The 102,939-nt window shown below is 39.9% G+C and overlaps 4 protein-coding genes across 6 annotated transcripts; 1 reads left to right on the top strand and 3 right to left on the bottom strand.

Annotated features, from left to right (window-relative positions):
* Window positions 1-41,855: 41,855 nt before the first annotated feature.
* LOC125897397 (mRNA decay activator protein ZFP36L1-like) lies at window positions 41,856-51,543 on the bottom strand. The gene is made up of 2 exons (XM_049590709.1): window positions 51,355-51,543; window positions 41,856-47,851 (listed from the first exon to the last, which is right to left on the bottom strand). Exons 1-2 carry the CDS (start codon window positions 51,406-51,408, stop codon window positions 46,832-46,834), a joined length of 1,074 nt encoding a protein of 357 aa, XP_049446666.1. The 5' UTR covers window positions 51,409-51,543; the 3' UTR covers window positions 41,856-46,831.
* Window positions 51,544-64,911: 13,368 nt separating this feature from the next.
* LOC125897408 (gap junction Cx32.2 protein-like) lies at window positions 64,912-68,568 on the bottom strand. The gene is made up of 2 exons (XM_049590736.1): window positions 68,410-68,568; window positions 64,912-67,456 (listed from the first exon to the last, which is right to left on the bottom strand). The coding sequence occupies exon 2, from the start codon at window positions 67,438-67,440 to the stop codon at window positions 66,568-66,570; it is 873 nt and encodes a 290-aa protein (XP_049446693.1). The 5' UTR covers window positions 67,441-67,456; window positions 68,410-68,568; the 3' UTR covers window positions 64,912-66,567.
* Window positions 68,569-69,732: 1,164 nt separating this feature from the next.
* On the top strand, window positions 69,733-75,743 carry LOC125897415 (gap junction Cx32.2 protein-like). The gene is made up of 2 exons (XM_049590748.1): window positions 69,733-69,805; window positions 72,415-75,743. Exon 2 carries the CDS (start codon window positions 72,424-72,426, stop codon window positions 73,183-73,185), a length of 762 nt encoding a protein of 253 aa, XP_049446705.1. The 5' UTR covers window positions 69,733-69,805; window positions 72,415-72,423; the 3' UTR covers window positions 73,186-75,743.
* A 3,146-nt stretch (window positions 75,744-78,889) lies between these two features.
* mcm9 (minichromosome maintenance 9 homologous recombination repair factor) lies at window positions 78,890-98,399 on the bottom strand. Of its 3 annotated transcripts, none has more exons than XM_049590642.1 (15): window positions 98,273-98,399; window positions 97,700-97,883; window positions 96,064-96,229; window positions 95,594-95,700; window positions 93,345-93,551; window positions 93,155-93,236; window positions 91,803-92,003; window positions 91,566-91,691; window positions 89,469-89,588; window positions 89,145-89,319; window positions 87,188-87,390; window positions 86,576-86,779; window positions 85,430-85,512; window positions 84,811-84,956; window positions 78,890-82,117 (listed from the first exon to the last, which is right to left on the bottom strand). In XM_049590642.1, exons 2-15 carry the CDS (start codon window positions 97,862-97,864, stop codon window positions 80,185-80,187), a joined length of 3,918 nt encoding a protein of 1,305 aa, XP_049446599.1. In that variant the 5' UTR covers window positions 97,865-97,883; window positions 98,273-98,399; the 3' UTR covers window positions 78,890-80,184. The 3 variants fall into 3 exon arrangements, with proteins under 3 accessions (XP_049446599.1, XP_049446600.1, XP_049446601.1); XM_049590643.1 differs by having other exon boundaries at window positions 81,942-82,117; window positions 84,816-84,956; XM_049590644.1 differs by lacking the exons at window positions 78,890-82,117; window positions 84,811-84,956; window positions 85,430-85,512 and adding an exon at window positions 86,326-86,463.
* Between the last annotated feature and the right edge of the window lie 4,540 nt (window positions 98,400-102,939).

Genomic DNA, 102,939 nt, shown 5'->3' with positions numbered 1-102,939 from the left:
TATAGATTTTTGGCTGTTTACACTTACACAATACATCCTCAGTCATGTTGCAACAATTTAACAAAGAGTGGGCTATAAGGAAACCAATAGCGCTCTTTATATTGTAACACAATGCTCTGGAGACCATGTTGACCCCAGTTTTTTAGGATTTTCCTCACATGGTTTGGTTCCAACAACTCTCAACAAAAAGTGGTCTGAAAACATATTTTTCTGTCATGACAATGATAAATGAGAAATGGTAAAAACAATTTTAATTGTTTAATGTGCTTTATCGGATAATAAAGTGATAGAAAATTGTTAAATTGCAAATGTTGCCTTGAAGCTACACTGTGCATTCACATGGTGTCATCCCACCATGACTGTTTTTGCTATTGTGTATTCATGTTTACATTGTTCCAGTGACAGTCATCATATTTTTTATTTTATCTCCACAGATTAACCTGGAAAAGTTTAACAATGTTAGTGGTAATTAAGTTAGGCTATGACACTGTAAAGTCTACCATAACTGCACTGTGTACAGAGCAGACTGTATGCTTATATTTTACACACATTTTTCTTCCATTTAAAGAATGTATGCAATATTATTCTCTCACTCCTTAAATGAGAAGATGGTTAAAGGAACACTCTGAGCTGATATTAGTGAGGATGAATCAGATTTTAGTAGTTAGGAAGACAACAAGCACCTAACAGCAGCAACACACCAAATAGTGACAACATACAATCTGTCAGGATGAAAACAAACATTTAAATGTAAAACAAATAATCAATCACTGAAATGTAACTCACAATCTTGTTCTGATGAGAGTTACGATAGTTTAGTTTGATAAACTGTTGATGTAAAGTTTGCTGAAATATGCTGATCACTCCCAACCCATTCATTTCTATGGGCTGTTCCATAGTGGTACAGTGTTGTCTGAAGGTAACATTAAGACAGATAAACTTGAACTTGATGGAAAAGAATAGATTTTTAATGTTTTGTTTTTTGTTTTTTTTTAATTTAAAATGCATACATTTTAAACTTAAAGCTTTTTGGATATTTTTCATGAGTTCCACATAACCTCTCATTTTATTTACTTTATTATTTTCTTTCCTTTTCTATTTTTTTATTTTATTTGTTTTCACCAACTGCCATCATAATGCATACCATAGAGGGATGTACAGTCATAACAAATCGTTGAAATGTTTTGAAAGCCCATGTTGGCCTTTTGACTTTTCAGCTGCAGAGAATATTGCCACCAACCCAGTTTTACAATGTAGGAGAATAATGTTTGTTTGTGGTGCTGAAAGCATAAAAAAAAGTGTTTTCCATGCATAAATTCTGACAACCTCAGTCAGGATTTTCCTGTGATTTTATTCCTCTTCAAGCATGAAAAAGAAAATTGCTTGATTTTTTTAACACACATTTTTCATGGACTTTTTCACAGTTTTTAGTGAGTCATTGTTGCATTTTCAGCAGCTTTATAACCACCAAATGATTTTAGTGTGCTGTCACTGTGTTTCCACCGCAGATAGTGTAAAAGAAAAGCTGTTGTTTTTGACTGAGACATTGACAGCTTCTCCAGTCGCGACGGTCCCACCAAAACCATTTTTTCCTTTTCCTAACCATAACAAGTGATATTGTGCCTACACCTAACCACACATTAACTATAGTGTTGCTGAAATGTAAAGTTTCAACATATCATCTACATAATGACATACATATGTAACCATGATTTGCATAAATGTACAATGTCAACATTTTTTCAGGGGATTGGGCTGAGGATGACGCACCATGGTCCACTACAGTGGCCAATGAGCAACTGCACCATCAAAACCCATGCATGTACAAGAAAATGGCTTTTAAATAGCAGCCCACCGTTACCACAGTAAGCTTATTCGAATAACAAAAAATCAGTAACTACTGGCACTGTCACTGTCCTCATTCAGAATATAATTTCTGTCAAAGAGGAAAAGTTTCAAATGCTCAGCCAATAAAAGTAGAACAGATAAAAAGTTTAATTGGTGGATACCACTAGGGGAATTACACTTTTGTGGTCTATTTATTTAAACTGGCACTGACAGATCAGAGTTTAGACTGATGAAGGTTTGGACTGAAATTATAGTTTGTAGAATTTCTAAAAGCCCCTTTAGTTTATGTCCCTTCTTCCTGTCGACTCGTCTTGTGTCCTTACCACTTTTCCAAGCAGCCTGTGTATTCAGTGCGATTTATTGAAATGATTGAACCTTTGGCTGTCCTAACATTGCTTCAGGGTGTATTTATATTCCTCAGCTTTGTATTTAAAATCAAATATCTCAAGATTTATCGATTAAAAATTACACAAGAAATCATCTTTAGCCAAACATGAAAGTGATCCATAGTCAGGCATAGTTAAATAGTTGATAACTGAGTGTATTATCACAGGGAGTTGGTTCCAAGGTTCTCTGGTTTTTGTGAAGCTTAGAAAGCCCTCGTTGTTGGTGCTGAAGGCCACTGAGGGCTGTGACCTCATTCTTTTTCCTCTTTGTATGTACAATATCCATCAGACACATGACGTGCTACTTCACTGCTACTTCACTAGCACACATCTCTAACGGCCCTAGCCACACAAATCTGGATGGCTTGCTTTGGAAATTCCAACATGACAGTGCTGAGCCTCTGCACCATTCTGGTTGCTTGGGCTCCTTTTCAGGCGTCCACATTCAAGAGCCATGTAATTTACCAGCAATGAAAGAACCACAGCATGCAGAGGAGGGAGGAATGTTAGTCACTGCCAGCATATTGAGCTGTCAGCAACAGTGCATTCCTGAGTGCATGTAGAAAACTGTAAAAAGATTAAGAATTAATTGGCTGAAAGCAACACACAGAGGGCCGAATTGTCTCATTTAAAAAAGAAATGTATTGCATCAGGATAATTTAAACGTACAGTAATCATATAACTCTGTACATCAGGCTTTGAAATCATTGTGCCAGAACTGAAGAAAAAAAACTGAGTAAAACAAATGTCACCTCCACCTGCTAATGCCAAACAATTCTACAACCTGCAAATGTAACATCACCATCACTGCCATCACACACTTTGTGACATTTTCAAAAAAACTGGGGAAACCCTGTACACAGCTGTGCCTCTCCTGGGTGCCGGCTGGTGCAAGATAATCCCCATGAATCAAGAAAAATAAGTTTTAGCACACACCAGAATCCTCAAATTGTCACGTATTTATTATCAGCTTAGATTTAAAAACAGAGGGAGTGAACTACGTGTTTCGCATATAGCTTCCATGATGCTTGATTGTTGCATTCTTACATTGATTATATTTCTTTATCTCATGATATGTAAGATTTATATTGAAAATTAATTCTGGCATAGTAGAATTATAGTTGATATTTTATTTATTGTTAATATTTTGTACATAGTTCATAATTGATTGTGTTTGAGACTAAACCATGCATTTTCTGTTCCTGTTACAAAGAAAACAGCTGCACCATTTAATAGCAGACACATGTAACTAGTTTATATCACATTTTAAAAAACACTGGTTTGAAGAGCACTAAGATACAGAATGAACCGTCAAAAAGGTTACAACCATCCCCTATCTCCCCTAATTTATGTCACTAATGCGACCTTTTACTTCATGTTTCAATACAACCATATCAGAGATATTACACAGATCGATGCCATGGCATAAACAGTGTTGCAAAATCTATGTCAACTGAACAACAACTGACAGGCTGTCTTCTTTAGTTTGGTTCATAGTAAGGACAGTACGTATCTCAGAACTTCCTCTCTCATAGGTGCTCAGTTGGGTTGAGATGAGGTGACAGTGAAGGCCACAGAATATGATTCACATCATTTTCATTCTCATTAAAGTGTTCAATGAGAGACCTGTATGGAAGCATCTGTATATATCATATTGCTGCAACAATTTATTCAACTAGTTTCTTGAAATTGTTTCACCTGTATCTTGTATTTAAACTTAATTTGAGTAGATTTGTGTTTTGATGCTTCATGTTAGGTGATGGTTAATGCAACTGAAGGCATTTACAAAATGAGGATGTATTCATCCATAACGAACAGCATCAAGCACTCTTCACCTAACATGCCTTATGCTCTCATTCAGACTGACCCTCCTTAAACACCAGAGCCATGTTGATCCACTGCAGCAATTTTATGTGATTATGTCATTATGCTGTGTTATGTTAAATAGCAGAGATAATGAGCCACAGACCATTGTGTGAATGGAAAGTTGTTTTTTTCAGGCCAAAATGACGGTATTTACATACCTCTCTTCCAAATATCTCTGAGGCTGACTGTTTTCCTGCCTCTCTGTATTTATGTGACAGCATAATGTGCAGCTCTGTGTGAGTAACAGTAGTTTGTGATCATTGTGACACTATTTTATTTTCAGTAGACTAAAGAGTTGTTTGTACACTTTTTAAATGAAGATCAGCTTACTAGTCATGGTTAGTACTACACTACTACTCAGCCTCAAGTCAGTGAAAATAATCCCGATGATGTCACAGTAAGGTCACCGGGGTTATCTCTGGCTTTAAGACTACACATTTATAACAGAAAGCTTGTGTTACAAACTAGAGGTGAGAATTTTGCAAATTCTGCCTTTATTAGTTAGGAAAGTCCAGTCAAGAAGATTGAACAAAAGGCCTTTGATTAGTTTGTTTATTTCAATTGGTTTTCTTTTTAAATCGGTCATCCAAAAAAGAAAAAAAAGTCATTACACTGTGAAACCTTTTACACCGAATTTGATGCGTTTTATTTGCCAAAAAAATAGTAATACGAGACATGAAAAGACTTTTCCTCCCTTGCTTCTCTCCACTTGAGGTACCTATCTGGCTGTCACCACTCTCTCCCTGTGTCTTGCATTTGGTACTGCGGCTACATGAAGGGGCTGAGCAGTCCTCCCTTTTGCCGGACTGATGACATCACACTGTTGCTCTCTCTGTCCACCTGAACATTATTATCTGACTACTTGAAAGTGAGCTGTCTGAGTTATGAAATGATGCTGAACAATCCATTCCTCTATCTTGTAGCAGATGTGTCCTGGCACCAGATTTTCTTACTGCTCCTTGGTCAAACAACTCTCTAAAGCAAAGGTCTTCAACATTTTTCAAGCCAAGCATTTTCCAACTGCTTATTCTGTTAGGGGTCACAGCGGGGCTGGAACCGACTCAAGCTGACACTGGGTGAGAGGCAGGGTACACCCTGGACAGGTGGCCAGACTATCACAGGGCTGACACATAGAGACATATTCACACCTACAGGCAATTTAGAGTCACCAATTAACCTACATGTCTTTGGATTGTGGGAGGAAGCCAGGGTACCCCGAGAACACTCACACTGGGGAGAAAATACGGGTTCCACATTGTGGAATAGTGTTCACACTCCCTCCCTCATCCTCATGCCAAGACCTCATCAAGTAGATAAACAAAGACAGCTGACACATCTCAAGCCGAGTCAACATATTCAACACAATCATCATTTTACAGATCACTTTTCAGAACTGGAAAGTGTCTGGAACAAGAAGATATTGCGCAATGCTTTCACTTCCCATCAACAGATTACTGGAAGTTGCCAGACTGATGACATCAAACAGTTGTGCAACACATGGTGGACAGGAAGCCCCAAATGATATACAACTGCTAACTGCAACAAATTGAGGATAAAAAGCCTTTTCCTCAGACACACATGATAACAGAATTGTGACCAGGAACATTATTGTTGTGGTCTGTCTAAAAATCTGCTGTTTTTATGGGGTTTAAACCCTTTCAAATCCAAGTACAATTAACTTACCTAAAAAAATGTGTAAATCTCAGGAAAAATTAAAACCTTGAGGCAGTGCCGCCTTTGTTGTGTGTCATTCTATGATCTCATTACAAACTCCATCCATACTCACTTCCATTAGGACAGCTGCTGTCTCTTTGCATCACATAACTTCCCCGTCTTTGTAATGAGAGTATTTGTGAGCAGGGTTTGAGACAGCTTTGCCAGAGTAGAGCAGCTCCCTGATGCAAGACATTTACTTTTACGTTAAGCATTTAGCTAGCTGTCTGCCTGGAGTCTCTTGCCAACAATAGAGAGCTTTATTTTCTAGTAAGGAAACATTAGCAATGCTAAGGACAGCCCCTGACAACAATAGAAACATACAGCATTTTGACCTGGGAGTGATTGTGTGCATGGACAAGTGTCTCAGTCTCAGTTTAGAATTGTTCTTGAAGCTATATTCATTAACCAAACTTAATGCACTTTTGTCTCACTTGTGGATAGTTTGGAACAACATAAATCTATCACATCTTGAATGAGAATATGGAAGGACGGGTGTTCACACAATGAGCATTGATGACATCACAGTTGGATCAGGTTAAATATTGGAGGGATATAGTTGTTTGCATACGATATACTTTCTTCTTATAAAATACAACCACCATTCTAAAACAATTAAACTGCAAGCATCTGTAGCAACAGTGCTTTAGCTTTATGCTATGTTACCAGCTGAAGGTCCAGTGTGTTGGATTTAGAGCAATATATTGGTGGAAATAGAATATAATGTAATAAGTTTTCTTTACATGAAAATAAGAATCACGGTGTTTACACTGCCTTAGAATGAGCCATTTATATCTACATAGAAAGCAAGTTCTGTCCATGGATATCACCATGTTGCACTGCCCTGTTTTTACCGTAGCCCAGAACAGACAAACCAAACACTGGATCTAGATAGCTCTAGCAATGGCATTAGCCATTTGTGTGATTGCATTTTCATCTTGAAAACTGTAGTTAGTGGTCCCTCCGCAATGAAACTTTTTCATTTTTTTTATGTCCCACTACTTTATGCATTGTAAAGTAGCCAAAATGGTTGTTTCGGTACCAATACCAATATGAATTTCGATACTTTTCAATACTCTTCGGTACTTTTCCTAAGGAAAAGTCCTTTTGGATACAAACCTTTAGAACAATAAACAGTAGGGGTGTAACGGTACCAAAAAATCATGGTTCGGTAAGTACCTCTGTATGGACGTCACGGTTTGGTTGCTCAAATGTTTCACTAAGTTGGTGTTGTCTCGTGTTGTCTCCCTTTGTGAGGCAGACTTTCTCTTGTCTTTTTTCACATGTGCCAGCTGCGAATGTTGATACAGGTGTTGTCATACACACCACTTGTGTAATCTGTGCTCTAATAGGAACAAGAAAGGCGTTTGTGTGCATAAATGAGTAAAATAAATTAACTAAATTAATGAATTGAATCAATTTCAAAGTAGCGGTATTTTCCAAATGCAGTATAGTACCGTTTACAATACTCTAGTACCGCGGTACTATTTTAGTACCGGTATACCGTGCAACACTAATTCATTGTTTTTACCAGGTTTAATCACCTGGTCCACTTGTTTTGGACAGGAAGAGACTACAGCAGATAATTCAGCTTTTGGTAAAAGCCTCCTGAACCAGAAATACAACGTGAGCAGGCAAGCAGATTGTCTCCAACATGCCGAACAGCAAAGCAAAACACTGATTAGTAACATGAAACTGCTTTAAGGCTGCGATCACGTGACCATTGCACTGATGGAAGTTAACAAGGAAACAGTCCTGAGTGCTTGTGAGGATGCAGGCCAGTTGGTGGATGGGTCACAAAAAAATGCACTATTGCCTTGGATTTTCCCCTGGAGTCAGATGTTCAGATTGGTGTAAACTTTGAGTCAACTTTGAGTAATTTTAAGGTACATCCTTACTACCATAACTTTTATTGCCTAAACCTAACCTCCGTAACTTTTACTGCCTAAACCTAACCTCCATAACTTTATTTTAATTATGTAACTGTAAATTAAGGAAATGACTTAATTTGTGGGACACAAATTCGTAGGATACCATACGAACTGTTATGCATGCATTTTTTGTAGGATATCATATGCATATGAACCAGAATATGTTGCTGCACACACGCGCGCGCGCGCACACACACACACACACACACACACACACACAAACACAGCATAGAGCCGCCAGCCTCTGACCTCATGACAGCTAACAAAGAATTTAACCCAAGTCAGTAGGATAAGATTAGTGTTAATGTTAACATTATCAGTTAGATAACGTTTGTTTGATTTTAAGGGTAACATTACAGTTCACCTTTAATTTTGCACATACTGTAGGTGAAAGCAACCGGTATGTAAGTTTATTTATAGTTATTATTATTATTATTATTATAATTATTATTATTATTATTGTTATTATTATTATTATGTGTAGTGTTAATCTTTGATGTTTTGACAATGATATTAACTTATAGCTGGTGGTCTGCTGGCCTCTTGAATTCATTAATTCTAATCAAAAGAGGTTAGGATTATTAATTTATACGAAAAAAAGATTTATTAATGAATGCTGTTTTTTCATTATTTTGCACTGGCCTGCTGCCCCTTAAAAATATTAAAATGGAAAGTAACTTTTTTTGAATAATTTATTAACCAGGTACTTATTACTGTTACTTGAGTCATTTTAATGGGCATAATTGTACATATACTTGATTACAGATTTTCAGTACTCTATCCACCACTGGATAAAACTGTGTTGTAACTTACTTACAAACTCACTTGCAGGCTGAAGGTTTTCCACAAGGAGGCACTGCTCTGTCGTTGTCACACATCTAGTGAAGGAGAGCGCACAGCAGTGAACACCGACATGTCAGTGTCACTGCTAGTAGGCAGGGAAAGTCATATGTGCTGCATCCAATGATGAGTATAGATGCATTTTACACATTACACATCAGTGATGGGGTTCAGCTAAAGTGATCATGAATATTGTTTAAAGCTTTAATTTCATGCATCCCATCATGTAATAAGTGTTCTAGAGTTTACAGTAGACAGTTGAGAGTAATTGGCCCATCTTTTGTTTAAATCCTGGTTAGAGTTGAAGATTTAAGCAGTACTCTAAAGTACAACACAAATCATCCACATCACATAGTGTCACTTTCATAGTGTTGCCTAACATAGAATCACGTCATCTGAGGCACATCAACTGACGGGGGTGGGATGCATTGAAAACACCATGCAGATAAAAGAAGTCAGGGTACAGTTGCCAAGATGCAGTGTACGGTTGATGATGGGAAACACAAGTGAGGCATATTACAATGACATGATTTGTATGAAGACACTGTCAGTGTGTGCCACAACTTAGACAGGCACAGCAATGTATTTGAACAAAGATATTGCTGCTCTGTGACTGACAACATGTGTCTATTCTGCCATAAACCCCTGTCATCATGCACTTCAGATTGTTCTAAATACTGTATAATCTACATAGACCCACACTGAATATGTCACTCCAAATCTTTCAGGGAGTTGTACATTTGGCTGGGAAAAGCTGACATACGAAGGAGGTAAGCTTGTGTGTGATATTCTAACCCTTAAGCCTGTTACTGATGTAAGAAAATGTCTGTTGAGAAAATTAAAATCAGAATTCGTGGCAGAGTGGAGATGGACAGCAGGGGAGGGAGCTAACTAAAGAAGAACATACAGATGCACCTTAGCATGATGCTGCATGTCTGGAAATTAGCTTACGGTGACCAAGGATTGTTTATGGGTCTGCCTGGAATGGCCAAGTACTCTCACTGCAAAATTGCCCCAATGTAGAAGGCCACATATGTTATCTCAGTTCTTATTTCTACACCAATTGTAGTGGAACTACCACAGGAACCATTTTGACTATTTTGCTAGGAGTGTATATGTCTGTCTGTCTGTCTGTCTGTCTGTCTGTCAGGGTTGGGTACCCAACTTTGTACTTCTATGGGTCCTACTGCAAACCGATTCATGTTCAATCCATCGGTGCCAAATGTTGGTACCTTAGAGTGCATCTTGGTGGGAACACAGGGTTTGAACAAGAGGCTGAAGTGTTGCAAAGCACTCCATCTGCTTCCCAGCAAGCCAAAACTATTTCCACAGTGCCGTGCAGTGTCTGGTCTAGTTTCTTTTCTGTATTATTTTAATGTTAGTCACTGTTACATGAGCAGAGTTACATATACACACACACAAGCAGACAGACAGACAGACAAACAGAGACAGAAGACTAGCTGTATATGTGATAAGAAAAGAGCAGAGGAGCAGAATTGTTTTTTAGTCTACTACGTCACCCCTGCAGCTCATGGGAAAATGCCAAATATCTGCCCCAATCATCAGCCAGGCTGATAATCTGTCGACCCCTTGAAGAAGGTTATCATATTCTAATTTTTATTTTTTCAGTCTTTCTAAGTCATCCTTAGTTTTGTTTTGTTATGAATATTTTGGAGATATTTTTCTGCACTGTCAGTCTCATTATCCAATTCTTGCTTCTTTTTGACTAAAACTGATATCATTATTCCTCTTATATAGGCCATAAATGTGTCCCATACAATGTCTATTGGTGGTCCATCACTAGAAATTGTGCCTCTGATATAAAAATAAATATCTCAGTATGATTTTTTATATATTTAAGAAATTCTATATTGGTTAGATATTTTCCATTCATTCTCTGGATTTTATGGGAAAGTTTATTTATTGAAGGTGTCATTACACAATGTAACTTGAGCATATCATGATATCTGAAATTTTAGTTGATATTGCATTACCTAGACCTGATATGAAAATGTAATTCTACTCAGGGCTGTCAAGCAACAATCAAAAAATTGAATTAATTACATGCTCTGTGATAAATTAATCTAAATTAATTGCATACATCAATTTTTGCTGTGAAAAAGTAAAAAATAATTCAGTTCAAATAAATTATTCCTGATGTGTCATAGTATAGCTGCTAGACTTTGAACACAATTTTCGTACTGTCCTTCACTACCAAAACTGACCTGCAGTCCATTGCCATCCATTTTGCAAGGGAGTTAGTTAGTTGGTCACAGGTAGACGGTGTCTGATTGCCTGGTCGAGTGCGGCTTGACGAAGCTGGCTGCTGCCCTCACAACAGATGGTCTGTTGCCAAAATCACTCACAAAGCCGCAGTATTTGACGACTTTGGAATGAGAACAGGCTTAATATTTCCCCACTTTCAAATGGTGGTTTGCAGTTACAGTATAAAGTGACATCAATACGTCACTGCTAGAAACCTTTGCCACAGCAGAATCCAAGGTCATACACTGGAATTAACCTTGATTCTCATTAAAGTGGACAAGTCCTAAGAAACTGCCTGAAGTTGAAGCGGGAGGGAAGAAGTGGCTGGAAAGGAGAGAAAGATTGAGCAGAGCGGTGTAGAGTTTGGTCTGTAGGAGATTCCATTCAAAGTTTGTCGTAATCACATCACAGGAATGCACACTCCCTCAGCCCTGGCTACACTTCACTCTCTCAGCCCTGCACAAAGCCCCCTTTGTTCTGCTGGTCTAGTAAAGACATACCCCCCCACCTCCCCTGCCTGACTCATTCTCCTCTTCCCCAGCTTTTTATTCCACCCCTCCTTTCTCATTCCGGCCGTTGTTGCTCAACCTCCATTTTCATATTATTTCCCACCCTGCTCTTTCCTCTTCTGTTTCAGTACTGGCATGCTGTTATTCAAAGAAACTTAAAATGAGTGTGTCAGCCGAGGAGGCTTAAGCTCAAAGATGGCTGACGTAACAAGCAAGCAGTGGTTCAGAGTACAAGTGATAACTGGAGCAGCACAGGTGGATGATATAACTCTCTGGAAAGATAAAGTAGGACAGAGAAGTGCTGGCTAAAGAGATAATGAGCCAAACTGACAGACTACAGGAGCCATAAACCAACATCAGACAAAACCTCCACATGGGTTCTCTGGGAGGAGCTGAGGTCAGTCAATATAGTTTATATAGTATAGTTTACTGTAGTTGATGAGTAATGCTGGAAGGTTCTCTAGCCAGGCTGCATGACCTCTCACATGCTCTTCATGTAGCATGGTGTGAGAGTTCACTGGTGTGGGAGTGTTTCGCCTCCACCTCAGAGCAGAGAGCTGCTTCTTAGCCCAGTCATGATCCAGCTGCTGCTCAGTATTCCCCACCACATGTCAACTTACAACAGTGTGTGAGTGGGTATGAGTGGGTGGGGGAGGGGGGCAATGTGAAAGGGGAAGAGATGTCGGCACCACTCATAGCTATAAAATTTCAAAAATGCTCATCTCAAGTTGTCATGTGCACAACACTTACAGCAATACAGTGTTGAAATGCTTGGTTCTCAGGATCCTTCCAACTGTGCGCATACAAATATGATTATAAAAATAAGCAAACAATTTAAAAAGATCAACCCTAAAAGAAAAAAAAAAGAATATTCTTTTTTTATAGTTTAAATAATTGGAATGTGAAACACATAACAAATACTTTTCTCAAAAATGTTATACATTAATATTTTATAAAAAAAATTTACTTTTTTTTGGTGGACATTGGGTCCATCTTTTCCACAAACGTTTATTATTGTACAGTACATGTACATTATAAAATTAAATTTACTTTTAAATACATTAAATATATATATATATATAATATTATGTATGCTTACAGCAGTTTTTACATAGTGTGTGTGTGTGTGTGTGTGTGTGTGTGTGTGTGTGTGTGTGTGTGTGTGTACAAGAAAAAAAATCTCTGTTTACCCTTATTAATGGAAAATAATTGAAAATAAAATGTAGCATGTCCCACTGTCCTCCACAAAGGACATGGGTTAAATATTAATAAATAAACACTTCTACATCCTTGATATAATATAGTTAATTCAGTAAGGAACACTCGTCATAGATTTAAACATTTATTGCAACAAATAGAAATACAGCTATGCTTGGAGCTGAGGGCTCCACTCCTGAGGTGCTCTCTGAAGCAGCATGCTGGGCCAAAACAGGGAGCATCATGAAGTAAATCTCCTCAGGGTACACGAATGAGCCAAACAAGACATTTGATACCATTTTGACCTTAGAGCCATGTTAGGACTCTGAATTAGAAAGGTGGGGTCTGGGGTGGTGGAAGCAAAGCTTTGCCAGCAGCAGCCGCAGCAGTGCGAAGCAGCATTAGCGCAGCAAGGATCAATGAGTAGAAGGCCATATTTAAATGGATAGCCTTGCATAGGAATGGGCAGTGATTAGTGTATGACTGAGTAGAAGCAAGGTGGTTACAGCTGGGGCGTATGACGTACATGTCCTATATGTACTAACGCAAAGTTTCATGGCTCTCATGAATAAAAAAAAAACATCCATATCCAAAATCCATAAATATTCATAACGAATATTTAAATTTATATGGAACAACAAACCAGACAAAATCAAAAGGGCATATTTATATAACACACTTGAAGAGGGAATTTTCAAAAATTGATCTTTCTTGCTGCTGTAAAATGTGTTTTTGCGATGCCCCACTTTTTGAAGAGACAGAAGCTGTATTCTGCTGGCCACACCCCCACAGGTGTGTTACACCAGTAGAAGGCTCAAGATGTGCTTTGTACAGAACAGCATGACTCAAAGAGACTAAAAAATAAAATTCTCAGTGTCATGTATACAGCAATACAGTACTGAAGACGGGACCCAATTCATTGCTATGAAAGTTGCTCAGTGGTGCAAGTCAAACTAGCTCTATTTCCCTGGTATTAAATCACCCAGCTGCTTCTCCATCATTGGGCCCATGGAGCAGGTGTACTAGAGACCATCGGGGTACCTGTGGGACATGTCCCCCGCACTTCCCTATCTGTGCCCTCTGCCCCCCGCACTTTTTACAGCTGTTACCACCGTTCAATTTGGTTTTAACATGTGGTAACGTGTTTTTCTGAGCAGTCTTTAAATGCCCCGCGCACAGACCAGACGTGTGCTGCTGGACAGTGCTGCTGTGTGTTAATTATGTTCAGCAAACCAGCCAGCAAGAAGCAAAAAACCCTGCACAGTTTCTTACAAACCATGTAAGTTGAGTAATGTTGCATGTAGATAATGTTAGCTAAATGATGACTAACTAATAGATGCCAGTGTATCAAGTTGAGCTAGTTAACAAGAACACTAATGTTATTGTTACCTATATTGAATTGCTTGCTAGCTAGTTTCATGCCAGAAATAAACCCACTCCTCCTTAAAGGGATAGTGCATCCAAAAATGAAAATTCAGCCATTATCTACTCACCCATATGCCGAGGGAGGCATATGGGTGAAGTTTTAGAGTCCTCACAACACTTCCGGAGATCCAAGGGGAGAGGGGGTAGCAACACAACTCCACCTAATGGAGGCTTACGGCTCCCCAGATTCAAAAGTCCAAAAACACACAAAATATCTCCATAGCTACTGCCCATCTGTAGTGATCCAAGTATTCTGAAGCCCCGTCATAAAAAGTTGTTTGGAAAAACGTCATTTGAACTCTGTTTTTAGCCTCATTGTAGCCTGTAGCTCTAACTGCCTCTCTGTGCACCACGCTCACGTGTGCACGCTTGCATTCGAGACAAGCAAAAGCATGTGAACACACATGAACGCGAATGTGGCTTATTACCCCGTTACCTAGTCACTTCCATTCCATTTTGTGTGCTAATAACCTGCTAACAGGAATGGTGTTTTACAGAACTTTTCGTGTTTAGTGTTGTTATTTGGCACTTAGTTCTCTGGCTACATGGTGTGTGTCAGCCTACATGACACAGGGGCATTCTGTGTCAACTCAACCAGAGTTTGGCAGCTAAAACTTTAGACTTTGATAGTATATAATTTTAAAGAACTAAAGTCAGTCCCCTGGTCCTGTATTGTGGCTGTGATATGTGGCTCTTTAGGAGAGGTGCAATTGAATGCGAGAGGATGAAAAATCACTCAATAGACCTCTGAACAATTTGCCCCCCTCACTTCTGAAATGATGGCTACACCCCTGCTAGTTACTTCCACTGGCCGAGCCAGCTACGGTTTAGCGCTCAGTTTACACGCATGGGGATAAAAAGATTTAATCTTGTGGCTCTTCTACACTTTCCAAATGTTATCAGACCAAATGGATCAAATCCTGACAGTGAAACAAATCATTTTACAGAAGTTGTAATGCTCAAAACAGTTTTTTCTCTGATTTACAGAAGTCTCTTTCCAGCGTAAGTCTTAAGCCTCTACAGGCTGTGAAATTTTAGAAAGTTTAGTGCAGCTACTCACGTTTTTACTTTGCTAGCTGCTAGGTTGCTCACCTGGCAGCTGCAATTGCGACTCTATTTCCTTCTATGCTTCATCCTTCTTTACACGATCATGGTAAGAACTGGAGGACACATCATACAGACAAGGCTTCTGCTGAAATGCCATATATTTCTTTTAGGGTGTTTTGCTTCCATAATGAGCTGCTACCCATCTGTCTGTTTGGGTTTAGCGCCACTGTGTCATCTCGTGCTACATTTCTATTGGTTGGTTGGTTAGTAGATGTAGGTTGTAATAGCAGTCACTCAGTAACATGGTCATCCCAAATTTCTGACACTGTCAGAATTTTATCCCGGGCTGTCTTCGATTGCAAGACACTGACAATGGCCTTCCTTTAACCTCTCTCACTGTGCAATGTAGGACCATCGTCTTAGAGACATGACCAATGATATCGCCACGTTTCTTTCACTTTGGTCACCTTTCATCTGAGATAGCCCAAAATCTCACACTTTATACCAGGCTTCAAGACTCTCATTGGGCCCATGTGATAAGCTCAATAGTTGAAATTCCACTTTTTGGCCATTACAAATATTGTCTTCAAAGCCTGGCTTGCTGGGGGCCTGATTTATGCCTACATGGGAAGTAGTGTGGCTTTTTCTGCAAGAAAGCACAGTCTGCATCTCATCATAGACCTGCATTTATTTGCCAGGGGTAATCTCCTAACCCTTCCCCCTGCCCTGTTTAAAATTGGGGACCCTAACCTTAACTAAGTGTTTAACTAAGCTGCACAACTCAGCTGTTTGTTCTTCAAAATAATGAGGTTTAGATAACCCAGATGTCCCAAATACTTCTGGCCTCTAACATGTGTGATTGTCTGACTGTTCATGTTTCCTTACCTACGACACTTAACCATGTTTCCAGATCCCTGCAATTATTTTTGGTCATCACCATAGTTGATAGAAGTGATGCCCAAATCTATGAAAATAATACACAATTTTAATTTAAACTGGAGTTATCCTTTCAGGTTCAAACAACACTGAGAAATCATCAACATCCAGAAAGCTAAGATTCAATAGAGGGACTGCAGTTTGTTCACAGAGGGTGAAAATATGAGAAAAACTGAGAGATCTCCAGATTGGTACTTTAGAGGTGTTTTGTCTCCAACAGTGTCCACTTGTATCTCTGAAAACAGTGTGCCTTTAGAGACTGTAAATGGGTGTCAGCCTAGAAATGGTCTTCACACAAACATACTCATCAGCAAACTGTCAAACAAAAGCATATTGGTGATGTCTTCAGTGCCCCAGTTATATAAAGAGGGAATTGCACAACACAGAGTTTAATCCTCTCCATATTTAGCCAGTGTTTGGGAGGGGAGAGAGGAAATGAAGCATCCATGAATCATTGCTGTGTCATTCTGTCTCAATCAGTTGGAGTTGCTTTTAAGATCAGGTGGACACGGCTGTACTGCAGATTGTTGTTGTTGGCATGCAGCAATAACATCTGCTCATTACCACTGCATGTGAAGCGGCACAAAATAAAGAGGCTATGCTCATGTTGGCCAAATCCACCAAACAGGTAGTTTTACTACCGGGCATGTTGTGTAAGTTTTAAAACCATGAGGTCAAGAGTTTTAATGAAACTTTTAATGAAAAGTTACATCTTTAAAATACTGTAAAATGTTGGATTTGGGCAATTCAAGTCAGGAAAAAAGGAAATTGAAAATTGTGGTAATGTTTGTAAAATATGGTCACATGCCAGAAGAGGTTATTTTATGGCTATTATTCACATTAGCATTGTGGCTCTAGTAAAGGCAATATCTGTTGGGCAGATCCACCACTTTGATCCAGACTGAAATAACTCCATTGTTAATTTCACTGAGGAAAACTATGATGAAACCGTTGTTTTCCATGACAAAAATGTGACCATGACAAGCTGAACATAGATCTTAATAATAAAAACCAAGACAAAATCTATGTCACCCACTGGTTTTGGTGCAGTGGTTAGCATTATCACCTCACAGCAAGATGATTTCTGGTTCAAACCAGGGGTGAGGGGTTTAAACTTCAGAGTGGGGAGCCCTTCTGTATGGAGTTTGCATGTTCTCCCTGTGTCAGCGTGAGTTTTCTCCAGGAACTCTGGCTCCCCCCACAGTCCAAAGACATGCAGGCTAGGTTTACTGGTGATTATAAATTGGTCGTACGGTATGAATGTGAGCGTGAATGGTTGCCTGTCTCTATGTGTCAGCCCTGTGATAGTCTGGCGACCTGTCCAGAGTGTACCCTGCCTCTTCACCAGTGGCAGCAGGGATAGGCTCCAGCTCCCCCATGACCCCAACAGAATAAGTGGTTACAGAAAAAAATGCCAAAATCTGTTTCATTTTCATTCACCAGATGTGACAAAAATGTTAGTGGTGGACTATCGGATGCTGAAAGCCTAGAAGGGCCGTGCTTATCATTTTCTTCAAATGTCGAATGAACGATGGGCTGGCTAACTCCAGTAAATAGTCTGCACCAGTATGTTTCACTAGCCAGTAAAAGCTCACACCGGAACAGCGCCAGCTGTTGGTGGGAGTTGTGAGCTGCATCAGGCTCCTCTCCTGTGGAATCATCTTCCTGTTGCAGTCCAGGAGGCAGACACCGTCTCCACATTTAAGACTAGATTTAAGACTTTCCTTTTTGGTAAAGCTTATAGTGAGGGCTGGCTCAGGCTTGCCCTGTACCAGCCCCTAGTTAGGCTGACTTAGGCCTAGTCTGCCAGAGGACCCCCCTATAATACACAGAGCACCTTCTCTCCTTCTCTCTCTCTCCCTTGCTAACACTCATGTCCTCTTACTGCATCTTGCTAACGTGGCCATACTGCATGTCACTAACTCAGCTTCTTCTCCAGAGCTTTTGTGCTCCACTGTCTCGCAGGTTAACTTATATCACAGCGGTGCCTGGATAGTGTGACATGTGTGGTTGTGCTGCTGCCGTGGTTCTGTCAGATGCCTCCTGCTGCTGCTGTTATCATTAGTCATACTTCTGCTGTTATTATACACATATGATTATTGGCACATATGTATACTATCAGATATTAATATATACTTTCAACATATTATACCACAATAGCTGGAATTATTATTATATTATAATAATATATTATATATAATTAATTATAACTTTTATTAATGTTGTTGTAAGCTATTATCATTACCGTCTGTCCTGCATCTCTCTCTGTCTCTCTCTCTGTCTCATTGTGTCATACGGATTACTGTTAATTTATCATGTTGATCTGTTCTGTATGACATCTATTGCACGTCTATCCATCCTGGAAGAGGGATCCCTCCTCAGTTGCTCTTCCTGAGGTGTCTACCATTTTTTCCCTGTTAAAGGTTTTTTTTGGGGGGAGTCCCCTGAGGCAAATTGTGATTTGTGATACTGGGCTTTATAAATAAAACTGATTGATTGATTGATTGATTGATTGATTGATTGATTGATTGATTGATTGATTGATTGATTGATTGATTGATTGATTCAGCAGTAAATAATCAGCCATGTGTGTCTGACTGTGGATGGTGGCACTGTTGAATTGATTCATGGAGTTTGTTAGTTGCAGCAGTGGCTGTTAGCAGATGTTGTGATGGCCATATAAAGCCTTATGAAGCTTTGTCTTTATTTTCTGGCACCACTAGATGGCACTCTTGATCTATAGAAAAAGGCTCAAGGAACAGCAATTCAGTGTGCTTTCAACCCTTTGATGAACAGAGACCGCCATCTAGAGTGCTCAGAAAATAAAGAAAACGCTTCACAAAGCTTCATTTGGCCATTACTGGTTAGCAGCTCCGTCTCTTAGCAGCTCTGCCTGTTAGCCAGTGACTGCAGCGGAGCAAGCAGCCACTGGCCACTTGTGTGTAAAGCTAATCCCCACAGGATGCCACTCAGTTTCAAACTGTCTAGAGTAGGTTTATGGCTTGATGCTCTTTGACAGGCATGTAGGGGGCTCAGTTATCTGTGAGTGTAGCTGTAAAGTAAAGAGTCTGAACTCAGATCAGTTTTCTCTGACAGATGTACGTTTAGTTTTTATCACCAACTCTGTGAGAGGACACGAGTTTAGATCTCTGCACTAACATGTTGCACTTAACAGTGAGATGAAGAAGTCAGAGTTTACAGTGAATCTAGGTACAAATCCCAGTTGTCACAGATTAGTTATTTGTGGTGTTTTGAAAGTGCCCAAACTTTTGCTTCAGGCTCTTTTCCTTTTTTGTTATTCTGAAACCATAAAAGATTGAAATTGAAACGTAATCTTTCTTAAAATATTGAAGAAATGTGTCATCTTTCACTTCATGCCTTTTGGAAATCAGTTCATCTTCTACTTACTTAACTACTCACAGTAAACAAAATTTTGACAAGGGGTGCCCGAACCTTTGCATGCCACCATAGCAGCAATGTGTCCTTTGCATGTATTTGATTGGCCACTGTAGTGGCCAATTGCATTGCTTTCAACTTTTTTGCCCTCCCATTGTGTATTTTTTCACAGACAGAGATAAAAGATTCTGGAAAGGAAATGGTCTCTCACACATGCAGATTCTGGAGCCCTCTAGTTAACAGGGCTGTGGGGTCAAGTGAGGCCAAGCTCCCATGACTAAACTGCTGTGAGGTTGAACTGCATGTAGAGCTGTAATGGCTCTCTATAATTTAACAGTTTGATATGATTATCGGTGTGTTTGTGTTGGGTCAGGGCCTATTAGAGGAGGGGGCTAATTAGGACTATTATGTAAAGCTTCAAAAAGTTTCTGGGCACAATGGTAGTTCCAGTGCTGGGATGTGTTGTAATGTCAGGCACTGTCATGCTGCCCTCCCTTCACTCCCCTGCCCTCTCCTCCAAAATCTGTTCCCAAACAATCCTACAGATAAATCTGCGTCACTCCTGCTGGCTGACTTTACTGCAGATTTACTCTACGTACACACACAAATGATAAGGAGAAGAAAAAGAGAGAAGACATACAAAGAGACTGAAAGCACATCACCGTCTTTGTCTGACTGTAGAAATGCGGAGATACATAAGTGACAATATGAACTGCAGTTGTTGAGAAAACAATAGCTAGAGTTTCTGTTTAACCTACAACCTACAAAAGCAGTCGGTGAGAATTTCACAGTGTAGCCCTTGTCAGATTATTTTTGTAATTCAGAAACCAGCACTGCTGAGGATTAACCAGGAGACTTTCGTCTGTGTCTTTTGGTCAGATGTAGAAACAAGTGTTTGAGATCACTTGTTATATTAAAGATTTTTGGAGAGCACACACTATCTGCGCCAAGTTCTTGCCTGAGTCCTAAATCCTCTAGAGCCAGCTGACATTGGGCGAGAGGCAGGGTACACCCTGGATAGGGCTAACACATAGATACAGACAACCACTCACATTCACACCTACGACCAATTTAGAGTCACCATTTAACCTAGTCCCCAACCTGCATGTCTTTGGACTGTGGGAGGATGCCAGAGTACCTGGAGAAAACCCATGATAACATGGGGAGAACATGCAAACTCCGCACAGAAGGGCTCCCTCCTGGGATTGAACCAGAAACCCTGTTGCTGTTAGGCGACAATGATAACCACTGCACCACCGTGCCACCTCTCATAGAATATATCACAACATATTTACTTTTGTGGCAGTGCTACAACAGATAGAATGATAACACATATCAAGTTTCTTGTAATAAATGTTAGTTAATTTGGACTTTGTGAGCCATTGTAAGATGTGTATTAACATTATGATGTGTTAATAAGACTATGTAAGTGTTAATAATACCATCATAAACATGTTTATGATGGTATTTTTATTCACTCATAAGTAAATAATCAATAATTTATGGATTGCTCAAAAATGTTAATAAGAGTCTTATGAGTTTTTTTTTATAATTTTGTTTTTTCATTAAGAAGAATAGTAGGGCTGTAAAGGTTAATGCGTTAATCACGATGCAATTTCCCCTGATGCCTATCCCTGATACCATACTGAGGTGAAAGGTCAGCTTTTTTCACTAATCACATCAACACAACACCAACAACTAAAAAAAAATAGAACGCTAAATTTACATAAAGTTGCTTCCTGTACACAGGGGTGTGGTTTGCTGGGCTGTGCGGCTAGATGTTGTGTTTACTGTTTGTCTTTTAGATGTGGTGTGTATTTTAGACAAATGGCCTGGGGCTGAAGCTCACAGGCTTAGTGGAAGAGTTGGAGGTCATACTCCACCATGAAGTGTAGGTCAGGGCTCAGAGGTTTACTTTGTGTGTTCTCAGGCCAGTGGCATGTGGTAATGATGTCATGGAAACTACAGTGTTAGTTAGTAAATAAGTGTCTCTGGATGCCTTGTGTCTGAACTCCCTAAAAAGTTGATATTTACAGAGCGTTCTTTAAACCTCATGGCTCGGATTTGATCGTACAAACACATAGTGCTTCTTATATACACAGGTGTCTGTTTTCTAAATCAGGTCGAATCATTTACCACAGGTGAGTCTAATCTACCAGCAACTCTAAAGCTGCCAGATTTATATGTTGTATCCTGAACAAAGCATTGACAAACAAACCAGAGAGAACAGACGCAGAGCTGGTAGCAGCTTAAAGTCCACTTTCACTGTGCACAGTGATGTATGTGTATTCATATTCATCTGCTGAAGAGGGCAAGTTTCTCTATGCTCACTTTAACTCTCATTGCACTCAGATTCCTTCCTCTGTCAGAGACGCTGCACATAGTGGTCTGAGTCAGAAGAAATAGCTCCAACACTAACTGCTCCTAAAACCACAGTGCATCATTTCTACTATTATGTGTGCTTCATACATAGGATCAGTATGCCTTGGAATCATTGTTAGGCAGATTTTTCACCTTTTGTGGAGTTAGGTTGGCAGTTTCCCACATTCTCCAGTTTGTAGGCCAAAGTAGGCTGAATTCATCCAAGATCAATCTGTGAACTGAGCTGAGGTCAAAATTGATGTTGATCTTTTTAGCCAAATTGGAGAGAGATAATGAACAAGACAACTTTATCTGATTTGGAAGTGCTCCTCAAAGTAAGTAGTGTTCAGTCACTGTCCAATCACACCTGTGATAGTCTGCTGCCAGAAAGCAAAACAGTAGCTTAATGTAGTCGAGGTAAAGTGATACACAGACCTGAGGTCTGTCTGGCCTGAGGGAACCTGATAGGTGACTGTGTGTTTGACTGTGCGTCTCTGTTTGTGTTCTCTGTGTTTTCTCAGAAACTAGGAGACCTTGGATGAGGGCATAGATCCAGACCTTCAGCAAATCACAGTGCAGACTGGATTCAACTGCAACCTGATCAGATCTGATCCAGATGGACTGGCCTGAGTTAATACTGCTGTGTGTGGAGAGAGGCTGTAGAGTGGCAGAAAATGGGTAAAACATCTGCAAAAAAGGCAAAACTGACAAAAGAAAGAATCTTAAAAAATAACAGCAAAAAAACCTAAATAACCTCTTCTCAAAGTGATTGATCTATTTGCTCAGTTGGGGCAGCAGTTGTTCAGTCCATAGGGACTTGGCTTGGCAACCGAAGGTTCAAGTCCCCATATGTACTAAGTATGGAGCATGGACTGGTAGCAGGAGGGTATCCTAGGTGCCTTGAGCAAAGCACTGAACCAAAGGCAGCCCCTAGCTCTGACATATCTCCATTTGTATAGGTCCTGTTTGACAACAGGGTGAAAAAAACTTCCCTTCAGGGATTAGTTAAGTATATCTTCTATTTGCTTTGTCATCTTGACATCTTCGCCATCTCCACTCTGTTACAAGTAGGCTGCAAACACAGCACCCTCAGGCCCTCCTTCTAATCTCTGGGGAATTCAATCACGCTTGTCCATCCACCACCATGCCCACCTTCACCCAGTATGTTTCCTGCCACACCAGAGCCAATATAACCCTGGATTTATTTTATGCCAACACCAAGGAGGCATACCACTCATCCCCCCTGCCCCCCTGGGAAGAGCTGATCACAACCTGGTTCAACTTCTGCCTGTCTACAGACCTCTGGTGCAGAGGGAACCAGCAACCACTCGCACTGTGAAGAGGTGGTCTGATGAGGCCGAGGAGGCCCTGAAAGACTGCTTTGAGACCACTGTGTGGGAGGTTCTGTACCCACCAGGACTGTACGTTGCTTCTCCAACACCAAACCCTAGATTACTCCAGATATAAAAGCTCTCCTGAAGGAGAAGTGGAGAGTTTTTAACCCTGGAACTAGGGAGGAGCTGAAGGCCGTGCAGAAGGAGCTAAGGAGAAACATCAGTTGAGGAAAGGAAGCATATGAAAAGAAGATGAACAGCTGCAGCAGAGCGACGTCAGCGGAGTCTGGAGAGGTCTGAAAACCATCTCAGGGCACAAACAACCAGACTCCCAGGCCAGAGGCGACCAGAAGTGGGTGAATGATCTAAATCTGTTCTTCAATAGATTTGATCAGTCTGCCCCACCCCTGGCCCAGACATCACGGCTGCAACCCCCCACATCCTCACCTTCACCCCTCCCCCCCACCTACACTCCTGGCACAATAGCCTCTTTCACACTGCCAGATTTTGATCCAAGGTGCCCAATTTTCCGCCTCGTAGGGTAGTCATATTGGCGGAGCCCTTTAAGTTTAAACAGACCGTGGCGGACTTCCGCAACAGGAGGGGCTGTTGAAGACTTGTGGGAGGAGCTGTTGATGACGCCACATGTGCGAGCCACTGGCGGTGGATAAACAGGAAACAGCTGATAGCAGGAAGTAGCAAGCAGCTAGTAGCATGAGGGAAATGCAAACCTGACAGACACTGTAAAGATGAGCAACTGGGGAGACAAGGAAAAGCACACCCTCCTTGCACTCACCAAACGAAGAGGCCATTAACCGTCAGATGATGGGGACAGTAAAGAACAGGCCGATTTACGAGAGAATCGCCGTCTGACTACCGCCGCCTGACTAGCAGTGCGCGGCTTCCCTCCCACGTCTCTGTTTACGTCACATGCTGAGCTTCACATTTTGTTACTTGCTCACGCCGCCCATTGCCCCGAAAAAGGCGCATTCTGTATAAACAAAAGTAGGTAGGCGGCAATTTTCTGCCCTCCCCAATTTTGTTTTTATACTGCCAGTGCTGAAAGAAGACTGATTGGGCTTTCCTGTAAATCTGAACAATTCCTATCTAATAAGGGCTACTGCTTCAACTGCTTCTCACTCCAACCTCGTCACATGTCGACGTTTGGTCATCGACTTTCTACGTAGACATACAACATGCAAGGTACCCAGGGTGTGTTGTTTGTTGACGTACTGGGACACCATGTTAACTTCAGCCTGTTACATGCATTGTCTCGTTTCAAAATACACTCCCCTTTTCTCAAGAGTTTTACAGGTTGTATACAGTCTCTTTCAGAATAAACGCACTACATTAGTACAACACCGTGAATCAACATCTTTTTTTCCTTCAACAACAAACGCACATGGTTACGTTTGCCAAGACACACATGTCATTGGGTTTAGGCAACAAAAGCATGTGGTTGGGTTTAGAAAAAAGGAACAGGGTTTGGCTTTACAGTCATATGGAAAGTGAACACCTGCCTCCCAGGAGAAAGTCGGTGGTTGTTGGACCCACCTACCACCCCCTTCTGCCCACCCTACTCAGACTTTCACCCCCTTAACTTTTGCTCTTGTCCCGCCCCATTGTCCAGGTTTTAAACTATAAAGGTGACCAGCCACATATCATGCTGACGCAAAAGGTCGGCTTTTTTCGTCAGTGTCTGATGCTGGAAGTCACTGGCCAAGAGTCCGATTTCGACAGCTTCGAAGTGAGACCGGGTTGGATGAACTATCAGTGCTTTGATAATATCAATCAAGTCGCAAACAAAAAAAAGTTATGTCGTTACGTTACTCATGGAAATGCATTGTGTAGATCCTTGCATTCTAACATAGGTGCTGAATACATTTCTATTTTTCATAAAACATTTGCAAAGCTGATTTGTTGGTATTTCAAATCCTGTACTGTTAAAATCAGTGTTTACTAGTTTTACGGTCTCATTTCCTTGCCTATGTTAGTTACATAAGTCAACTCATGTGACTAACATCAACCACAATCTTTTACCCTGACCCTAACCATGTAGTTTTGTTCCTTAAACCTGACTGCTGACCCTTCCTCAGTCATGCAACTAGACTTAAGTGACTGACCCCGACCCCTTTGGCATCAAGATACAACGCAAAAGGAAGCCCCTGGTGTCATTACAGTGATGACAGGGCTTTTGTCCAAGCATCAAAAAAAGACAAGTAGGCTAGAGATCAGGTCAGTGCAGGCGTGCTACTTATCTGTGTTTGAGACTGTGTAGTGTTTTAAATAGTAAGGTTTTAGGGGAAATGCGTGTAGGCTATTTGGGTAGTGCTGAACATACGACCAGATAAATGAGACTTAGATAATTTTGCAGGAGTTGTGTGAGAGTTTGTAAATGGATTTTTTATATAATTTTGTTGTTGTTAAACATGGACCCCATTTACTTTAATTTATCAAGAAGGTTTTCTGGTTTTAGATTCCCCGTCCACCATGGAGACATGCAAGAAAAACAAATTTTCTTCACAAATTCAAGTTAATGCAGGGTGAGTAACTGAACTACTAAATATCATTTTGTGGGTGAAGTTTGTCTTTAAACCCTGGGTCTTCAACAGGAGGTTACTGCAGGGGGTCTGCCAAAGTATTGATTGATAATTTAAGTTCTTAGTTCTGTGTCTCTTTGAGCAAACTGGACCTTGGCCTGATGTTGGAGACCCTTCTTTTAAGCAGTGCAGAGCAGTGCAGGTAGCAGGCTGCGGCGCAGTGAGGGCAGATGAAGGTGGCTAGGCCTGTTTACACCTCCACAGATCAGCTGCTTCAGCACACAGCAGCCTGACTCAGCTGCTAATGCTCAGGACTGAACATGACCCATCAGTTCTGCTGGTCATTAACAGGCTCTGGCAGGCTGTTACCATGGCAGCCATTCCCATGACTTGTGTTCCCATGGCCAAGAGCCTTCAGGGGAAGTTTGGCCAATTATCTGAACAATAGTAGGGTTTTTTTGTAGTGGTTCCTCAAGGTTTCTCTGACCAAAGGACACGCACAGTCTGTCTGTCTGTCTGTCTGTCTGTTTGTTGTAAGAGCATGAAGTCACTGCAGTCTGTCATATACAGCTTGTGGTGGTGGTGTAGATTTGTGTGTGTGTGTGTGTGTGTGTGTGTGTTTGTGTTTGTGTGTGTAGTGGGCTTTACAACTTGGTGCTAATGAAAGGAAAAGCAGTAAGCAAGTATTCATTCACTTTGTTTTCTTCCCAGTCATATGCTTTTCATTCCAGAGACATTCTTTTTACTAAAACATTACGGGCAGTTTAGCCCCTGTTGTGTCATACTTTTACCACACACACACACACACACACACACACACACACACACACACACACACACAGCTACTTCAGCTGTAGTTGGAGGACTGACGTGTTCTCACGGGTCATCTGATAACCTGTCTCAGCCTTGTCCTCCCTCCCTGACAGACTGGTGAGGGTCAGGAAGTTCAAACTGAACCAAACTACTCATCTCAGACTCTTCACTTACCTCTGGGCTGCACCTGTTCCCAAGGCAGAGAGGACACACAATGTGGGAGCACCAGCTGAAAGGCAGTGTGCTTAATGCTGTGCTGTATCCCCAGAGCTGTCTTTGACAGTAATAGACATTACGGTTGCTAAGGTCAGTACTTCTAGTTAAAGAAAGTCATATCAGTTCTATAAATATTTATCATATTTGTCAGCATAGCTTAATTATAATATCAGTGGGTGTCCCAGAGCTGTCCCTCTTACCGGGGGTCTACTCACACTAACAACAAAATGTTGGAGCAAAAATCAGTTCATTTCAATGGAATCATCACTGTCAGTGCTGCTGGAGTAAAGCTGCGCAGAGCTTTTGCATAGAGATGATCAGACTGTAAAGCCCTTTTACACAAGTCTCAAAAAACCTGCACGGAAATATATGAATACTTTTTTTTGCGCTCTTATGAATGCTTGCACAGCCCTGCAGAACATTCATGCAGGGGATAAAAACATTTGTCCACACCTTGATTTCAGTGAATTTCTGCCAGTGGAAATATGTGTCGGACCAATAAAATCCTTTGCTCCAACTGATGTCATACTTCCAGGTCAAAGGTCACTGCTGCCAAAATGGGGGAACTTCTTATAAATTCGGTTTCTCACCATCCAATATTGCACGACAAATATCGCAAAAAACCACCTCAACAACCACAAGGACAATATGTGGCCTGAGATTGCCCAGCAGCCTAGATATGATGAAGATGGTAATATAGCTGATATGCACTTGCTAACATTACTGGTCACAGAACTGGGCTAGCCACAACAGCAAGCCTGAGCATCAAATTTGGGGTCCAACTACTTAATGTATGTAGTAAATGTTTATGCCTTAACAATTGCTAAATACGTAGTTTTTTGTTGTGGGGAGTGGACACGAGTACAATTCAGCATGGGCCTTGGTCACGTTATTTACCTATTTCTTTTTTCTTTCCTTTTTTTTTTGATGAAAATGGACCTGACAATGTGGATAATTCTCCCCGGGCCTATTGTGCATAGTTGTCATGCATCATATTGCTGCTGGAACATGTCCAGTAGTGTTCAGAAGCTCCTATTGGTGGATTTTTAACGGTAGAAAGTGTTGCCATACACAGTCATATCTCAACTGCAAGTACACTGCTGCACATGCTAACCTCGGGAAAATAATTAATCTTGGTCGCTGATGTTGTCCATTTCTCCCCATTTTCATATCGTATCCTTGTTGGAACATGTTTGGTTGTGTTTACAGGCTTTTATTGGTGATGTTTAAGAGTAGAAACTGCTGCTATACACAGTTATACAGGTAATCTTGGTTGCTGATGATGTTAATTTCTTTTCAATTTTGGATCAGGTCTTAAAGAGACAGGCAATAAAACAGAGCGTTTCAGTCAGAGGGTGAATACAAGTGTTCCAGCATGGACACCACGAGGGAAATGAAGTGTGTTTATTTTTTTTTACCATTAATGCATGTAAACAAGTACTAGAAGAACCTTGAATACAAGTTTGAACCAGAAAATGAGCATATTAGGTTCCTTTTAACTGGAGGCTCCACAATGAAGCTATTATATTAACTTTGTTTCACAGACCCCGCTCTGCTCGAGTAAACTGTTCCACAATAGACACAGCATCAATACAATACAATAAAGAATAACAATATTTCTGTGATATGTATGTAATTTAATTAAGTATTGCTGTATATTGGAGGAGATTTATTTTAGTGTAGTCAGTGATTATGGTGACCAGTGGCCCTACAGAGCAGTGAGGCTGCTGGAGGTTAGATTAGCAGCCCAGTCTGGAAAATCTGTGTCATAATAATGAGCGGGGAACTGGAGCAGAGTCACGAGGCTGCAGAGTTCTGCAGAGAGCAAAGTCCTCACTCTGAGAATACACAGCAGGCACGCGCGCACACATGCACGCGCACACACACACACACACACACACACACACACACACACACACACAAATGCACTGTCAGATACACCTCTGCCTCTGTGCAGTCGACTGTCTCCTGGACAAAAATAGATACAACAGAGTGCAGTTACAGAGTGTCAACTTCCATTTTGCATAATGTTCGAAACACATCAAATAATCTAGCTTGGTATTTTTGAAATATCTACATTCACCCGTCCATCATAAGCATGTGGTTATGTCACCTCGATCCTGTATATCGCACCATTATGCTGCCTCGCCGTTTGGTATATAGGGTACAAAGGGGAGACAGAGTTGTTTCACCTCTGAGCTGGGAACGGAGGTGGTAACAGCCCCAAAGCGAGATCTGTGTAAAACCTAAGGCCAGAACGATGTGATCATGGGTAGAAACAGGTGTGAGATTTTGATTACATACTATGTTGTTGACCCACCAGGCGAGATTTAAAAAGCAGGTGTTAGCAGTCAGTGGCTAACTCTAAGAAGACGAACACCAGCCATAAACGTCCGCAAACTGGGAGCTCCTTACCCTCCAAGAAAAGGATGAGATAAGCTGCCATTTAACAGAGACTGTAAATGACTGACATGCTAATGCAGATGCCACTGTTTGGTTTTGTGTAAAAATGCAAAAGAGGCATAAGGTACGGACTTTGTAGCTGCCCTAAAATGTGATCTCCATGTAAAAGGGCTACTGTTAGCATTCAGCATTTGTAATCAGAATGATAAAACAAGCTGACTTTATAACTCAAGAATCCTTAAGGTCAAAACATGGAGCTTGAAATAGCCGTAGAATTAATATTTGTTTTATAGATCAATAAAGCAAGAACAGACCCTCTGAGAGACCATGGTGGGAATTATTTTTCTCAGCAACTTTTGCATTCACACGAAATACTCATGCATTTTCTGTCTTACAGTCACTTCAGCCACTGACAGTTTCCACAGCATAGTGGTGCTCTTTGCTGTGGCTGGCTGTTGTTATTGTGATAGTAGGTACCTCGGCCACAAGTCTGTATCATTGCAGCTAAAATGAAGAGTACTAGAGGAGGTTAGTTGGTTCTCTACACCATACTGCTGCTGTGGCTGTGATTGTGATGGGCAGTGGCTGTGGCCATGGCTGACGCTATGATTATAAATGGGGAATAGTAGGCTATAATTATGGCTATGGTCGAAGATGATTATGGTCGTGGCTGTTATGATTACCATGGCTGTGATACATAAGGTTTTAATGGGTGTAACACTAACTACATGCCGGCGTTGTGCAGGTGCAGTGACATGGTTAAGTTGGCTGGTCCTTGGCTGCTGGTGTGTTGTGGTGAAACTATTACTGTTCATATATGTTAAAATAAAACAGGACTTTCTTTTTGGGATAATGTTGTGCAGAAGTAGCACAAGCTTTGGAACAGCCTGGACAATGAACTAAAAATATGCAAATCAATCTGTCAGTTTAAAAAAATGTGTAAATCCAAGGTTATAGGCTAGACAAATATAAATCATTATTATCATTACTACAAGTCATATGTTAACAAAGGAAAGCTACAACAACAAACAATATAAAAGAAAATATGTGTATATGTAGTTTTGGATTTTCGATTTTGTTTTGTTCTTTTGTTTTGTCATGTCTAAACTACATGTTCTCTGTTATGTCATGTTTTGTTGTTGCAATTGTTTTTTGTTTTGACATTTAACTGAACTGTAAAAAGGGTAGCCACAATAAGCCTTTGCTTCAGCCTACACCTTTTCGGCCATTGTAAAATGTATCTATTGATTTTGGAAATGTTTCTTGCTATGCAACTGGACCGAAATAAACTATTATCATCATCATCATCATCAAAAGTGCAAAATTGAAAAGAGTGAATATTAAAAAAAAAAAAAAAACGAAACCAAATGTACATACCAGAAATGTTAACAGGTCAATGGAAAGGACCACAGATGTGTATGAAAAGTGGCATATATGTTCTGTATAAACAATATCCAACCTGAAGTACAGGTAAGTGTACTGTAAATTCTTAATTCAAAATATTTAACCACTATGTCCATGATATTACATGTAATGTCCCATTAATGCACATTAAGAACCATGATATCCCCTAAATCCCTGGGTTGTATTGAATTGTAATCCACAGAGAGATAGTAATCCACACACGTAGGATTTTGGCTAGTAGTTGTTTTATTGTTTTTACCATTCAATTGCAAAGAGCAGTTGTGCAGTGTAAAGATTACAAGAATAGGTGGAGGGTGGACTATTTGCTGTGTTTCTGTAAATCATTATTAATTAATCATTTTTCAACTCACCTGCCCCAACCTGTGATATTTTCAAGTAAGCTTTCCCAAACCTATCTGGGTCCCGTAGGTAGAAAACATTTTTTTCAGCCTCTTAATGATCGATGTCCCCCAATAAAAAGGTTTGTGGGGGGGTTTTTAGACACTTTAGTTAAAACTTAGTTTAGTTAAAAATAAAATGAAAGATGGGGGTGGATGGTGGACTGTTGCACACACTATTTCTGTTAATTGTTAACTTATATGGAAAGCTGCTTTAACCTGCCCACCTGAATGCATGAGTAGTAGTAAGCTTTCCCGAATCAGCCTGGGACCAGCACAAATCATGGCTCCTGGCTTTCACTCAGGAAAACTAAGGAGTACCGAGACCAAACCTGGTGTGGCAGCTGGAAATCTCTTTCAAACCCCTGCAGCCCACAAATCAAAATGAAGCTTAACACCTGTAGTTTTTAGCTGTGGTCTGTGTAAATTTCCTCTATTAAAAAAAAAACAAAAACAATCAAATATACTGTGAATAAATGCACATGCAGCATCACTGGAATTTAATAGGGTTGAGACAAATACTTGGATGAAATGAGTATCCAGTACAGATAATGTACTTTTTATGAGTTTTCTATTAAGTAATACATATTGCAACTTCTGATCAACCCATATCAATTTCAGGCTTTAAATGATAACTTTGGTTTAAATCGGAAAACTCCACCCATTCCAAGTACAAATGTAGATAATTTGGTTGGTTAAACAGATACAGACACAGATAATGATAGAGGTGTACCCACTCATCCCTAAAATTTAAGATTATTCCTTTTTACTACAATATATTTTCTATATGTAGCATATCTTTACTGTAAATAGTTTCTATTTACTATGTAAATTAGAATATTTCAACTTCTAAAACTTTTTTTTTTCAGTTTGTGATTGATCAATGTCTGTAAATTAGTAATAACTTACTCAGAACGCTGCTTAGTCATTTTTTTGACCCGCCTGCCCAAACCCGCCCTAAGGTTAAACAAGTAAAGGTGGTAGGTGGACTTACTGCATGCAATGTTTCTGTGAATTCTTACTAATTTACTTAAAATACTGCTCTGTCATTTTTTTGACAGCCAAACCCATGTTATTTTCCAGCAAGTGTTCCACCTGGGACCTGCAGGTGGGTTGATCTGCATGCGTCATAGTTCCTGGCTATTACTCACGGAAATTCCGGAGTAACAAGACAAAAGCCTGCTGTGGCAACTGGATTTCTTCCAAACTCTCACAACCTGCACAGCCGTAAATCAAAACACTGAGTTTTGATTAACAATGGTACACACTCTGAAGAGTGTCCCCAGAGATTTAGTAGTAACTATGAACTCTCATTGCTGATTCACTCAAACAGAAAGCAGTTCTCTCAGTGTGGGATGTGTTTGATTTATGTTCTTTTGAACCTTTGCTTCCATGTAACTTGCGTCAGCTTGATGCTATCAGCTATAATTCAAACCATGGATAAGCTGAGTTGGGTGTATTTACTCTTAGTCTTAGACAGGCATTATAAATGTCATCATGTTATTTGTCAGCTGTAATTTCCCCTCTGAGAAGATGGAATGTGTTCCAGAGAAGTGTGACCAGGAGATATCCTGTAGATTTGATCTTTCTTGCTAAATCAAAGCAGTATTCATGCCCTCATTTTCTTCTCCTTTACTCATCATCCTATCTTTCAAACATGCCCTCTGAGCTCATCCCTCTTGCCTCCAGCTGAGAGCTCTGGGTTTTCGAGGCTGTTTTCATGCATTGTTCATACATTTTCATATGAAAAGTAACACACAAAAAAATTCCTACAGATCGGATGTAATCATAAGCCAGTAATTCATATATAACTCATGTATTTGGGAAGGCTGCAATCAAGTGACCAATTTCCTGGCGGAAGTTAAGAAGGAGGTCTTTAAGCCATTTTAGGGTACATCGTCACCATGTTCCTTTTCCTAAACCTAACCACAGGAACTTTTGTTAAGTACATAACATCATTCCTGGGCCACTAATTCTTTGCATAATACAAACTATTGTATGAGCATACGTTGGTGTTTTCAATTAAGAGATTCTGCCTCTGTTTGCTCAACTTCCTTTCAGCTGGGAACTACTGATAGGGAAACTGTAAAGTCTCTGGTCATAACAATACTAAACTGCAGTGCCCTTTTCTTCCCAACAGTCACTCATGTGTGGAGAACTTCAACAGTTCATTTCCTGCTCAAGCTCCATAGCCCCTGAACCCAGCTCAGTGATTAGGGTTAAGAGTTTGGTTCAGGTTTAGGCAGGGGGAAACACATATTGACAGGGAAACAGTCAACACAACACCTGTGCTGCATTAGCTGTTTACGACCAATCAACGTACACTTACGTCTTGACCAATCACCACACACTTACGATGTCTGGACCAATCACTAGATCTGAATCAATCACCATACACTGTACACCTACGTCTGAACCAGTCACTGTACACTTACAATGTTTGGACCAGGCATCATACACTTATGTCTGGACCAATCAACAGGCACTTAGAAAAGTCATGGTTCTGGTGCTGGAAGAGTACTTGCTCTTAAAAAAAGTCAAATGAAGTTCTACGAACTACGATCATTCCTAGTTCCTCCAGTGCAGACACAACAAAAAGAAGGGTTCAATTAAATTTTTCAATTGTGTATTGTTGAGTGTATCCTATCCAAAGAACCTGATAGACACAATATCGTGTTCAGCAATGTTGACCCTGGAAGGACGCAAACCTCTGACAAAGACTGGTCTTAATCAGAGATCTCAGGGTAGAGTCAGTCCTGGCACTCCTACCTCATCCAATATTAACTGTGTAAATGTGGGAGGAGACCAGTCATGGAAACACTTTTTAAAATGAGCTAATTAGAGTTAATGTTTTGTCAAAAAAAATTGTGACTGACCTTGTGCAGGATGCAGCAGCTCCATTAGGGGAAAACACAGTTTTGAAATAGTGATAATGTGTCTGTCACGACCATACACTGATGCAATAAATCAGACTGTGAACACAAGAAAATTAACAGATGTATTTCTTTGCCCTCCACACAGCATGAATCATGGCACACAAAAAAAACAATGCTACACAGCTCTAATACAGATTGTAAATCCATGTGATTGAGCTGACTGGAATGATTTATACACTTATTTTAAAACCACAAATGGCTTGCTAATATTTTCTCACAGCCAAGAGGCACTTAGCTTGTTTGCAATTATGTGACAATTATGATGCGTAAAATTTTTGTAGAAAGCAGGAAGTGATAAATCCATATATTGTTGAGGCCATATATTTAAATACACCTAGGCTAAAGACAGAGAAACTCAAATTTTAAAAGCGCCACATATGTCATGTTACCATATATTACTTATGTTAAGTTACCTACTTTATTTCCATGAGAAGTGATCTTAAAATAATCGCTAAGAAAGACATTTATTTCAGCTTTTATTAAGTAGAAGATATTTTCAGTGGGTCAAATGTTTAAATACACCAAGATGACTGTCTTTTTAAACCATATGAAGGATTCCAGAAACTGATGGAATTACTTGTGAAAGCATTTGACCGGCCAATTGTCGTAACCGGAATATAATATGGATGCACCTGTGTTTTAACAAGAATTGCACTTGTATTTATTTACTTATATACCCTTAGAGTCACTGCCTTTTTGTACTTGATACAATGGGAAAATCCAAGCAACCTAGCCAAGACCTCAGAAAAAGAATTGTGGCCCTCCAGTCTGGTCTGGTTTATCCTTAGGAAGCAATTTCCAAGAGACTGAACATTCCAAAAGTGCTTTTGCAGTATTGTATGCAAGGGGAAAAGTTTTGGAACCAGACACTTACTTGTTAAGGAAGTAGGAGAAAATTATCCTCTAGGACTGAACAAAACCTTGGCATGAAAGGTTCAACTGAACCCCAGGACAGCAACAAAGGAACTGGTTAAGGAGGTGAAGGCACAAGGTATCAATGTATCTATACTCACTATCAAGACAGCTCTACAGTGCCAAGGCCTAAAAGGCTGTTTTGCATGGAAGAAGCCCCTACTGTAAGACCAGCATAAAAAGAGTGAGACTTAAGTTTGCAGGTGATCACCTGGATGAAGATAATCTTTTGAAGGAGGGTTATCTGGTCAAATTACACAAAAAATGAACTAATGGGCCTCAGTCTTTAGTGCTATGTATGGAGGAAAAAGGGTGAGGCCTACCATCCAAATAACATCATCCCAACTGTGAAACAACATCATGCAGGGTTGTTTGGAAATGAAACTGGTGTAGCATGATGGCACCATGAAGAACAAGGATTATCTGCAAATCAGAAGCAACATCTCAAGACATCAGCGAAAAATCAAAGTTTGGTCACAATTGCGTCTTCCAGCAGGTCAACGATCTTAAACATACTGCCACAGTTGTCACAAAATGGCACAAAGAGTATTGGAGTGGCCATCATAAAGCCCTGACCTGAATTCAAGAGAGAATTTGTGAACTGAACTGAAAAGGCATGTCTGTGTAAGGAGGCCCACAAACCAGACTGAGTTACTTCAATTCTGTCAGGAGGAATGGGTATTGTGAGAAGATTGTGTGAGGCTACCCCAAGCATCCGATTTAGGTGAAACAATTAAAAGGCAATGTCACCAAATACTAAAAGAGTGTTTTTTTAAACCTTTGACCCACTGATAATCTGTTTTGATAAATTAAATCTGAAATACATTTCTGTCTTGGCTGTTATTTTGAAATTATCTCTCAAGGGAATAAAGAACATAATCCATTCACTTCATACAGGAAAAGTTTGGTAACATGAAATATATTGAATTGTAAAAAACTGAGTTTAAATGTCTTTAGCTTAGGTATATTTAAATATATGGTCATCACTGTATTTTGTGAATTTTATATAGAGAAAAGTGATCACATAAAGGGGATGAAACTGCAGGCAACAGGTATTGTCATAAAATTAAAACTCATGTTGCATGTGATCCATACAAAACAAAGAAAAGTGAATACTATAAATCTTTAATTAAAAGCCTAGTCCCAGTTTAACTCCTAGGCTCTTTTACAAGTCCAGTGTGGCTACAAATTTGACAAATATAGGCCTGTCTCAATTAGACACCTGGTCTGGTTGCCAAACAGTTCATTTTTATAGTTCTTTGGAAGTATAAAACAGGTTTTTAGCTACCTACTTAAGCTAATATTAGTTAGGTGTCAATATGGAGATGCTACATATTATAAGCTTGACTAGATTCTCCACAATTCGATGAATCAGTTCACTTTACTGAAACTATAGCATGAGCACCAAAGATTACAGTAAATCATTGAGCTTTACTAGCATGATAAACAAGAGAGATGAAAGTGGTGACACCCTACCTTTGAAGTTGTTGAATAGTCAGAATATATCCATTCCTTGATTACCCTGTAAGTTATTCATTTTCCTTCATATTCCATCAAAAGAATCAAAGGCTTTTTCATAAAAAATAATGCAAGTCATGAATATTGTTTTAACAGGATAAAGCAGTGTTGTGTCAGAACGAATTTTGTAACTCTCTCTCTCTCTGATGCACTGTCCCTCAGAGCTAAGATTAAATGAATAATTCACAATTGATATGCTTCATGATTCAAAGCCTAATTTTTATACAAGTAATATTCATACTGGCTTAAATAAAAAATGTCATTGTATTTCATATCTTTGATAAGCAATAGTTTTGTGTGAAAGGAATTAAAAGCCTGTCCCACATAGACACCTGTCCCAAATACAAGCCTGTTGAGTTCATTGATTTAAGCAATTAATAGCCCAGGCTATTAATTTAAGATTTACAGTATTCCCTCAACTTGACTGATTTGCCTGGTGTTGACACAATCGTTGTAACAAATGACCTTGTCCTCCAGATCTCCTAACATTACTTATATTACACAGTAAACCAGGGAAAGCGTACAAGAGCCTAGTGGACTATAAGTATTTCATGTGCAGTTGAGTTCATGCCTGCAACAACTGCTGTCTTGTTTCTGGTAAGTAAATGTGCTTGAGTGTTTCTGTCTTTTATAGTACTCTAGTAGTATGTAGTCGTATAGTATACTCTGTACATTGGATGCACCGCTTTTAGGTTAATGTTACTAACGTTAGCTAACTTTAACAACAATTTTCTACTTATGTCATGTGTTACCAGAGGTCTGGTGAAACACTGTTAAAAATCTGGGTCATGGCTGAAAACATGTAAAAATTGTCACAGCACACTGTAATTGCACTGAGCTCAAGGCATGTTAACACAAAGCTTTCACGTAACCATTTAAAATTAGTTGACGCCGTTCCTCCAGACTGAAGGCGGAGGCTTTTGATCCACAACTGCTACTAATTCTTTAGGTTTTTCTGTCCTTCTTCCCTGTACATCTTACTATTTTCAGGTCTGAAAGTGGCCATTGTTTTTTCCCAATTTGATCGTTTGGAACATTTGTGCAGTGTTGGTTGTCTTTGCCTCCAGTTGCTTGCTCACTAATGTGGACAGCACACTAATGTATGATGTCATATGTAAAGAAGCTATAGGCAAGGTAAGTGTAGAAGGGGGACGCTAGGACCCAAGCAGCTCTCACCTTGACTGGCCAAATTTTGCCTGGGTCCTAGTGTCCCTCTGCTACATAAGCAACTCCTTATGAAGAAAATTTTGCTTCTCTCGTATGCCCCAACAGTGAACAAAGACGCCAAAAGAGAGAAAGTTTTGTGTGCCATTGTATGCCTTATCCAACCCTGGATCGACTCCAGAGTCACATCACCACAGGCATCAGTTACTGGTGGAAATACTGATGCTGTCAGTTCATTGGAAGACTACCTGGTCTTCAACTACCTGGGTTTAAATTTCCCTCAAAATGACAACATTACTGACCATTACCATACTTACCAGGGTGGCCTCCTGCTCATCTGTGAGACATCTTTACCTACCTCCAACAGATAGACCGCCTCATACTCCTTTTTCACCAAATCAGCTCTGGTTCTTGAACCAGTTTGGTTCAGGATTATTGGAACCTTGGTTCTATCCAGCAAACCAACCCATGTTTCGACTAGTTTTGTGCGAAATCATTGTAGTCATTTCTAGAGGATTTTGCACAATTCACAACAAAAGTAAACAGTAGTAGCAAAATCACAGATTGCATTGATTACCTGCAAATTTTTGTTCTGTTATTGCAGATATTTGTTTTTACCCAAAAGCATGGACCCACTATTAATGGGACCACTGCACACTCTTTTTTGTCTGACAACTACTCACTTGAATTCTCTACTGTTGCCTTTTCATCCTCTCTTTGCAACCTGTGAAATTTGACCCGTCAGCTGATGTCATTCCAGTTCGTACTGCAGGCCATGGAAAACCTCTAATTAATTGGTTCCAGCTGAGAACCATTCAGGTTCTGAGCCGATCGGCCAAAATTATGTGCAGGAACCAGAACAGAGCTGGTTCCATGTTGATGGCTAAGGGGTAACTGTTACCAAGTCATCCATTGGTAGATGGCCTTATGGTTTGGGATGTTTAGTTAATAGGCCCAGTTATAGTATATAAATGATTGAGAAAAACTGTTAATGGTCAGATCCCCATCATTTCACTGAGGGCTCTCCAGCTCTTGATAAATAGCAGCCCAGATTTGGATTTGTTTTGGTCTAGAGCACCAAAGTCAGAGGTCATCCTCACTGTACAATTTTCCTGCCAATGTTTCCAGATATTCGTCCCCGTTTATTTTCTCCTCAGCTCCACTAACAGCTCGCAGGGTTAAAGAAACAGCATGGAGGAGAGCAATGAGTCCACGGGCCCTCAGATGGATTATATGCTGGGAGGTAAGCAACACAAGACATGTTGTTTGGTTCAGGGGTCAGAGTACTACAAGGGGAACAGCAACTGAGCTTGTGTTTACTCAGGCGCTGAGCCTCCAATCATCTACTTTTCTCTGAGGAAATAAGGCTGGAATTAGTGGCGGAGGCTTGGTTCATTAAAAATCCCCTCCAACATGTTTTAGGACATATAAATATACTGCTTTGAATAATAATTTGTGTCTGGAATGGCTTTCAAAAAAGAAAATCAAATAATGAGTTACACACTCTTAAATCTATTCAGCTCCTTCTTTGAATAGTCTGTTCTTTGTGTTTTTGCACTGGAGGCAAGTTTTCACATCTCACTTGGCTTTGTTGCTAGAGCTGAGTATCATTACATTACAATATCAGTACCCTTTAAGTGATACCAATATCAGTATAGTGTTCTTTTTTCCTACTTCATACCCATCATGTAAATGGGAGCAAAAATGCCACCAGACACCATGGGCATGTACAACCATACCTTTGAACATTTTGGTTGCATCTACACACGCTGAACAGCCAAATCTGTCAAATACACAGCATTCGACTTCACCACACCACAGACTGTATGGGTTGTGGCTGCCACAACAGTGGGCTATCATATGTCGTAATAAATCAAAGAACGCTTGCAGTGATTGGCTGTGAGCAAAACCATATGATTTTTGTTTTTTGTTTTTTTTTTTTTCTAGACATGGGTACAAAAAGAATCAAAAACAGTTATCAATTGACGAGAGAAGTTTCAATACTACTTTGTACTGGGTTATTTTGAATGAGACGTCAAAAGTTATCAAGTACCGATGCCCAGCACTATATGTTGCTTTAAGGACCAAAATTGGCCTCCCAACTTGTTCAGCCACAAAATGACCATTTGTAAATCAGTTAGTCATGCCATGTTACCTTGCATTCATGAAGTAAACTTTGTTTTTCTTACAAGCCTCCATGGAAAATGGTGTTAATACTACAAGGATCACAAAGAGATGCAATGCAACTGCAAAGAGACACAAAATAAGTAAAGAAAGTGGCAAACAATCAAAAAGAGACACAAAATGACCACAAAGAGACACAAATTGTTGAAAAAACACCACAAAATTACCTTAAAAAAACACTACAAAAAACAAAACATGACTACAAAGACACAACATGACCCCCCTAAAAAGACACAATTACAGCAAAACAGTATGACTACAAATACACACAAAATGACTACAAAGAGACACAACCGAAAAACACCACAAAATGACCTCAAAAAGAGACAAAATAACAACAAAAGGGGCAAAACAAACAAAGAGACACAAAATGAATACAACAAAAAAGAGGCTATGTCACCGAAAAGTCTTCGTGTTTCCAGTCCTATGCAGGAGAGATGCTGCCCCTGCGTAAAGACGTCAAAGGAGAGGGCCGTAGGTTCACTGTTTTCCATGGAGACGTGAGAAAAACTGAGTTTTCTTCAAAAATTCTAGGTAACACACCATGACTGACTGATTGACAAATGGTCATTATTTGGACAAAGTATTTATTTTAACTGAGATTTAAGGTGATAACAGAGATAATAATAATAAAAATAGTAATAATACATTTTATTTGGAGGCGCCTTTCAAGTCACCCAAGGTCACCTTAGCATAGATACTTTCCCCCTTCAGTGGATGAACATGGAAACAATCTTCTTGTGTAGAACTCTGCCCATACATGATTCTGCACAGTGACGGCCAAACATTTACAAGAAACTAGAATTACTGCTCTATGGTTGTATGCCTCCATGAACCCATCGAATTGCAATTACAGTTTACATCCATGTCTGTGAAAACTTGGATGCTCACACACTTTATCCCCCCAGCAGCAGAGATCTATACAATCAGCACAGTTTCAAGGTGGACAACCTAGAGTCACAAATTCAGTATCTGACCAAATGTCTCCTCTTCTGTTCCTGAGATATGATGTTGAATAATGGCCAGAAAAGTCTTTTTGCACAACATTATGATGTCACAATGAAGCTGACCTTTTGTATGTAAAATGTCTTCACCTCATTATTTTAGACATTTGTGTGAAGTTCTGTCATAATTAGTTTTACATTATTGAGTTATGGCCAAAAAGATATTTTGTGAGGTCACACTTATCTTCACCTTCAACCACAAAATTCTTATCAGTTTATTCTTCAGTCCAAGTGGATGTCTGTCTCAAATTTGTGAAAGTTCCCTCAAGACCTTCTTGAGATACCATGTTAACAAGTATGAGACAGATGCAAGATCCCAGTGGCCTTTAACCAACAAATCTTGATCCGTTGAGTCCAAGTTGATGTTTGGTCTAAATTTGAGAAAACTCCTTTCAGGTGTTCTTGACATACTACATTAACAAAAATGTGATGGATGAGGTCACTGTGACCTTGACCTTTGACCACCAAATTGTTACAAGTTCATTGTTGAGTGAACGTTTGTGCCAAATTTAAGGGAATTTTCTCAAGGCCTTCTTGAGATAGCGCATTCACAAGAATAAGACGGACACAGTCACAGTGACCTTTAACCACTCAGTTCTGATCAGTTCATCCTCAATGTTTGTGCTAACTTCAAGGAAACTTCTTTAAGGTGTTCTTGAGGCACTGAGAATGATGAAGACATAGTGACCTTGATCTTTGACCACTAAATTCTAATCAGTTCATCCTTGAGTCCAAGTGGATGTTTGTGTCAAATTTGAAGTCCCCTCCAGATGTCCTTGAGATACTCTGTTGAAAACTATGTTGATATGAAAGTTAAGCAATTGCATACTAATATAATTTGATTTATTTTGCAGTTATGATTACTAATTATCCAGTGTACACAATATAAACTGGTACAGTTGACACTTTAAATTAACAACAATCCTGTTTTAATATTTTGTATCGATAAATGCTCATTTGAGTCATTGTTCTTCAAAATGGTTGTCCTTTAAAAAAGAGACATACACAGCTTTCATGTGAAGTATATTGATTGTAAGGAACAAGAAAAATGAATTATGAGAAAACCTACTCAAGTTTATAAACATCACTATGAAGCCTCAAATTATTTTCAATTACTTTTACGAGGGGGGGGGGCAGCATTTGAATCAGGGTGGCTGTGACCCTGCCACCCCTGGAAACACTGCGCTACAGCATCCTTTGGAAAATGGGCTGTAGTAATGTCACAAGATATGTAGTGAATGGGCTAACCTCTGACCTCAGTAAACTGCTAAATGTTGGTGCAAACTACGCTGCAAAATTAACTCACACGTTCAATATAAATACATGTTTTATTGGTTTTAACTGCAATCTGTCATTACAAAATAACCATGAACAAAACCACTGTAGTAACAGCAACAGCTGCTGGAGAATACATTCAACAGTTGCTTCTCATGTGTCAATCCTGTTAACCTCTAACCTACAGGAATACATTTAAGGCTTTTATCTGCTCTCTTATAGAAAAATATGAAGGCACAACATGTGGGACACCTGGAATGTATTTATAGGCACTTTCATGGGCAAAGTGGTTAAAAAATAACCTTTACATCATCATCACCATCGTGATGACTCAAAGTGCTAATAAGTCTGTGCGTGATACCATGGGACAGGCATGCTTCCATCGCCTTGTCAAAATAAGAGCTTTAAATGCTTTAGTCACAGGGTTAAACTGATTCAGTGATACTAATAATCAAATCATCCTAATAAAGGACACTGATGGGACTGTTCCAGAGCCAGTTTATATTCGAGAGAATAAAGATGCTGCCCAGAACTGCAGCAGGGATGAGAGGCCTGAACACAGTGGAAGCCCTGGTTACTGTGCGGCACTTCAGTCTGGAAATATAACATTTAGCAAGATGCAGGTGGGAGCTGTAAACAGGGTTCCAACACACAACAGACTCAGCATTCAAACAAATTCAATATTTAAGTATTAATAGTCACATTTGAATACTGTGCTCAGGACTGGGCAATATATCAACATGGTGATAAGAGACTCGATATGCTTGTAGATTTTGGATATATGTTGTGTTGTCTTTTCCTGTTTTTAAAGGCTGCATTACAGTAAAGTGATGTCATTTTCAGAACTTGCCCAACTGTTGTAGCTGTTCTATTATTTGTCTTCACCCACTTAGTCATCATATCCACATTACTGATGATTATTTATAAAAAAACAAAAAAAATATCTGAGTAAATATTTTGTGAAAGCACCAGTAGTTAACCCTAATATCATCGTAATATCATTATCAATGTATTTGGTCAAAGTTATTGTGATACTTGATTTTCTCGATAATGCCCAGCCCTAATTGTGCTGTGCAATATTATTTTTGCAGATGGTTCTAGAATGACACAAGATGGAGGTCTAAAACCACTAAATGTATTGTTTTATGTATCTGAGAAATACAAACATATTTTCTCCAAACATTTTAGTGCAATCCAAACATGGTTGAAAGGTTCGGAAAAAGAGTTTGTGTCACAACTATTTGTGTTAACAGATCAACAGTTTGTGTGTTAATGTGTAATCTGTAAATATAAAACACCTTCTACAAATACAAAGATTCACAAATTTTAAAAAATATTTTGCAAATATAAAATGGATCTAATTTCACTTGTCAATTAAACATGGGGTTTATATACATTCATTGTGAATTTCACACTTTAGGCATGAGCTGCTCTGGCAAAAACGGAAACAATGTGTAGAAAGAAAGAAACGGCTTCAGAAACAGACACACCGGCTATCATCTCTGGAGCCGCCAACACCCAAGAGCCGCATGCAGAACCCTGTTAACCCAGCACCACCTGCACCCTAAGTGTATTCACACTTTATCCACACCCTTAACAACTATATGCCACTAGCTTAGTTACCTGATTAGTTTGCTAATACTGTATTAGCTTTTAACATCATTTGAACTTGATTATGGCAGCTGCATAACCTAACCCCCACCCCACCCCCACCCCGAAACGACAATTTGTCTCTAACATGCACAGGGGCATCAACTCTGATGCCTCCAGTGCATTTGTGCCTTCAGACTGCGACAGAGAAGCTCGACCTGCAGTCCAACACATGGGAGGACAATAAATAAACCTTTGTGTTTTAAATTAAGATTTCAAAATAAATCAAATGTTACAAAACATGTCATTGCAGTGTAATATATTAACTGTGGAAAAAAAAATAACAACACAAACAGGTCTTCACAATCTTGCGATTAATACGGAAGATCATAATTTCACATAAAAGAAAAATATATATTCTATTGTTTCATTAACCAGATAAATACAAAATAAAAATGCTTAAGATCAGCAATAAATACATTTTGATAAATAAGCAATGACTGCCAAAGCTCTTACTGACAAGGCTTTGGGGGGAAAAAACTAGACAATAATAATAATAATAATAATAATAACATAATAATAATAATAATAATAATAATAATAATAATAATGATAATGATAATAATGAACATGGTGGAATTGACAGGAACGCATTTGATTTCAGACAGCTGACTGAGAGAACTGATATATGGGGGGCTGGACAGGCACAGCTGCTGACCAACATGATCAAATGATCAAAACATTTTAGCAGAGTTTGAATTCTTAAGACAAACGTGACCAGTTAATACGAGGAGCCTGCCACCTGCTGTAAATGCTGTCTGCTGGCAGTCTGTTCAAGGGTCAGTTCACCCAAATCTTAAAAAACAAAACAAATACTTCTCTCCTTATTAAATTGTTGGCAAAGAAATTATTTTAACAGTTAAACCCCTACGGTGTAGAGTCTCTGTTAAGGTGTGTTCACACTGAAACATGAAGCAAGTAATTTCAACAGCCAGATTACAAAGTGATTGCAAAGATGGAAAATTTGCACTATTCACACGAGCTGAAATTTTTGACTTGAGTGAGAAATCTGTGGGACGCTGTGTTGTAAAAACCTATTAGCACTGAAGTCTAGTTGAGATTCACCTGACGTTACAGAGAATCAGAAATGGAGGACAAATGTATTGTTGCCGTCTGCAAGCACAGGAGCTCTGCCACTGAACGTTTATACTGTACAGACACAGAACAAAAAGGGACAGGGCTCAGAGATTAGTGAGCAAAGACGTAATATTACATGGTGGGATCTGAAAATATGTATTTGTGACTAGTGTAAGCTATTTCGTTGAGCTGCCTCTAAGAATAACACTTGTAGTGATTTAAGGCGGTCTGATACTGTGCAAAGTAAACAGAAGAAGTAAAGCAGTAATTTGCTGCCATGACAATATGAAAAACAATTAAGAGTGTTATCATCTTGGTTCATGCTGGTTCAGGGCCCTGAGCCTCCTTGTTTACCGTGCTAACATCACTTGATTCCAGCTATTGGTTGTAGTTAACTACGAAACTAGCTAGCATTTAGCTGCCTTCCCCAGTTAGTTAGCACAACTGTTAGCGCAGCGATTAATAGTAAATATTGTTGCAAAATACACCAAAAAAAACATTCCAGCGTCCACACTGGGGTGAGCAACGCGAGGTGAAAATCCACTTCACGTGGGTGTGATCAAATCATTACTCTGTTACTCCAAAGAGCTCAGCGGGAATAGCTGTTATTGGAATGACTTCGTACAAAAGGAACAGTTTGGGTGAAAACTGTCTCCAGTGACTTTTGTGGACAATAGAATAACACGGAGACCGCGCTGGGAAAGATGTTGCTCTTTAAATTAATGTAAATGGAACTCTTTAATACTGTGAGCACACTTCGCCCATCCCCAATGTACTAGGATGGAGATAGAAATCTCCAAACAAATAATCAACACTACCTGCACAGCCAGAGACCAAATCACTATGACTTCACACTAACAACAACGACAACTATCAATCTGAATTGCTGACATATGTGAAAACTGGAAACTTGTTTATTTCTATTGTCAATTTTGGCCATAACTGTAACGTTTAAACATACATAGTTAAACACGGTGGTCCGAACTATCTGACTTGGGGTTTTTTTGCTTTGCTAGGCTGAGCAATGTACTGCTGTAGATGGGGGCTGCAGAAAAAGGTGTCTTAGCCACCTAAAAAAGAAAAAAAAGATGAGTATTAGTTTAAGTGTGCACTTTACTTAAAATTGTTTCAACTCTTTACTACACACTAAGCAGTCAAGGCAGCATTAGAACACTCTTGTGTTCTGCAAAGTAAAATGACATGTTTTTGTCTGTGGAGTCTGATGGCAAGGTAAAGCTGTGAAAATTTTCTAAATACAGCGTGCACTGAAACTGACGACATCTTTTGGCGGGCTCTCTTTAGGTGGCTAAAAACTAACCCGAGTTACCGTTTGCTCAGCGCTGTTTGCTTTTATGTACTTGACACAGGGGTTTTCTACCCAGAAGTTATTGTAAACAAACATGGTGATTTGGTCTGTACAGGTATGCCACTAATGATAAGTGAGAGAATCCATTTTCTGGTAATTTGTGTGAAATGACCCTTTAACTCAACCTCCAACTTCAGAAATAATTTTGAATCCCATTAAAAGATTCATCCCAATACTGGCTGTTTTTAAAGAGTGAGTCTCTGGTGAGCAAACAAAGAATGATAACTGACCACCAGCTCTATATTACAAGGCACATAGCACCAGCACTCCAGGCTGACTGAAGGAAAGCAATCTGTCAGTGTGACAAGCCAAAGGAAAAGGAAAATGGGCATGATTACTGTTGGCTTCACATGACTAGTATTTGTGACTAGTGTAAGCTAGGCAAGGCACTTTTAGAATCTTTCCCACTTCCTCTTGTTGATTTTGCGGTGCTGATCTGAGCTGAACACTGAGTTGTCACAAGCCACTTGGAGATATCAAGGTTGTGGCACAGGCAATTATAATAATAATAATAATAATGGCTGTGTAAAGATACACAACACTGCAACACACATTGTACAGCACAGAGACACCCTGTACTGAACACACACACACACTGACCCCACTGCCACTCCTACGGCCCATATTAAACTACTTTATAATGGGATCTCTGAGCTACTTTTCACATTCATTCCACCATGGCACCAGTGCAGGGCTAAGCTAATAAGATTCTGCTTTACCAACTGTTCAGAATATTGGAAGAGACTTGATCTGGATTTCTGATGTGACTCGCTGGATAAAACAATCCACAGAGCTGCCTGCTTCTTCTGTAAACAGGGCTGAGAGGAGGAGAGGGGAGTTTGGGAGGTGAATGGTCTCCATCTTCCTCTCTCCCTCCCTTTCCTTTACTCCCATCTCAGCTCAGGGATGCAGACGCCTTAATCATCAGAGACAGAGAGCCTGCTGAAAATAGGAAGGCGACGGGAGGCATCCAGGAGCGGGGACTCAGACCCGCTCTGGCTGCCTAGGCTGCTCTGGTAGCCCTCCTGGTCAGACAGAGAGTCCGGGGGGCTGGGGGAGCTCTCTGATGCAGGTTGGAAAAGGCAGGGGGCAGTTGGGGAAGGTGGGGTCAGACCCTGATGCTCAGACATGGGTGGGGGCCCTGAGCTGGGGCCAAACAGGCTGGCAAGCTCCTGGCTGGAGTAAGCAAATGGGTTGCTCTGCCACTCTGTCAGGTCTTCGTTGGAGAACATGGGTGGGGGTGTGACGGAGGTGGGGCTGTCCTGCTGGCCGCTGGAGCTAGGGAAGCCTGCAAAGCTGAAGCTGTGCTGCAGCCGAGGGCGCTCCATCTTATTGAAGGCGGAGAGGGGAGGGGGGCCGCGGCGCTCCTCTGCATTGTGGATGAAGTGGCACCGGGGCCCATATGGGCAGAAGCCGATGGTATGGAAGGTGCGGCACAGCTCCGTCTTGTACTTTGGGTGACGGCTCAGGCTGCGCAGCTCGTGCATGCCGTGGGCGAACTGGCACTTGTCGCCATACTTACAGGTTCCGTTCTCCTCAAAGGGCCGGCACAGCTCCGTCTTATAGCGGCTCGAGTTGACTTGGCCACTTCCGCCCATGCACACCTGAGTGCTAGACCACAGCCTGTCCCCCAGCTCAGAGTAGGAGCGCTCACGGAAATGGTTCTCCTTGTTGTTGCTGCAGCCGCTACCCACCAACACCGAGGGATCCCTTTTAAGGTTGTTGACAAACTGGTTCTGGCTGAACTTTGCACTGGGGAGGCTGACTGAGTGACGGCGTTGGAACAGGCCTCCTGCAGAGGGGGCCCCCACTGCCTTCCTGTCCAGCAGGGACCCAGCGGGGGTGCAGGGAGAGAGGTTGGCACTGGGGCATGGGACAGACGTCAGCTGGGGTCCACCAAGACTGTTGTTGTTGCTGTAGCTGAACATCTTACTGTTCTGTAAAGCGAAAGAAAAGAAATTAGAAAGCAGTCGAAGTTACCACAAACTTGGCTAGGAACAGAGACCTGCTTTAAACTGAGACTGGTTCCAGGTTAATAAAAGCAGGCATTTACTAAGAAACATGAATTTTAATCTTCCTTCCTAAAAGCTATGTTTGGACCTAATGTGCTTCTGTTTACATCAGCACAGCTCACATGTGTGGTATCTTACATGAAAAAGCATTTCATGCAGGCTGCAATACAAATGTGTTTTTATTATATCGAAACAACTTCATCTTCAGCTAGTGCTTCAGCTTCCTAAACAATCAAAGTTAAACTGACAGCTTCAAAAGGGCCTGATGGAGAATATGTTTATATTTCTTTAGGTCACCTTTGAGCCAAAGTCATATGACAAATATCTGCTAATGGCTGTGTAAATCTGCTAGGAATTAAAGGAATAGAGGTGTGGCTGTATGAGGTACTTATCCATTGTTGGCCTATTAAATGCAGTCTGTCAGCACGCCAAAGTTTGGAGAAGCTGGCAGTAGACTGACACAGAAGCCAAGCAATATACTGCTGTAGAGGGGTCAGCAACAAAACATATTTTAGCCATCAAAAAAAATTAATATCAGCTTAAGTACTTAGAATATTTTCACTGCTTGACCTTGCTGTCGGACAGTGATTTCCAACAAGAAAATTAAGCCGTTTGATTGCTCCCTTCAAAGCCAGACTCCATTAAGAAAGAAAGTGATTTAACATCACTGGAGCACAGGACCTGCTGGTCTACTGCTGCCTTGACCAGTTAGTCTGTATTATTGTATGACTCGAACAGATTTTTAGGTGGCTAAAATACGTTTTGCTGTTTGCATTTTGAATGAAGTGTACGCTATATATGGAGTATTGTCACCACTTGTGTCACACAGTTTGCCCTTACAAAAGGAGCCATTAACCGCTTCAGGTTCAACCCTATGCTCTCATCAAAACCATCAGACACGACTTACAAGTTTTTGCTAACTGAACACAGCAGCTGCTGATCTATCGCCACCTAGCTCACATCACTCCAGTTCTGAGGTCTTTCGCTGGCTGGCTGTCAGAGAATGGGCTTCAAAACACTACTGTTAGTTTACAAAGTACTGGACAGTTTGGGGCCTGGATATATTTCTGACCTTCTGCTACACCATGAAGCATCAAGACCACTCAGGTCTTCTGGGACAGGTCTGCTTTGTCTCCCCAGAGTCGAGATTAAACATGAGGCAGCGTCTAGTTTTTATGCACCACATATCTGAAACAAACTCCCTGAAAACTGCAGGTCTGCGCAATCTCTCACTTCTTTTAAATCAAGGCTGAAGACTTCTGTTTGCTGCTGGCTTTTATTCAATCAAATATTTTTTTTCAGTTCTTGCACTGCATTGTAATTGTTATTACTGAAATACTTTTACTGACTTTAACTGCACTGTAACATTATTTAACTCCATTTTAAATAATATTTTTATCTTTGCATCTCTTGACTGCACTTTTGTTATTTTTAAATGGGGATTCTTTTAATTGTTAATGCAGAACTAATTTTACCTTTTTATCTTTTTCCTCCTCTTTATTCTATATTTAGAGAGCTGTATCCTTTATTATGTTTCATTGTTCTGTAAAGCACTTTGCCCTGGTGTATGAAAACTGATATGATTGTTTTAAGTGGGATTTTTTTTTAGGTAGCTAAAATACCTTTTGTTGCTGACCCCTCCACAGCATTACACTGCTTGGCTTGCGTGTCACCCCTCCGGTGTGCTGACCGCCATCTACTGTAGATAATACACCAGCTATGGATAAGTACTTCATACAAACCCCCTTTAAAAATCCAAACTATCCCTTAATGAGCATTGGAAGAGGTCTAAAAGCATTGTGTAAACAGTCTTGTATTTTAAGACTACATAGATCAGCTTGTATATTTTAACTTATCACTAAAGTATCTGCATCAGTCTTTGTAAACAGGGTAGTCTGTATGACCCCAAAGTTGAGAAGCACTGCCTTAAAGCCACTTTGGGACATCTTTAATTCTATATTTACCACATATATTTACCAAAATCATTCCTGCCTGTGGCCCTCAAACTGTACAGCTCCTCCCTCTGAGTGGCCCTGAGACTTTTTCACACACTGCAATAATTTAATTTAACTTGTGCAATAACCCCATTCACCCTGACTGTATATATTCTGTTTGTGTAAATAATCTTGTTCAGTTTACTATATATATATATATATATATATATATATATATATATATATATATATATATATATATATATTTACGTGTTTATGTGTGTTAATAATTCCGGTTTATTTAACTATATATTTCTTAATACTACTGTTTAAATTTCTTATATTTTCACGTATCTTTCCTCTCTTGCAAGGAGCACCTGTAACATAAATAATTTCCCCTCGGGGATCAATAAAGTATTTCTGATTCTGATTCGTTGCACATGTGATGCCTCTTTAAAACAGCCTGCCTTACCAGCAATTTAACAGATTACCTAAGCAATCCATGTCCAGAATCGAAACTAAAAATGTACAAATCTGCACAGCAGTTTGAGGCACACAAATTGGTTTAATAATTAGGTCTGCTCTGGGAATAACGCGCCTGCTACTCTGCAGCTATTTCATGGCCAATATTTGACTGACCTGTAACGTTAACTACACTCTACTCTGCTGGGGCACTGATATCCATGCAGAATACTAATGACAGGCAGCAGCAATACCTGTCAATCTTATGGCCTTGATAGAAAATATAAACAGGTCAATAAAGGAGTGGATGCTGAAAACGGTTTCAACAGCTCGTAAGATTCTTACACACAGCTAATTAAAATTTAAAAAAAGCAGCGTTGGCTAATACGATAACGCTGTGTGTTGCAACTTCATGACATCTTCCATGACCTAACGTTACTGTTTTATAACTACGATAACACAGCGACGATGAACTAGTTAGCTTAACACAAAGTTCATACACAGACTAAAGAGACAAAGAAAGTTAACAGTTAGCGGGAATTAACTTTTAATGGTTAACGTTACGTGCAGTTATAAACAACGCTAGCCTTCACGGTTTACACGCACACGCGCACTCGCACACGCACACACACACACACACACACGCACGCATGCACGCTGGGCTTTCACATTCAACGTAGCCATTTTATTTCAGTAACAATTTACTTTCAACAGTCTACTCAGTGTGTGTGCCTCGCATTAAAATTACCTTTCGGCTAACGTTAAGGTTATGCAACTTAATGCAGACAAAGTTGGCCAAAACTTATTTCTGAATAACACAAACGCAACGTTAACTGGTTTAAGGGAGCCGAATGGTGTTTAATGATGACACAAATGTACTGTAACTTGTCAACAAGCATGTGGGTAATGCGTGATACTGTCCTAAACCGTGACATCAAACTTAACAAAAGTGGCTAGGCTAATGTTAGCATGTTTTCTCCAGAAGAAGAAAACCTCAGGCGACCGTTTTCTGCTCGGATAAGCGAAATTTACCTTGTTGGACGCTTCTCTGTAGTCGAAGAATGGAGAAATAATGGTCGCCGTCATTTTTTTTGGAAGAAATGACTGAATGAGCTGGCGATTAAAAGTGGTAGTCCCGGTTTTATGGTTCTACTGCCCCGTGGAGAGCCCCCTCTGCCTCTGCCGTGCTGTGGAGTTGCGCACTTCCTTTTCAACAGGCAGCCATCGCTGCAGCGTGGGCGGGCCTCCGCTGACACGCTGCAGAAATCAGGAGAGAACAGCGCCTCTGCAGGACAAACAGCTACCTGCCTCCTATCAAGGGAAAATATAACATGTCTTCTATCCTCAATCTGGCATTAATTAAAATAAAGTCAATTAAACATTGTTTTAAAAAATCAAAATTACTTTTATGCGGGTGAGGGTGAGGTTTTTGGCCTGCCCCTCGCTATGATTGTTGCACCCCAGAAGGAATTTTCAAATGTAAAATGTCAGCAAAATGTTAAAATGGTCACATTTACATATTGTTTTATGTCTGATCTTAATGTTAAACAGTGTTTTTTGTAAAAAAAAAAAATAAAAAAATACACACACACACACACATCAGCACACACACACACACACATATACATATATATATATATATGTATGTACATATATAATATTTATCAGTTTATCAGTGTCCCCTGATTTCATGTCAATCCTGTTAACCTAATCAAAAAACCTTTGCAAAATCATGGTACATTCCAGAGTTGACATGATTTACAGGAAGATGCATCATCTCTGAACTTGGATGCTAACACTTCAATGACAAGTATGTTTGTCTAATCTCTGATATACTATTTTTGATGTTTTATTAAGGTTTGACCAGGGGGGGCAAGCATACAACGTCAATCCTGGCGTAAAATAAACAGTCCTGTTTATTTTTTCATATTATAATCAATATCTACAGGTAACTGCCTTTGAGAGTTCACAGCATGTGCTTAGGCTAGCATTTGTTTTAACTGACAATAAGCATTTTAGCTTGAAATGGTCAACCCTGTTACCTTTCCAGAGTAACAGGATTTGACATGAGTAACAGGTGTGGCACAGATCAGTGTTTACTTTTACTGTCTTTAACAGTCAGCCTTATATAATTAAATTATTTTTGAAGGTCATCATGTAAGTATAATTGAGCTCATATCAATACTATGATCAAACTGTTTTGATTTTTTTTTTTTTCAGCGTGAAAATGAGGCCTTTTACATGTGTTTCCTGTTGTTTTTATTAATGTCATGAAAATGTAAAATATAACAGTAATATAAATGGACTTTCAGCTCTTACCATTACAATCTAAATTATGTTTTATTTTGGACTGGGGCATTCTTTCAATATTTCTCTTCTAAAAATATATATCTTTTTTCTAAATAGACGTGTGATTGCCACTCAATGCAAGGGTGCACTTGATAATCTGAATGAAAAATTTCAAATTGGAAAAAAAAACACATCTGAAAATAATCTCAATGAAAAAAGGGACCAGAGTATTGCTGATATATTTGTCATCTATTACATATGTCTAATCAAGCATATTATATATAGTTATACTAAGGTCAATAATGGGGTTTGACAAAACTATTAAACCATTAAAGAGAAAAACAGTCATAAAATATGAAATTCCAAAGCCTGAGATGGCACAGTACAAGTTCTTGTAACTTTAAACTGTCTTTAATCCCTGGCAACTTAAAAAAAAATAGCAATTCAATTTAATTTAAATTTTAAGTTTTCAAAGTTGAAAAGGTGCAGATTTTGTGGAAAGACTCAGGGACTGTGGTAGCGCCATCATATTGTAAAAACAAAATGTAACTTCTCAATATCTAGTAAAATATTAATATTTAATAAAGAAGTCAAGTCCTTTCAAGTCATCTGTCTCAAGTCAAAGTCAAGTCATGAATACCAAGTCAAAGTCAGGTCGAGTCTTATACCAGTGTTAGTCAAGCAAGTCTCGAGTCTTCAAATTTTGCAATTTGAGTTAGACTTGAGAGAAGTCATGTGACTCAAATCCCCCACCTCTGAAATTTAGTTATAATAAACCTGATTTAACCAACAAAAAGGCTCTTAAGACACTCGATATCTGTATGTCTTGTAATATCTTTGTGTAGTGTGGTATCCTCCTGGCGCTCTGTTATTGTTGTGTTTGTATACTCTCAACTGTATACTGAATCATTCTAAAGTAAAGTAAAGTAGGTAACTTTATTGCCCCCCAAGGGAAATTCGTCTTGGGCACAGTGCTACATTTCATTGCTTCACAACACAAGATAAAAACATCATCACAGGGAAACATCATCACAAGGACAGTTGTGTTACATAAAACAGACATGGACTACATTTAACAATCACAACACAAACATACAGAGATGTCTAGTGCAAAAAAAGTGTTGAGTGCATGGGTGCTGTGTGTTCATTGCACATTGCTCTGTTGTACGTTGCTCTATTGCACTAGTTTTTAACATTGTTCAACAGCTTAATGGAGGCTGGAACAAAGGATAATTTGAGGTGGTTTGTCTTGCACTTAGGCATGGGGAATCTTCTTCCTGATGGGAGGAGCTCATATTCAGAGGACAGTGAGTGAGTAGAGTCTGAACACACACTCTGTTGTTTAAATAAGGGATGTTACAAAAAATAGGTTTCATGAACACTTTGCTTAAGTTATGTCGAATGAATAGCATTAGTGTTAGTTGATTCAGGAAATGAAGGAAAATGAATTCATTCTAGATACGCCCTTTAAAAAAACATACTTTTCATCTTTGGACTTGGTGGAAGGTATCAAGTACTTATCAGAAGGCTCAAGTCCAAGTGAAGTCACGAGTCATTGGTGTTAAAGTCCAAATCAGGTTGCTAGTCTTCTTTTATTTTGTCAAGTCTAAAGTCATTACATCTGTGACTCAAGACTGACTCAAGTCCAAGTCATGCGAGTCAGCACCTCTGATAAAGAGTTATCAGCTCCATAGATTACTCATCATTGAAGCTTAATATAGACCTCTTGGCTGCTGTGTGGTATTGTTGAAGCATTGCATCAGCCTGTTTTTTATTTCCTTGGAGCAGTAGTCTGATTTTACTGAAGCTCACACATGGGGACTATTTTTTTTTAAGCAATAGTCTTTTCTAACCTCTCCAAGTCTCTTCTTACAGCCTCAAATCTGACATGGAAATCTACCCACCAACACACTGGGCTTCATGAGACCTTGGCACCCAGTTCTGGGCGCCTGATTGTTGATATAGTGGTATTTTGCAACACAAAGTACACTGTGGTTTATTTTTGAAAATCCTTGCCACAACTTATTTTCCCTTCTCTTGTTGTTTTTGTTATAGTGGGCTTAGGTCTGTGTGCTTTGATGGAGAAAAAGAAAACACAACAGGGAGGCAGGGAGCAAAGTGCCTAATTGTTTGAAAAGCAATTATCCAATTTATTTTGCTTCACACATTTTGGTATGATGTTACACCAGAGACATACACATATGTTGTGAAATGGGGCAGTAAATTGTTGTGGTTTTTAAACGGAAGCTGTAACTTAAAAAAATTGGCCCCTTCCTTTTCAGGCCCTTAAATAGTTCATATAGCTGCTGTAAATGGGGGGAATGGTTTGGGCTCTGTTGGACTGTAGGACTGTGATCACAATGTTCTGTACAACACTAAACTTGACAGATATGACCAATTTTACAAATTGACACACTTTACTATTGTCACTCCAGGTCACACACATACTGTAAAAGTTCCCACCTGCGGCCCAGTACTACTGACACCATTGTTTGTCAGTTTTGTAGTTTTTAATTGTTTTAGAAATAGTCTCTTTGACATTGATGTGTTCATGGAACTTTCATTGTTTTCATGACAAATGGATGTCTGAGGCTGGTTTCACGAAACTGGTCTATGTAATTTTGTTAGTATTCGTTTTGTACTGAGACCGGGGAACCTGTTAGTCTAAAAAAATAACTAATCAAGCCCCTAGCAACCTCACAACACATGCAGCCAGACTGAACACAGATAGCATAATTTAAAAGCAGATCATTTTCTATATTTGTACTTTTTTATGTATGCAAAAAGCACAAATTAATGTATGTATTTTCATCTCTGTCAGCTGTAAGCTTGAAAGGGATCATGTGTTTGGTCCTGTGTGCCTACATGTGTGTATCCATCTGTCCTTCAGCCAAACCACAAGACCAATTGGCCCAATATTTTGTGTGCACATGTAAAACCTAAACCTGTTTTATTGACTGTTTTATACCATCACTGATTGCTGACTCACTACTACACAAGTTTGCTGGAAATAGTCTTGGCTAAAAACAAAAAGCCATACTGTCTGTTGCAGGCCATATTTTGTTCTTTGACATGGCTCAAACACTGACATCCACAGAAAAGTTTGGTCTCATTTCAGACTGGAGCATCTGCAGATTAATTCCATACTCGGTATGTTATGATCCACTAAAGTTAAGCTCAATTACACCAGGTGTACTGCGTCGTATTCCAGCTGCCATGGCTGCGACCCAGTTTTGTTCCATCCACCACAGGCATCATACCACAGCAAGAGCATTTCAGAAGTGAAACATTCCTTACTTTGTTGATTTGGTCACTTTTCCTTGATATTTGTGCTTCTATCCTGAATAAGTATGTAAGCTACATAGATAAATGGTCTCTTTTTGGGTTTGCTTCAGTCCTGTTTATTGTTGTTGTTGTTAACTACTTTGTTGTGATGTGGCCTACAGACAAAATTAATACTATTAAAAATCCAATTATGAATGGATCAAGTGAGCAAATCGATCTCATGGATCAGGGATTTGTGGCTGTTTTAGTTATTAAAAAACATTCTTTGTCATATTACAATGTATCCATTTACACATACAGAACCTGTTAGCAGGAGAAGTCAGTCTGCTCTCTGTAATGCATTGCAGCTCTTTAAAAAAAATAGATGAGGCGTGATTTTTTTTTAAAAGAGCTTTAAAAAGCGTTACCGGGATGCTTCAAAAACATGCTGTGCCACATCTGTGGCAAAATAGTTGCTATTTCCCCCCCCAGTATTTTTTCTGTGCAACCATTATGACTGGGATGATGTCATCAAAGTTATATAATACCTATGCCATGGATTTAAAAAGCTCAAAATGTCTCAAATATTGCGTTCAGTATTCAGTTGATTTTTACCAGTGGGACACTCTTGGTTAAGACATCTAATACAAACCTTTCAGTAAAGTGAAAAAATAAACCTCAGCCAGTGGGAGGACAGACGAGGTCAGTGGAGCAAATCCTGCTGCCAGCAGGATGCTGACTGGAGAAAATATGAGCCAATGGTGTTGTATCTTAAACAAATAAAGGAAACGCTGCATTCCAAGGTCAGACAGAAAAAAACAGTCCTATCTGATAGCAGCAATCAGATAAACATGATGTCATTCATGTCAGGAAACAGACAGGGAACTGGGCCAAGAGTGACATCACTGCTGACCTGCTGATTCCTCTGCGTAAAGATCGGAAATGCTGGTGGTCATATAAAGGTGACCCCACTGATGAGGATGTTAGTTGTCAGAAATCAGTGTTGTGACTGACCCCTGTGTGATCTTCAGGTACTGTTAGCTTAAAGCAGCTCTGTAAATACCTTATCTGTATGCATACACAAGCATGTTCTGTAGAAATGTCTGCCCCACAAACCTTTGACCCCCAGTGACGGTGGGCGACAGTGTCTGACACTACACGGGGGGGAGGGGTGGGGTGGGATGTTATTAAATTTGTCCCCATAGTTGTATTAGCATAAACTGCAAGAAACTAGCAAGGGCAATTTATTGTTCTCATTTCAGCTTAGTTTCTCTTCCAGCAAGTCCTTACTGTGCTGTAAATGTTGCAGCTTGATTTGAAATGTACACTTCAGTAATCCTTACTCAGAGTGGCCAGCCACAAGCCAAACATTGTTTAAGCTTTGGTTTTACTAGGCAAAATTCTCCACTGTAGCCGTCACTTTGGCAGGATGAAGCATGTAGATGATGAAGCAACACAGTAGTCTTGAAATGAAGCTCTGCGTAAGTTCAGTCAGGAAGACCTTCTCTGTGCTCACCCTTTTACATTTCTCTCCATCCCACTCTCACTTCTCCCTCTAATCAGCTATGGTTGTTCATTCCTCTTGTTAACCAATCACACTTTGCCACGATCTCTCAGCCAATCAGGATGCCACTGCAAAATTTTAAATCTGTTCTCTCTTCTGCTGATGCCAGCCATCATTTTAGGCAGAATCTTCGCACCCTCCTCCACCCTGTCCACCTCCAACCATAGTATCCAGAGTCCTGGACAAGCTCTCAAAGACTCATTCCTCCTCTCATCCAGATCATTGGATCGTGTGTGTGTGTGTGTGTGTGTGTGTGTGTGTGTGTGTGTGTGTGTGTGAAGATGTGTGTGCGTGTTTATGCCAGTTGGAAAAAGGCATGGGGGTGTTTCAGTGGCCTATAACAAAAAAAGCACATAACTTCAATTACTGTAACATGACCAACACACACACACACACATACACACACACACACACACACACACACACACACAAAAACAAGCCCTTTTTACACAGAGATTGCACAATAGGGCCAATACCAAGTCCCTTCTTTATGCTGTCTTTACATTTGTACACAGAACCAAACAATAGTGACAACATGCTGCTATGGAAGTTAACAGTTAACAGGAGCAAACATCATGGACGTTTAACACAACAGCACTGCCCTCAAGTGTGACATGTAACATACGTGTCTGCAAGGCTTTATTAACAATAACATAGGCATTAACATGGCAATAACAATCAATTTACTGTCCCTGTTTTATGGTGGCTGATCCCGTCCTCTGTTTGGAGGATAATGAGCTCCCTGACCTCATTGTTCTCCTAATCTGAGTACATTTTCGGCAGCTATTTGTCTTCTTTGAGATAGCTGCTAACTACAATCTACTTTTAAATCTTCTGCGGTGGATCACACACATAACACGTGATCAAATCATCTCACCTGTGCCGCCCCTTCATGTCGGCTGTCCCTTTTATACAGACGGTTGTTTCCACTGTTATCATCTCTGATGCTGGCTTAAAAGTGAAACAACTCTGTCCCCCTACTCTGTAACTGTACCTTTTACATAGAATTGCTAGGTGGCAAAATGGCATTAAATTCCTTCCGTGAAGAGGCAGTGTAAAAGGGGCTACAGTAGTGAACATGTACATGTAATGAAACTAGTAGTTAACTACATTTATCAGTAGCTTGCAATTCAACTTTACTCACATTTGCAGAGTGATTAAAGTGATTAAATTACTTTTTTTGCCATTTTTTGTGTAGTTAGCTCCTGAAATCACAAACAGTTTTGTTCCATAAAAGGAAAGGAAGATTTTATTTCTTTGTCTTACCAGTGCTTCTCTACTGTATTGAACCAACTTGGACCAGCCCTGCACACTTTTCCTTTCATCCTGACACTGTGAGGCATGCCCAAGCAGTGTATTCATCAGGCAGAATTTGTAAAACCAGCCTAAATATATCAAATATTTTTAATATATATATATATCAAATTAGTCAGAAGTATTGGTTAGTGTTATTTATTAACAAATGTTCAGATAAGTTGATGCTTGCTATTTTAAAAGTTACCTGGCTGAGAGTAATCCTGTTTGGTGCAATCCCCCCACCTGTACTCTTGTTTCTTGTATCTGATTATTTGACATTGTAGACAAAAACCAAAGCCTGATGAATAGTAGGCAACTGAATGTTTAATGTTGTTTATGTATGACCTGTGAACAAGTGGGCACTTTTTGCAATGAACTCTATTGAGTGGCATTTTTTTCTGGCATGTGACTTTTTGTATTATATTTTGTCATAATTTTGTGTGTGTGTGTGTGTGTGTGTGTGTGTGTGTGTGTGTGTGTGTGTGTGTGTGTAGAGATTTCTAAATAGGGTAGCTTTACTGTAGTTCTTCAGGTGTTAAGTAATTGACCCTTTGCTTAGCCCTGCCCCTTTGTGACGGCCCGTCAAGTTGTCAGAGCATGGAGCCCACACTGTAACTAACTGCACTCCCTAAGAAATAGTAACAGATTTTTGGAAAAACAAAAAAGTGATTTCAGAGAAAAGCAGACAGAGGGGTCTACAATATGTGTTTGAGGGATATATCCAGGATGTCAAACTGACTCAGCAGCAACAACAGGTCAAAAAGACAAAGATAGTTAGAAGCTAAAGCCAAAACTATAGGCTACAGTGTAAAAGTGAATTTTTAAACAGCTGTGTGTCATCACATTGTGATGCCTCCCCACCACCCCACCCTGTTGTCAGCTGCCAGACCTCCTCCTGTGAATTGGCAGGGAACTCCGGGGGAGGCCAAACAACATTCATCTGCACACACTGAGATGACACATAGCTGGTTGAATATTGGCAAAGTTTCCCTGTTTCCCTTCATTGGTTCCTGTACAGCAGGTGGGTGGGAAAATATTCCCATTACTTTGATTTTGTTGGGAGGAAAGATGACAAGAACACTGTTGCTGCAGGTAGAGGTACTAAAACTCTTCTTCTTAAAACTTGCCACTGCGAAAAACACGTTTTCACTCTTCACCTAACACCTACCATGACGGACAGCACAACAACATAACACTTCAGGAAATACACCCCGACAAAGGTAAGCCCTTCTTGGTTACGGTTGTCGGCTGTAGCCTAACAGGTTAAACAACCAAAACTGGATTTAACTTGTGGACTGCTGCAGCTACAAAGAAGTAATGAAGCTTGTGGTTGGATATGTTGTTGATAAATGCTGCTTCACACTTTCCGTCTCTGAGGCAGAACCTAGGGGAAAATAGGTAAGCAGGTTGAAAACAAATCATTTGCATGCTGTCTAGCCTTCGCTACACTTCCCAGCAATTACTCAGAGATTCACACAAAGGCACACATCTGAATTTTGGGGAGATACACAACTACCAATTTATGGGATGTAATGTAAAAGTAAAAAAAAAAAAATACTGTTGTCAGGGAGAAATAAGTAAAGTAATATTATTACTTTTGAAAAGACTAACGAGTAATGAGTAATTCATTACTATTAATGTAGAGTAACAAGCCCAATACCCATCTTAGCCCTATCCAACAAGGACTGAAAGTGAAACTTATCTATACAATCACTTTCAGCTCTGGTCAGATAGGACTTTTTTTTGCATCTTACCAACACGTTGATACTTTTGATACATTTCATCCATGGCTGTGATTGAAACATCAGAGGGTTATTTGTTCCTTCTTCTGTGCCATGATTACTGACCAAAACTGATCAAACTTCCCAGTACATTTTGATAAGTTTGGTATGATTGCATGTGCCCACTGACTGCCTTGCTTGGCTTGTCCATTGTTTGGTATAAAGTGATGTTCATGGTTCAGTGGCTGTAAAAACGTCATCTGGCACAGCCAATCAAATATGTGCAAGCATACATTATTAGCAGACTACTTTGTAACATGAATGGCACATCTGTAATGTTAATCTTGTGATCTTGTGAGAAAGCAGATGCCACTGTGCTAAGATCAGGGGTTGTAAAATCTTTTTGATAATTTGATATGTGGAATGGGAGGAGGAGCCAATTCTGCCCACCACATCCATGTTATTACTGTACAGAGCGACTATCTTCTTCCTCTATGCCATGGAGCACCAGTGTAGTGCCATGAACACATCTACATTGTAGCTGGCACTGAGTTATAGGCTGTATTGGGCTTTGAGCTGCCCTACACCCAGCCAGAGACTGTGACCTCTCTGCACTCAGCACAGTGTCATGTTCACCTCTTATACGGTTGAACTCTGCTTCATACACTGCACATAAAAACATCCTGTTAGCTGTTTCACTGTTACTGGTGGCCTTCCTGTTCGTGCCATTTGACGTCACGTCGTACAATAGGTCTAAAATCAAATGTTTGTCTTTTACAAGAGGGAGGGGAGGTTTGTCTGGAGACGAAAAACTGACAAATAAGTGATAAAAAAAGAAAAACCATGAGAAATCTTTGAGGATGTTTTGGGATGTATGGCACTTGTCCAAGAGAGGGCACTGTTAAGTTTCAGTCTACAACATTTGGGCAAAACTATTTCTCAGTTAAAGCTATGGTCTACGTTTAGAAAGACGATGAGAAAGATTTGACAAAAGCATTCCCCCCCACACACACCCCTCCCTCTGTGCTCCATGATCCCTCCCCTCCAAGCTTGTGTCCCCCTCCCCTCGGAACCTCCTAACGACACACACCCTCCCGCTTAGCAACATACAGTTACATACAGCATACAGTTATCTATGTCACAACATCCACAGTAAAAACAAAATATTACCTGTTCATCAAAAACTCTGTAAAAACGCTGTATCAGCATCACTTTTCCAGATCCCAGATCTTGCCGGAGCTTTCTCCATCGGTCAAAGGAACTGAGGAGAAAAAACATGGCAGCGCGCGAGAGTGCAGCAGATCTTAGCTTTCTCGTATCTGTAGTTTTGTCCGCGTTTTTCTGCTCTTGTCGAGCAGATTTTGTGTATAGTCGGCAGGACATTATCGACATCGGCTGGAAGTGCAAGGTTGACATCACAAGAGACTTTCAAAAGGCACACAACCTCCCGAAAACCATCGGCAGACCTGCGGAGTCACTGTGGATCTGCTGCCCGAGTAAGCAACACAGATGCCAGAGGGAACGAAGGCAGAAGTGCAGGCACTGCTCGGGGATATTGGCTAGGCTAAAGAAGTACCCTCATACTCCGTCACTGCCGAGCATCTTCCTCACAAATGCCAGGTCTGTTTCGAACAAAATGGACGAACTGCACCTAACTGCTACGTACAGACCTGTGGGATTATGATCATAATGGAAAGCTGGCTTCACCCGCTCATACCTGATGCTGCAGTGCAGCTAGCGGGCCGCGCTAGCCGCCGGCAGGACAGAAACATTGAGTCCAGTAAGAGGAAAGGAGGGGGGCTCTGTGTTTATCTCCATAACAACTGGTGTAACAACAGCAGGATCATTGCTCACCATTGTTGTCCAGACCTTGAGGCTATCTCAATATCCTGCAGACCATTGTACCTTCCTCGGGAACTGAGTGTTGTCACCATCTCAGCTGTCTACGTACCACTGGATGCTAACGTTAGCATTGCTCTTAGTAGCTTAGCAACCATTGTAAACTGCAGCGCGCCCATCCCGAGGGCCTTACAAACTGCTCATACTTTCAAATGCAGAGGGGGGTTAGGACGAGGCGGGACAAGGAGCAGAGGAGTGTCAAAATGGAGCGAGGGGATTGGATGGAGGGTAAGAGAGAGAGAGTGCAAATTTGAGCAAGGAGTAACTCCCATGCGGACCAGATGGCTGTGATTGGTCAATTTCTTTGCAGGCCTGCAGCCCCCAGAGAGAATGGATTTTTTTGGTTCCTTTTGCTCTTCACATTGTCTAGCTAGCACTATTGGGCCATAACCACCATCTGAATGATATTAATAATAATGATCAGTCTTTCTAAACGTAGACCATAGCTTTAAAGCAGCTGGAATACAGAATTCTTTACCTTTGAGTATCAGCGAGTGCAGTCTGTCTAAACATTTTAAATCTAGTTTGGAAACATGGCTGAAGGACAATCAGGTCTCTAGTCACTGAACCAAGAGACACTGATGATGTCTGGCATTGGTACTGAGTGTACAACATGTTCTCACTCCTAACACATTAAATATTGCTGCTTTATCAATGATTTCAGCATCAGACACTGACGTACAGATGAACCTTTCACAGCGGTTTAATACACATCCGGTGGAGATTATTTCTGACACCACCTGCCACAACCGAACTTGTCAAATGCTGGCACTTTGTCAGTGGATGTCGGCGTCAGACATGATGTACTGAGACACTCATCACAGTGGCATGATACGCACCAAATGGCGGCTATTTATGATACTGCTGGCAACTACTGTAGTATAAAGAGAGAGAGAGTTTGTATAGGGAGAGTGGGAGGGAAGGTGGACGGGTCCAAGTCCAACAAACACTGGACTTTCACCTAGGAGCCTGCTGTATGTTTCCCATGTGGAACTAAAAGCCAATGGACTTACCTACATAACAATGTAGTGTGCTAGTACATGCTACAATAGCAATGGATGTCACCACATTTGTCACGTGACGTGAAATTACAGTAGTATGAATTTTAAGCCAAACCAAGATGTGTTTTTTCTAAACCTAACCACGTGCTTCTGTTGCCTAAACTTAAGGATGGCACAAGTGTTAATTTTGTTGAGGAAAACTATGATAAAACAAACAAAATCTATGTTTCATTTTCATTGACAAGACAAGATGTGATGAAAATGTTAGTGGTAGACTATCAGACATTGAAAGCCAAGAACGGCTTTGCTTGTAATTATCTTCAAATGCAGCATGAGCACCAGGATGTTTTGCTAGTCAGCAAAAACTCTTACACCGGAACAGCGTCAGCTGGTTTGATTGCTGTTGGACAGGCAGGTAGGAGGCTCAGTTATCTGTGAGTGCAGCTGTGCTGTAAGTAAACAGTCTAAACTCTCATCTGTTTTCTCTGACAGAGATGGCAGTTTAGTTTTAATCACCAACTCTGTGAGAGGACACAGCTTAAACCTCCAGGCTAACATGTTGCAGATTAAGAAAAAATTCAGGCTTTATTAAGATAATATTTCTGCTTTTTAACAGTGAGATGGATATGTCAGAGTTTACAATGAATCTGGGTACAAATCCTAGTTGTCTCAGATTAGTTATTTGTGATGTCAAAGTTTTCAGACCATAAATAGAGAGATGTTGAGCTTTTCAAATGATGATCAGTAAGCGTGTGCTCGTAAATCATCCCTTAAACCTGCTCAAACTCGCTGCTGGAGAAATGAGAAATGAATTATATACAACCTGTCACCTTGATTGTAATTTCTGATACACAAATTAGCCTGAGTGGATTATTTTAAAGATAAAAAAAACCCTTTAGAAAACATAATGACTAAAAGTTGACTAAAATGTCATTATTTTTTGTCAGCTAAAACTATGAAGTATAAAAATTATTAAACTGTGACTAAAACTAATAAACATTTTCATCTCAAGACTAAGACTAAATCTAAAATAGCTGTCGCAAATTAACACTGGATGGTGCTCTCTGTTCAACAAAGGGTTTAAAACACATTGAGTTGCCACTTATTGAACCTCTTTCTTTAAACCAAAAGCAACATGTTGTATGTTTCATGAGGCTTAATTTGGCCATCATTAATGTTTACATTTGACACTGTCATGAGCACATGCCTCTCATCCATGATTAGATGCACATTGCCCACTGCACAGTGATACAGTTGGCGGATGTTGTTTTGGTAGAAAGAAAATAGTTCCTACATGAAACTGCACACAACATGGTCTGTGGATTATCTTAAGTAACCGAGTCTTGATTTCTGGACAGAGACGCTGCTGTTGAGTTTTTCAAATGTATTCTTTTTTGTTGCTTTGAGCACCACAAGCTGGGTGCCATCTAGTTCCATTATAGAGGGGCAGACATCTCTACGGATGATATTTCCAACACTCAGCAACTCACACCAAAACAATCTAGACTCATAAATAGCACTACGTGTAAGAGGAAAAACATGTATTCTCTATTTAGGGGTGAACTGTTCCTTTAATTACTGTTTTCGTTTTATTTATTCATTTAAAACTTTTTTTTTTCAAAAATGTTTCTTGTCTCTTCAGACTGTTCATATACAGTAAAGCCACATGAAGCCTCATGAAGCTTTGTCTTTATTTTCTGACACCACTAGATGGCGCTCTTAGTCTATAGGAACAGGCCCAAGGGACAGCAGCTCACTGTGCTTTCAACACTTTGCTGAACAGAGAATGCCATCTAGTGGGTCTTGGAAATAAAGAAAACACTTCACGAACCCTCATTTGGATGTTACTGGTTTCCTGTGCTGCTGTAACGTGTTAATCGATCTCCCTGAGGATCAGTCGAGTGTTATGCTCTTTGTTTGTTTAATAGGGACAATACAGACACACATAACATGGTAGAAGAATGTGTGTGACATCTAAAGCTAATTTGCAACCTTTGTACAGGATCAAATGAGCTGTATAATTAAAATAATTAATTTTGTGTTTATCAGAATTCAGTTTAAAATCACCAAATTTGGAGATACATAGTTTTCACTTTACAGGAAGGAAACTGTAATCTGAAAAGTAACTTAAGCTGTCAAGTAAATGTAGTGGAGTAAAAAAAGTATTATGTTTACCTCAGAGACGTAGTGATGTACAAGTACAACATTGAATAAAATAAATACTCAAGTCAAGTACAAGTACCTCAGATTTTTACCTTTGCTTATATGAAATGGTTACTGCCATCTATTTATACCAACATTTATTGCAGTACAGTGTAATTCATTGTCAAATACATATATGGTATACATTATGGCAGATTGATTTCAATGACTTCCACTGAAGAATGACTGACATTCTTCTAAGTCCAGTCCATCATGCTACATCATCATTGCTTATGCTACATTAGCCCTGTTATGCTGCCTCTGTGTTCTGTATAAAAGGTACAATTGCAGAATGTTGGGACAGAGTTGTCTAACCTTTAAGCCAGCATTATAACAGAGCTGAAACAACCGTCTGTATAAACGGGACAGCCAGCAAGACGAGATCATGGGTGGCATGGATGTGACATTTTGATGACATGTTATGCATGAAACGCACCAAGATCTAAAAAGTAGTTATTAGAAGTTAGCAAGTAATTAAGAAGAACAGCGGCCACAACTGTCTGCAAATTAGAGAAAAAAAAATAGATCCAGGAGCTCCTTACCCCCTGCGTAGAGGATGAGACCAGCCGCCATATAACAGAGACAGTAAATAATTGTTATTGGCATAAAAATTGCATTGGTATTGTTTATAAAGCACTGCCGACACATGTATTTCACATTAGAGGCAGCGCTGTTGTGTTGCGTCATGCCTGTACACCTTTTTTGATTCTGCAATGCTGGCATGCTGTCTAAAATCACGCACCAGAGCAGCAGGATGCTGCCGTTGTTTGGTTCTGCATAAAAATGCAAAGACAGCATAAAGAAGAGACTTCATAGCGGCTCCATGATACAATCTTTGAATGATTTGAATGTCCATTCTGCTCTTAATGTATTTCTATGCTATAAACATTATCATCCTGAGGCACAGTACATTTGACAATCCAGAAAAGAGCCTTTCACACTTTCATCTTAAGCCATATAACAAGAAACATCCAGAAACAACCAATGCTGACATGTATAGTTCATGTTATCAGGTGTCCTTTTCTTTACCGATGGAGTCGATGTGTTTGTCATCGTTGCAGAGGCTTGTCAGACCCTGACCTGACAGAGGCAGCAGCTGGACACCTCCATACTGGCTGCTGATGCCCCCCCAGCCTGGGTTGGATGGGCACTGCTGCGGGCTGAGCATATGCTGGTGAGCTTCAAGCTGTTTCCTTCTTTCTCTCCTCTTGTTACAGAGCAGGTAGATGATCTCTATGATGTTGAGGAGCACAGAAACGCCTGAAACTGCGAGCATGAAGATGATGAAAATGGTTTTCTCTGTGGGACGAGAGATGTTACACAGGGCCCCGGCGTGACGGGCACAGGGTGGAGACATTTGACAGTGGAAGAAGGGCACCATGAACACAGAGCCAAATATGTAGAATTGGCCCACACTGAATGCCACCTCCAGGACAATCTTAAAGACCAGCTGGGTTATGTATGTGCCAAAGAGGATACCTGTTATCTTCACCTTCCCTCTGTCATCTGTATACTTGGGTTTCTTTTGCACAGTTCCATTAGTGCAGTCCCGCAGCTGCTCCATCATCCTCTTCTCTTTGTGGATGATGTGGACAGCATGGCCCAGGTAGACAAGGGTGGGTGTGGACACAAAAGTGATCTGCAGGACCCAATAATGAACATAGGAAATTGGGAACATCCAGTTATAGCAGGCGTGATGACATCCCGGTTCCAGGGTGTCACAGTAGAACTCGGACACTTCGTCTCCCCAGACTTTGTCCGCAGCAGCGCCCAGGACGAAGATCCTGAACAGGAAAAGGACGCTCATCCAGATCTTCCCAACTACAGTGGAGTGAGACTGGACTTTGTCCAGCAGTGCGGACATGTAAGACCAGTCACCCATGGCTGAAGGCTAATGTCTGAAGGAGAGGAGAAACACACAGACATGAAACTTACTGAAAAATAAACGAGACCAGTACAAAGCTCTATCTTTTATTCATCAACGTGTCTGCAATGCCCATGAAGATAATACCTTTTTAAATTGAGAGATAATGAAATAATAGGTGTCTGCAAAACTATGGGGGACCCCAACTACAGAAAAAATATTTCCATACTGCCAACAAAATTAATGCCAAGTGCAGGAATATGTCCTGCTGAGCTGTCTGATGTTAGTATGTAGCTGCAATCTTCTAAACACAACTTGACATGTTCCAGCAGGAATAATATATCCAAAATCTGTGAGGAATTAACAATGTTATTAACCAAGATTACATGTTTTCCTGATGTCAGCATGTAGCGTCATACACCAGTGTAGGCTACGCAATGTAAACGCCTGTAGTAGCATGTCTGGAGCAGATGACCCTATAAAGAAATCCTTCACAAGCTGACATCAGCTTGTAGCCAGAGTAGAAAAAAAACATTGGAACCTGTATTCAGAATGGTGTGAAGTCTGAGGTTTTTGCTCACAGGGAGTACTTTTACATCGGTTACGTTTACCTCAGTATTTGAAGCTGTGGTTTAATATAAAAATCTGACATTGTAACCTTATTTATATGACAAAAAATAAGGTAAAGCACAAAAGGTCCCTTTTTATTGAAGTATAAGGAAATAAGATGAATGTGTTTTATTCTTAAGTTTATGTGTCTACTTTTATCTTTGCTCAAGTCCAACAATCACTCTTAGCAGTTTGATCAATACAGGCCCAGATGTCTAAAGGCTATGGCTATACAAAAAATCCACAGACATGACACATGCTTGTCATGGAGGCCAGTTATTCAAAGTCTTACTCTAAAATATGCTTAGGTGGTTAAAGAAACACTGATTACCTCAAGTGTTTTAATGCAAGGTTACAGAAACATAACACAACACTCACCTGTCAGGCTTCAGATGTTAGAAATTAGTTTCCGTAAGTCCATCAGAGAAGAGTCAGAGCGCGGGCAACCGAAGACATAATCGACTGACCAGGATGAGACTTAAATAGTGTCGAGGCCCTATGGGTTTGGTCCGACTGACTCAGGCACGTACGTTTCAGATGTCAGCTCACAGCTTCTCGTTTCTCTCCGTCAAACTCGTGATATTTTTGATGAGTCTGATGAAAAGGGTTTCATAATGCTTAGTTCCTGTAAAGAAAGCCTTGATGACCCTTTGCACCATATTTTTCCATCATTAACTGACACTGTAAGTCATATTCCACCCTACCTCCCACTTTGATGGACAGATATGTCACAAACCTTAGACTGTATGTGTGTATTCATTTCATACACGTACACTGTTTATGTGTAATGTTAACATGAAGAAATCGGTATGAGTGTAAAAAGGGAGAGTATGCAATTGCAACATGTTGTTGAGTGTTACTATGGGCTGTAGTTAAAGCACATAACACTGTTATGGTGAGTAGCAGCAGACTGATGCTTATGAGTAGAGGGACCTCTGAGGGCAAAGAGCAGCTCTCTTCAGTAAGTATTACTGTCAAATGCTTAACATAAAAAATAGCAGTTATTTTGTTTTAACTTAGAATTATGAAGTCAATGCTGAATACACTCTATAATGGCTATAGAACAATTACATCATCAGCGTTCAGACTGGTTCCCTCTAAGACCACTTTCACTATGAAATTCTGTGGTAGTTGCTAGGCTTTACGTAAAATGGAAAGCAATCCAGTTGTCAATGGGACAGAGACAATAATACCGCTTGGAAACACTTGGTGTTAGCCACATTTCATTAACAGTCATGGCCAGATTAATTTGCAGTGGGGCCCCGGGGCCAATATAATCTACTCAGCCAAAACTGCACCCTCGTTCGTCCCACCCTCTGTGCAGTGTGTGCAGTTTCTCTGTGCTGGAATGCTACCTGACCCCAGGTTTGCTTTGATGTTTCTTTTCCTGAAGATTGTCCTTCACAGGGCCACAAGATCAGGTCATAAAGCAGGACCCACCTTATGGCCCTTGTATTGTAGGTTGGTGTTTTGTTCAGCACATAGCTCAATAGTACGTGACATTTTCAGAGGAGTGAGAATTATTCATTTGTAGGGGAAAAGCTGATTTGGTGTCAGTTATGGTCAGTTATGGGTAGATCAGTTGACATTTCTCGACATCAGTCTGTTTCAACACTAAGGGGGTGACAGAGTCATGCTGTTAGGGAGTGTGGGCGGGTTAGTGAGAATCTGATGATTCTGCAATGTCAGTCTGGATTAGGCCTTTAAGAAGGAAGTAGAAGTCCCAGTAGAAGACTAGAAGAGCTGACTGAACGAGGCAGTGGTCATTACCAAGGTAGGAACAGTTATTACTGTGTAAAGACTTAATATTGTACAAATCAGATTTGAATTAGTTAAAATGTGAAAGCCATGATGGAGATTTGATTATATTTCACAGCTGTCAGTATTGGAAGTTTGATTAATTAACAGTCTTGGATAGCAACATGTTGCTGAACCTTGTTAAAAAATGTTATAACCTGATACACCTGAGAAAAGTTAATAACCAGAGCTTAGTGTCCTGAAGTTGTCAAAATGTGAATTTAAAAAAAATGATATCTTAGATATTTAATCTATCTGGCAACTACTGTCCACTAATACAAGCATTGGTGTCAGTCAGTCTTTCAAAATTCATAATCCATATAGATAAAAAAAAAATAAAGTGACATAATGCATTAAGAAAAATATATTTGTAAACATACACACATGCTAAATAACATATAAAATTAATCTGTCTTATAATCATTCTATCCTTTCTATAATACTGGTGTTGACTGTTTTTTTTTTTTTTTTTTTTATTAGGTAGGCTGAATCAATGAATGAATTTAAATAACAAAATTTTTTATTTTTCATCTATATTCATCGGTGCATTTTTCTTCCATCTACTATATTCACAGATTAGTGCAAACTCAAAGTGGAATTGTAGCTATTATATTAAACATTTTAAGACTCCAACGGTCCTTCTGTTCATAATTCCAGGAAGAAGGGGGCTTTTTTTAAAAGCTTTTTTACCTAGTTCCTGGGTCTTCAATAGGGAGTCCATAAACTGTAGACTTAATGCAGAGGGGCCACCAAATTATTGTTTAAAATTTAATATCAGTTTTACATGGAGTTTTTTTTTTTCTTTTTCTTTTTTTTAAAAAAAAAATATGTCTGAAAATACACATGAATCTACCATATTATTACCAAAGATAAATTTGCCTATTTGTAAACAAAACCCATTTAATTTACAGTACACATCACTGATGATAGACTAACTGTTACCCATGAGTCCTTGAGCAATCTTGTTAGCTAGCTAACACTAAACCACTGTGTGGCACCTGTCCATAACAGTGAGGCAAACTAGTTAACTAACATTTACGTACTATTTAAACATATCGGCCAGTTAGCTGTATTATAATCACAGACCGTACAAAATAATGGAGGTAGCCATCATGACGTCACAGTGATGCCCACTTTACTGACATGAAATCTGCTCTGTCTTTGATCATTTTAAAACTTAAAAATAGACAGCATTTTGTATACTATAATGCAACAAATTGTCCATTGCTTCCCATACTCTGGGATGTTCCACAAGGCTCAATTCCTGGGCCTTTGTTATTTCTGATATATTTACCTACCTTTTAAATGCCTCAGACAAGTGATCTAGAATCTTATTTGCAGAAGATACAGGTGTCTTCTATTCACATAAAGACCATCATTAAGGTGTTTAAGAAATAAGTTAATAAGTTGTCTATTTGGTTTTAGTTCAGCAAACTACATGTAACATCAAAAAAGCAACATTCACTCTTTTGGGTCTTAAATCAGGGATTTTTAAAATCCCAATCAATAACATCCCCATAACTAATTAGTGTTCTACATGACTCCTTGGATTTCTGCTTGATAAACACTTATCTTGGGAACATATCAGAGCTATAACCATGAAAATAGCCAAAAGTAATGGTATACTGGGGAAGACGCACCATATGATCATAAGGTAGCCCCTATGTTTTATTATTTAATGCTTATTCCATATATTAACTATTGTGTGATATAGCTTAGGCTAGTCTGTACACTGTCTCCAGAAACAAGCCCTGAAAATAATAATTGTGTACACTAAAACCATTCTCCTCAGCCTCTATTTCTTCAAATAGGTTTCCTCAGTATACCATTCCCAGACTGGTTTATTTGTTTATAATTCTTAAAAACAAAATCTTCCACCTTCTTTTCATGAACTTATATGCATAACATTATACATAGTGATTTCCATACTTCCCAATCTCAGTTTAGTATACTTTACAGTGGGTCCAAAATATGGAATTCTTTACCTTATTGTTAGTATTTTTTTTAATTCGTCTTGACTACATTTTAAAAGACACCTGAAATCACTCCTTTAAACCAACCGATATATTCCATGTGGACTACCTCCAAGCTAGGCTCAATATTTCCCTTTGTCATACAAGTCTAAAGCCCTATTATGATTACAGCTTGTTTTCTTTTCTCCCTTTACTTGTGTTTATTTTTTCCTTTATCTTTTGACTTATGAAACCTCTAAGCTATATCAGATGAGCAAATGCTCATATTCTTGAGTGTGTGTCTTGTGACTGTCTCAGTCATTATTGTGTAACAGTAGGGTGTTTTAGGAATGCATCGTTGTCAAGTACTATGCTAAACTATGTGTTCGTTTCATTCTTTTATGCATAAAATATTGATGGAAAGATACAAATAGTGCATTTTACATAGCTGTAATTATTTCCTGTAATATGCTGTCCTGCATGTCCCTGGAGGGCTTTTAGGCAATTCTACTTCAAATTCCTTTGCAAATGATGTTTGTATCTTTAGTATTTTTTTTATATGTGTAAATAAACAGTAAACAAATTAAATGTAACTGTGCATTCATGATAGCTTTCTCTGTCCTCTCTGTCGTAGGCTGTCATCATGGGGGATTGGTCCTTCCTGTCTGCATTGTTGGACAAGGTGCAGTTACATTCCACTGTTGTGGGGAAAGTCTGGATGAGCGTTCTTTTCCTCTTCAGGATCTTCATCCTAGCTGCTGGCGTAGATACAATATGGGGAGATGAACAAGGAAACATGGACTGTAACACCAAAAGCCCTGGCTGCAAGAATGCCTGCTATGATCGATCCTTCCCCATGTCTCACACACGCTTCTGGGTCCTCCAGATCCTCATCGTTTCCACTCCGACACTCATGTACCTGGGCCACGTCCTGCTGGTGATTCGCAGAGAGAACAAACTGAGGAGACGCCACGAGCAGAAACTCTGTAAAAACGGGATGGTTAAAGCTCCAAAGTATTCAGACGATCGTGGCAAAGTCCAGCTCAAGGGCGTCCTGCTGGCCAGCTACATGATCCAGCTGCTCTCCAAGATCCTGCTTGAAGTGGGATTCATCGTAGGCCAGTACTACCTCTATGGCTTCATATTCATGCCCAGTAAGATTACGTTTTCTGACTACCCCTGTAGAGCCCCAGTGGACTGCTTCATAAGTCGCCCAACAGAGAAAACCATCTTTATTGTCTTTATGTTGGCAATGTCCGTCTTCTCTGTGGTCCTCAACATCATGGAGATGTTCCACCTGATGATCTCAAAAATGATCAGCAGGAAAAGGAAGAACAGCAGTTCAGAGATATACTCTCTTGACAAACCAAACCACAATTCAGCTGAGGGTGTTACATATTGTTGAAGGACTGTGAACACACAGACATACCTGTCAGTCTGCCAGGGACCTTGCCTCTCCCTTTGCTTCAAAGTTGTTTGACATAAATATTGAGTTAAGTCACATCCAGTTTTGTATTACATGTATTTAGTGTACCAGCAGTTATACATTGTATATTTTACTTTTTACTTCAAGCTTTGCATGAATCCGGTCTGTGGCAAGTAGCAGAGGAGATTATATTCAACCTTGTTGATTAAAATTGCACACATGTGGTCAATGTGAACATGACATTATCTGGTCCAAGAGTACTGAATGTGGAGCTGTGCTTGAGTGAGACCTCTGAGTTTTCAGTTAAAGCTGGGGAGTCTGATGTGTTTATATTTTCTATCTTGAATGTGATTTTGATCAATATCTATCTGTTAAGTTCATGGCTATGGCCAACCTTAGGATAGAATTTCTAGTAAGGATGACCACATTCTTTGGTCATCTTGACCCAGCTAGCTACCAGCGTCATTTGATGTTGATTTTTGGTTAACTTAGATTGTGACGTCAGGTGACCAAAATTCAATGTCATGACAACGTCTAATGCATACATCAATTCAGTGTAGAATATTAACAACAGATGACATTGACATTTTGTTGGTTTTAAGAGTTGTTGTTAAGTAACCAAAATCCAATGTTTTCCAAATGTTTCATGTAAACAGCACCTTGACATATGAGAACAACACTTACTCACAAGGTATGGAAACCAAGACCCAAGGTTTGCAAAACATCATAATGTTAACAACCACACAACATGAAATTCTAATGTCATTAGATATTTAAAATATCGCCAACCAAATTGTCACTCCGCTCAAAATTTCATAGTGTGTCTGAAGCTCTGGTTCAGGATCACTTTGACTCTGGTAATTTTAAAACTTCATCCATATATACATGTTGAGCCTGGACATTTTAGGAAGCTTAGCTGGCTAACAGTTGAGAAGAAGCTCAACCTTAGGATGTTGATTTCTTACATAAAAAAAGAAAACAGTGTTAAACTGGACATACACTGTATGATTTGAGACCATTTCTGACCCCGTTTTTGAGTGGAACCACTCATTTTAGAGTCAGACCAAATTTCAGCTTTTTCAGGAGTGGTTTGCCATGCTGTATACAGGGAGAAGGGAGGACTGATCATGTGATCCTGATTAAGTGTCGTCCAGATTATCTATCACACTATCGCAATCAATATGAATGAGAGAAAAGTTGGCAGGAAATAATCACTGATGTTCAGCTACCTAGTAATATTTTCTGTTCTGTTCAAATTAAGTTTTACCTGCCTTGGAGCTTTCAAATTAATCTTTATTTACAATTTTCAATAGACAGAACGGTCTGCAGGGGGCTGACAGGCCGTTGTATTTTCTGCTTTACTTGTACGGTGTAAGCACTCAGGTCCTGGCTTGATGATCAAACCATAGAGTGTGAAAACATGAATGGTGAACTTTGGCTTTACAACACAGACAATTTACTCATACAGTGGGAGTTAAACATTTATAAAATCAAACAGTGTATTCTCTGCTTTAGTGTATTTTGGGGATTTTCACTGAATAAAGACACATAGCTATTCTACAAGAAGTAGTACAACACATTTTATGTTGTTCCATTTTAAGAGTTTCATTGGTGAAATCACATTTCTTTAGTCTACTGCTGTACAGTAGTCCCAATTAAACGCCTTGTCCCTTTTACTAGCCAGGTGTGGCCACACAGTTTGACAAATGCCTGTTTCAATTGGACGCCTGGTCTGGTTGCCAAGCAGTTCATTTTTAAGAAGTTCTTGCTGTTTAGATTGTGCATTCAAATATAAATCTTTAAACATGGCCAATATGGAGATGCTTCACATAGATTCTCCACAATTCAATTGTTCAGTTCATTTTACTGAAAGCATAAGCAGCAAAGAATAATTCATTGAGATTTACTGGCCTGGTAAACGAGGGAAGAAGTAGTGTACAGTACAGAGGCTGGGCATCTGATTTAATACTAGGGATGAATCAAAGCCAAAATACATTATCCCACGCTTTATACTGCTGTTTACCTCAGACATCAATCACAGTTATGATATCTATATTGACTGTAAATCACTTAATTATGAACAGAAGGTTTGTGGCTCGGGAGTGTCCAACAGGAGTCACATGGAGACAGTCACAGGCCATATGAGCCTTGTAAGTTAAAGAGAATAACTTACACACCAAAATCTGCAGTACAGTAAGATCAGATTTCACTCACAATATAACTTCCAGTGGGTACAGTGATGCTGGGTCATGGATGCTGTCCTGCTGTCTTGTAGTGGAGACTGGATTAAATCAGGGAGGTGACTGTTAAAAATACACAGTACTGTTCTGTAAATAACAAAATTATCAAAAACAATTGCAATATGTATCTAATATACATAAAGTATTGGTCACAGTGTAAATTCACCAACATGAGTATTTAGTTAAAACACTCAGAGAGATCTGACCTGGAATTAGTCATGTAGCCTGGACCTGGACCTGGACTTTACTTGACCTGCCTGTTTTTCATTTATAAAATAAAAACTTAATGGTAATGTCTGTTAACAGTGAAGTTTGCCTCATTATTTGCTCTACCTTGAGCTCATTGTCTTAGGAAGTATGATAACTTCAGTTCATTCATTTTCATATATATTTCCACACAGAGCACTGACTCTCTGACACTGCTCAAACATTTATAGACAAAAAACCAAGATGGCATTTAAGCAGATTTTAGGGTGTTGCCCAAATATCAACTTGTCATGGCTGAAATTACTTCATATCTCAGAGGTCACACTGACCTGCTGTTTTATTACAACTTCCTGGGTAACATTTGTCAACTCTACATTTGTGCGTCTCTCTCACAGCCCTGAAGTTACGGTGAAGTCATGTTGTACACATTTCACCTAGACCCTTGATGCTACAACCCAAAAGAGGCATGAGTCTCATAAAGGAGGCTGTAGCCTATATTCCAATCTGTTTTTACATGATGTTTTTCTTTAGGCTGACATGGAAGTTAGCTTCACCCTGGTCCCATCATCCAAAAGCCTATGAGATTATTCCACTGAATTTTGGATTATTGCACAAAGAAACTCAGTGGCAAACAAACATTTATGATACTTTCACATTTTGTTCATCAAGATAATCTTCACAAATAAACATGACTTTCATGATTTTTGAAGCCTAAATGCAATCGCTAGAAGTAAAAAGCTAACGTTGGGCTATACATAAACTACACCACAGGTGCATGACCTAATGTCGCCACCACAACAGGGCTGTAAAGCTGGTTTTGGCATAAGGATGTAGAATGTAGTCTCATTACCTTTCCTAAGACACCTAGAAGCTTTAACATTCACAAGTAGGGTATTTACTGCTGTATTTTGGGTTGTAGAAGAAAACATGAAAATCTCTTAGGCCTGTGTTAACCACAAACCTTATTTCAGTCAACAAAAACCCACTGACTTCAAGACGGGGGAGCCGTGAGTGCTAAAATACTTACTAATTTCTGGGTTTTAGGACTTATTCCTGAAGCACTATTACACAATCTTAAACACACTTAAAGGTCTAGTGTGTAGAAGTTAGTGGCATGTAGTGAAGTTGAAGAACTGAAATTTCTCAGATATGCCAAGTGTGTAGGAGGGCTATGGAGGCTGATGCAACAACGGGAATGGCCCTGTCTAGAGCAAGTGTTTGGTTTGTCTGCTCTGGGCTACTGTAGAGCAGCATTCTAGGCTCTGTAGAGGGCCCATTCTAAGGTAACGAAACGCAACTATTCCTAGTTTCAGGTGATTGTACACTAATGAAACATAGTTATGAATATTATGTTCCATTTCTTCCAATATATCCCCCTAAATCCTACACACTGGACTGTAATACTTGTCAAATTATCAACATATTAAATACACCATTCAGTTTGAATCAACTGTATTTGAAACGGGGAGAAAAAAAACAATTAAGCATCACAACAGCACCTTCAATTTTGTACTCTCTTTTCCTCTGTTCATTAATTCTAGTTACAGGATGTGTTTCTGCTAAATCATTTAAGAGGAAAATACTAATTAACAGAGGTAGATTGTTCAACAGTGATCTCATCTCTGTTATTTACTATATGGACATCTTATTTTGTTGAAATAATGAATTAATTTTTTATGGACATACATTTAATGAAAGTGTGAGATACGTCATTAAAGAGAATTAATGCCGAAGTGACTTTTGTCAGCATTATTAAGACTGAAACCTGCTCATTCCTGCTTTCAACTTCCATTTTGGGTCATTACTTCCTTCTGTTGGCCATATAATGATTTAACCCTGAATTTTTTATTTTAAAGTAACTCACAGGCCACGCACGGCCCACAGTGAGTACTTTGGAAACCCATATATAGTAACTTTTCAGTACAGTGATGACATTGTGGGTTTTTATTTCCATGGTGCTGTGGAAACAGGTTTCCAGACAACCCATGCTGTTATCGTGAATTACTAAAAACATGCTGACACAGCACCTATCACAGACTTTCTGACGCGTCCAGTCATACTCCCCAATAAATGAACTTGCAACAGATGAGGAACAGTTCAGCTTTTAGCCCTGTTTGTACTGCGGGACTACTTTTTATACAGTAACACACCTGTATTCATACCATTGTACATTATATATAATAACATTTTTATACAGCTTTAAAGATACGTTGAAGAAAAATATTGTGATCCTTGATCATGAGCGTTCATTCTTGATCTTTGGAATCTGTATGAGTGACACTGAAATCTCAACTCAAGGGTTCACTTACTGGCTTCTTCTGAGTTTTCAACCCCAACTCGTGGTTTTCATCAGTGGAGTAGAAACGACCAAAGGTTGGCCAACACTAAAAGATTTTTTAGTCTTAACCAATGCTGAATATGTGAGAGACCTAAGGGCATAGGTTTCATTTCAACATTAGGGGGTATATGTATGAAACAGGAGGTTTTTGGCGTCCGTCAACGGGAAATTTCGAGCATCAAACACCAATTTGTGCCATTTCTGCATCAGTTTAGGGTGGAGATCACTTCTGTCAAAATAAAAGCTCTCTGCTACTTCTATTGGACAGGACAACTGTACACTTTGTAAATAATGAGTGGGACATATCCCCTGCAACCACCCAAAATCTGCTCGATTCTCGTGCAATGTGTACCCAGCATTAGTTTCCATTATGTGAGTATACAACTTCAATCACATTATCACAGGTAAAACTGGGGGGAAATCTTTCTTTGGCGACGGATGTGAATGGTCTCCTTGATATTCCTCTGGTCGCCCGCCGGCTCCCGGTTGACGACCTTTGACCTCTCCTATAATCAATGCTAACATTTATTCAAAAAATAATGCAAGAATCCTCTAGCTGTCCTCTTTATTGATTGCTTTATCGCTCACACTGGCCTAAAACACAACAAAATAAAGACATGCACTGATCAGCCAAAACATTAAAAGCACTGACAGGTGAAGTGAATAACTTTGATTATTTTGTTCCAATGCATTGTTCTGCTGGGAAACCTTTGGTTCTGGCATTTATGTGGATACCACCTGACATGTTCCACCCACTCAAACACCGTTGCAGACCAAGTACCCCCCCTCATGGCAACAGTACTCCCCAATGACAGTGGCCTCCCAGCAGGATAATGCACCATGCCACACTGCAAACATCGCTCAGGAATGGCCCAAGGAATGTGACAAAGACCTCAAAGTGTCAACCTGGCCTCCAAATTCCCCAGATCCCAATCTGAATGAGCGTCTGTGGTACGTGCCATTAACCCTCCTCACAATCCACTGACTAAATGGATCTGCCACCAACGCACTGGCGCCAGAAACCGCAGGACACTCCCAGAGATCCTGTGTCAGAATTCCAAAATATATATTTCAGTCATTAAAATCATAATTAATAAAAGACAGTTATACAAACAATAAAAATAACGGACCTTTCAGTTTTACTATCTTTTATTATCTTTAGTATCTATTTGCAACTTTTATCCACATCTCAGAAAGAAAAAGTCAGCTGCACTTTAGAGCTTTTCCTAGCAGAGAGAGCTTGTAACTATTGTGAACACGACTGTGCTACTCAGTCAGTTCATCAGCTTCACTAATGAAAAGCTATTTGACTCAAAAAGTAGAGACACTACCACCATGCTACTGAGAAATGTAGTTAAGCTAATAATAAGCTATTTGGAGTGACGCTACTGCCCAACACTGGCTGATACACTGAAACTTATGCTTCAAAAACACTGGTTAACATAGATTTAGGTTAACATATATTTAGGTGTAGGCACTAAAAACAGTTGGTTATGGTTAGAAAAAATACAATGTTTTTGCTTAAAATACCTGCTTTTGGTGATGTCTCTGTAAAAAAACAACCACTTTTTGTACCACTATTCGTGGTGGAAACGACAGCGACAGGTTGACAATAAGCACCCACATTTGGTGGCTAGAAAGCTGCTGGAATAATCGCTAAGAACAAATTTGTTGGTCTGAAACTGGTCTGTAGCTTGGCAGGTGTCTCACCTAGGTGTCATGCCATTAACCATCCCCCAACTCCCAATGACAAAGTCAGCTAATATCTCACTTAAGAAATGTTCATATATGTATTAAACGGTACAAATCTAACATATTCTTGGTTTGCGGAAACATATGATTGTCTTCTGGTGACTCCTCTGGATGGACCAAAAACACTGATATGGTTTTTGGCCAAAACATCATGTTGCTTGTCATGTTGCCACCATGCAGTCAATTAATTAGCCTGAGCTCGAGCTGCTGTGGCTGAGTCCCAGTCCTTTCAGATAAAAAGAGGAAGCCGAAAAATACAATTCCAGGATCAACACCTGAATTTCTTTATCAATTTAACAGGTTTATTTTCAGACTGCAGAAGGTAACTAAATCATACATCAGGCAAAAAATTCAACTGATGTGCCACACAGAGAAAACATGATTTAATTGGTGTGATATTCTTTTTAATCCACACACACATTGTGACAGTAGCCTTTGCCTTTAGATTTTGGCTTTCTTTGAAACCTCTTGGTCCCAGTCAGTGTCAAGAACATCATTACTCAAGTCAACAGAGCTGAACAAAGACAGTCCTGAGAACGGACTCTGGGAACCCCCAACACTGCACAGTGGAGGGCCCAGCTCAAAACACTTTCTCTTCTTCAGATTGGCAGTGCTTTGGTAGATATCAGGACCATCATTCTCCACTGTTACACTGTTACTGTGGTTTGCAGCATGAACAGGCTCTGTCCGCTTTGCTTTGCACTGAATTTTTGTTGGTGACTCTGTCCGTTGTTCATAATTCTGTCCTGGTGTGAGCTCTGTGGCTGGTGGGGGTAACATGTCCTTTACTTTGCCCACAGTGGCCACAGTTTTAATCTTCCTTAGTAAGCGACTGTTTTGGGGTGGATTCAGAGTTTCCTCGTCTTTGGCATTTGAGCATTCAGCATCTTTTCTTTGAAGTGGACTTTGTTCCATGCTTGTTTGAGTGGTGGTTGTGGGCTCAGTTGTGCTGGTGAATGAGAATCTTGAGAGTTTGGCCAGGGTTGAGACGGCCACAGTGGACTTGGTGTGGCCTGGTTTGGAAGATGTGGGATCGTTGATGTGAGTGGTTGGTTTTAAAGGTGTGGAGCAGGTAAAGCTACCTACTTCAGTCTTGTCACAAGTGCTGACTCTGATTCTCTGTTCTTGACACAGATTTTCTCTATCATCACTTCCCTTTATTCTACCCACAGTTTTTCCTTTTGACATTTTGCCCTTTACAAAGGTAAAATCGTCTTGATCCAGCTCTTCGGATGTAAGAGAGAAACCGGCCTCAGACCTGCCCTCTCCTACCTCACTTACACAGCTCAACCGTTTCCCACCTTCTGAAAGATCTTGGTCCTGATTCTGTCTTTTCTTTCTTTTACTCTTCTTCGTGTCTGTAAGTGGGCCTGCTGAGTCATCCTGACTAACTGGCTTCTGTTTACTGATTGTGTTTTCTGTGGAGGTTTGAGGATCTCTGTTGCCTCGGTTACAATACGTCTGGAACTCTGAGCCGACCTCTGCGCTGCCATTAAGGGTGTGGTTGTGGACTAAAGGTCTCATCTTCCTTGGTTTGAATGTAAAGCCTGAAAACTTCTCATGCAATTCTTTCCCCGTTTCAGCTTCAGCTGCCATCTTTTCCTTTAGTACAGTACTGATGGTCTTTGTTCCAGTCTGGTCCCTCTTGTCTTCCTTCTCAAAACTACGGTCTTCACCAGGGGACACGTTATCCTGAACTCGGGTATTTGAGGGGAACTTCTGACCTGATGACAGCGTGGAATCTGAAGTTGTATTAAAAACATTAGTCACATTTTTACTTGCACTATCCCCACGTCTTCCTCGTTTGTCACTCTGCGGATGATTCAGCTCCAGCTCCCGTCTTCTGTCTACTAGGTTCTTGGAGACCTTCTGAATCACACACTCCAATGACTCTGGATGTTTTTCATCCTCCTGTCTCTCAGATTGCTTCATCTCCTTTTGAGTTCTGGGACTTTTTTCTTTAATGTTTTCCTTTTCTTCTGAAGCAGACGTAATTTTTCTGAAAGCTTTTGACGCACCATCATGATTTAATGATGAGCCAGCATTAGTGAGAATGTCCTTCTTAGTCTGACAGTCTGGCTGTTTGGTTACTGTAAATATTTCTGACCAGCTGGAGTTTGGTTTTGTTTTGCTTAGGTTTTCTTCAGCTGATGTAATCATGGATGAAGCCATACCATCTGGCGACAGTGATGGAGTGATGGAGTTAAACCAGTCCAAGCCACTCTCCGGTGAGTCAACACCCTTGCAATGACTGGACATGGCAGTGCTGTCATGGCAGTGGGTTTTGTTGATGGTGTTTGTGTCTCTGAGTTGATGTTGGTAATTATCAGTTGGTGGGTCTTGTTGGGAGACATCTGGGGTGTTGCTCTTCAGCCTGGTGGACAAAAAAAATGCAAATGAACTCCTCTTTAAAGCTACAGGAACCCTGATCCATGTTCAATTCTGTATCACAGAACAACTTAAAATACATTAAACACAACAACACCCCATGCACAAAACTAGGTGCATTCATAGTGAATTATAATGGATTTATAATGCTGTATGACTGCACTCATAAACACACATAATGCTTACTGATGCACTATATCAACAGTCACAAAACATTATAGATATGACTTATAATGAATTTTAACTGTCAAGTGTCTTATGGATGCTCGTGACTAGTTATAAAGTAGAGGCTGACTGATGGGGCTTGTATTGCATTATGAATACCTACACTCACCTATACAAACATCAACAACCAACTGTAGGAAGGACTCGTAGTATGTTATAATAAATAACATACTTTTTAATCTTTGGGCTTGGGATTAGGTAAAAAAGTGAAAGAATTTTCAAGTCAAAGGGATCAAGTCCAAGTGAAGTCACAAGTCATTGGAATTAAAATCCAAGTTGAGTTGCAAGCCTTTTTTGAGTTTGTCAAGTTGAGTCTAAAGTCATTAGATTTGTTACTTGAATTTGACTTAAGTCCAAGTCATGTGAGTCAAGAAACCTCGGAGTAACATTTGATCAAGATTTGTCTTTTAATTCTCATTTAAAGCAAACCTCACGGACTGCGTTTTTTCATCTGCGTAATATTGCGAAAATTAGGCCTATCCTGACCCGAAAAGATGCAGAAAAATTGGTCCACGCTTTTGTTACCTCAAGGCTGGATTACTGTAACTCTCTATTATCAGGTAGCTCTAGTAAGTCCTTAAAAACTCTCCAGCTAATTCAGAATGCAGCAGCACGTGTACTAACAGGAACTAAGAAACAAGATCATATCTCTCCTGTTTTAGCTTCTCTGCACTGGCTCCCTGTAAAATCCAGAATTGAATTTAAAATCCTACTGTTAACTTATAAAGCTCTAAATGGTCAAGCTCCGTCATATCTTAGAGAGCTCATAGTGCCATAATATCCCACCAGAACTCTGCGCTCTGAGAACGCAGGGTTACTCTGGTCCCTAAAGTCTCCAAAAGTAGATCAGGAGCCAGAGCCTTCAGCTATCAGGCTCCTCTCCTGTGGAATCATCTTCCTGTTACGGTCCGGGAGGCAGACACCATCTCCACATTTAAGACTAGACTTAAGACTTTCCTCTTTGATAAAGCTTATAGTTAGGGCTGGCTCAGGCTTGCCCTGTACCAGCCCCTAGTTAGGCTGACTTAGGCCTAGTCTGCCGGAGGACCCCCCTATAATACACCGGGCACCTTCTCTCTCTCTCTCTCTCTCTCTCTCTCTCTCTCTCTCTCTCTCTCTCTCTCTCTCTCTCTCTCTCTCTCTCTCTCTCTCTCTCTCTCTCTCTCTCTCTCTCTCTCTCTCTCTCTCTCTCTCTCTCTCTCTCTCTCTCTCTCTCTCTCTCTCTCCCTGTGTCATATGGATTACTGTTAATTTATCATGTTGATCTGTTCTGTACGACATCTATTGCACGTCTGTCCGTCCTGGAAGAGGGATCCCTCCTCAGTCGCTCTTCCTGAGGTTTCTACCGTTTTTTTTTCCCCCGTTAAAGGTGTTTTTTTGGGGAGTTTTTCCTTATCCACTGTGAGGGTCTTAAGGACAGAGGGATGTCGTATGCTGTAAAGCCCTGTGAGGCAAATTGTGATTTGTGATATTGGGCTTTATAAATAAAATTGATTGATTGATTGATTGATGTGACTTGAGTCCACACCTCTGTCAGTTACTCACCCCATGCTACGTTACATACATGAAGAAAACTTTGCTTTTCTCACATACATCTGGTTTACAGCATAGAATCCAAAACCAGAGAAAATTCTGGATGAATTGAGGTCTACAGAGAGCACATTTAACATCAAAACAATATGAAAACATTCTTTACAAATTCTAACAAAACTCATGCAATGTGAGTCTCATTTATCCAGTTGTATGCTCAAACAGACTTCCGAAAGTATCTATGCTCTCTTCAAAGCCAAACTCCTCTGACAAAGACAGTAATTGTACCTCACTGAACACAAGAGCTGCTGTTCTATCACTGCCTTGGTGAGTTAGGTTGTTTGTGTTACTGTGTGACTTTGGTGTTGTAAAGGGTTAATTCAGTTTCACTAAAGTCATGCAATAACATAAAGAAACCACAAAATGAGGTACTGTTGCACCAGCAGCTCCTGTGTTCAGCGAGGTAAAATCACTGTTGTCATCAAGGTAGTCTGGCTTTGAAGAGAACTTATAAGTTTCATTTCAAGTTCAGTTTCAAAATGTAAGGTTGTAGTGAAAATGCTTATGTTGGGAAGTACTGGGTATATGTCTGGATAAATGAGACTTGGATTACATTGCATGAGTTGTATGAGAGTTTGTAAACCGATGTTTTGATATACTTTTACTGTTGTAAAACACTGTCCCTGCTTACTTCAATTCATCAAGAATTTTATATCTTTAGATTCTCCGATTAAAGTGGAGGTATGAAAGAAAAACAAAGTTTTCATCATGAATTCACTGTAACATGGGCTGAGTAACTGCTATCCACATGATCATTTGGGAGGATAAAGCATTCCTTTAAGCACTGAAATGTGCATATCAGTGGGAGGGTAAAACAACATTGGGTTTAACTGAGACTTATCAAATGAGCAGGCAGTTACTCACCTGACCTGTCTGTCCATCTCCTTCTGGAGGAGCAGTGGCAGGTTCAGCCCTTCCAGCAGTACCTGACACTGAGTCTGATACTGCTGACCTGGGTCATCAGGGAATGAGGTGAGTAATGCGTTTACATTTCCCAGCAGAGCACCACCCTAAAAGAGGAGTGCCGCATATAGTTAGACAGTTGCAGGATCACAGGCCTCAGTATTAGAGTGGAAAACAAGGACAGAATAAATGTTAATGGTCATTAATGTGTCAGTGTCAACATGTATCATGATAAATAGTTTAATATAAATCAATTCAATATTCCTGCTGAGCAGTAAGCATAGCTGTCTGGCCTTCACTGGTGGAAAGGTATGCATCTACAGCCACCAACTGTATCACTGCACAAAAGGATAGCTCACCCAGCACCACAGAGTTAGCTAACGTTACAGCTCAGCTGAGGTGATGCCATTAATGATTACAATGCATGTTTACATCTTGTGCTTACACGAGCCTGTTGAGTGATATGGAAAAATGCGTTTTTGATTTTTGGGTGAACTCTCCCTTTAGGAAACAAAAAACAAAAAGACAATGGTAAAATCATATTCTTGTAGCAAAGTGGGTCCTTCAGTTTTCTCCTTACCTGCATGGAGCACTCCATGACAGAGACCGCAATGACAGCATCCTCTACAGTCACTGTCTCTCTGTACATGAGTTTAGCATGGGCTGTAAGACACAGTTCTGTGTGAGTGCTTTCAGTTATTTATACACATTTCAATTCATTAGCATGTTTTTTTGAAGACATTGCCTCCTATTACATTTAAAGACATGAACTCAGCTGATGTATTGAAAAAGTCTCATTTTTAATAGTAAACCAACCCAATGCAGTGATGTATGGAGCCACATCAAGTCACATTTGAGCACAACAGGTTGCTGGGTGCAGGACTGCAACTAGCAGCCTATAACTATTTTCATTATCAATTACCAGTAATATGCCCATTATTAACTCTGTTTTGTCAATGAAATGTCAGAAAATAGTGAAACATGTCCTGTGTAATTTCCCAGAGCCCAAGGTGACATCTTTAAATGGTTATTTCAGAACAGTCCAAAATCCAAAGCTGTTCAGTCTGTGATCATACATCATACAAAGGATGAGAATAACTCAAAGTCAACTAACTTAAAGGCCCGGACACACCGCACCAACTTCAGAGAACTAGTGGCAACAAAGACCCACTGCTGCGTCATCTCATGTTGCGGTGTCTCGGCCAAAATGTTGCACATGAACACACTGCAAAGAATTCAGCCGATGGCCAACCAGCACATACATTCTGTGCCTGCATGAGAGGAAATAACTCTCCACACCAGCAGGGGATGGTAGTATGTAATCATCTTTCAAAAAGGGAAACTGGAAGACTGTCTTGATAAGAGTATAATTACCGCATTCCAGTGAACCATAACACAAACCATCAGGAAACATTTATGCTAAAGAGCACAATGGCAAAAGTAAAATAATCTTACGTTTATATCAAATGTGTTTTAGTCTCACTCCCTTTTGACTTCAGCTCTTTGTTTACATTCATCACTTCCATTTCTCTCCTCGTGTGCTGAGCTGAACTGCCAGGTAGAGGGATTTCATTCACCAACAGGCTCCACCCTTGCCGATGCTGATTCAAAATGCTGAATCGGCCAAAAGAAAAGTCAACGTGGGCCAACAAGGAGCAACAACGTAGGACAAGGCGATGGATGCTCAACAACGGGTCAACATTGACCGACAGCTGACTGTCCTCACCTTCAGCCAGCCTGCTGAGACTCTCCAGCATGCGGATCGTGGTGCGGGCCGCGTTGCGTCCATCACTCTGTCTCTGCAGCTGGTAGTAACGGGTCAAGATGCTATTGGCCTCCTCAGACATCTGCGGCTGCAGGCCTTTAATCACACTGAAATACGCCTTCATCTTCTCCATGGGCCACAGGCTGCCACTCTCAGCAGGCAGTCCTGACAGCAACACAACATGACTCACATCTCACTACTTTCATCATCAAAAGAAAATTAATTCTTTGATAATTATCATAACAGAATCATTCCTTAATAAAAACAATACAGAATTTTTGCAGTGTTCAGCTGAAACATTCTGCAATTTAAAATAAACCTATGTTCAGAGCAATTTAAGATCTTTTTTCCACACTGCATTTATTAATAACATCTATTAACTGATATATAGATAGATGATTTTTACCTGGGTTGATGTATAAATTTCACTATACAATTACAATATGCAATGCTAATGAGAATATTGTGAAAAATATAAAAATAACAATCATTAAACTATGACTATAATCAAATTTCACATTTGATGGTGGTTGATTTGCTCTTAGAATTTCATTTCAGTAGCACATCCTGTACCTCTGTCCTCCAGAATAAAAGAGGAGATGATGTGGTCCCACTCTGCGTTTCTGGTGTCCAGCAGAACCAGAACTAGGTCGAAGCGACTGAGCAGAGGGCTGGCCAGAGCTACATTCACAGACAGTGGCTCGTTGGGGTCATACCGGCCTTTAGGGTTGGCAGCTGCCAGGATGGTGGTTCGAGTGTTCAGCTTACACACAATACTATAAAGAAGAGGGGCAATGAAGAGTAGTTTCAGTTTCCTTTCAGATTCATGCCTATACTTTTGAATCGTTCACAGCATTTTCACCACAAATAAACTGTTTCTGAACCCAAAAACTTAGTTCAAAATAAAAGGTTTTCCTTGGCCTGAAGTGAGAACTGTGACAACCTCAGTGGGCATGTCATATTCTATAGGTTAGAAAGAGAGGATGGAGTCTTGCATGTAATAGTCTTCCACGTATTTTTGTCATTAACAGATATCTGTAATAACAGAACAAAAGATCACAGGTAAGCAATGTAATCTGCCATCTTGGCGGTACTGAAAGCAATTTTGTTGAGTAGCCTCTGAGTGAGGTGTCCTGAGTAAATTAAATGGGCAGTTACATAATTTTTTGTTTTGGGGGTTGCTGTAGATAAATTAAGTATTGCTGTATTTAAATAAATCAAAGTGGACCCACTTGTGCTTTTATTTTGAAGCACTGGGCTAGTCTCGGGCTGGATGTGTTGATGTGTTTGCTGTGAACTTGAAGCTTCTGATCAATTGTTGTTGTTAGCAGTTAGCACAAAGTTAACTGTTGCGCCCTTAAATGTGAGAACGTATTCACTGTGATCTGGAAACACACTTACAGCTCTCCAGTTCATATTAATATTTGCAAGTCACAGTGGTGCTCCATGGTGGCAAAATGTGACTACATAGTTGTGATCTGGAGCCCTGCAGCCCTATCTTTAATCTCATTAAGTTAAACTGTGACCATGGCGCCGTTGAACATGGTCACAGAGGATGAACAGACTCAGCACAGTTACAGCAGTTGTAGCAACATGTTGATGTTCTTCTCAGAAATAACTTTGTTGGGATGCTGACGTTAGTATTTAGCTGGAAGCACTGCTTTGACTAAGTACAGCGTGACAAAGCTGATAGTCTACTTCCTCTATGTCTTAATTCTCAGCATATTAATTTCATGAAGAATTTTACTCACCACTAACAAAGTACTCAACAAGAAAACAACAATCCACTCAAAAAAAAAAAGCATCATATTGGCAGAGGATAATCACAGCTTACATAGCTGACCCACACACAGTGGAATAGATTTTTACATTTAGCTGTGTGGTATGCATGATTTAAAAGAATTGCAGTGCTCACTAAGTTTGTCAAGTTTTTTTTAATCAATTTCACCCATGAGTACTGAAGACATTTTTACCGATTACTGTTCCTTTGCTCACAAAGCATAACCATTGTTTTATATGCATGCACATAATACACTAGGGATGGGCAATTTAGCTTAAAAATAATATCACGGTATTTCCAGGCTACATCGCGATACACAACATATATATATATCACAATATTTTGAAAACTCCTCTGAAGTACTGTAGACTATTGAAATGCAGTAATACAGTGCCATTCACTGATAAAGCCATGGACCAGGCATATAACTGATTACTTATTATCTGTCTATTCCTCATACTCATCCTATTAAGTATTCAACAGGAAGATTCTTAGGAGAGGCGAACACAATAAGCATGATGAGTCTCAGGTTACCCAGATAGCTCTATGTGTCAGTGACCCATGTTGTATTTAGTAACCTCCTTATTGTGTACAGCTTTTCAACCACCTTTACAGTGATCACCATATTTTTGCCCTGTCTAATCTGGTGAGGGGCAAACATTAACCCCATTAAAACTTGATGCATGTTGGTCTTCTCTGCCTAGACTGGATTTCTGTGAGCATGTGGATGTGTGTGCATGGCTGTCTTACCCTGCTTTGGCCACACTAATAGACTGTTGTTCCATGGCTTCATGGATGCTGATGCGGTCATGTTCCTTGATGCTGTTGAATTCATCAATGCAGCACAAACCACCATCTGCCAGGACCAGGGCTCCTGCCTCCAGATGCCAATCACCTCCATCTTTCACCGCTGCTACTGTCAGTCCTTCAACACATGACATCATGTGTATTATTCACTTAACTGACTGGACATGTCTATATGTAGGCATGTAGAATTGTTTGTGAGAACATGAAGCTCAGAGGCAGTGAAAACAAACTCCTTCAATTTGAGAGCTGACAGTGAACAGGGTCTACCTGCACTTGTTGATCCAATTCCTGCTGTGAGGACAGAGCGTGGCATGATCTTAGCGGCATACTTGAGGAACTGAGACTTCCCTGTGCCGGGGTCACCAACCAGCAACATGTGACACTCACCTAGAGAGGACAAGGTCAACTCTACCTTGAGACAGCGTTCCACAGAGAACAGAGAGTTTTTCCACTCATAAAAACCAACATACAGCACAGATATGTCACAGTTTCTCTATTGTCACAGCCACAGGTTACCATTTGTTGGTTCTGATTGGTTGACAGTCTCAAAAGGGCAGCTAATAACACGTAAGATTCTCTGTGACCCTTTGCGTTGACACTGATCGACAATGAGCAATAACACTTATCCCTGCAGTACGTTGCATTTTGTCTGTGTCTAATTGTCCCTTCGCTAAGCCTCTCCCCAGAACTACTGTGAAATAGTTTAGCTCGAGTGTCAAGGAAGGTGGTAGGTAGGCAGACTCAGCAGACTTCTTGGCTCCACCAAATTGTAAATTTATTTACAGTGCTCGCCATTACATGTGCAAATTAGGCAAAAACAAACAAAAACCCAAACAAAAAGCCAAGCAAATAACTGAGGAAAATTAACTGATAATAAATCAAACATAAGGGCACATGTTCACAGCAGCACGGCCTCTCCTCTCCTCTCAGCCTCGAGCCCAAACCTCAACTGCCTTTATATAGAGGGACTGACTCACACTTAGACTGCCTCAGCCCCTACCAGAACAAAAGGAGGTTGCAATACACAGTAACCTTAACACAAGGAAATCAAATAAACACCTAGGATTAACTTACAAGCACATTTACATCACTAAATGAACTACTAAAAGTAAATAATCCTAACCGGTCACTTTAAACTGCACTAAACAAACAAAAGAAATATTCCTACAAAAAGAAAGCCCCTCCACTTAGTTCAGCCCAATGATGTCATTGATGACATCACTAAAATTACAAAAGACAGGAAGTGCTGGGCGGCAGCCTTTCAAACAATCCTGCATGGTGGGTCTGAACAAAGGAACAAACACAGGTAAGTACAGACAAAGGAACAAACAATTCGACTAAGTTCAAACCTGAAACACAATAAAGGTAACTGAAACCAACTTATGACTGTGTGTTTGTTTTAATTTACTCATATACACTGATGTTAACTGTAACATAACAAGAACACAAACAAACCCGGGATAATAAGTGGTGTAATGTTACGAAAGCAATGGTAAATTATAGCAAAATAAACGTATGTAAAAGTAACATGGTATACTGTGTACACTGAGCATGTAAGGGACAAGTGGTGAGTGAAGGTGCATTCTCACCCACTTCGTCACAACTACCACTATCAAGTCCTACATTAGCAACTAAAACCAGGCACAGGAGGTCTGTCAAACTTTCAGAACAAGGGAAACTGCAGAGACGCAAGTCCGACAGCAGATATCCTCAAAGTTTAGAGGAAGGTATCGCATGTTTCACTTTTCTTCAGTCAAAAATGCAAGAGGAGAGATGTCTCCCGTTTTCCAGTTTCGATGTATCTTAGCGCTCTACGAAGGTCTCTAAGATATACCTGAGCTAAGGAACTTCTTTTCCTACCAGTGTTTCCCAAACTGTCCCTTATCGGGTGCTTGTAAGGAGAGCAGTAAGGAGAGCAGCTAAGGTACATCGTAAGTTGGAGCTATCCGTCACCACGGTGCTGGAGTATTTCTCACTGATATTGTTAAAACTGCCATATTGGCATGCCGTGTGCAAAGGCTTGACAGAGTCAACAACAGTAAGCAGGGAGGGTCGGATGGCAGGGTGGGGACCGAATGAAGTGGGGGGCCTGGCTGAGCTAAAGGTAAGGCCTGCATCTTTTTCATGTTGAGTGGCAACACAGGCATTCAGGTATATTGTGGCCTGTTAGTAGTTGGTTCTTATTAATTAATAATTAAATCCCCTAGATCTCAAACAAATCATTTTACCAGTACTTCCTTTGCTGTGACAATACATTACATAAACAAAATGTAAACTCTTTGGTTTAGAGGTCATAGAACTTGAAATATTGGTGTCCTTCTTTTCAGCTGCTGAATTTAAAAATATAAGAAACTAGAAAGATACCCCTGATCTTGGTTCCAGAAGAATCTATTCTCTGCACGCCGCCAGCCAACACCATGGCCACGGCCAGTTTAATCACATACATGCCGAACACCTGTGGGCACAGGCTCAACAAGATCTGGTTCCTACCTACAGAGAGAGGGGAGAAGAACATTATTCTTTAAAAAAAAAAAAAATCAATAAAACAAGAAATGAAACCACAGGAGAATGTTTAGTGTTATGAGGCCAGTTCTTACATACCAGCTATGGGATCATGTTTGTAACTATCCCAGAAGTCTTCAAACTCTTTCTGAATGTCCTTCATGAGAAGAGCAGCAGCAGCCTGCTGGTTGTTCACCTCTATATTGTTGGCTTTGAGGACAAGCTCCACGTCACAGCGAGTGCCATCATAGAGTGGCTTCCAGCGCTGGCACATCACCCCATAGACGGTCACATCATCTCCTAGGAGCACACCACACAGTCCATAATCACTGCACAGCTACAGGATGAGCATGACACCATACACTCCCACCATCAGGTGAAAATGAATGCTGGTGGAATGAGGTTTATTTCATTTTTAACCCTGATGCTACAACAATGCTTTGTCCCACACTGCCAGCACACAGGACCTATACAATAGTTTGCATTTAATATAGGTATGTTGTAACAGAAGCTTTTAATCTAGTCATCTTCATTAAAAAAAACACAATGTTGTTCTGGATAAGTGGAAATGATGCATGAGCATGTTCTGTCTCCGACCCCGTGGAGGTAGTTGGTGATGGGACTGTGGATTCAGTATCATCACAGGCAGTCACTGTAATGACACATGTGCATGGAGGGGCGATCTAATTTTAAGCTGTCTGGAGAAGCAGGTAGTTAGGGCTGGGCAACATATTTTTACTAAAATACTAAACTACTAAATAGAAAAATACAGTGGCATTAAAGTTAAACAGAGTACTAATAATATTGTTAATTAAAGTGCTGTTAAAATGAAATTAAATAAAGTACTGTTATAATTAAGTTAAATTAAGTACTGTCATAATAATATTAAATATGTACTGTTACAATAAAGTTTTTAAAAAGTATTGTTTCAATAAAATAAATCAAAGCAGACACATTGGTGCTTTTATTCTGAAGCACCTGGCTTGGGCCCAAAATTTTGATGCTTTTGTGGTGAACGTAAAGCTTCAGGTCAATAATTAAATGTTAGCAGTTAGCACAAAGTTCAACCATAACCGCACCATTGTTACCCATGTGGAGTAATTCACTGTGAACTGAAAACACACTTACAGCTCTCCAGTTCATATATTAATAATATTTGACAGTCGCACTTGTGCTTCATGGTCGCACAATGTGACTGAATAGTTGCGGCCTGGAGCCTTGCAGACACCAATGCATACCCTGTTTGCATACACCATTGCCCAGGAGACAGTGGTCTTGGGGGTCGTGACATGATAGTTGTACTCAATGTTTGATATATAGTAATTTTATACATCCCACATGGAACAAGTCACCATACACTGAAAACAAACATTATATCCCTCGCCCCTACTATTACTATGTGTTGACAAGCAAGTGTGTCTTTGTCAAACCTTGCTACCTGAAGTCCTTACCAGATTTACAGATGTCGACAAGGTCATCCTCCAGAACCACCACCATAGAACGAGGAATACTGCCCACTGACAGCCTCTGCACCTGTTGTGTGAGGGAGACAAGATTTACACCAAGTACAGTTCAAGTACAGTCCATAGACACTCTTTTTCTTAACTGAAGAAACAACTGACACATGAATAACTATTTTACCTGCTCCTGTATCTTGATCTCCTGGAAGTCCCTGCAGGCAGCGGGCTCAGATCCTCCTGACAGACAGCTGAACTTGAACGAGTTACAGCCATCAGGATTGGGACAGGCAACCGGTGGGACAAAGGTATAGAACTGGTCGAAATCAGCCTGCGCCGTGAAGACGTGACGACACTTTGTACACATGTAATCACGCTCGTATTCCAGAACCTGTGAGAGGTGGAGAGGGATTCTAAGTAAAACTCAAAATAAAAAAATGAAGATGCTGTACAGGAAGTGATTTTACTTAATCCCACTCATGCTTTACTCTCCCACACACCTATTTACAAGTGAGCATCACGTTTAGTATGTGACTGTCTATTCCTCTCTTTACACCCTTCTTGCTGCCAGCACTTTATTGAGGTTGATCTGGTCATAAAATAATCAAGTGCTTGCACAGAACACCTATGAATCCTCCAGTACTGTGATAACCCTGATTTCCCCATTGGTGTAACCTTTTGATCTTATATCAATCAGTACCTCCAGGACTTCACGGGCTGTTTTTGTGGTTGTTAGGGCATGTAATGACTGATTTCACAGCAGCTTTTCTAAAAAGCTGCAATGCATGTTGCAATATTTTTAGGTGTTTCATTGCAAAGAAAGTGCGGGAGCGAATGAAATTTGCAAAGAGTTGCGATGCTTTCTCGTAATCAGAGCCCAGTATAATGAGCATCTAGTGTTTCCAATAGAATTAAAAATCTATCTGTGATGGTAGGGAACGTGGATGGGAGCTGATCGCTGACAAACAGCTGTTGCTGCCATTTGAAGCAGCACTGAAGGACCATCTCTGTGAGCTGCTCTCCTCCTGCTAACACAGCAGCAGCGCCTAACATCCGGCATCGAGTTGTTAAATAGTCCCAACAATCTCACGCCAACACTGAGACGGCTCAAATCTGTCATTAAACCCATAATTATAAACATTGGGTAACGACTGCTGTGTGATGCTTACAGGTAGCCCTGCTACTGTGTGTGTGACTCTGTCACAGGTGCAGCAGTAATCTCACGATAAACAGAGTGAGTGAGGGGCTGACTGAATCAATACGCTGCACAATGAAATGAGATTTTACTCATTTCAAATAGACAAATTTGCTGTCAAGTTGTGGGGATTGGACAAAATTATAAGGTTATGCAGAATTCACGGGGATTGGCTAAATTTGTGTTACTGCTGCTTCACAACATCCTTGAGGGACTGAGTAAATACTATACTCTTGCTCTGTGGATATTGCATGTCAGTAGCTTATATAATAAAAACAAACAAAAGAAAAATCCACCTTTCTTAGATGGAAGCTGGATTGGAAATTAGATTTAACTGACTCAGTCAGGTCTCACACCGTGTCCTAACTGGATGCGATGAGAGTGAGCGTAGTGACTAAATCAGTTTGACTGCATTGTTTTCTACTGGACTGTCCTATATGCCTGCAAGTGACGCAACGCAGCACAATGCAGCGCGCCGTTTTGAGCTGAACTTTTATCGGACGCCATGTTTCTATTTTTACTCTGTCGCTTGCACCAGAAGCACCACAATGGATGAGGAACAGATGATTCATGAGGTTTAAATCAGGATGCCTCCTTATGTAACTACAAAAACTTTAATAAGTTGACATGTGGCTGGAGGGAGAACGCCAAGAAGATGATCGTTTCTGGTAGGACTTGTGTGGGATGCTAGCTTGTTTAACAAAGTGGAGATGGTGGTATGAGATACGGTAGCTACAACAATAATATCTATACATTACCAGCAATAGTTTTGTTGCAAATATGAAAAATAAGGAAGCAGGTACTCATCCATCTTGTCAGTTGTTACTCTGAGACCATAGCTTCTACGTAAGTGGTTTGTTGACATGACTTCGCAGAGTTCCATATTTAACAGATCCAGTGTGGACAGAGAGCGCATGACGTAACGCGATGTGGCATAATGATCTGATGCACGCATCCAGATATGACATGGTGTCAGACCCAAACAGAGAAAGAACACCTACAATAGCAGCAACCTAATGATCCACTAATTAACAAACAGCAGCAATCCCACACTTCACTGTTCATACTCTGTCTGCCTCAAGCAACACATTTAACTACTACACTCTGTGTGTGTGTGCATGTGTGTGTGTGTATGTGTGATGTTCTCTAATGTAACAATAGCAATTTACTGGTGTATTTATTGGTGTCAGTACAATTTCAGCAGATTGTTGAAAACTGAAGGTGTGCCATGCTGTTACCTTGGCAACACTGGTGCGAATGACAGTACCAGTGACAGACAGAAAGTGTCCTACATCTCTGGACCTGGGAATGGTGTCTCTGGTCAGCTCTGGACACACTGGCAGACCTGGACAAACATGGGACAGTCAATCAGCAACAGAAAAGTCAGAAAAGAGTCAGCAAGGTGTCAGGAGTCAGGGGCAGTGGTAGATACTCCACTGTTTTTGGTGTGGAGGATTCTTGCAAATGCCATTAGAAACACAAACCTTTTTTTCACAGATGATCTGTTTCATGTACTACTAGCGTCTTTAACACTGCCTCTTCAAGGTGGGAATTTCACATGGAAATGCTGCCTCACCATTCTGTATAAAAGGTACGATCGTAAAATGGGAGGACAGAGTAGTCTCGCCTCAACGCCAGCTTGCTCACAGTGCAAGCTCTGCCCAACATCTGCTAACATTTAAACATCAGTCCCAATTGGATGTCTAACCTGTGATGCGAGCATGAAGAGTGTAGAGTGTCATTCTCTCTTTTGGTCTTTGTCCTCCACACTGACTCGGAGAAGATCTCTCTGATAACTCCACAGCTGTTCTCTGTAACACTTTATCAAATATGGCCAGGACTTCATTGGGATAGGCGTTGAAAAAGTCCCCAACCTGTGAACACAGATAGAAGAGATGCAGTGTCATTAGTGCATATATGTATATATAATATCACATGATAGCAGAACATAATTTGATTATTTTACATGAGCCTTACTGTGTTAGTTAGTTAGTTTTTATTTCCAAGTGTCATACACCAAAGGTGCCCAGCCCTCATGGGCTTACAAGACACTTAAATTGACATAAAGGAGCCGTACAACATAAAAGGAAAGTACAGGACATAATGCTCTCATATATGCATCCACACACCTACACACATATACATATACATATACATATATACATACATACATATATATATACCCATGGACATTCTTACCTACATACATATTAATGTTAGATGGTAATAGTGTTTCACACATATAGTGTACTTCTACGCTGCTCATATGCATTTTGGATAAACCTAGCTACTAGGAATACCTTTTCTGAAAATAAATACTGGAGTCTGCCTTCATCAGACACTGAAAACAAATCTGGTCCATCTTCAGATAAAATTTTACAGAAGAGCCTTTGCCTATGGTCATGATACAAAGGACAGTAAAACAAAAAATGAAATTCATTTTCAATCTCTCCCAGATCACACAAACAACACTTTCGGTCTTCCTCAGGGATCAAATGGAAGCGTCCAGTTTCTAGAGCCAGAGGCAGAATACCACACCTCAGCTGGACACAAACTGACCTCTGAGCTCTGGAAAGGTTGAGGGTGACATAGCGCTCTGGGCCATAATTACCTTTGATCAGACAATATGTTCTCAGTTTTGGTTTACACTGAACTTCTTCTGACCATTTTTGTTTATAATTTTCAAATAATACTTTTTTAATTTGACTGACAGAACAAGATAATTTATTTCTATATACATATTGAAGACCAGCCATACCAAATAATTTTTCGAGCTGCCTGGCCCAAGAATAATTGTTTAAGAAATCTCATAAAAAAATTTGTTTAGTAAGTTATTATCAGGTATATTGATCAACCTGTTCCACAAACGCACCATGTCACCCCCATGCCACCGGATAATGCAAGTATTGGGGCCAATTTATGCACACCCAGAAACCAACGCATGGCTCTGTTCTGTACTGCTTCACACTTTATACTTTTACCATAACCCCAAACCCCTGCACCATAATCTAAAATAGGACAAACACAAGATTTAAACAGCTGAGAGTAGGTTTTATAGCCAAGATCTCTGCAAAACTTAACCTTACTAAGGACAGCTCCTAGGGCCCTACCCGCAGAGTCTGACAGAACGTTTATCCCCTCTTCAAATGTGAGATGGTCATCTAACGTAAACCCCAGATATTTATACAACTTAGTGTAGATATATCAGTACAGGAAAAAATGCCGGATTTTAACCCCATCACCTGACTGACTGAAGTGAACACACCTCCAAGTCTCAAGTACACTGACTGACATCTGTTTATTTTGAATAGAGGAGACTGTGTTTTGAACTGTGATGAAATTACCTCCATATTGGCTTCAAACAGAGTCATGGCATTAACAACAACAGGGCGATGGGTCTCTTCATTAGTATCAGCAATAAGCTGGAGAATGTCCTCATGATGGTGCTCTGTCAGATAGGTCTCAAACACTCGGCCTATCAGGGCCTCCTGATCCGGGCTGATTAACATAGTGAGGTGATGGGAACCCCTGGAAGAACAGAAATTAACAATGCAGTGTTTAGGGCTTTACATTTATACACACGAGAACATAGAAATGTCAAACCCTAATCACTTGAACGACGTGATACACATTTTTATAGCCCAAAGACTGAAATATTGAAGTTTTAATGCAACTAAGGCAGTTTGAATGATAAAATGTGAATCATATACGCACTTAATCTACGCTCTCCAATTTTAAAAAAGGTGCCGTGCGCAATTTTTAATTAGGACAACCTGTGATATATTACGTTAGCTACGGAATGGTGTTAACAACCGCCTTTAAGTTAACGTCGCTAGCCATACACACTCTTTACCCTAGCGACACTTTACTTCAATGACTGCAACACTGTTCTAACACAAAGACAGGGATTCACATACCGTATTTACAATGACTGAAACAGTCTTCGTAGGCGCATCACCGATGTAAACAAACGACTGACTTGAGCTTGTATTACGCGGGTACGCGGCACTTCCGCCTGAACCCAACCGGAAACGCGACTTCTTCTTCTTCTTCTTCTTCTTCTTCTTCTAATACGGTTCCGGCAGGCTGTATGCTAATAAAGCGTAATGCTGCCTTCCACAGGCAAGAGTTTAATGTTCACCCTATATTTTTAAATAAAGTGCAGAAACAGAGAGAAATTCCAGGACTGCTCTACCAATTGATAGAAACGCCACTTCAGACACAAAAATAGATTTAAAGGAAATCCTGGGTGGACGCAGATCTGGCAGCTCCTCGAACAACCGTTGCCTTTCTTTTCTTTTTTTTTTTTGTTACAAGAGAACACAATGTGTTGGACAGTTTTCAGTTCCCCTGACACAAACTGTCTGAATGTTTGCCAGTGACTTTTAGATAACTGGCTAAACCACAATGCCTCAGTCTCAGACTTGTTAAAACGTCATCCCTTCTTCCAGATTTAATCATCCATCTCTTCCTCTAAACAGAGGGCTGCAGAGAGACGTCATGTCTGCCCCAGCAATCTTCTTTCCACTCTTTGTGCCACTGAAGCTGTTGATGTCTCACCTCTCAAAGCTAACAAGGCAGCAACAGAATCAGAACAGATGACACTATTAGGGCGTTTGACCACCTCTATCCACCACGAAGCCCATAAAATTGCTTATAGCTCAGCAGAAAAAAACAGACATGTTGTCAGAAATACGGATGCACTGCTGGACCTGAACATTATCTTCATACATCCCAAAACCAGTTTTCCCAGAACATGGGTCCTTAGACACATCAGTGAAGATGACCATACACTCATTCTTAAATTGATTTAAATCCCTGTCGGCATCTCTACATGTAGGATTTCTTTTCTGATCAAGTAATGTTAAGTGCAGGCTCAGGGAGAAGCCCGAAGGAGCGTGAAACTATTCAGACTCAATCACACTGTTTTGCTCAAGCCCAATGCTAAGGGGAAGCTGTTTAGTGAAGTGTAAGAAATTTGCCCTTTTTTCCCTTATAAACTACCACACATCCTCCAAAAGACATTTTGCTGTCTGTATTTATGGCCACTTAATCCAGAAGTGGAGATCCAGCTTGTTTCTGCTGATCGCTGATCCAACTTTTTCCCTCCCTTTACAACTTTATTCAAAGAAATGCTCTATTAACGATGACAAAAACGAGGTGTTTTGTAAATATACTGCTTCAAGTATGCATTTTATCATTCATTTTATGATAAGAATGATATTGATTGTAAAAGACTGTTTATTTTAAATGGAAAATACTAGATGTGCATATGGACTAAAAAGATACCACCCATATACAGATTTAAAATAGAAGTCAGACACTATATTGAAACCATAGCTGTCAACATAGCTGCTCAGTCTACAACCTTTTTAGCTTACTTTAGGGCATTAGCAACATTGTTTGAAATTAGGTGGTTGCTTAATATCTGAGAGACGGGCAGCCTTATTAAAGTAACAGAGACTTTATTTGTCAGCCACGAGGTTCACTGTGTGAAAAGTGACACAACTGCCACATTTCACTAAGACCTCTTTTTATTTTCCTGTAGACAATATAAAGCAATAACACCAGAGCAACTGTTGTGATTGGCTATCAGCAGTCACACAATAAGCTATCTACAGGCTTACATGTAAGTGATTGTGTTCAGTTCAGCTTCATGGATGAATGGATGGTTGGGTGGACAGACGGATGGACGAATGAACAGACAGACAGATGGATGGATGGATGGATGGATGGATGCTTTACTGTCCCCAAGGGGCTTGGAGGTTTCAGATCATCCTTGTACTATAAAGACTGAATTGAGATGGTTGTATAATGCCTGACAGAGGGGCAGTCTTACTATTCCAATAGAGTCTTTCGTTTGTCAGAGGTTTACTGCAAGAGGTTTACTATGTGAAAAAACATCCAAAACTGTTTGTAGAATGTAAAAAAAGTCCTTTAATTTATTTCAGTAATTAGACAGTAACAGGTATGTCTTTTAAAAAGCATTCTGCAACTGACTGCAGTCAGTCAATCAATACTTGAAACAGACTCTACATCAACTCTCTTTTCAGATGTCTTGAGCAAACACCAGAGGGCTACATAACGTTGTAATTTATGATATTATAGTTCACTTTCATTGCTAAACCATGGCTCAGAGAAAACCAAATGAAAATGTGGGAACATAACTTAAACCCACATAGATAAGCCTACATTTACAAAACATCACAGCCTATTTGAACACGTCATCCTGTTACTATTATTTTCTGGGATCAACCTCCTTTTTCTCTGTTACTTCTCAGTTACCTTTAACGTTCTGCTCAACTGTTTTGAGTAATCTTGATGAAAAATGTGTTGAACTTACCTCAATCTGACTGAGCTACCTCTACAATTTGGGCTCTGTTTGGTGGGATTTTCAAAGGTTGACATATTTTTTCATCATGTTATACTTAAGAGGTCTTACTCAATAGGTTTATGTACATTATACAAAAATTAAAGTGTAATAAAGGTCAAATAATTTTTCAGAAACATGCTCTACCAAATTGTTTATTTGTCCTTTTATGGCAAAGGTAGTGAAGCCAAGCTAATGTCATTAAAATCGACGATTTGCTCATCCATTGTTTTTAAATGATAGAATTATTGTTATCCAATATATATAAATAATAATATATTCAAATCAATGAAATTAATCAATGAAATATTTTTTAAGTAACCTTTGATTTTTTTACTATCTAAAGCCATCCTCAAACAAACTGCTTAATAGTCCTTTTATGGTAAAGGTAGTGAAGGTAAGATAATAAAGTTATACTTTTTATGAAATAAAAAAGGATGGACATTCACTGTTGTTAATATAATAAATTCAGTGTTATTTCATCATATATTTAATGCAAAAAAAAAAACACATCAGTACGGTCTTTCACCATTTCTGAGATGAGTTTAAAGTACTGTTAGATCTAGAATGAATACGTGGAAACAATAATACTGCTAATTCCAATGTGACAAACTGTCTTCCAGGACGGACAGATGTGCAATAGATGTCGTACAGAACAGATGAACATGATACATTAACAGTAATTCATATGACACAATGAGACAGAAGGGGAGACAGAGACAGAGACAGAGACAGATGCAGGACAGATGGTAATGACAGTAGCTTACAACAACATTAATTAAAGTAGGCCTAATTATATTATAATTATAATTCTGGCTATTGTGGTACAATATATTGAAAGTATATATTGATATCTGATAGTATACATATGTGGCAATAATCATATGTGTATAATAACAGTAGAAGTATGACTAATGATAACAGCAGCAGCAGGAGGCATCTGGCAGGACCACGGCAGCAGCACAACACAAGAGCGAGAAGGAGAGAAAGTGCTTAGTGTATTAGCACAACAAGGTAAATGAGGAGAAATGATGATAAAACTTTAAGTGACAAAACAGACATTTCTGACATCAGTAAGGTTTACCACCTTTTTCTGTTATCCTCTCAGTGGTTCAGTCTCGCAACTCTCTGATGCTTCTGCATCTACAGGACCATCTCCTGTTCATTAAATGAGCTAAAGGTCAACATGGGTGCTGTTATTTTATCTCTATCTCTAACACAGCACATTTCATTTGAATTTAATGTCAAAACCCATTTCAGTCATCATTCAGGCTAATATACAGTCTCTATTCACTCTTCATCTTGGACTATTTATTTATATATTTGTGTATTTATTTTTTTTATTGTTTTACAACTTTGAATCACAGTGGATTATGACCTTGGATTATATGGATGACCTATGGATTACATGACCTTGATTTTAATGTTGATGGCATCTTATGCCTCCACCCAGCTGTACTTTTAGCTGTCATCAAGATGAAGAATCTATTCAGTAAGTTACAAATGAAAACTCCATATGCACAATACACCGAGGCTAAAGATAATTTCATGACAACTCTTTAACTGTTGTGTTTAGTAGTATGCGAAAAAAATGTGTTTTGAACTGATATTTTGAATGTTGTGGTGTCAAAATCTTTATAATAATAAACAGCACAACTGGTGTTTTATCCGCAAAGGAAAATTATCTAAAAGGAGGTTTTAACTGTCAGATAAGTGATGCATTTTATTTCAACTGTGTTCACCACATCACCACATCGGGTCATGAGACAATCAGCGTGTGCTTATCTGAAATATGGCTCACTGCATGTGAGTGTTGAAGGAGCTGACGTTACAGCTAACAGTTGTCAGCTAACTGCATATCTCCACAAGGTTAACTGGATTTCCAATTTAAGCTACTACCTCTGTAACTGAGCCGACAGACCAATAAATTGTATTTGTAAGGTTCTGCATCAAGTTTGTCTCAAAGAAATAACGCAACCACGAAACTAAAATAACCATTTTAACTACATGCAATATGAAGCAGTCTATAGGCCTATTAAAATATGTTCACATTATGGAAATAATAATTTGTGAAATTATTGGGAAATTAAAGTGAATAAAACAAATAATAGGATAATAATATGATTCTATGGTTGCTATGTGCATCGTATAAATATTTGAAGGCCGCATTACCTCTGTCATTTGCACTCCTGAGAGAAGCAGTGCGCACGAGAT

Source organism: Epinephelus fuscoguttatus, linkage group LG11 (genome assembly GCF_011397635.1).
Source record: "Epinephelus fuscoguttatus linkage group LG11, E.fuscoguttatus.final_Chr_v1".
In the NCBI taxonomy this organism is placed as follows: Eukaryota; Metazoa; Chordata; class Actinopteri; order Perciformes; family Serranidae; genus Epinephelus; species Epinephelus fuscoguttatus.
Note: the sequence above shows the minus strand (reverse complement) of the source record. Positions and strands in the feature narration are given on the sequence as shown.

What these genes read in the sequence shown, in the direction of transcription:
- LOC125897397 (XM_049590709.1), bottom strand. Translation starts at nt 51,408, where the DNA reads ATGACGGCGACCATTATTTCTCCATTCTTCGACTACAGAGAAGCGTCC. An exon ending in ACAGAGAAGCGTCCAACAAG is followed by an intron (nt 47,852 to 51,354) that starts GTAAATTTCGCT and finishes TTCGCTTTACAG; the next exon opens with AACAGTAAGATGTTCAGCTA.
- LOC125897408 (XM_049590736.1), bottom strand. Translation starts at nt 67,440, where the DNA reads ATGGGTGACTGGTCTTACATGTCCGCACTGCTGGACAAAGTCCAGTCT.
- LOC125897415 (XM_049590748.1), top strand. Translation starts at nt 72,424, where the DNA reads ATGGGGGATTGGTCCTTCCTGTCTGCATTGTTGGACAAGGTGCAGTTA.
- mcm9 (XM_049590642.1), bottom strand. Translation starts at nt 97,864, where the DNA reads ATGTTAATCAGCCCGGATCAGGAGGCCCTGATAGGCCGAGTGTTTGAG. An exon ending in TGTCGACATCTGTAAATCTG is followed by an intron (nt 92,004 to 93,154) that starts GTAAGGACTTCA and finishes GTGTGCTCCTAG; the next exon opens with GAGATGATGTGACCGTCTAT. An exon ending in TCATGGAGTGCTCCATGCAG is followed by an intron (nt 84,957 to 85,429) that starts GTAAGGAGAAAA and finishes CTCCTCTTTTAG; the next exon opens with GGTGGTGCTCTGCTGGGAAA.